The 143,301-nt window shown below is 47.6% G+C and overlaps 3 protein-coding genes across 9 annotated transcripts; all 3 read right to left on the bottom strand.

The window, feature by feature from the left end:
• Nucleotides 1-22,454: 22,454 nt before the first annotated feature.
• EXOG (exo/endonuclease G) lies at nt 22,455-50,935 on the bottom strand. 6 transcript variants are annotated; one of them, XR_011562923.1, is made up of 8 exons: nt 50,696-50,929; nt 47,313-47,462; nt 44,718-44,857; nt 42,965-43,041; nt 40,833-40,947; nt 27,590-29,721; nt 26,493-26,571; nt 22,455-26,400 (listed from the first exon to the last, which is right to left on the bottom strand). XR_011562923.1 is itself a non-coding variant. In XM_070776064.1 (7 exons), the coding sequence occupies exons 1-6, from the start codon at nt 50,856-50,858 to the stop codon at nt 29,260-29,262; spliced, it is 1,107 nt and encodes a 368-aa protein (XP_070632165.1). In that variant the 5' UTR covers nt 50,859-50,930; the 3' UTR covers nt 22,455-28,801; nt 29,241-29,259. The 6 variants fall into 6 exon arrangements, 3 of the variants coding, with proteins under 3 accessions (XP_070632165.1, XP_019840543.1, XP_070632166.1); XR_002183372.2 differs by having other exon boundaries at nt 26,493-29,721; XR_011562922.1 differs by having other exon boundaries at nt 22,455-26,571.
• Nucleotides 50,936-58,222: 7,287 nt separating this feature from the next.
• ACVR2B (activin A receptor type 2B) lies at nt 58,223-87,950 on the bottom strand. The gene is made up of 11 exons (XM_070776063.1): nt 87,647-87,950; nt 69,972-70,179; nt 69,615-69,724; nt 69,309-69,460; nt 69,087-69,230; nt 68,428-68,571; nt 67,962-68,110; nt 66,275-66,389; nt 65,487-65,625; nt 65,251-65,381; nt 58,223-63,917 (listed from the first exon to the last, which is right to left on the bottom strand). The coding sequence occupies exons 1-11, from the start codon at nt 87,903-87,905 to the stop codon at nt 63,723-63,725; spliced, it is 1,746 nt and encodes a 581-aa protein (XP_070632164.1). The 5' UTR covers nt 87,906-87,950; the 3' UTR covers nt 58,223-63,722.
• An 8,359-nt stretch (nt 87,951-96,309) lies between these two features.
• Nucleotides 96,310-142,383, bottom strand: XYLB (xylulokinase). 2 transcript variants are annotated; one of them, XM_070776061.1, is made up of 19 exons: nt 142,256-142,383; nt 140,940-141,022; nt 137,603-137,672; nt 136,089-136,169; nt 133,699-133,785; nt 132,936-133,064; nt 132,064-132,129; nt 130,301-130,373; nt 128,091-128,209; nt 124,360-124,441; nt 120,554-120,594; nt 119,870-119,985; nt 118,944-119,059; nt 118,222-118,295; nt 117,379-117,475; nt 112,492-112,550; nt 110,195-110,282; nt 107,542-107,636; nt 96,310-102,825 (listed from the first exon to the last, which is right to left on the bottom strand). In XM_070776061.1, exons 1-19 carry the CDS (start codon nt 142,310-142,312, stop codon nt 102,748-102,750), a joined length of 1,611 nt encoding a protein of 536 aa, XP_070632162.1. In that variant the 5' UTR covers nt 142,313-142,383; the 3' UTR covers nt 96,310-102,747. The 2 variants fall into 2 exon arrangements, with proteins under 2 accessions (XP_070632162.1, XP_070632163.1); XM_070776062.1 differs by lacking the exons at nt 137,603-137,672; nt 142,256-142,383 and having other exon boundaries at nt 140,940-141,021.
• Between the last annotated feature and the right edge of the window lie 918 nt (nt 142,384-143,301).

Raw genomic sequence — 143,301 nt, 5'->3', positions numbered from 1 at the left:
TTTCTGCTCTTTTCTTCCCTTTTTTTTTTTTTTTTTCTGACTTCATTGAACTCTCTTTCTGTTGGAGAAGGCAATGGCACTCCACTCCAGTACTCTTGCCTGGAAAATCCCATGGATGGAGGAGCCTGGTAGGCTGCAGTCTATGGGGTCGCTAAGAGTCGGATACGACTGAGCGACTTCACTTTCACTTTTCACTTCCATGCATTGGAGAAGGAAATGGCAACCCACTCCAGTGTTCTTGCCTGGAGAATCCCAGGGACAGAGGAGCCTGGTGGGCTGCCGTCTACGGGGTCACACGGAGTCAGACACGACTAAAGTGACTCAGCAGTAGCAGAACTCTCTTTCTGTCTTTCCTTGTAGCTTACTGAGATCTCCTGTAACAGCTTTTTAAACTTATTAATTAGGTAGATTGAAGATTTCTAAGTCTTTGGGGTTGATAACTGGAAGACTTGTGAAGTCATTTAGTATTGTTAGATTACTTTTGTTTTTTTTTAATGTTCCTGGGGTGTTTGTGCTACTATATTCACTTCCCAAGTAGCAGCCACCTGCTTCAGGGTTTACTGATTGTCTTCAGGAAGGAAACACCCTCTGTCAGCCCTCTAGAATTAGAGAGGGCTTTCTCGGCTTTCTCAGGCCTTTATGGATAAACCTGTTTCACATTCTTATCACATCTTTTGGCAGAGTTCTTGCGCTTATATACCATCTTTTGATCTTGCAACACAATAGGCTGGGTGCTGACAGCCCCTCTTTTCTTCTCCTAAGGATGGTGCTACTGCAGAAATGTATGGTCTGCCTCTGTCCTGCAGAGGTGACCCAGCTTTCTGTGTGTGTTCTCAAGCTGTTGCCCAAAGCTTGCTCTCAGGGCCTTGGTGGGGAGCGCACATGGTGAACCAACTACCAAACCGTGAGGATTTGTGGTGGTAAGCTGTGCTGAACGCCGAGGGTGCCCTCTGTCCAGTTTGGAGGCTGAGTGAAGCATCCCTGTTGACTCGTGGATGGGCTTCCTGATGGAGTCTGTGACACAGTTAGTAGCATCTGTGCCACATTAGTGTCTTCGGAGAATCCTGTGAGTCTTCTTCCCAGCCCCCAGGCATGAAACTAACTCGTAATTGAGCACACTGGATGGGGCAAGAAAGCAAGAGGCCTGTTTCGCTGCATTCACACAGTTGGGAGCGTGCTGTCCCCAGCTTGGGTCTTTATCCTCAGGATTGCTTTGGCGATGTGGGTATTTTGTGGTTCTGTATTTATTTTAGGATCATTTGTCGTAGTTCTGTGAAAAGTGTCATGGGTATTTTAATTGGGATTGCTTTAAATCTGTACATTGCTTTGAGTAATAAGGCTCTTTTAAAAAGACTAATTTTTCCAATCCAAGAGCATGGGATATGATACCTTTTCATTTATTTGTCACCTTTAATTTCCTTTATCAATGTCTTATACTTGGAGTATATAAATCTTTCACCTCTGTGGTTAAATTTATTCTGAGGTATTTTATTATTTTTGATACAATCACATGTTTCTTTCCTAAGTTCTCTGATAGTTTGTTATTAGCACAGAGAAAAATAACTTTTTCTGTTATATTTGTGTATATTTCAAGTTTACTGAATTTATTTATGCTAATTATTTGGTGAAATCTTTAGGGTTTTCTCTACATGTTATCATGTCATCTGCAAGCGGTGACAGTTTTACTTCCTTTAGAAATTAGATCCAAGTTTTTATTTTTATTTTTTCGCTGTGACTAGCACTGTTAATACTGTGTTGAATAAAAGTGCTGAGAGTAGGCATGCTTGTCTTGCTCCTGTTCTTAGAGGAATTTCTTTCAGCTTTTCACCACTGAGTGTGATAGTAGCTCTGATTTGTCATACACACCCTTTAGTATAAAAGTTACGTTGCCTTTATGCCCACACTGAGAGTTTTTGTCATAAATCACATTTTGAATTTTGTTGATACAGAAGTTTGCCAAATACTTTTGCTGGAGGAAGATCATCATATGATTTTTATCCTTTGTTCTGTTAATCTGGTGGGTCACTTGTTGGTTTGCATATATTGAAACATTCCTGCATTGGTGAGCTAAACCCCATTTGATCATGGTGTATGGTTCTTTTAATGTATTGTTGAATTCAGTTACCTACTGTTTTGTTAAGGGTTTTTGCATCTGTGTTCATGACTGATATTGACCTGTGATTTCCTTTTTTTTAATAGGGTCCTTCTCTGGTTTTCATCTGTGGGTGATGCTGGCCTCAGAAAATAAGTTTGAAAACACTCTTTCTTCAGGTTGGGGGGAATAGTTTGAGAAAGATAGATGTTAACGTTCCTTTAAATGTTTGACAGAAATTTATCAGTGAAGTCACCCAGTCCTGGACTTTTGTTTATTGGGAATTTTTTGATTACTCAATTTCATTTCTAATAATTGCTCTGTTTCTATTTTTATTTATTCCTGATTCAATCTTAGAAGATTTATGTTTCTAGGAATTTATTCACTCCTTCTGGGTTGTCCAATTTGTTGGTATATAACTGTTTGTAGTAATCTCTTCGTCGTACTGTGGTGTCTTATAACTTTATCTCTTTCATTTCTGGTTTACTTGGGCCCTTTCTTTAAAAAAAAAAATACTATTTTTGTCTTTTATTCTTTACAGAAGCTTAATAAGTGTTTGATCTACTACCCTTAATATACGTATACCTTTTCCAGGGAGATTTTTTTACTTTTGTGTGTTTTTTTGTTACTGATTAGTGACACTTCTTTTAAGCTGAAGTAAATTGCTTTCAATTTCTTGTAAGGCTGTTTTATTAGTGATGAACTCATTTAGCTTTTGCTAGTCTGGGAAACTCCTGATCTCTCTTTCAATTGTGAATCATAATCTTGCTGGTAGAGTGTCCTTATTGTAGGCTTTTTTCTTTTTAGAACATTGAATATACCCTATTATTCCCTCCTGGTCTGCGACGTCTGCTGATAAGTCAGCTGACAGTCTTAGGGGAATACCTTACACATAACTAGTTGCTTTTATTTCACTACATCCATGATCCCTCTTTATCTTTAATTTTTGACCCTTTAAAATGTCTTGGTGTGGACCCCTTCACCTTGATGGGGACTCTGTGCTTCCTTCCCAGGATTTGGAGAGTTATCAGTTATTATACCTTCTGATTAGGAGAGGGCGGTGGCACCCCACTCCCGCACTCTTACCTGGAGAATCCCATGGACGGAGGATCCTGGTGGGCTGCAGTCCATGGGGTCGCTGGGGGTCAGACGGGACTGAGCGATTTCACTTTCACCCTGCCCGTTTCTCTCTTCTCTTCTTTCTGGATCCCTATAATGCTCATGTTGATATTTCCAGATGTTGTCTCAGAGGTCCCACTTTCTATTTGTCCATTCTTTTTTCTTCTTGCTATTGAGCTTGGGTGATTTTCACTTCTCTGTCCTCCAGATCACTGTTCTCCTGTATCACATCAGCTAATGTTGCTTCCCTCGTTTGTGTGTGTGTGTGTGTGTGTGTGTGTTGATCTCAGTTACTGTATTTTCCAGCTGTTTGGTTCTTTATTATATTTTATTACTCTCTGAAGTTCTCACTCTGTCCATCTATTCTTCTCCTGACTTGGATGAGCATCTCTATAATCATTACCTTGAACACTTTTTTTTTTTTTTTTTTTTGGTAGAACACTTATCTCTGTTTTATCTAGTTCTTTTTCTGATGTTGTATCTTGTTACCACATTCGTAACAGATTCCTCTGTTTCCTTACGTGTCCTGATTCTCTGTGCACTTCTCTTCATTAGGTTCTGTTCATTCCACTTCCCGGTCTTGGAGAAGTGGCCTTACCCAGGAGATGCCTGGAGGGCCCAGCAGCACATTCCCTGGCCAGCACCTGCAGGCGCCCAGGGGTGACCCCTCTGTGGGCTGCGTGGCGGGGCCAGCTACTGTGGGCCAGCTGGTAGGCGGCGTTGCACCCCGGCCTAAACTGGCAGGAGGTCCTGCATTTTGTGATTGCCCTGGGCGTGCTGGTGGGCAAGGCAGCACTGCCCCCATTATGGGCGGTGGTGTGTGGGGCTTCAGGTGCAGAGGGGATCAGCCAGGCCGCCAGTGCGTCTGGGTGTGAGGCCTTGTGGTGCAGAAGGGCCGTAGGCATGCTGACAGCTGGGGCACACCAGGGTATACCCCAGGTCGAGGGAAGACCGAAATGTTGCCCACCAGCATCTCAGTCCCTAGCAGGAGTCCCAGCTGCCTCTCGCCTTCCCCAAGAAGCTCTCTTGAGTTGAGCAAGTAGGTCTGACCCCGGTATCTTTGAAACTGCTGGTTCTGAGCGGGGACTGAGGACGGGGGAGAGTTTGTATGGTGTCCCCTGAGAGCAGAGTCTCAGTTTCCCTTAGCCTCTGGCTCTCTGGAACGTGAGCCCAGCAGGTTCTCAGAGTCAGACCTGCTGTGCTGGGCTGAGCAGCCTGATGGAGGCCTCAGACCCTGGCCCCCTCATGCGGCTGTGACACCTTCCAGTCGGGAGTCACTGTGCTGGAGGTGTGGGTACCATTAGACTGTGATTCCAACCCTCCTGTCCTACCTGTGGTTTCTCCTTCCTTATACTTGAAGTTGTGGAGAATTTCTCTGCTAGTCTTCAGGTCATTTCGGAGATAATTTCTGGGTAAATTATTGTGATTTTGATGTGTCTGTGGCAGGAGGTGAGCTCAGTATCTTCCTACTCTTATCTTCTTGATCGCCTCTCAAGAGCTTTTTTTTTTTTTTTTAAATATATGCACTTAACACTGTAAACATAACTCTTTGAATTGTTTTACCTGTACACCATGAGCTTAGATACTAGCATTTCCAATTTTGTCTGCTTTAAGATATGTAGTTTTTATTTCTCTATTGCTTTATTCTTTTAAAATATTTATTAATTTGACTCTGTCAAGTCCTGGTTGTAGCACACGGGATTTTTAGTCACGGTGCGTAGGATCTAACCCGGGCCCCCTGCACTGGAAGCACAGAGTCGTAGCCACTGGACCACCAGGGACGTCCCCTAGGGATTTAGTCTCGTGTGCAGTGGCTGTTCAGAGCTTGTTGTTCAAATTGCTAAGTGTCCTTGAATTTTTAATTGTTCTTCTTGAGTTTCCGTTTCGAACCATTGTGGTAGGAGATGATGCTTGACATGATTTCAATGTTCTTAGATTTTTGAGGATTTCTTTTGTGGTATAACATTTAATCTATCCTGGGAAATGCTCTATGAATACTTGAGAAGGATGAAAATCTTGCTGCCGTTGAGTGCGATGTACTGTAAACGTCTGTTACGGTCACGTGATATCAAGTGCATATTCAAGTTCTGTGCTTCTGGGTGGGTATTCTGCCTGGGTGATCTATACAGTGTTGAAAGTTGGGTACTGACATTTCTTACCATTATTTTATTTCTCCATGTTTTCCCTTTCACAGTGTTCATATTTCCTTTATATGCTGAGATGCTCCAATGTTGGATACATACATATTTATGTAGGATACAATATATGTATGTTGGTTACATACATAATCTCTTGATGAATTAGTCCCTTCATGATTATATGATAACCTTCATTTCTTTGAGAGGTTTAAGTCTTCTTTGCCTTATAATAGTGAGGCAAGTATCATTTGCATGGAATATCTTTTTTCCAGTTATTCAGTTTTATCCTATACACGGCCTTAAAATTTACACAAATCTCCTGTACACAGTATGTAATTGATTTTTGTGAATCCATTCAGCCACCCTATGGATTATTTAAATTGAAGTATATGTCATTTGTAATATTACATTAGTCTCAATGGTACAAAATTTTAGTACTTTTATACATTATGCCCCTCTTAGTTACTACAAAATAGTGGTCATATTTCCATGTTGTATAATATATCCATGTGTGTTTTTTTTTTTTTAATTTACCTTTTTATTGAAGGATAATTGCTTTACAGAATTTTGTTGTTTTCTAACCTCAACATGAATCAGCCATAGGTACACATATGTCCCCTTCGTTTCGAACCTCCCTTCCATCTCCCCCCATCCCACCCCTCTAGGTTGATACAGAGCCCCTGTTTGAGTTTCCCGAGCCATACAGAAAATTCCTCTTAGCTGTCTATTTTACACATGGTAATGTTAATTTCCATGTTACTCTTTCCATATGTCTCACCCTCTCCTTCCCTCTCCCCATGTCTGTAAGTCTACTCTCTGTCTGTTTCTCCATTGCTGCCCTGTAAATAAATTCTTCAGCACCATTTTTCTAGATTTTGCATAGATGCATTAGACTACGATATTTATCTTTCTTTTTCTGACTCACTTCACTCTGTATAATAGGTTCTAAGTTCATCCACCTCATCAGAACTGACTCAAATGTGTTCCTTTTTATGGCCGAGTAATATCCCATTGTGTATATGTGCCACAACTTCTTTATCCAGTCATCTGTCGATGGGCATCTGGGTTGCGTCCATGGTCTAGCTATTGTAAATAGTGCTGCAATGAACAGTGGGATACAGGTGTCTTTTTCAGTTTTGGTTTCCTCAGGGTATATGCTTAGGAGTGGGATTGTTGGGTCATATGGTGCTTTTATTCCTAGTTTTTTAAGGAATCTCCATACCGTCTTCCATAGTGGCTATATCAATTTACATTCCTACCAACAGTGCAAGAGCGTTCCCTTTTCTCCACACCCTTTCCAGCATTTATTGTGTGTAGACTTTTTGATGAGGGCCATTCTGACCGGTGTGAGGTGACATCTCATTATAGTTTTGAATTGCATTTCTCTGATAATGAGTGATGCTGAGCATCTTTTCATGTGTTTGTTGGCCATCTGTATGTCTTCTTTGGAGAAATGTCTGTTTAGGTCTTTTCCCCACTTTTTGATTGGGTGGTTTGTTTTTCTGGCATTGAGTTGTATGAGCTGCTTGTATATTTTGGAAATTAATCCTCTGTCAGTTGTTCCATTTGCTATTATTTTCTCCCAGTCTGAGGGTTGTCTTTTCACCTTGCTTATAGTTTCCTTTGCTGTGCAAAAGCTTTTAAGTTTAATCAGGTCCCACTTGTTTACTTTTGTTTTTATTTCTGTTACTCTATTTCTGATCTTCTACATAGAGGATCTTGCTTTGATTTATGTCAAGTGTTCTGCCTATGTTTTCCTCTAAGAATTTTATAGTTTCTGGTCCTACATTTAGGTCTTTAATCCATTTTGAGTTTATCTTTGTGTATGGTGTTAGAACTGTTCTGATTTCATTCTTTTACATGTAGTTGTCCAGTTTTCCCAACACATTTATTGCAGAGGCTATCTTGTCCCACTGTATACTCTTGCCTCCTTTGTCAAAAATAAGGTACCCATAGGTGCGTGGGTTTATTTCTGGGTTTTCTATCTTGTTCCATTGGTCTATATTTCTGTTTTTGTGCCAGTACCATACTGTCTTGATGACTGTAGCATTGTCGTACAATCTGAAGTCAGGAAGGTTGATTCCTCCAGCTCCATTCTTCTTTCTCAAGACTGCTTTGGTTATTCGGGGTCTTTTGTGTTTCCATATGAACTGTGAAATTTTTTGTTCTCGTTCTGTGAAAAATGCCACTGGTAATTTGATAGGGATCGCACTGAATCCATAGATTGCATTTGGTAGTATAGTCATTTTCACAATATTGATTCTTCCTACCCAGGAACATGGAATCTCTCTTTCTTTCATCAGTGTATTGTAATTTTCTGTGGACAGTTCTTTTGTCTCCTTAGGTGAGTTTATCCTAGATACTTAATTCTTTTTGTTGCAGTGGTAACTGGGATTGATCCCTTAATCTCTCTTTCTGATTGTCAGTGTATAGGAATGCGAGTGATTTCTGTGTATTGATTTTGTCTCCTGGGACCTTGCTGAACTCCATGTGTGTTTCTTTTCTACGTTTGTTGTTGTTTGGTCACTAAGCCGTGTCTGACTCCGTGCAACCCCGTGGACTGCAGCACACCAGGCTTCCCTGTCCTTCACTAATTCCCGGAGTTTGCTCAGATTCATGTCCACTGAGTCGGTGATGCCATCCACCCATCTCATCCTCTGCCACCGCCTTCTCCTCCTGCCTTCAGCCCTTCCCAGCATCAGGGTCTTTTCCAGTGAGTCAGTTGTTCAAATCGGGTGGCCCAAGTCCTGGAGCACCAGTGCTCCCAGCGAACAGTCCGGGTTAACTGGTTTGATTTCCTTGCAGTCCAAGGTGAGTTTCCACGTCCTCCTCCTATGGACCACGTTTTGCCAGAACTCTTCACTATGACCTGTTCATCTTGGATGGCCCCGCACGGCATGGCTCATAGCTTCACTGAGTTTACAAGCCACTTCACCTCGACGAGGCTGTGATCCATGAAGGGGATTTTCTGCATAGGGTACCAATTATCTTTCCCTCCCTGCTTCGTTCTCCCCCGTGGTAACCATTACTTTGTTCTCTCTGAGCCTATTGCTGTTTTGTTATGTACATTTCTTTCTTCCATTTTGTTAGATTCTACACGTGAGAACATAGAGTGTTTCTCTAACTGATTTCACTAGGTATAATACATTCTAGGCCAGGCCATGTTGTTGCAGGCGGCAGAATTTGATTTTTTTTTAATTATTTAATTATATTTACTTATTTCTCTTTTTGACTGTGCTGGGTCTTCATTGCTTTGCATGGGCAGGTTCTCAACCACTGTTCCACCAGGGAAGTCCCTCCTTACAGTTTTGGTTTGCATTTCTAGGAATTACCTAAATGATGATCTTTTCAGCTGCTTTTTCCCACCCATGTTTTTATTTTTATTTTTTTTTAGTTCTACCAGTTTATTGCTACCAACCCGTCACCCTCCATCACCCTCCACCCTCACGCACACATGCTTAGTCATGTAACCCCATGGACTGCAGCCCGCCAGGCTCCTCTGTCCATGGACTTTTCCAGGCAAGAATACTGGAGTGGGTTGCCATTTCCTTCTCCACCCCCCCCCATGTTTTTAAAAGAATAAATTTTACCTCTTGAAATAAGCAACAGAAATTTGGCCCAGTTTTGAATTATTTTTCTTCTTCTTCTTCTTCTTCTTCTTATTTTTCTTATTACTTTTCTTTTTATTATTACATATCACATGATGTTTCTTGATGGCCAAGGTCATCAAGAGAGCCCATAAAAAAGTGTTCATGGCTCAGGCATGTCCGACTCTGCGATCCCATGGACTGGGGCCTGCCAGGCTCCTCTATCCATGAGATCCTCTAGGCAAGAATACTGGAGTGGGTGGCCAGTCCCTTCTCCGGGGGATCTTCCCAACCCAGGGACTGTACCCAGGTCTCCTGCACTGCAGGCAGATTCTTTACCATTTGTTGTTCAGTCTCTAAGTTGTGTCTGACTCTTTGCAACCCCATGAACTGCAGCACACCAGGCTTCCCTGTCCTTCACTATCTCCCTGGGTTAGGTCAAACTCATGTCCATTAATCGGTGATGCCATCGAACCATCTCATCCTCTGTTGCCCTCTTCTCCTCATGCCTCAGTCTTTCCCAGCATCAGTGTCTTTTCCAATGAGTTGGCTCTTTGCATCAGATGGCCAAAGTATTAGAGCCTCAGCTTCAGCACCGGTCCTTCCAATGAATATTCAGAGCTGATTTCCTTTAGGATTGAACTTGTTTGATCTCCTTGCTGTCCAAGGGACTATCAAGAGTCTTCTTCAGCACCACAGTTTGAAAGCATCAATTCTTCGGTGCTCAGCCTTCTTTGTGGCCCAACTATCACATCCATACATGACTACTAGAAAAACCATAGCTTTGACTAGATGGACCTTTGTCGGCAAAGTGATGTCTCTACTTTTTAACATGCTGTCTAGGTTTGTCATAGCTTTTCTTCCAAGGAGCGAGTGTCTTTTAATTTCATGGCTGAGGTCACCATCCACATTGATTTTGGAGCCCTAGAAAATGAAATCTGACACTGTTTCCACTTTTCCCCATCTGTTTGCCATGAAGTGATGGGACCGGATACCATTATCTTCGTTTTTTGAATGTTGAGTTTTAAGCCAGCTTTTTCACTCTCCTCTTTCACCTTTATCTAGAGGCTCTTTAGCTTCTCTTCACTTTCTGCCATTACATTTGCATATATTTACCATTTGAGCCACCAGGAAAGCCCAAGCCCTGTGAAGTGTCCATAAAAACCACATTAAAATTTGTTGTTCTGGGAAATGGCCTCAAGGGGGCAGCATTTCTTCATGCCCCATTCTGGTAACAAGGACAAGCCTCATCATAGCCAAAGTCCTATCCGTGGGTTGTAGAGTGCACAGTGATAAACAGGAAAAACAAACAGCCAAGGGTCGAAGGTCATTACTTCCTACTCATTACCCTTCACCCTCCAGACATATCCCAAGTCCTACCAGAGTGCTAGCCTGAGACTGTTGTGGTAGGATGGTGAAATGATTAAGTAGGAGGCTAGAGGTGGGAAGGCCATCACCAGGAGATGTGGAGACAGGATGACTTTTCAGAGCTCTTCTGACCCAGAGTATGCACCATTTTGGGGGGAAAAAATAGGCTTGGTGTGACTGCAGGAGAGCCCTGCTAGATCTGAAGATGACTGCCCCATGCAGAGGGAACCAGGTACTCTAGATCCAACAGGAGAGGGCTCATTTGCTTACACATCCTCCCCACCACCTTAAGCAACGTGACGGTCCATCCTTGGGATCCATGCCTGCCCCAGCCCCAGGGATGTGACACTCTCAGACTGCCAGGCCTGGGGGCTCTAGAGTAGGCATTTGTATTCATTTTCTTCTCATATAATTTTTATTTTCTATTAGCATATAATTCATTTACAATGTTATGTTTGTTTGAGGTCTATAGCAACTTGATTCATATATACATTTATCTATTATGATTCTTTTTCAGTATAGCTTAAGACAGATGGTTGAGGAGCTTCCTGTTGTATCCAGTAAGTCCTGGTTCATTACACTTTTGTTCTATCTCTCAGTCTTGCTATCTACCTATATATCTTATTATCCAGGCTACCTAAGTATCAGCTATCCAACTGTATATCTATCTAGTTGTATCTACCTATTTGTATTTATATCTCTCTATCTAGCTGTCTATAGATCTATCAATGTATCTATGTATATTGAATTCCATGGACAGAGGAGCCTGGCAGGCTATAGTCAATGGATTCACAAAGAATCAGATGACTGAGCAACTAAGGCACACACACTAACCACTGTCTATTTTGCTATATTTCTATCTATTAATATCCAGCTATTTCTGTATACAACTGTCTATATTTATATCTATCCAGCTATCTACCTATGTATCTATATATCTATTTACATATATATATATTTATACTATATCCAGCTATCTATGTATTTTTTCAAGTATATTTATATCTATGGGGCTTCCCAGGTAACTCAGTGGTAAAAAATCCAACTACAATACAGTAGAGATGCAGGTTAGATCCCTGGGTTGGGAATATCCCCTGGAGAAGGAAATGACAACTCACTGCAGTATTCTTGCCTGGGAAATCCCATGCAAAGAGGAGTCTGGCAGACTATACTCCATGGGGTCACAAAGAGTCAGACACTACTTAGCGACTAAACAACAACAATTATTTATACCTATGATCAGCCCTGGGATTTCTTTGGAAGGAATGATGCTAAAGCTGAAACTCCAGTACTTTGGCCACCTCATGCAGAGCTGACTCATTGGAAAAGACTCTGATGCTGGGAGGGATTGGGGGCAGGAGGAGAAGGGGACAACACAAGATGAGATGGGTGGATGGCATCACTGACTCGATGGACATGAGTCTGAGTGAACTCCAGGAGTTGGTGATGGACAGGGAGGCCTGGCGTGGTGCGATTCATGGAGTCTCAAAGAGTCAGACACGACTGAGTGACTGAACTGAACTGATATATATCTAAGTATCAATTTATCCAACTATCTAGCTATCTATCTTTCTCCCTATTTTTATTATACAGCTTTCTATATATCCAGGTATCTTTCTGTCTTTATATATTTACAACTCAAGCTATTTATTTGTTCTTGTTCAGTCACAAAGCTGGTGTCCCACTCCTTGCCATCCCATGGACTGTAGTCAGCCAAGCTACTCTGTCCCTGAGGTTTCCCAGACAACAATACTGGAGTGGGCTGTCATTTCCTTCTCCAGGGGATATTCCCGATCCAGAGATTGAACCCGCATCTCCTCCACTGGCAGCCACATTATTTACCACTGAGCCACCAGGAAAGCCCAACATGTATCTATTAATCTATCTATATATGTGTATTTATGTCTATGGGCTTGCCAGGTAGCTCAGCAGTAAAGAATCCGCCTGCCAGTGCAAGAGCCACGGAAGGTGCAGGATCAATCCCTGTGTTGCAAACTTCCCAAGCAAGAGGAAATGGGAACTCACACCAGCATACTTGCCTGGGAAATCCCAGGAGGAGAGAAGCCTGGTGGGCTACAGTCTATAGGGTCGCAAAGAGTCGGACACGGCTGAGCGAGTGAGCACACACGCATATTTGTGTCTGTCCAGCTATCTGTATGCTCAGCTATCTATCTATACTCTATCTTTAGATCCAACTGTTTACAGCTATCAAACTGTCAGTTTATCTACTTATTTCTGGTTATGTTCTGTCTCTCTATCCAGTTGTCTATAGATCTATCTATAAATATATATCTACCCACCACCTATCTCTTTATGTATATTTATATATGTCTTGTATATATGACATATACATGTCATATATTTTATATATATATATATATATACACACACACACATACATACACACATATATATCAATCTTAAGGGAAATCAACCCTGAATACTTATTAGAAGGACTGATGATAAAGCTGAAACTCTGGTATTTGGGGCATCTGATGGGATGCCAACTCATTTGAAAAGTCCGTGATGCTGAGAAAGATTGAGGGCAGAAGGCGAAGAGAGTATCAGAGGATGAGATGGCTGGATGGGATCACTGATGCAACAGACAGGAACTTGGGCAAACTTCGGGAGATGGTGAGAGACAGAGAGGGCTGGTGTGCTGCAGTCCACAGGGTCACAGGGTCAGAAACACCTGGGGGACTGAATAATAACAGCATATATGTCTATCTATCCAATCTCTATATATCCAGCCATCTCTTTATTTGTCTATCCCTCTTTATATCCATATCGTTCAAGCTATGTATAGATGTATCTACCATAATTACTATCTGCTGCAATTAATACATTAAGCTGTATAATTATATCTGTCTCTATATACATCTATCTATATGCAGATATACTCATCTGTCTGTATATCAGTAACTACATACATAGCTATCTATATATCCTCCTCTGTATCTATCTTTCCAGCTACGTATTACCCAGCTATTCAGGTATCTCTTTATTTATCTATGTAACTGTATCTGTGTATGTTTTAATTCCTACCACTTAGATTACCTAACCCCCAAGGCCCACACTTCCTTTAGGTAACTCTAAGTTTGTTTCCTAAGTCTGGGAGTAGGTTGCTGTTTAATAAAGTAGATCATTTGTATTCATGTTGGATTCGATCTCAGAGCTGGTCTTCCCGTGAATACGTGGATCAGTGTGGTCTTCTGCAGTGTGGCAATGTCGCCTCTACTGGGAGGCTTCACGCTTACCTTTCAGCTGAGTAACATCCATTGCACATGTACACCCAGTCCTCACTGTCGACGTATATGCATGCGTCCAAGGACTTTTTCCTAGGTTTCATTCCTTGCTTCTTGTAAACAGCAGAGCATGGAACGTTGGGGTGCATGTGCCATTTGGAAGAACAGTTTTCTCCAGATACAGCCCCAGAAATGTATTTCAGTATCTCCTGGTTGCTATGTTTTCAGTTTTGAAAAGAAGCTGCTTATTGCTTTTTTTGAGTGGCTTTTAGCCATCTGCATCCCCTTTATGAAGAAAAATGATGGTTCCGTTTTCTCCATCCCCCCGACCATTTATTTCTCGTAGACTGCATGTTGACCAGGGCTAGATGATACCTCACTATCCCTTTGGGTTTCCATTTCTCTAAGAGACGATGTTGAAAAAAATACCCAGGGGTGCTTTTGTTTTGTTTTGTTTTTTAGTGTGAACATATTATGTTCTTGGTGGAAAACAGCTTCTAAAATTTGGCCATTCTTCCTGCATTTTTGTCTTACAAAACTCAGGCTGTTATCTAGCTCTGGGAGCATGTAGAACTCCGCAGGCCTTTGCCCAGAAGATGCCGTGAGGCACGGGCTTTCCAACTGTAGTTCCCAAACATGGCCACAAGGAGGCGACATTTCTTGATGCCGCCTCCTGGAAACCCGGGCACGCTGAGCCCTAGTCACAGCTGGGGTCCTGGGAGGTAGAGTGCAGAGAGAGAGAAACCAGAGGGCCAAGGGTTGAGAGTCATTATCTCTTCAACATTACCCTTCACCCCCCCGCGCGCGCACACACACATTCCAGGTCCTGCCAGAGGGCCCTGCTGAAGTTGTCACGGGAGGATGGGGAGGTGACTGGAAAGGAGGAGGCCAGAATTGGTACGCCTAGCGACAGGAGACGTGGACAGGGTGCCGTCCCGAGGCCCTTCCAGCCTGGAGTGTGTGCCGTGTGTTGAGGACCACAGGCCTGCTGGTGTAGGCGTGGGGGGCCCCGAGGATCCCCACACTGTTGTCCCGTGCAGAGGGGGCCAGGACTGCGAGACCCAAGGGAGGGCTCCTTGGCATACACCTCCTGCCCAGCTGATATGAGATCCACGCCTGCTCGGCCCCTGGGATGGCCCACCGCCCAGCTCAGCCTGTCTCGTGAGGGCTACAGAGTAGATGGCTGTACTCATTTTCTGCTATTCATGGCCTGTTTACTGGGGACTGGAGTAGTCTTTGTACCGTTGTGCTCTTTTGAGGGGCGCCGCCACTGGATTCGCTTCGGCATGTACACCAGTCTATGTTTCTGAACATCCCCTTTCCTGTAGCTTGAGAGTGTTGAGTTCTCTGTTGTTTGCAGTATGCCCCGGTTCATTACGCTGCCCTTGTACCTCTCTCCTGTATCCCTAGATTCCTCTTTACAAATTATCATGCAGCTCTCTTGCTATCCAGCTTTCCAGGTATGGCGCTATCCACCCCTCTCTCTGTTTCTCGCTCTGTTTCTCTCTGCAGCTGTCTCCAGATCTATCTGGGAACCTACCTGTACCGTCCAGTGTGTGTGGGCCTTTGTGTTGATGTCTCTGCTGCTGTCTCTCTACCCGGCTGTCTCTGTACACTGACGTCCACATTCACCCGGCCGGCTCTGTATCTATCTGTCTATATACCTGATTAATCTTCTCTTTTGAACTCTCGGTCCAGCTCTCGATATATGTATTTATCCGTGTGTACATCTATTTCGTCAGCTCCCCAGTGTTCCAGCTCTAACTTTCCATCTTAAGTTCTAACTAGACCTCTCTTGCTTTTAATAGACACAAGTTTCTCTTCTCTGATTGTAGCTCTAATCTCTTTTAGCTCTCCATAGATCTATGCGTTGATATATATCTCAGTCGATATTTACATCTCTCTGGCTACTTTTGGCCCAGCTCTGTTCTATATCTACACCTATATATGTGAACTGTCTCCTTGCAGGAACCCACCTGTCTATCCACGTTTATGTATTTATCTCCACTGTACCTCTCTCTCTCCAGCCAGCTACGTGTCAGTCTGTCAATCTGTATTGATATCTATTTCTATACACTATCTCTTCCCATATATTTATTGGTCCACGTGCTCTGTAGATGCAGCTCTCTCTTTATGGATCACTCTGGATTTGTATCTATGATCTCTCTGCCAGCTGTGTATGCATGACTCTCTTGGGAAGTCTCTCTCCGCCCACATAGCTAGATATCTTTGCATCTGTATTCATATTTGTGTCTACATCACTCTATCCTGGTATCCTTATATCCTGCTAGGAAGTACTAATGTATACATCAATGTATTAACTATCGGGACTTCCCTGGTTGCCCAGTGGTTAAGACTCTGGCTTCTAATGCAGGGGGTGTGAAACTAATCCCACATGCTTTGTGGCATGACCAAAAAATAAAATTTAGGTCTTCCCTGGTGGCATCTGCCTGCAATGCGGGAGACCTAGGTTCGATTCCTGGGTCAGGATGATCCCCTGGAGAAGGAAATGGCAACCTACTCCAGTACTCTTGCCTGGAAAATTCCATGGATGGAGGAGCCTGGTAGGCTGGAGTCGATTGCACTCTCCCCCCAGCTCTGTATGTATCCAGCCACGTCTTTCTTTCTCGGTCTACCTATGTCAGTGTAACTTTATGTATTTGAATCCCTGCCACTTTGGTTATTTCTTCCCCCGCCACCCCAGATCTCCTGCAGGTTACTCTAGGTGTATTTTCCAAGTCTGGGAGACTAGTCCATTTGTATTTATTTGAGATTCCACCTAGAAGCGGTAGCATATGGAATTCGACTCAGTGTGACTTCCGTGGGTCCCTGTGATCCTCTGCAGGTCCATCCACTCCTGGCCTCATGTTTTTCTTCCCTCTTTGCTGAGTCACAGCCCTTCACACACCTGAGGCATTGCTCGAGTCCATTCACGTGCACGATGGGCATTTTTGCATTCCGCCCGTGGTTACTGTCAGTGGCGGTGCAAGCCACGTTGGGGTGCACGTGACTGTAGGAAGGATAGTTTTCTCCAGATGTAGTCCCTGGAAAGGGATTCCAGGACCCCATGGTTAGCTGTCTTTCGAGTTTTGAAATGATGTGGCGTACTGTGTTTTCGAGTGGTGTTTAGCCGTCTGCCTTCCTTCTACTTGGAAACGGGGATTCCCTCTCGTCCTCCCCCAACTCGACCCCTTATCGTTTCGAGACTGCCTGCTGACCAGTGCTAGAGGAGACCACACTGCAGTTTTGGTTTCCATTTCTCTAAGGGGTAATGATGCTGACAAATCTCCAGCGACTTTTTTTTTCCTGCTGATTTTTAAGTGTGAGGAAAATTTCCCTCTTGATGGCACTTGGCTTGTGCAGTTCAGCCCTGTTGTTCTTCTTTTTGTCTTAGCAACCTCAGGTGGTTTATCTAGGGCCCTAGGGCCGGCATCATTTAGAACCCCGCAGGCCTTGGCCCAGGAGATCCCCTGAGGCAATGGCTTTCCAACAGTGGCTCCCAAAGATGGCGACATTTCTTGATGCCTCCTCCTGGGAAGTGGGGCACGCTGAGCCCCAGGCAAAGCTGGGATCCTGAGTGTAGAGTGCAGAGAGAAGGAACACAGAGGGCCAAGGGTTGAGAGTTGTCATCTCTTCGCCGGTACCCTTCACCCCCCACACACATGCCAGGTCCTGCCAAAGGACTCGGCTGACGCGGCACTGGGAGGATGGCAAGGGGACTGGAAAGCAGGCGACCAGAACTGGCACGCCAGCACCAGGAGACATGGAGACAGGCGATGTCCCAAAGCCCTTCCAGCTTATTCATCTACATTAACAGATATGTATTCAGTAGATAGAAATAAACGTAGAGATTGACACAGATATATAGATAGCTGGGTGTGTGTGTATATAAACATAGAGAGCAGAAATAGCTGGAAAGGAAGATACAGATAAAAATATAGGGAGAAGGAAATGGCAACCCACTCCAGCATTCTTGCCAGGGAATTCCCAAGGACAGAGGAGCCTGGCGGGCTACAGTCCACAAGGTTGCCAAAGAGTCAGACACAACTTAGCAACTTAAACAACAATACAGACACAGAGAGAGATCTGTGGGCAGCTGGAGAGACTGACAGAGACACAAATACAGAAAAACTGATGGCTGAACATAGAGATACAGACATAGATCTATAGATATCTATATAGAAAGATAGATATAGATAGAGAGCTGGACAATTGGAAACATAGTTGGATAGAAAGATATAGATGCTAATATACAGATATAAATACAGATATATAGATAAATCTATAGACAGTGACATAGATACAGATATAAATATAGGTAGAGCAATACATATCTGGATACACAGAACTTACTAGGTTGGGATTAAAACACACATTAGTGTCATATATATACTATACATATCACACATAACTATAATACATATACATGAATGTATGTAAATATGACAGAATGGATAATGAATCAGGCATTACTGGATAGGACAGGAACTTCTACTCAACACTCTGTCCTCAGCCACATGGGAGTACAATCTAAAAAAGAAACATGTGTATACATAACTGAATCAAGTTGTTTCCACTCAAAGAAACATAACAATGTAAATGACCTGTCCTTCCACAGAAAAAAAATAATTACATATTTGTATGGAGTATTAACCAGAAAACAGTGAAATCATGCTTTTGCAGCAACTTAGATGATTTCTAAGTGAATCATACTGTTGTTGAAACCTAGCATCCATTCACTCATATGGAATGGAAGGGAGAAGACAAGAGTATTGGGTGAAGCACAAAAGAGCAGCTTTTATTGCTTTGCCTGGCAAAGGGGGCCACAGCAGGCTCATGTCCTCAAGACCGTATGATCCACACTGGAGGGGGTAGGGAGTTTTATACCATCCAAGGAGCAGGTGTGAACAGCTCACAGACAAGTCTCGGATTAGTTAGCAGCAAACCATCTCATCCTCCGTCGTCCCCTTCTCCTCCTGCCCTCAATCTTTCCCAGCATCAGGGTCTTTTCAAATGAGTTGTCTCTTCGCATCAGGTGGCCAAAGAATTGGAGTTTCAGCTTCAACATTAGTCCTTCCTATGAATACTCAGGACTGATCTCCTTGCAATGCAAGGGACTCTCAAGAGTCTTCTCCAACACCACAGTTCAAAAGCATCAATTCTTCAGTGCTCAGCTTTCTTCACAGTCCAACTCTCACATCCATACATGACCACTGGAAAAACCATAGCCTTGACTAGATGGACCTTTGTTGGCAAAGTAATGTTTCTGCTTTTTAATATCCTATCTAGGTTGGTCATAACTTTCCTTCCAAAGAGTGTCTTTTAATTTCATGGTTACAATCACCATCTGCAGTGATTTTGGAGCCCAGAAAAATAAAGTCAGCCACTGTTTCCACGGTTTCCCCATCTATATCCCATGAAGTGATGGGACCAGATGCCATGATCTTAGTTTTCTGAATGTTGAGCTTTAAGCCAACTTTTTCACTTTCATCGAGAGGCTCTTTAGTTCTTCTTCACTTTCTGCCATAAGGGTGGTGTCATCTGCATATCTGAGGTTACTGATATTTCTCCCGGCAATCTTGATTCCAGCTTGTGCTTCCTTCAGCCCAGCATTTCTCATGATGTACTCTGCATATAAGTTAAATAAGCAGAGTGACAATATACAGCCTTGACGTACTCCTTTTCCTATTTGGAACCAGTCTGTTGTTCCATGTTCAGTTCTAACTGTTGCTTCCTGACCTGCATACAGGTTTCTCAACAGGCAGGTCAGGTGGTCTGGTGTTCCCATCTCTTTCAGAATTTTCCAGTTTATTGTGATCCACACAGTCAAAGGCTTTGACATAGTCAATAAAGCAGAAATAGATGTTTTTCTGGAACTCTCTTGCTTTTTCGATGATCCAGCAGATGTTGGCAATTTGATCTCTGGTTCCTCTGCCTTTTCTAAAACTAGCTTGAATATCTGGAAGTTCACAGTTCACGTATTGCTAAAGCCTGGTTTGCAGAATTCACTGATTGCTGAGGAAGGCTTTCTTATCTCTTCTGGCTAGTCTTTGGAACTCTGCATTCATATGGGTATATCTTTCCTTTTCTCCTTTGCTTTTCGCTTCTCTTCTTTTCACAGCTATTTGTAAGGCCTTCTCAGACAGCCATTTTGCTTTTTTGCATTTCTTTTTCTTGGGGGTTGTCTTGATTCCTGTCTCCTGTACAATGTCGTGAACCTCCGTCCATAGTTCATCAGGCACTCTGTCTATCAGATCTAGTCCCTTAAATCTATTTCTCACTTCACTGTATAGTCATAAGGGATTTGATTTAGGTCATACCTGAATGGTCTAGTGGTTTTCCCCACTTTCTTCAATTTTAGTCTGAATTTGGCAATAAGGAGTTCATGATCTGAACCACAGTCAGCTCCCGGTCTTGTTTTTGCTGACTGTATAGAGCTTCTCCATCTTTGGCTGCAAAGAATATAATCAGTCTGATTTTGGTGTTGACCATCTGGTGATGTCCATGTGTAGAGTCTTCTCTTGTGTTGTTGGAAGAGGGGAATAATCCTGCCTAATATAGGGAATGGACACAGAGTTGGAAATAATCTTGATTTCCAAGCTCAGCATCACTATTTTGTGTTAAGAAAATATTAACTCTCTTTTAAATTGCTTTGCCATATCACCTAGACAAACATTTGGAAAGTATTAGATGTTTTACAATGAAGATCACTGCAGACAGTGACTGCAGCCATGAAATTAAAAGATGTTTGCTCCTTGGAAGGTAAGCTATGACAAACCTAGATAGCATACTAAAAAACCAGAGACATCACTTTGCTGACAAAGGTCCATATAATCAAAGCTATGATTTTTCCAATAGTCATGTACGATATGAGAGTGAGACCATAAAGAAGGCCAAACACCAAAGAATTGATGCTTTCAAATTGTGGTTCTGGAGAAGACTCTTGAGAGTTCCTTAAAATGCAAGGCGATCAAACCAGTCAGTCCTATAAGAAATCAACCCTGAGTATTCATTGGAAGGACTGATGGGCCAATACTTTGGCCCACCTGATGCGTAGAGCCTACTCACTGGAAAAGACCCTGATGCTGGCAAAGATTGAAGGCAAAAGGAGAAGAGGTCAACAGAAAATTAGATGGTTAGAGAATATCACTGATTCAATTTGTGAATTTGAGCCGTGAATTTGAGCAAACTCCAAGAGACAGTGAAAGAGGAGTCTGGCATGCTGCAGTTGGTGGGGTCACGAAGATTCGGACGTGACTTAGCGACTGGATGACAACAATACCATGAAGACAATGGTTAAAGTACACCTTGGCAGTGTTTTTCAAAACAGCCCTATTTTAGTTGTCAAATAAGAAAATAATTTTTGAAGTGTTTCCTTTTTACCTATATTTAGTAACCAAGTCACCTTTTCCTAGGAGGCTATAGCTTGAGCTTGGGCTTCCCAGGTGGCACAGCAATCAAGAATCTGCCTGCTAATGCAGGAGCTGCAGGTTCGAAGATCTCCTGGAGAAAGAAATGGCAACCCACCGCAGTATTCTTGCCTGGAAAATTCCATGGACAGTGGAGCCTGGCAGGTTACCATCCACGGGGTCGCAAAGAGTGGGACACAACAGAGCGACTGAGCAGCACACATGCGGTAGCTTGAGCTTTCTCGTTTGTTATTACTGTTTTTAAAGCAGGAGAAAGCTTTCATGATTCTAAGACTTTGAGACCATAAGGTTGTATCTGGCAGTGGATATACTGTTTTGAAAATGACTGATGACATCCTTAAGTCTGATAAAGTTTCCAGGAGTATAGAAGCGTGTCTGAACCCATGTCCATTATGGCCAGCTAGCTCCCACTTTGGATGTCTGAACCACAGTTATTTCATTTTAATGTAAGTTTTTTAAATGGCTAAAGCAGATGTACAATGCATGTTTAACAGGCCACAAACAGGCTGTTTTGATCACCCCAAGTTCAAATTCAATCCTGTGCAAGCCAGAATGATGTCCCCATACCTCAACATGTGAAAATGTCTTTCAGCATGTTCCCCATTCGATTGCAGATGTTTCCATAAACACCACTGATAAAGCACGACATTTCTCCGACGCTGCCAGGGTGGCTCAGTTGCCTGCTCTGGGTCCACTTATGTCCCTTGGTGCTAAGCCTTTTTTTTTTCCTGCCTAGTTCTCCACTCGGGGAGAATGAATCAGATATCACAAACAAGCTCAGAGCTGTGCTATTGGGGAAGTGCTTTGCAGGCTGTGCACTTTATCACTTAATTGTCACACAGGCACTGCACGCACGCTTTTGGCAGTGCACAGAAAACAGGCACCGATTGAACAGTTAGACTCTGTGGCATCTTCACTAGAGACTTTTCTTTTCATCCTGAATATTGGGGTCAGAAGTAAAACAGTAACTTTCCGTTTTGATAGGGAGACAACATTTGGTGGACAGTGCGACTGAGTGAGCTGGGCGGTTCTTACAGGCCTGGTTCAGCTGTTCAGGTCGGCTGTTCTTCCACTGCTGTCGTCTTTTCACCTTGGTGCGGGTGTCATTTGGGGTTAGCAAGCTTTTCTGTAGGCCCTTCTTAAATGCAAAGTGCAAACTCAAGTCAGTTTCCTTCATTCTTGTCGTACAGATGCTAGTTAAGACTGCCCCTGTTACTGGCCACATAAGAATCCGTGCAAAGAGTCAGGGAATGGCCTTAAGTCTTGGAGATAAAATCAACTTGTCTCAGAAGAAAAATAGTATATAAGAATAAACAAAAAAGTCTTTGCAGCTTTACAGTTAAAATCTAGGTATGGGCTTACTGGACTCCAACATCTTTTGTACTCTTTTTGTGCTTTGTGTTATATAGAATCTGAGTTCATGCTGAATGCATTCCAGCCAATAATTTATAGCCTTTCCCTTAAATCAAGATTGATTTTAAAATTATAGTTTGTCTTTTGTCTTAACAGTTTTGAATGCTGTCCTCAAAGTATATAATGTTTCTCACATGTATCAAGACCATTTTCACAGTACAATAAACAGATCTATTCCTAAAAAAAAAAAAAAGTGCCTGACCAGGGTCCTTTACTCTGGCTTAGCCCTTTCGGCCGTGTCTTTTCCAGTGCACATAATCCCTTAGCTGTAGGTCACACGGCATCTGATCTTCATCCAGAGAGAGAGGACTGTGACTGGCTTTGGAAACATGCTTAAAACACCCTTTTACTAGTTCCAATAAACTGTGTACTAATATAGCAATAAAGAGCCATTTTGGACATAGATAATAAATACAAAGCCTCAGTAAACACATAACTGCAACATCAACACGTGTATAAAACTGAAATATCATTTTTTTCTCTCTAGATTATCTTCATTTTTACTAAACCCAGACTAATTAAGGCTGATTTGTTCAAAGTCAGTCTGGTCTCAATAAACGTGGCCTGATTGCTTATATACACTTAATTGCTTATATGGGCTTGTATTTATTTATTATGCTGCACTGTGTGGCCTTGTGACATCCTAGTCCCGACCAGGGATTGAACCTATGCTTCCTGCATTGGAAGCACACAGTCTTAACCACTGGACCACCAGGTAAGTCCCTGGGCTCTTTAAAATTGGTTGCACTGGAACTTTTCAGTAGGAATCTCACACTGAACTTCTGAAGGCCTCTCAAGGCCAGGAAAGCCATGCCAGTGGCTTGCCTTCAGATTCTGCCTGTGATATCTATAGACTGAGTACACTGTCTTTTGTCCAGGTCCCAATAATCTCTAGATTCCTACACATGACAAGGGAGTTTTTTTCACTCACCTGATAAGGTTGCTCAGAACCTAAGAGTTCCTCCAATTTCTGGAGAAACCAGGTAGAGACAAAACAAAAATATTTTAATTTTACCCATAGGTGTAAATTACCATATTGTTGTAAATCACAAGAGAAAAGGAGCTTTTATCTGAAAAACAATGATTAGTAGCCCGAAGTATGTCAGACAAGTTGTAAAAATCACAATCATATTGAGCAGTTCACTTAATCTCATATAATTCATCTTTGTTCTGTTTGAGTCCGGTTTTCCCATTCGTTTTGTTGACCTTGCCTGGTGACTGAGGACGCTACTGACAGTGATCATTTCAAAAAGTCTGTGACGTTTTTAAGGACTGTATGATCTGTCCTGTGGAGTGAGTGTGTTGGTCACTGGAACTTGCAGAAACTATACTCCGAGTGCGAGACACATTTTCTAACCTCCTCCTCTTCGTTGTGACAGGATTGTCCTGCAGGATGGAAAGCTATAACCCACTGGATGAAGATGAGGTTTGTCGGGGAGCCAGGAAAAGCCGAGTGGCCCTCTTGGATGTCCCACGGCCCTGAGTTTTTTACTTTACAGCTACTGTTTATTAATTTTAAATTCCCTGACTTAGGAGTAAACCATTTCTGTGCTATAACGGAGATCAATCTTAACAACACAGAAAAACTCTTTTCTTGAAGTACCCTTTTCACAACCCTTTTTATCACTTTCTGGATTAGTATTAATTCTTCCCTTATTTTTTCCATCCAGAAACAACCACCAACTTGTAGGACAAAATTATCATCATCATATTTTTCCCTCAAAAAAAAAAATCTCCAGTCCTTATATCTTCTTTAGCTGGTAATGCATCTCGTACATGCTTTAAACACCAAAATGGTTCCCTTCCCATTTTAGTAGCTTTAAAATCATGTTATAATTTTCAACCCCTAAAAAAACCCTTCCTCTCTAGTGAGAACAAGCAAGCAAGCAATTGTGAACTGTCTGTCATAGTGGTGTCAGCAAACTTAAGAACATATTCTGTAACCTCTAAAAACAGGCATTTTTTCTAACTACAATTTCTTTTCTCAAAGTGGTATAAGACATGAGTCTAATGAACACAACTATCCTTAGTTTTCCTCTTGCAAAAGCAGGTAATTGCAGATTTCATTTGTAAACACTTTTCTTTAAGCCAATTAGAGCTCATGTACAAATTAACTTCAGCAACATTATTCAGACGCATACTCTGACATAAATACATCCAGACAGATCTCATTTTTTTAAAATCTTTTTGTATTTCTTGACTCAGTCACTGCACTTAAATTTATCAGTTTATGAATAACAGTCACAATAGTCAAATTTGCACGTTTGATTTTAAAAGGATCTTTTTCTTCCCTCCTTTTTTCCCCCCTTTGACTTGAAGTTCTACCAATTAAAACTCAAGGCTGAAGTCCCAGGCAAAGTGGGCTGTGTTTGTACTTCAAGGGCACGGTAAGAGTTTACTTCAAGTTTTCTGCTAAGAATATTTTTGTTCTCTCAGGGTCAGTGTTCTGAAAAAAAGTATTTTTATCAAGCCAGTTTTCTTTAATTGTACATGCAAAAAGGATCAGTTTTGGAATTTCAAAACACTTTCAACCAATTTTCTCCACCTAAAGAATACTGTGACCACATGTGACCACATGGCGTTAGTTCTCTTTCCCTTATTTGCAGGTTCATAGATTGCCCAGTCTGCCAGAATTTTCCCTAGGAGGCTGTCAGATGTAATCAAAATGAAGATGTGCTTGCCATGTGTGTCAAACACTCGCTGGCAAAACCAAAGGCACACCATACCAGAGAAAACCAAACTTTGAAACGATGCACGCACCCCAGTGTTCCATTCAGCACTATTCACAAGAGCCAAGACACAGAAGCAACCTACATGTCCATCAGCAGAGCAAGGGGTAAAGAAGACGTGGTGCATGTATCGAACAGAGTACTTACTGCTCAGTCATAAAAAAGAACAAAATAATGCCACAAGCAGCACCGTGGATGCAACCAGAGATTATTATACTAAGTGAAATACATCAGAATGAGAAAACAAACACCACATGAGGTCATTTGTAAGTGGAATCTAAAATGCAACACAAAAAAGCCTATGAGACAGAAACAGACTCACGGCCGTGGGGAACAGACCTGTGGCTGCCAGCGGGGAGGAGGCTGGGGTTAGCAGATGTAAGCTATTATATACAGAATGGATAAACAAATCCTACCGCATAGCACAGAGAACTGTATTAAGTATCTATGATGAACTATAATAGAAAATATATATATATGTAACTGAATTACTCAGCTGTATAGTACAAATTAATGCAACACTGTAACTCAACTATGCTTCAATTAAAAAAGACACAGTCCTGTGTCTACAACTTATTTTTTTAATACAATTTTAAATGGTTCAAGAAAAGAGCGCAAATAAGACAGTATCGAGGGAGAGGACATTCACTGTACTTGCAACTTCTCTGAAGGCCTGAAATTAACTCAAATGTATTATGTTACAGTGATCCCTAAAGGTACTGTGGTTTCAGGGCAGACCAGTAAAGTTTAGGAACACGAAAAAGAAGTCCCACCAACCACCAACCAAGCATCCAATCTCCCTTGCCCCAAATTATACAGAGTGCAGTGCCTCTCGTCAGCTCTGTGACCTAAGGGTTGGTTCCTAGAGGTGGGGGGTCTATGGTATCCCGTGATAGGTCGTCTCCATGACAACATCCAGCACAGCGGGCAGGCAAGAGCAGGAGCTCCACAGCCCATACGAGGCCACCCCTCACCAGCTCCACCAGAATGAATCGAGGAGGAGACCAGGGGCCCATGAAGGGGAAGGGCAGACAAGGTGGATGGGGGAGTGAGCGGGCAACACAACAGCAGGCCCTGGGTGGGGACAGGCACTGACGGGAAATTCGAGGTGCGTCTTGCTGACACCAGTGACAGACAGGGGCTCAGGAGGATGAGGCCAGGGAGCCCGTGGGCACTCACAGTCACTCCTAGAGCAGGGCTGCAGGCTGCACCCGGCCCCGCAGGAAGCCGCTCCCTCCAGATCACACTCTGCCTCTCCTGCTGGGCTCCAGTCTAAGTCCTGAAGGTCGGACAGAGGTTTCCAGTTGGAAGACCGAGGCCTGAGGCCAGAAGCGCTGGCAGGGGTTTAAGGGGCTCGCACGCCCATCCTACCTTGGCCACTTGTGTGAGGTCCCCCTGCCACACGATACTGGTGACACAGTCTCAGTGCACAGACCAGAGAGCCCGAAGCCTCGAAATAAAGATGTCACTGTGAGTGGAGAGAGTAGGGAGCCCCTCACCCCCAGGCGGGCTCTCAGCAGCAGAGCCCCCAGCCTGGTCCTTCTCCCCGGCAGCACCAGGAGCTCCCTGGGTACATCAGGGCAGAAGGCAGAGTCCCAGGTACAGGAGCCCAAAAACACGCAGGACCGAGGAGCGCTGGACAGGGATCGGCTCAGGGCAGTAGTGAGGTGGAGACACCTGGCCTACGGCTCTGCTGCGTCTGAGCCCCAGTTCTCAGACGTCCCACGGGAGGAGGCGGAAGTGATCCGATTCAGAGGAACGTCCTGAGCTCTATCTACACAGTGCTTACGTTTCAAAGTTTGTCTTGAAGGGACTTACTGGAAGTGTGGAGACAACAATTCAGGCATCACTTGTCGTATGCCCACACAACTTTTGTATACGATAGTGAGGACTGGGAGACAGCACACTAATATATATATATATTTAGTATGAGTAGCTATCTCTATGTTCCACAACAACCAGGTAGCATTTTCTAACACGTTTTCTAATGACTAATTTTCTAATTAGAAAATTTCTAACATTTTCTAATTATGTTATAAAATGCGTTAGAACACTTGACGGATCTAAAAATCAAGATTCTCTACCATCCAGGTGAAGACAGAGAAGCGAGAATGGCATGGGAATAACGCCACGTCTGACGGAAATGCCCGCAGGGGCCCGGGGACATCAGATGGGGCTCGCCCCTGAAGGGCAGCAGGACCTCTGCCCCAGAGCCGCCCTCGGGCTCCTGGAGAAACACCCAGATTGTATCACCTCTCCAATAAGGAGAGAAAGTAACAGATTTTTTTTTGGTTCCACAGTGACATTTTGGCTTTTTCTCCAAGAAGAAAAAGCAGGCACAAGCTAATGAGGAACAGTGTGTTAAGAAAGGCCGGTATTAATCGGGCTGGGGCATTCTGACCCTCCTTCCCAACTTCTTTCTTTTTTACCCAAATAAAGCAGAACAAGATCTACCATTACCATCTTACCTTTATCTTTTCCTTTAACGTAATTTTATTTATTTTGGGCTGTGCTGAGCCTTTGCTGCGGTGAGAGGGGGCTGCTCTTCGTTGCCGTGTACAGGCTGCTCGCTGCGGGGGCCTCTCCTTGCAGAGCTCGGGCTCTAGGCGCTCAGGCTCACGCTGTGGCGTGCATGGGCCTAGCTGCTCCGTGGCACGTGGGATCTTCCAAGATCAGGGATTGAGCTCGTGTCCCCTGCACTGGCAGGCAGATCCTTAACCTCTCAACCACCAGGGAAATCCCTCGTGCCTTTATCTTAACGTTTTGGCATTTCTGCTAGAGATAAACACATCAACACCAAGAAAACTGTTCTGGTAACACCACTTGGAAAGACAGCAGTGATGGGACACAGTCAGACAAGTGCCTGTATGATATTTTAAGATATTTTACTGCCTACGCTGATGACAGCCCATGAGAGGATCCCACGCAAATCCCAAACTGGAGACCTGGCTCAGAAACACAGCCACTGCCTCCCCTAGAGCTGGCTGTCTTCGGGTCTTTGGCCCAACCACCTGCCCGCTGCCATCCACGTAGACAAGCAAGACAAAGGTGAGCAGGTCACAAGCTGGTGACTCTGCAGGCACAGACCCTTCTTAGGTTCCTCAGCCTCTGGGACAAAAGGCCCATCTGGAAAGCAACAAACCCATGGGTTTGGCACCAGCCGGTCACTAGAAGAACCGCATTTCTGAAGGCAAGTAGGGCTCTGATAAACCCCAGAAAGCACTGACCTCTCCATTCAATCACTGTGACTACTTCTTCCCAAAGAACTAAGGAGGGTTCAAGTCAGAGGACATTCAAGTCTCTCTGGCTGGACGGCAGACAAGAAACCAGACGCTCTCACCAAGCGGGCCTCAGGCTCACAGACACCCGTGGAAGAACGTCTTTCTGAGTCAAAGACTTTGTGTCAGAGATGACTTCAACATACCCCACGTGGGGTGCCTCGTTCCTCGTAGATTACTTCTTTGGGAAGATGAACTTTGGGCAAAACACTTAAGCTCTCCAAGCCTCAGCTTCCTCATGGGTAAGATGAGGACAGTGCCGTTTCCCTCAGAGGGTAGTTGTGGGATAATACATGGAAAGCAATGAGCTTTGTATACACGACCCACTGAGCGAGCAGAAAATGCAGGTGCTGCGTGCTTCTACATGGCAGAAGAGGAGAAACAGCGGGTCCACGAGAGGAGCTACGAGAAAGAAATATAAAATGCATGTGGCCAGGATAACGCATAGAGGCGTTAGACCAACTCTAGAGGCGTTAGACCAACCCACGTCTAATTAACAAAAACATATAAATAATACTGGGCTCCAAGAAGGCTGAGCAGATACAAAGACCCTGTACGACTTGGAGACAGAAAGTGTAACACCTTCACACCCAGTACCTCCGAAGGGACACATCAGCAGACACAGCCCTCCGGTTAGCCTGACACAGGACCAGCCCATGATCGGCAGGTGCTAACAGTTTCCTTATATAATCACTTCCTGTGTCAAATACTATGCCAACCGAAAAATCTGACATCTTTCACCTTTTGGGGAGAAATTTGGTCTGAAATTTAGGATTCCACCATTTTAAGAACAGAGTCGCTAAAATACAGTATCCCGAAGAGGCCACACCCACTTCCTTACGTTCACACTTCTGAGAGAACTACGAGGGCTTTTCCTCCAGGACGCCTGACCGCTCCTGAGCTCGGAGTTCTTCCAGTTTCTTCTCGTAGCGAGTCATGAAGTACTCGTCGGGCTCGATGCCCGCGTTTCGAAGGTTTTCCAGGACCTTTTCCAGTCTGACTACCGATCGGGCCCCCTCTACCTTTCTTGTGCTCAGGTACAGGGTGAACTCCCGGAAGTCCAGGAGCTTACAGGTGTCCACCGAGCAGATGTTCCTGATGTCACTAGTTCTATCCAGATGTGGGAAAAACACCAGTCCCGACAGCTTCTCCAGGTCCTGCAGGCTCACCTGGAACTCACTCAACTGGGGCTGGAAGCCAATGGCCTTGTTGGGCACCACGAAGGCCCCGAGGGCCAGGGGCTCAGCAGACCCCGCGCTTCTGCGTGCCAGGATCACCTTGTACAGGTGGGAGGGCACTGCCACGTTGTCCTCGCCGATCACCTAGGGAACAAAGCAGCTGTATCAGCGATGCTAATGTGCACTGCTAAGTCACTTCAGTCATGTCCAACTCTTTGCAGCCCCACGGACTGCAGCCTGCCAGGCTCCTCCGTCCATGGGATTCTCCAGGCAAGAATACTGGAGTGGGTTGCCCTGCGACCCAGGGATTGAACCCAGGTCACTCATGTCTCCTGCACTGGCAGGCAGGTTCTTTACCACTAATGGCAGTTGGGAAGCCCAATTTGCACTGTACTGTTCTTAGTCACTCATTGTGTCCGACTCCTTGAGACCCCATGGACTGTAGCCCGCCAGGCTCCTGTGTCTATGGGATTCTCCAGGCAAGAATAATGAAGTGGGTTGCCATGCCCTCCTCCCAACCCAGGTCTCCCACATTGAGGTGGATTCTTTACCCTCTGAGCTACCAGGGAAGCAAGTCCCAAATATTTCCTGAAAAGACTTCCAGATGCAATTCCAAAAATGCACTTAACAAGCTACTCCACCCCATCCCAATGGATTTCAATTCAACTGCCAAAGGTAATAATAAACCAAGACAGATTCTCAGAGAAGATGAGCATTTAACAGGTAGATTCTGATCATCTTTAAAGTAAGGTCACACCAAAGACCAGGGCTCCCATTCTCTGCTCTCTTTGTAGGACAAAGGAATGCCAGGAGTGAGTCCTGGGTGTTTCAATGGACAAGAAAAGCCGTTGCCTTCTCTGTCTCATAATCAGAACTTTCGGTGCTAACATTCAATAGTCAAAACTGCCAGCTCAGGAACTCCCAGCTCTAGAAATAAAAATATGGCCTAGTTTATCAAATTCACTAGGGAGCTAAACAGCCTTTCAAGAAGCAGCCAGACAGACCACATCAGGATCGCTATCTCCAGTGTCACCTAGACTGCGGCTCATTTTTAAAATTACATTAGGTAAATGTAAACGCTGTCTGCTCAGAGCTCTGCACACTCGCATCTGCCATCAAACACACAACTCCTGAATGTGTCATCAAATTTAACACTTTGTAAAGGTCTCCACACGATGAAGCAGCCAGAGCCCGGGTCAGGCCTAGAGACAACTTGGTCGCCTGTGCGGGCTGGCTGTAATAATGAAGTAACACTGTTAGGAAACCTGTTCAGATTTCCTTCCAATTGGCCTAAGAGCCATTATCTGTTTTCTGCAAAAGAAAAAGTGAGCATCCGTTTCCTTAATGGCCTCCAATAAAATGACGCGATCCCACAACGGCATGCTGTGCTGGCCCCGGTCCTCCCAGGCCCGCCCGCCCTCTAAGAGGCCTCCCTTCCAGACCCAAACCGCCAGCTTGGGCAGGCCCCGCCGGGAGCCCAGATAAGACAGAGGGACCAGAGCCGGAGAGGGTTCGCTTCTGCCTTCCCCAGCTCCTACCCACGCGGCACAGCCCAACGACTCAGGCCATCTGCTGCCTAGCACGCAGGGAGGCCCCGCCACCACGACCCACCACAGGGGTGCGGGGAAGACCCACCCAGAGGAGTGATCTCTAACTAGCTGTCCTGGAAGTTAGTGCAAGCGGTTGGTCAGGGTGCGGTTTAGAGTAAGGTTCACGGAACTGCACAGCCTACGTGACCCCCTCCAACAAGTCATTTACGCGTGTTCCTCACAGGCCAAAAAACACACCGAAGTGAACCCGATGGGGTGCACAACGAGCGCACAGATCACCAAGAGATGTTCACTCAAGAATGCAACTCAGAGGCGCTGTGCCCGGCACGCTGGAAATACTAAAGGAATAAGGCTGAAAGTAAGTAAATACAGCTCGCGCTGCTCTCAGAAGCGTCCCATGGCGGGGAGCAGTCAACACCCACAGTTTTCACTGCAGGTAGAATGTGGTGAGATATCAATAGAGCATCAAGGCCTGCGCTGAGGGCGTGGGTGCAGAGGAAGTCAGGAACCAGAACTGAGGGCAGGGCAGCAGCTGCGCCAGGGTTTACAGGGAGGGGAGTCTAAATGGCCTTCAAGCTGGGAGCCAACAGTTAAGCAAATCCTTGGTGCCACCTGGTGGACATCTCCATCACTGCAGCGCAGACCTCAGAATGCCACTATGATGAGCCTTCAAGACCAGTCACTTGAATATTTTCTCTCCTCATGGACTCTGTACACACACAAATGACAACTCTCAAAAATAATTAGTAGGTCAAGCCCGTGTACTGCCAACCAGGGTTTCTAATAACCCCGGTTCATTAAATTCTAGGCAAAAGTAAAGAAGCTTGACATTTTAAGATTCATTGTTTAACCTCATGGAAATCTACCATTTCTATTAGATTTTCAAAAACACTCACACACCTAGGGAACCTCCAATACTGCTTTTCAGAAACTGCACGGACACAGGAATTCCTTCTAAGAACCACAAAGTGTGACTCTTCCACCCGTGATCTTCTTGCAGTATTTCAACAAAAGGGGAGTAAGATATTCTTCACAGAAATAGAAAAACAGAAACTTAGCCACTCACTATCTGCTGATTCAGTCTGCTTTGTTCTCAGAAAGTAAACATCTTTAACCTGCCTAATACAGGAACCAGTATTATTTGGAAATTCAGAAAACTCATTTCTTCATTGAATTTAAAACTTAAAAAAAAAAAACCCTAAAATATTTTAAAACTTCTTTGTAGACAACTCAACCTACAACATAAATTCTTCCTATTTTCAGGAAAATTGGAAGACTTTCAGAATATGTTTCTAGAAAACAGGGCACCAAAACAGAATAGTTCAGCAAATTGAAACCCCAGAGACCTAAGGCTTTGCACTAAGTTGCAAGTCACAGCCACGGTATCCTCTGTTTTCATTCATAAAATGGCTAGTAACAATCCCCAAGCAGTCCATCTCTGAATAGTTCTGTAGACACAAAGACACATTAGTTGACAAAAGGATTTTGAAATCTGCAAGGCCTATGTGAAAAGTTATTTTTGTAGCAGACATCATTCGAGAGACAGGAATGAAACTGCATTTGGCACAAAAGACGGTTCTGCACCGGGACGGGGGAAATGTGGGATTAAGCAAGATGAGGCCAGTTCAAGGTGGACAAAAGGGATTCAGAAGAAAGGAGGCTGGACACAAATGATGCCAAACAAAGGACCCAAAGGCTGAACCGATTTATCAGTAAATCAGCAATAGTCCTTTTCATATAATATTTAGGTATAAAAATATTTTACAAAGGAAATTCTTGTTGCTGTTAAATTACCAAAAAGCACTGAACTTGTGTCAAGGCTGTAATGAAAACTGGAAATCAACCGGGAGTGACGAGAAAATACAATACATATAACAATCATAAAGCTGGCACTCGCTCACGACCTGAGATAAGCTTCCATACCTGCTGGCCTGAGCTTGTTTCTTCCCACCCAAGAGACAGAGATGACAATTTGCTTCCCCTGTCTCACCCCCAACTAACTCCTCACACTCAAAGCTGGGCCTTCATGCTGACTCCGTGCCAGAGAGACTGGCCACACACACACACCCAGGCTAAACCCGCTCTCTGTCGTGTCATATACGCAGCATCAAGAGGAAAAAAACATGTGCCTGCAAGACTCAGACAGATGTAACGTATCTGGTTACACTCCCTTGGTAAGACAATAAAAAGATATTCCAAAAATAAAACTGTTAGACACATCAAGAGATGAAGCCCTTAAAATAAAGTCAGACTAATCAAGTGAAAGAGACCGTGATGGTGTGATAAACAGGAAATCCTGACCTGAGCGAACAGAGGGACAAGTGAGGGCGTCAACAGGGGTGTGGCCGCCCCATGTGCCACCTGTGAAGCCTCTACGGACACTCAAACCTCGGGAGACGGTCCTTCTCACACTGGGCACCCGCCCTGGGAGGGGGCGGGAGATGCCAAGCCAGTGAAACAAGCACATCTGCCCAGACGGTCACTTCTACTGAGTGATTTAGGATGGGGATAAGGAAATATATATATCTATAGATTTGCTTGCTTTTTTAATAAGACTATTATTTTTATTTACTTTTTGACCCCAGCCTGTAGCAGTGAAAGCACGGAGCCCTAACTACTAGACCACCAGGAAGTTCCCAAGACTTCATTATTTATTTATTTTGGCCTCATCACATGGCATGCAGGATACTAGTTCCCCGACCAGGGATTGAACCCCTGCCCCCTGTATTGGAAACTTGGGAGTCTTAACCATTGGATCCACCCAGGGAAGTTCCATAAGGAAATATGCATCCAATAAAAGAGTTGATTTCAATTAAATAGATATAGAAATTAAGACTACATAAAGATGAAATAGGAGATTTAAAAAAATAATTGCTGATCACAACAGCTGATGGCCTCGAAATCCCTGGAGGCATTATTTTTAATTTCCTTCCCCTTCTGGAATTAGTGGAAGTTTGGATAATGCTGTAGAAGGAAAAAAGACTACTAAGTACTTCTCACAGGACAACCCCACCACTGCCGAGCCGTCAAATCTGAAGCTCACTTTCTTGCCAGGACAATTATAATGTTCAGGCTGGAATCTTCAGGTATGTTTCATTTGCCTGGATTCCATCTCTTCTTGAAACACGCACATGGCTGACCTAAGCTATAATAAAGGGGGTGATTGTGATCAGAGCTGTCAGATGACTCACTTCTGATAAAATCACTGCCTCTCATCTTCCCGCGGGCTCATGTTCGCTCCGGTCCTATGACGCTGCAGTTCTTTCCTACATATTCCAGCAGACATTTCTGCCTGGCTAGAAGGAACCCTCCTCTTGGCCCATTTTCTGCTCTTATTTTTGCACGCCAGCAACTGTCACTTGTAACTGCTCTCCATCCACACCATGTTTTACCTCCTGGCCTTAAGTTTCTACATATGAAGAGCAGAACCATCCCTTCACTGGAGACTTTCAAGAGCTTAAAGAACAACACTGTGAATGACAGGCAATTCTCATACAAGGAGAGAGACCCACGTTTGGATTTACCCCTTGACAATTACTAGCAATGTCACTTGGATGTGACCCCTTGAAACCTCAATTTCCTCCAATAAAAGAAGATAATCACTACCTGTTTGTAAGAGCTGTTTGCAAGGCCGGACCGGGATAGCATGAACAAAGCCACATACATACTGGGAGGTATACAAGGCCCTTGATAAATCCCAGTTCATCTGCTCCACTTCCTCCAAAATGCACATACTAGATACACAAAAGCTTCACCACTAGATAGAAAAGTAAACAAATATGTCATTTTTATTAGCTATATTCTACTAAAATAAGGTTCAGAGTATAGTTGTAAACAAGAAGGAAATACTAAATAGACAGATTTAAGAAAACAAATCATGAACTGTCATATATAAGTGCAAAGCATTCCCTGGGAAATAGGATCCATGATTCAAATATGTATTTATTCCTTGAGAGGAACAGACCCACTTCAAGGGCTGGGCAATGCCACGTGCCCTTTCTTAGCATCTCTTAAGGACATGGTTTTATCCATAATAGTTTTATTACAAATTGCCAGAAAATAACCTGAATTTTCAGTTGGGCATTCAAGTTGAGCATTTGCACCTGCTGCAAATCTTTTTTTTTTTTTTTCCCCCAAAAAAACTCTTTTTGAAGTGTAGTTGATTTATAATGTATTTGCTGCAGGTATACAGCAAAGTCATTTAGTTTTGTATACACACACACATAGGTATTCTTTTTCAGATTCTACTCCATTACAGTCATTACAAGATATTTAATACAGTTCCCTGTTGGGAACTGTGAACAGCAGGGCCTTGTTTACCCTTTCATTTTTGCCTTCTTCCCTACACAAGTGCTCTAATCCAACTGTCTGAGGGACATACTGTTTCTTAGCACACATCCTACTTTTTCCTCCCTCTTCCCCTTGCCTAGCTTTGCCTCCCATGTCTGTTTTCCTTAGCCAAAGTCGCCCAAGTTCATATGCGCGTAGATTTATATGCATACATATATTTTTAGCCCAACTCAATTCTTTTTTTTAATTTAATTTTATTTTTAAACTTTACAATATTGTATTGGTTTTGCCAAATACTGAAATGAATCCGCCACAGGTATACATGTGTTCCCCATCCTGAACCCTCCTCCCTCCTCCCTCCCCATACCATCCCTCTGGGTCATCCCATTGCACCAGCCCCAAGCATCCAGTATCCTGCATCGAACCTGGACTGGCGACTCGTTTCATACATGATATTATACATGTTTCAATGCCATTCTCCCAAATCTCCCAACCCTCTCCCTCTCCCACAGAGTCCATAAGACTGTTCCATACATCAGTGTCTCTTTTGCTGTCCCAACTCAATTCTTAAAATGGTGAGCTCTGAGACAATTTTCCAATTTAATTTACTAACGGATCATAGTTTCCTTTCATGCTAAAAAATACACTAAAGATTTTTAAAGGTAAAATTCCACCTGCAGTCAAGTTTGATCTGAAAAACAATGCTGGGCTTCCCTGGCAGTCCAGCGGTTAAGAATACACCTGCCATGCCCTGTAATATTGTGGGAGGCCTCCACAACAGAGCAGCTGTTCACAGCTTCAGCAAAACCCGAGTACAGGTTATTAAGTAAAGGAACTGATGAAAGTTGTTGACTCAAAGACATAGAGAGAGAGAGAGATGACTTCCACGATGTGAGAGAGAGGAAAGAAGGGGAAGAGTATCCAAGAACACAGTTTGAAGCATTGCCGGGAGCCGGTGAGGCATTCCACTCGTGACAAAGGTCATGAGGAAGGAGGCTCGACATACGCAAAGGCGGGATCGAGCCTCAGGAGTCCCCCCGGATATTCTCGAGCATCTGCCCCCAAAAAACCAGAGTCTGCCTACTTTATTGCTTTGTGCTCTTACCTCTGACTTTACTGGGGGCTGTCCCCCACCACCATCTCGCTCTCTCTGTCAACGAGTTAACTTACAGCTCCAATTAATAAAGTTCCTGGGCAATCAGGAGTGTTTAAATCCAAACCCCTCAGATGGCTCTCTAACTCGCCTGACAAGTTTACCCGGACACCTCAGCTATGCATACGATGGTTTACAGTCTCCCAGCCTCGAAAGGCATAGGAAGCTTAAGATATTCAAATAGCTTGGAGCCTCTCAGAGAGTTAGAAACTGTCAGAATAAAACTAGTAAAAGATTTCATTGATGAACCAATGTTTGTTGCCAAGTTTTCACATCCCCTGAATTGTATCCTTGAATGTGTATTAATTAATATAGTTGGTATATAGAAAAAATAAGTAGTGGCCTTGGTGTTAGTAACTTTAGACCCTTAAGGTAATAAATTCTTTCCTTTGTTGTAAACCCATTACACATCCACCCTATAGGAATGCAATTTTATCTTCGGAAGATGGCGCCAAACCTTAAAATAATTACTCTTAGAGAAAATAAGTCTTTGTTGATAAGTCCTTGTCAAGAGTCATAAAATGTTAATAGGCCTTCTGGCCAGAAGATGATGTAAATCACCTAAACAATTTGTATACGATAAATTTGCAGGAAAGAAACCCTGGTTTTTGATAAGGGTCAAAGACTGCTGACTTTGCATCCCCTATTATCCTCTATGTGTAACTTAGGGTATATAAGCCCCTGTTGAAAATAAAGCTACGGGCCTTGCTCACCAGCGCTTGGTCTCCCCATGTCATTCTTCCCCTTAACTTCCAGCTGAGTCTCCATGTGGAGCGCGGATATCCTCTGCGACCATTTATTTGCCTGGGCTTCTAAGACCCACTCGAGAAGGTGTCTAAGGTGGGGCACCTTCCGCTATTCGAGAAGGCGCCTGTGGCCTCCGTGGTCAGAGCTAACCTGGTGTCACGGGTTATATTGATTTTCCGCGTAAACCAAGCTACTCAGCCTCTTTTCTCCACTGAATTTTCCTACTGAGCTATCCTCATTCTATTACTTTTTATATCTCTAATTAACATATAAATAGTCGCCTAGGCCGTCTCTCCTTCGAATACCCTGGATCAGCCAGGGCTGGAGCCTGGCAAAGCATGTCGTTTACAATTCCATGTACATGCCTCCCATGTAACAAGTACTTAAAGATTTGCTGGATTAAAAGATTTGCCAGTGTGAACATGAATAGGTCCTATCAATTACTACAGACATGGAAAACTAATGTTACAGGTTCAGAGGCCTGTAAGAGAAAGAGAAGGCCTAACTAAGACCGATAATGCTTTAAACAAAAAAACAAGACTGTTACTCAGAGTACACCCTTCAAGAAGCGCACCATGACTGCCCTCACACATTCGTCACCATGACGCTAATCAGGGTCAGAAGAGCTGACAGGTCTCTTCTAAAACTCTCTTTGAGAATACCTATACACGCCTGTATGGCATTCACTGATCGACTATTTAGTAGGAAAAGCAAGGTTAAGTCTTTTTAGTAGTTAATTTTATATAACCCAGTGTAACAGAATTCGGTATACAAAAGATATACTAAAGAGGTATATACATTTGCTTCATTCTGAATTGCAAATTTTAAATGTGTAAGGATGGCATGTGGAACACTTGTACACCCTTCACCTGGATTCATCAATTCTGAACATTCTGCCCAATTCCGTTTATCACTCAACCTTTTTCTATGTTTTTTTCCCTAAATCTTTTGTATTTCTTAAGAGCAAAGACATTCACTTACATAATTACAGTATAATAATCAAAGTCAGTAAATTTAACACTGATAAAATAAAATTATCTACAGACCTCAAATGTAACCAATTGTCCAAATAAAGTCTTATTCAGCAACTTTTGTTTTTCTGATCTAGGATCTGATCTAAGATAACACAATGCATTTTATTTCATGTATTTTAGTCTTTCAGTTCAGTTTAGTCGCTCAGTCGTGTCCGACTCTTTGTGACCCCATGAATCGCAGCACGCCAGGGCTCCCTGTCCATCACCATCTCCCGGAGTTCACTCAAACCCATGTCCATTGAGTCAGTGATGCCATCCAGCCATCTCATCCTCTGTCGACCCCTTCTCCTCCTGCCCCCAATCCCTCCCAGCATCAGGGTCTTTTCAAATGAGTCAACTCTTCACAGAGGTGGCCAAAGTACTGGAGTTTCAGCTTCAGCATCACTATTTCCAGTGAACACCCAGGGCTGATCTCCTTTAGGATGGACTGGTTGGATCTCCTTGCAGTCCAAGGGACTCTCAAGAGTCTTCTCCAACACCACAGTTCAAAAGTAGCAATTCTTTAGTCTCCATTAATCTTGAACGGTTAATTTCTCAAGCCTCTGTCTTTGAGGACATGCCTCTGTCTTGGACGACACTAACATTTTTTGAAGAATGCCCGTCAGCTATTTCATGGCATGCCCCTGAGTTGGGGTTTGCCTACTACTGCTGCATGATGACACTCAACAGTACGCATCTTGGCAGAAATGCCACAGCACTGACACTGTGTCCTTCCCAGTGTGACACGCCATGAGGCAGCTTATCAGGAAGTCTCTGCTGCCGGTCCTTCACTCCCACAAGCACTTCTGGAACACTGAGTGTGTGAGCACCTCTGTGGACGCCTTAAAGACCCACCATCACTGCTCCTCAGAGCCAGACAGGGTAATCACAAGCCAGTCATGGGGGACAGAATATACCCTAAAGTTGTAATTTTCCTAACTCTGTTTCTCAGCTCATTCAGTTTTATCACAGACCGCCTTAGTAACTATGTAACCTATGTAACCTAACAGGCAGCATTTACTAAACACCTGTTCCCTCCAAACACACCCACTCTTTGACTTTCCAGGAAGTCCTTCAATCTCTGTTTACTTCCTCGACCACTTCTCTTATTCCTCCTTACCCCACTTCGTTCCTGGGCACTCGGTACGTCTAACAGTACATCAACCCAGCCACCCTCTTGGCAGAATCCTTCATCTTACCCATCAACAGGCGCGGCTACCTCTCTCACACCACTAATCATACTGTCATATATCTTCATTCTCCCTTTCCTTTAATCCATAAAGTTCTCAAATATCATGCATGTTTTAAAAAAATTTTTTTTCACCTGTTTTTAAAAAAAAATCCAAGCATCTAAAAAGAAAAGCTTTTCCTCCCATTTATTCAACTAACTGGGCTTCCCAGGTTGGCTCAATGGTAAAGAATCTGCCTACAGTGTAGGAGCCACAGGAGACGTTGAGTTCCATTCCTGGGTTGAGAAGATCCCCTGGAGAAGGAAATGTAAACCCACTCCAGTATTCTTGCCTGGGAAATCCATGAACAGAAGAGCCTGGTGGGCTGCAGTCCACGGGGTCACAAAGAGACCGACACGACTGAGTGCCTGAGCACGTGTTCAACTATTAATAACTGCAAGCTGGATGTCTTCCTGAATGCTTCCCTCTTCTTCACCCCAAAAACTGAATTCGTGATTACTCTTTCCTGTACTTCTCTATTTCTCCTCACCCTACCTGCTTGAGTCCAGCCTGTATCTATAACAATACCTAAATCCCACAACTCTGCTGTTGATCCTAAGTGTTCTGAGCTCCCACCGCTCCATCTTCTGGAGTTCCCATGCTCCCCTCCTGACTCTGCTCACTGTTATTCCTCCATCAAGATCTAGCTCAAAAATCGCCTTCTCGGGGGACTTCCTTGGCGGTCCAGTGGTTAAGAATGTGCTTCCAATGAAGGGGCTAGGGTTCAATCCCGGGTCAGGGAACTAAGATCCCACAGGCCAAAATAAATAAATAAATAAATCCCCTCCTCTGTGAAGTCTTCCTGACCCCTGCAAACAGGATTGGTCACTTCTTTCTGAGACCACTTCCTCTATGCATGTATACATCAGCTCACACTGCAACATAATTAGCCGATAACATGTCTGTCTCCTTGTCTAAACTGTGCACTCCTTGAAGTCAATGGTTGCTTTGTAACCCATCGTTATATCCTCTATGGTTATCACTCCAACTGCTCAATAAATCCTTGTGAATAAATGAAACTAAAAAGTTGAATACAGAAACTTCCCTGGTGTCCAGTGGCTAAGACTCTGAGCTCCCAAGGCAGGGAGCCTGGGTTCAGTCCCTGGTCAGGGAACTGGATCCTGCCTGCCGCAACTAGATATCCTGCATGTGGCAACTAAGGCTAGTGCAGTCAAATAAATAAATATTTTTAAAAATAATAATTCTAAAAAGTACAATACAGAATGACTACAATCTCACGCACATAAGCCTGAATGTTAAAACATGTTCCTACCTGGTAACTAACTGTTTTCTTTCCATCACTTCCAGTCTGAGGTAAGGTCAGCGGTCCAGATACTATCCAAACATCCTCAAACCGCTCTGTCAGTTCTCGACAGTACATTTCTATTCTGAAAAACAGAAAGCAAAAAGATAAGTGACAGTCTCATACCCGGATGTAGAAAAGAAGCAAACCGTATCAAGTCCTTGGGAGAGGTAACAAGAATACTGAATTACAGAAATCAATGTAAACAGTGAATATGGCCTAAAACAGTAAGAAGCAAATAAATAAGCAACATTCTTCCCAGTTTGCTGTATGCAAAAACTTAAACACATGCATTTATACAACTATCTACATTTTCCTGTGTGTCCATTCAACGTACATTTTATGACTGAAATTTTGTTTTGCTTCCTCCTTTATTCTTCTAAGCCAGTAGTTCTCAAACTTTATTCAAGAATTAGGTATCATTTCAACAAATTGATATTTTTTTATGTAACTACATCTACTGTAGGACAATCAGGTTTATCCTAGCATTTCTTAAACACTGTCACACTGTATTAACAGAAATGAAATATTAGTAGCATGAAATATTACTAGTGTAAAATGAAATATTAATAGCATGAAATATTAGTATTAGTTTTAAATACTTAAAACTCCCTGACAGAACTGAATGAAAGCATCTGAAAAATAGAGAACGGCCAGATGATTTTATACAATAGTTCCTCATCCAGAGAATACATGCCAATACCCTCAGTGAATTCCTGAAATTGCAGACAGTACCAAATCCTATATATACTGTTTTTTCCTATACACATATATCCACGATAAAGTTTAATTTATAAACTAAACATGGTAAGAGATTATATACAATAATAATAAAATAGAACAATTATAACAATATGCTATAATAAAAGTTATGTGGGTGTAGTCTCTCTCAAAATATCTTACTGTGCAAATGCATCCATCGAAACCAAGCCCTTATCATGCTTAGTGGCTGTAATTTATGCAGCTTGAGATGCAACAGCAAAACCGGCACAAGTTTTGTTTTTCTTCACAATTTCAGAGATAAAAAGATGCCTTCTTACATCAGAGCAATTTCAGCATACAATTTTTTTTCTTTAAGTCAACAACTTTTACCTTTTCACTTACGGGAAGCACTTTACAGCGTCTCTCCAGCCAATCCCAGTTGCCACCATCACTACTCTTGCATTTTGGGGCCATGAGTAAGTAATGTGAATACAAGCACTATGAAAGCGAGATGGTTACTGACCAACAGGTGGGATACACTGGACAAAGGGAAGATTCACATCCCGGGCAGGACAAGGCAGAAGATACTAGATTTTTTTTATCTTTTAAAAAAAATTGTAATTAATTTATGTGGCTGCGCTGGGTCTTCAGTGCTGTGCATGGGCTTTCTCTAGTTGCAGCAAGCAGGCTCTCGAGCTCGGACTCAACAGCTGTGGCACGTGGGCTTCGTCCCCCACGGCACGTGGAACCCTTCCTGAGCAGGGATCAAGCCCGTGTTCCCTGCACTGACAGGCAGACTCCCAACCACTGATCACCAGGGAAGCCCGGGAAGCACTAGGTTTTATCAGGTTACTGGGCAAGGCACCAATTTAAAACTTAAGAAAATTAATTTCAAATAAATAAACAAAACTTATCATTTATTTCTGGAATTTTCCACTTAATGTTTTTGGACTGCAGCTGGTGGTGAACAATTGAAACAGCAGAAAGCAAAACCACAGATAAGAAGGGACTGCTGTGGACAGCTTCTATCAAAGACTGGTAATGGTTACGTTCAACGGTGTGTTTCTCAAAAAGCTCAGCAAATCTTTAAGTACAAACAGAGCAAAATACAGAGTCCTGTGCCCAATGCACAGCGCTCCACTGCCTCGGGAATGTTTTCACTACTTTCTTCCAGACTTGCGATCAGTGGAAACAAGACCAAAATGGCTGGCTATGGATTGCTGTCTATACTTCCATAGAAAACCATCCCCAAATCCAGCAAAGCAAACTAGCCCAAAGCACTTATCTTCAGTATTGTTAGCATTTGAAAAACAAAAGACAGGAACAGCTCAGGCACGCATTCTCCTTGTCATATCCCTCATGTCCCAGAGAATCACATTTTAAAAACTCTCCCTGCTCACCTGTTCCAATATCCAGCATTATTATCAAAATTCTGAGGCACAATATTAGAGAGGTAAAAGGTTTCGGCCATGGCTTTCTGTGGAAAGAAATAAAAACAGGAACATGCGCTGAAATGCCTTCCCCTCTGAGACAGACCACCAGTTCCTTAGTCAAACCTTAGCTCCAGGCAATTACAGCCGCTATTTGTTTAGATAAATGAAAGCCACAACTGCTCGACAGAAAGCTCAATGATTATTATCAGAATAAGGACTGTAGCAAAAGAAGTCGTTTGGCGTGCTACCTTACTTCACAATTTATTAAATTCACACATGTAATGTCGACTACATGAGCAAAAAATTTCCAACATATGGCTAAAAGGTAAATTCTAGTGTTAAGCCTCTGGCAAAGAGTTTTTCAACCAAGGTCAGCTTTCGGGAACACAGCAGTATTTAAGTAGTATGGTACAAACACATTAGTTCAAAAGCAGTACCAAAAAAGTCCTGTTCTTCTGAATTTCCGGCCACTGTGTGTTCTTTCAGGCTCCCTGGTGGTTCAGACAGTAAAGAATCTGCTGTGATGCGGGAGATCCGGGTTGGATCCCTGGGTGGGGAAGATCCCCTGGAGAAGGGAATGGCTACCCACACCAGTACTCTTGCCTGGAGACTTTCACGGACAGACAAGTCTGGCGGGTCCATGGGGCTGCAGAGTCAGACACGACTGAGCAACCAACACTTCTTCATGTGTTCATTCGCCTCCCATTTCTGGCCTGCACGCCCAAGGCTCTGGCCAGGTTTCTTTTCATTGACCTACACTAACTGCCAAGGTCACCAAATACTCGGTCTTCAAAAAGTGGCTCTCAGGCTTGCATGCATGCTGACATAACCTACGGAGCTTGAAAAAAACGGATGCTTGGGTCCCACGCCCTAGAATTCCTGATTTACCTGCTCTGGTTACAGTCTGGGTACCAGGATTTTTTTAAGACTTCCCCAGCTTTTTATAATGAGTATCCAAGGTTGAGAGTCACTATCTTAAAGACAATAATCACCAACAATTCATGTAATAAATCTCAACGTCAGAAAAGTCATTTCTCCCCTTTTTTGGCAGAAAAAGTATCCTAAACTAAAAGAGGCTAGAGACATGACAACTAAATGTAATATGTGACTCATGATTAGATACTGAATTGTTTTTAAAAAAGTTGTAAATGACATTATTGGGACAATTTGGCAAATCTGAATGTGAACTGTATACTAGATATTATTGTACAAAAACACATTTGCAAACATTTCTTAGGATGATGATACAACTTGATATATATTCAAATATCTTCATCCTCAGATAATATACTCTCCCAAACAATCTACCTAGGCATGAAGTGTTACCATGTCTGCAATTTACTGTCCATGGTTTAAGAAAATTCATACATAAAGTAAATATATCAAGATGCATTTTATGTACTATCCTCAACTCTTCTCCAAGTCAAAATATTTTTGCTGTGCTCTCTTTTCAACTTTTCTACAGGTCTGAAAGAGATAAAAATGAGTGAGTCGTTTAAGCTCATATTGGCTTTCCAATTCCCTTTTGCATAGCTTTTAATGTTCGTCACTCCACCCCTTTAAAAATGCTTGAGCATCTGAGCAAAGAAAAGAAGTGTAATCAGGGAGAAAATAAGAAAATTCTCAAGGGTTAGGGTTTGGGTCTTATGTTAATTTCCAAGTCCCAGGAAACACATAATACCAGCCCCATGTTCCCATCCCTCCTGAAAAATATGCCTACAGTTGAGAATTTGTTATTTCCTGCTGGAGCCATGTGGCCTCGTGACCACCCACTGCCAATATAGTCCTCATTGAAGGCGCTGAAGGCTGGAGGGATGTTGGGATCCGGCTTGAATTTACAATGTTTTCTGTCTGCAGCACCTGAAGAAAAAAGACACACAATGTAAGTGCACAAATATCTCTCAAGATTCTCTAAGGCAAGCTGCCAGCTGGTATCTCTTTGAGCAGTTGGTACGTAGTATCAATCCTTAGTGATCGCACGGACGTCTCAAGTTCCTGGGATAGTTCAGATACTTCATTTGAGTTTAGCAAGAACTAAGTCTTGCCTTCAGTCCCCCTTACCCCATAAGGCTACAGAAACAAAAGCCTTATGGCTTTAGTTTACCAGGACCACTCTGACCCTCTCTGGATTCAGGCATTCCCCCAAATATTGGTCTGGCAAAGCTCTACCATCATATAGGTTCTTCATATATATATATTTTTAAGTGATTTTTTTCTATATACTGCTAATAACATTTCTTGTTTTGGGCAGGAGAGTTAATCTAAATAACTTAGCCTGTCATTACAAAAACTGTAAAACAAATGCTTCACACTAAAATCAAGGAAATCACAGGTATATTGCTTCCTGTTTTCAAATAATATTAATTAGCTCTATTTCACCTCCTCAAAACCATAGAGCTCACATGATTAACACTATGCAACACAGTGCTTTTTCTTACATACCTCTGAAAATAATAACTTAAGCACAAGATAAAATTAGTAAAGCTGAAATCCCATCTTGGGCAAACTGCTGTATTTAAAGGAAATTTATCAGGCTTGAGACTAAATCAAGTGAGTTTCTCTTGATGTAAGTTTATAATCAGGGACTTCCCTGGTGGTCCAGCGGTGAAGACTCCACGCTCCCAAAGCATGGAGCCCAGGTTCAATCCCTGGTCACGTACCTAGATGACATATGCCACAGCTAAAGATCTCGTGTGCAGCAACTAAGCCCCGGGGCAGCCAAATAAATAACTTTTTAAATTGATAATCAATTTCACTTGCTATGATAAAGTTTACACTTACATCAGTTCCCTTCTAGCAGTAAGCATATTTCAAAGTGAAAGTGAAAGTTGCTCAGTCATGTCTGACTCTGGGACCCCACTGACTATACAATACAGTCCATGGAATTCTCCAGGCAAGAATACTGAAGTGGGTAGCCTTTCCCCTCTCCAGGGGATCTTCCAACCCAGGGATTGAACCCAGGTCTCCTGCATTGCAGGTGGATTTTTTTACCAGCTGAGCCACAAGGGAAGCCCAAGAATACTGGGGTGGGTAGCCTATTCCTTCTCCAGGGGATCTTCTCAACCCAGGAATTGAATAATTGGATATTTTACCAACTGAGCTACCAGGGAGGCCATGCATATTCCAATCCTCCTGCTATCCTGCAGGTTAATGTGTACTTTACGAAGGCACATGCTCATTTTAATATATTTAAACACAGTATGCAGTATACAGCAATGGAGAAATAATTTGTGGGTCATATAGCAAATTAAAAGGCAAATAACAGAATGGGAATAAAACAACTCTTGACAAATAGTCTTAAAACAAAAATTTCCTACAAAATTCAAAACAGAATATCCCCATTGAAAATGGTAAAGCAAAATTCACAAAGAAAGAATAAATCACAAAATACTAACCCTCAAAGTGAGGGTTAATTAACCCTGGTAACGAACACAGAGGAATGGTGGGAGTGTGACAACAAGTAGGACAGAGAGTGATAGTGGGAGTGTAAACTGGAAAGGCTCCCTAAAACTCACTCTAACCATAAACAGCAAAACCTGGCCATCCTAATCACAGGAGTGCATCGAGACACGAGGACATGTGGACAGACACACGCACCTGCCTGCCTCTGCAATCTCCAATCACGTTCCCCCTCGCGACAGCCAGGCTGGCCTTCTTTTAGGTCCCCGGTGGAACAACACTCTTCACATGGAGGCCTCTGGAGAGGCAACTGTGCTTCTCCTTCCCTGTCTGGAATGCTCTTCTCCGCATCCCGCTACCCACCCAGCTCACTGTCATCCACTCTTCAGGCCACTTTCTCAGAGAAGCCTCGCTAAGCAGCATCAGGTTCTCCTGTTATAATCTCTCATCATCTTCTCTATTGTTCCTTAATTGCACAAACCCAACTTGCAATCACTTTTCCTCCAGAACAGTTATTGCCAAGTGTAACTACACGGTCATGAGTATTTGATAGGTCAACACACCCGCTCCCTGACCCAAAGTGTCCTGGGGGTAGAGACCATCTACTCTGGTCACCGAGAGAACCCCAAGGGCCAGCACAGTGCCAGGCACTTGGCAGGCATTTGAAGGTATGTGTGGAGGTTATGAATGAGTGGTGCTCACAGCAGCCACATTTGTGACAAAGCCTCCAATTCATGTGTCAAGATACAGATCCTCTCAACCCCTGAGACAGCCAGGCAGGGTCCATTTATCTAGTAAGCCATACAAACATTTCCTACAAGTGCAGTAATGTAGAAAGGGTTGAAATTATTCATAACCCTCCTTGTTCTCAATTTGGAAACATCTTTCATCAATACCTTTGCTTCTAACCACCTACCCGTTATCTTGCTCTTGGATATATGTTCAAGAACCCATCTAGGCACCCGCTTTGATTGATCATAAGACAAGGCATGGTTAGTGTAACACCTTGTCTCTGTTCCAGCTAAAGGGAATCCAAATTGTTCCAAGACAGCCTTTTCCGAAGAACCTAAAAATGAGAAAGGGTGCAAACATAACAGTTAGTGAATTTTATTAGGAACAAAAAATAATAATGAAGGGGGTAAGACAAAGGACTGGCTCGACCATAACATTAATCAGGTGATCTAATTTTTGCAATTACTTACAAGGCAAAGAAGAGAGTAAGCAAAATACTAGTTTGGCCTAAAATCAACTGCAGAATTCTAGCCAAGCTACTAAAGAGATACCAAAGGAACATTTCATGCAAAGATGAGCTCAATAAAGGACAGAAATGGTATGGACCTAACAGAGGCAGAAGATATTAAGAAGAGATGGCAAGAATACACAGAAGAACTGTACAAAAAAGATCTTCATGACCCAGACAATCACGATGGTGTGATCACTGACCTAGAGCCAGACATCCTGGAATGTGAAGTCAAGTGGGCCTTAGAAAGCATCACTACGAACAAAGTTAGTGGAGGTGATGGAATTCCAGTTGAGCTATTCCAAATCCTGAAAGATGATGCTGTGAAAGTGCTGCACTCAATATGCCAGCAGATTTGGAAAACTCAGCAGTGGCCACAGGACTGGAAAAGGTCAGTTTTCATTCCAATCCCAAAGAAAGGCAAGGCCAAAGAATGCTCAAACTACCGCACAATTGCACTCATCTCACACGCTAGTAAAGTCATGCTCAAAATTCTCCAAGCCAGGCTTCAGCAATATGTGAACTATGAACTTCCTGATGTTCAAGCTGGTTTTAGAAAAGGCAGAGGAACCAGGGATCAAATTGCCAACATCCGCTGGATCATGGAAAAAGCAAGAGAGTTCCAGAAAAACATCTATTTCTGCTTTACTGACTATACCAAAGCCTTTGACTGTGTGGATCACAATAAACTGTGGAAAATTCTGAAAGAGATGGGAATACCAGATCACCTGATCTGCCTCTTGAGAAATCTGTATGCAGGTCAGGAAGCAACAGTTAGAACTGGACATGGAACAACAGACCGGTTCCAAATAGGAAAAGGAGTTCGTCAAGGCTGTATATTATCACCCTGTTTATTTAACTTATATGCAGAGTACATCATGAGAAATGCTGGACTGGAAGAAGCACAAGCTGGAATCAAGATTGCAGGGAGAAATATCAATAACCTCAGATATGCAGATGACACCACCCTTATGGCAGAAAGTGAAGAGGAACTAAAAAGCCTCTTGATGAAAGTGAAAATGGAGAGTGAAAAAGTTGGCTTAAAGCTCAACATTCAGAAAACGAAGATCATGGCATCCGGTCCCACCACTTCATGGGAAATAGATGGGGAAACAGTGGAAACAGTGTCTGACTTTATTTTTCTGGGCTCCAAAATCACTGCAGATGGTGATTGCAGCCATGAAATTAAAAGACGCTTACTCTTTGGAAGGAAAGTTATGACCAACCTAGATAGCATATTCAAAAGCAGAGACATTACTTTGCCAACAAAGGTTCGTCTAGTCAAGGCTATGGTTTTTCCTGTGGTCATGTATGGATGTTAAGAGTTGGACTGTGAAGAAGGCTGAGCGCCGAAGAATTGATGCTTTTGAACTGTGGTGTTGGAGAAGACTCTTGAGAGTCCCTTGGACTGCAAGGAGATCCAACCAGTCCATTCTAAAGGAGATCAGCCCTGGGATTTCTTTGGAAGGAATGATGCTAAAGCTGAAACTCCATTACTTTGGCCACCTCATGCAAAGAGTTGACTCATTGGAAAGGACTCTGATGCTAGGAGGGAATGGGGGCAGGAGGAGAAGGGGACGACAGAGGATGAGATGGCTGGATGGCATCACTGACTCGATGGACGTGAGTGTGAGTGAACTCTGGGAGTTGGTGATGGACAGGGAGGCCTGGCGTGCTGCGATCACGGGGTCGCAAAGAGTCGGACACGACTGAGCGACTGATCTGATCTGAAACTGTAGCTATTTCATTAACTGTTAAATAAGAATCCGATTTTACTGGGCTTTCACATCGAATTTTCAAATCTCTGTATCACACAATGCAGTGTGCTCAAGAAAAACTCCTGTCATCGATATAATTGAATGGGAGACAGCCTACCTATTCACCATGCTTTAAGAGTTAATGTGGGGACAAAAGCATAGACTTTTAATTTTTTAATTTTTTTTTTTTTTAAGACCCTCATTCAGGGACTTCCCTGGCAGTCCAGTGGTTAAGACTCCAGGCATCCAATGCAGGAGGTGCTGGTTCAATCTAGGGTCAGGGAACTAACATCCCACATGCCTCGCAGCCAAAAAAAAAAAAAAGCCAAAAACCCAAACAACAACAACAACAAAAAGACCACCTTACTGACACGCTTCCTCAATGTTCTGGTACTGAGGCAGAGATGTATGCTGCAGCAGGACAGTGGTAAACCCGGCTTTTGCTAGTGGGAGAAACTAAACACCCACTGGACAGGGAGTCCGTTTCCAAATAACCCTCTTTCGATGCCCTCTCCAGGCTTCACCTCACCAGAGTAGCCCTCTCGCTAAATGCCAAGTGTCAGAAGGAGCAAATGAAATGTGCATGTTGGAGACACAAATGAGCATGAGCTCATCTACTTTGTTAAACATAAGGTACACCTGGTAACTTGCAGATTTACTTGCCTTGAAGAAGGCTAGCAGATGTTCTTCATTTAAACAATGATCAAAGGAGGACAGCTCCGGGATCTGCTAAAACAGCGCTCCCCAACCTTTTTGGCATCAGGGACTGGTTTCCTGAAAGACAATTTTCTCAAGGACCCGGGGGTGGGCCTATGGTTTCAGGATGATTCAAGCTCATTACATTTAGTGTGCACTTTATTTCTATTATTATTACATGAGCTCCACCTCGGATCATCAGCCATTAGATCCCGGATCTTTGGGACCCTTGTGTTAAAACTATGGGGTCCTTCGTTCATTCATCTATACTTACTAGACGCCAATTATGTACCAGGTACTGGGCCGTGTATACGGTGGAGAACAAAACTTAAACACGGTCCGAGCGCTTATGGAGCTAACAATCGAAGGGAGGACAGAAGATAGTGAAAACCACGTGTGGGGATCAGTACTTGGGGGATAGTAGACCCCAGCGGGAAGGAGTACACGGAGCCGGCAGGTGAGACGCGCCGTGGGGAGGAGGCAGAACCGAGAGACTGGACAGCGGATGACCAAGGGCTGGGCGAGTAGCGACAGCGCGCGTCCATGGTTACGGCTCCCGGCCGAGGCAGTAGCCGGGACCCGAGATCTGGGGGCCCACACACTCACCGTCCGGCTCCCTCACCACCACCGCTGGCTCAGCATCCCGACTCCAGAGGAACTGCACGACCACGAGCCCAGTGCTTGCAGCGCCCGCGACAGCTCCGGCCACGAAGCCACTCAAAAAGCGCCGGGACCCACGGAGACGGGAAGCAAAACTTTTAGCAGCCATCTTGCCCGAGACGCTAGCCTTTTGCCGCAGCGCATGCACGCTCCATGTCGGCCGCTTTAAAGCCAATCGCAATCACGGCGCCCAGACACGCATGCGCCACCTCGAGTCGCCTGGCACGGAGGCTCTCCCGGACGCCGGGGGCTGGAGCGCAAGCTCGCGCCCTCTGGTGACCGACCTGGAAGCCCAGGCACACGCAGGCTCCACCTCGTCCACTTGGACCGGGTGATGCGTGAAGGCATGACGCCGTGAGGTCTCAGTGTGTGCACATACAATCCTTTTAGTCCCACTTAATAGGTGAGTACACCACTTGCACATGCTTACAGTAAGGTCCTAAGAACCGAGATTCCAACTCAGATCTGATTCTAAACCCTGTGCCACATTAGGTGTGTTCATGATACGTGGCTTTGAAGTCGCGTGGTACACAAATCCTAACTTCCAAAGGCAGCTTTGCACCTCCTAAGGAGTTTCTTGACAAGACAGTACTCCATGGTAGTTCAGGACTCAATCACAGCACAGGGTTTTGGATCCCCACTCACCCACTTTCCACCTGCTTCCTCTTTTGAACAAGAATAATAATAATACTTCTTAGGCCCTAGGGTTCTTGTGAGGATCAAAGATTAAGCATATAGTGTGTTGAGAAGAACCTGAGGCATGTTGTTAAATGCTCTGTTAATATTTACAATTTGTTATTTAGCTCTGCTTTCTATATGAAATCCAGATTGCTGAATGCTTGCTGTCTAAAAAAGGATGTTTTATACACTCCCACTCACAAATAGGTCTTCATTTTGCAGCATAATCTCTAGCATTCATGTGGACTTAGTTCACTAAGCAGGAAGCCATTGCTAACTTCAATGTAGACACTGTTTTGAGTTTCATGACTCCATGCCTCCTCCCAGGAGTACCTGTCATGAAGTCATTTTGTATCATCCCCTGGGCCTCTGACACTAACTGGTTTAGCTAGGTCAACCAGAGTGTTCCTAAGGATTTTGAATCTGGAACTTTCTCCAGGTAGCAAAGTTGTGACAAGTGGAACTCTGGCACCTAAGGCCTTTTTTTCCTGCTAAGTAGTCAAAGAGCAGATGCATCTGGTTTTGCACAGAACGCAAGGGGAGCAAATGCTGAGACAGGTGAAGGTCTGTGATGCCAAACCCCGTTTCCAAGGCCCCTGAAGAAGTTCAGACATATCCTGCCTTTACCCAGAGCTGGGCTGGCCACTTGTCCCAGGATCCTTCCAGCAAAGCCCCCTTTTGTTCAGTGGTGTCTGGCATCTGCAGTCAAGAATCCAGACAAATACAACCAGGCAGCATTAGTTATCTGCAGGTTTCAAAGCTGCTTCCATCAGAATTTACAAAATATACACATTCACTTAAGAGGTATTTCTCAAGGCCCTCCCGAATGCCATACACTGAGCTAAGCACTAGAGAGGGGAATGGTGGGTGACTTCTCCTCGTCTACATCCTGAACTTGGAAACAACGGTGGGACCCCATATTGGGTCCCAAGAGTCAAGAATTAGAAGTAAAGATTGCCTGACTCTGGGTAGGGTACCGCCTCTGAGCCTGTTGGCCTACCTTTAAAATGAAGGACTAGTAGTTTTAAAACTGTCATTAGGGAAACTTTAGTATTCCATAGGGGTGCTTCAGAAGTCAGGGAAGGAGGGGAGGCAGGCTGAATGAGCCTTCTTCTTGCTCATGTGGGCAAGCCTGCTTTTATGAACTGGTTTGTATTTCCATTTCTTTTTAACTGAAAAAAATTCCTTTGCTGAAGAGAAAGCAACCAGATGGCCCCTGCAGTCCAAACTTCCAATGTTGTTAGCACCAAGGTCTTTATTCAAAAACATTATTGGCCTTTTGTCTTCCTCTCCTTCTCATGATTAAGGACACTCACGGATAAAAGGTGAACTTCCTAACACTTAAAAAGGACAAAATGGACCCAAAACTGAACAGGAAGTTCCTAAATAAAGGGCCCCTCCCTTCATCAAAAATTGTTCCCTAGTGTTCCAAGCAAGTTATTTAATCTTCATAATAAAGTGAATAAAAACACACTGACCCCACCAGAAGGATTCAAAGCTGTTGTTTCTCCACACTTAACAAGTACTAGTCACAAGCCAAAAAAAAAAAAAAATCATTTATCTTACTGCAGAAAGCAGTGAGGTGATTTCTGAGTCTTTCCTGTATATTATAGAGACTATAATTATTTTATTCGCAAGGAACCATGTTTGCATCTAGTGAGGTAACTCAGAAACTCCAAAAGACCTGACTGCTGATGGACATCTGGGGAGGTGTTCCATCACTGTATTTTTTAATAGCTCAGCAAGTGACCCGGCTACTCAACCATGTTTCAAATGGCAGCACGTGTATTCCGCAGTAGTCCTGAATATGACGTTTTTTCTGGGTTTCTCTGCTTCACTTACAAAAATAGTGCTCAGGGCTGTCTGCCAAGCACATAGGACTGTGGGGGTAGCGTTGCGTGAGGAGGTCTTGGGGATTTGAAAACACACCCCTGCTCTGCAGGAACATAAAGAGTCCCAGGATGGTCCACGAAGGAGATGCCCGCTGTATCTCCAACTAAGTCCTGAGCCTCTGAAGGGCAGAACTGGAGACCTGTGCTTAATCACCCACAGGACCTTGGCAGCCTGGTATCAGCCATTAACGAGTGCACGTGTCCCAAACAGGAACTCACAGAGGTGCTCAAGTTGGCCCTGTAAGTGGGAGAACAGAACCCCCCTGCCATGTGATTAAGAGAGACCACAGGGTTTTTTTATTATTATTTTATTTTCATATACAAAAAGATAAAACTTGAAATAGTTCTAGATTTTTCCTCCTATTCTGTTGGGGTGTGGCTGCTTCTTCACACGGGGGGTTGGGGGTAGGGGGGTGGGGACTACATTCACATCGGTTTATTTGAGGACCCAGTGCAGAGTTTAAGCAGCAAAACCCCAACTTAGCAGATCTAATTTCAAACTTGACACTCATTTCTAAAATTACCACAGTAAAAAGGAACAAAGATCCACTGCAAATGAATGAACTATGATACAATGTTCTTTCCAAAATGTCTTCATTTTGCAACTGTAATTACATGGATGTCTGCTTTAGGCCATTTTAGGTGTGTGCGGGTATTTAATATATATATATAGGTGTGTGTATTTTATATATATATATATTATATATATATAAAGCAGCACACTTTTCAAATCCAGACAGGGTAACAGCAACAAGCTTAACTCTGTGTGTGTGTATATATATATATTTTAAACATGATACTTTAGTATAACTTTTGTTAATTCAGTAGTACAATCTATTTCTGTTCTACAAAATTTTTATTGTATAGCTACAAGGGTGAAAAGTGACCTATTACATTTACATCTCACATATCCTGGTACACAGTACTTATTGAATTTGAGCCAAAAACAAGAAGTCTTTAGTTTTAGCACTTGAAGAGCTTCCTCAACTTCTACTGTCTGAAATCATATCCTAGTCACATTTCCAGAGTTTGCAAATTATTCATCATTGTAAACGGCGAGAAACAGGTGAATCCAAACTTTTAATTACAGTTTTATATACAAGTTAGATAACACAGCTCAAGAAGACTTTGCTATCCATCCTAAACCCAACACACACATTCTCCACAAAGGTATTAGACAAGTCTTAGGGTTTTCTGTCTTTCCCTTACAATAATACAAACATTTAGAAGGAGCTGGTAAAACTGATATATTACGATGGCAAATGAGAGGTGACATCTATTGGTTCCAAAATTGGTCCTGCAAATGTACCCTGCTGTGTTCTTTAACTGTGTGTCTGTTGCAAGCAGAAGCTCTTTTCACAAGAACTGACATCAAACTCAATATAAGTTGAATTTACAGTACTGTATGAAGTTATTCAGATTCAAGGACAAATGTGGAAAAATGTTAACACATGGAAAATTTGGCCTTTGATGCTACCATAAATATGTCAAATTCATAAGCAGATTCTTTTTGTACAGTTGAAAAATGGCATCATGTGGATTTGTGGTGTGGAACTGAAATCTCAAAGCATGTTTCTCATCTGCGGTAACCCTCACCCCCCCAATTCTCAAGTACCACCCAATTTACTTTTGCATTTTTACAGAATTCTAGAAGAAAAATAAAATGGAGGGGGGAGGAAAAAAGACGCTGGCATTTTAACAAGTCTTCCTCTCCTAGGAGGTCGTCAGGCTCTCAGATGAGGTCTCCTAAGAATCTCTGCATGGTCACTGGTTCTCAGACGGCCTCTCGAAAATGACCTGGACACCTTCCAACTCAAACTCCAGCTGTTGCCTCATCCTACTCTCACCTCTGCCGCTGCTGGTAAGATTTCTATGACTGCGTTTCTCGCTTATGGAAAAACTATTTGGCGAAACAGACACTTAACTTGTGGCAGTACTCTGAGAAAGCCTCAGCTAAAGCCCCTGCAGAAAGCAGAGCGTGCACTCTGAGGGCTGCGTTGGGACCCAGCGGGGACACGCTGACCCTGCTGTCCCACGACCAGCAGCCCCGGCCAGGCAGGCAGCCCACGCTCACAAGGGCCTCACAAGGGCTGAGTTACCACTTTAATCTTGGTATGCCATCTACGCCCTGGAGACGCAAATTCAGATGTGGTGACTGCTGGTTAATTAAACTTTCTGAACTGGTTTAAAAAAAAAAAAAAAAAGGCTCTTTAAAAATATATATATATATTTATTTAAAATACATCAAAATGACAAACAGCCATAACCCGCAAGGCCTAATTTCACAGCAATGTATGCTACAGACATCTTCCCAAAATGCACTGCGGTGGATGGGGTCGGTGGGGGGTTCGATCCTGCCATTTAAGGGAATGTTCTACACTTGAGCTTTAGCGACTGGATGTGTGTTACAAAGAGCTCATTTTCAGAACTCGTTTGTGAACAAGGCCAACCTACTGAATCACCTTGCCTATTCAGACACGAGAATACTGCAAATGGCAGGATTCAGAGTGGAGCACGGGAAGCACCGTTCAGATGACACTCAAGACCCATCCCACCACAGGGCCGCGAAGAGCTTGCCTGAAGCCCCTTTTTTTTCAATCCTTGGGAAGAGTTTTACTTTAAAACAAACGAGTACCCATACTCGGCAGGGTTCCCGCGTGCGTGTGTGCGTGTCGCAAGCCTGCAGTTTCGAGAGGACCCAGACGGTGACACTGTTCCAACATGAGGTCTGAGGTAACTGGTTCTTAACACACCTGGAGCACAGAACTGCATCCAGAAAATACAGCTGGGAAAAAGGAAAAAGGTGGGATTTCTGGCTAGAAAAGACAAGTAGAAAAAAGCTTACAGCAGTTGCTTTTGGGGGGAGGCGGGTGACAGAAACAAAGGCACAACAGAATTACATCCAAGACGCGAGGCTGGAGGGCAGACGAACGTTCTGTGACGGGGAACAGGCACGCGCCGAGGGGCGATGCCCAGAGTGCTCCTGGATCCGCCGAAACTCAGTTCATTCAAGTATAAAAGGGGTGGCGTAAAAAACTCTCGGCCAGACCGAAGAAAAGCACAGCAGGTTTAACAAGACACATCAGAGACTCTCCTGAAACACCGTCCTGACCAGCGCACCTTTGAACCCAGCGGCTGAAGCCAGGCCTTCAGCAACTGTGGACACAGAGTATCAGCTACATGCCTGACATCTTATACAACCCCGTAAGAAAGGCTCACCCCAGTGACCATCCACTCTCCACCCAAAAACCTAACAGGTAAAGACCGCCTTCCACATCACGGCAGTGATGCTGACCTTTGTAGGAAGAGCAGGAAAACCTTGTAGACGTTGGGCAGAGGCCCTGCTGGCATACGGTTCAGAGCCTCCTCTGCGGGCTCCAGGGTTGCTCGCTAGACTCAAGCGGCCCAGCCCCTCTTGCCTCCCAGCAGCCTTAATAGAGCAGACAGACAGGCCGGGCAGCCCTCCATTTACTCTGATCGCAGTGTCCAGACACCATGCCCCTCCCTTTCCGAACAGAGAATTCTCTCCTGAAAAACTGGATAGTTTGGTCTGAGATCATTCGGTTTGGCAGATTTCTCCAATCACCGAATACTTGTTTTACCCATTTGTTGCCTGAATCTTACTCGAGTCCCAAGCCACCCTAATCTGCACCCTGGTACCATTTCTGTTCCCCGAAACCCCTTCACACCACTACACCCATGAGAGTAACTTACAAAGGAATTATTCACCTCAGAACCGTTTGTTCAAAAGAAACCTCAGGAGGAAGCACGTATATAGAGCACACGGCAGGATCTTCTGGCCTCTCCCAGCCCCTCTCCTCGGCAGACTGCCTCATGCAGACAGTCTGCGAGTGGAGTTTTGGGCCAAACAAGACCCATCGGTGGACTGCAATCTGCCAGTGTATCAATGAGAAGCCGCAGGAGCGCTCAGGGACAGCCCCACACCACTCACACTCCAGTGTACACTTATCTTGAAAGGTAAAGCTCATGACTCTGATTACAAAATCATTCTTACTCAAACTCACTAGACTTTATAAAAATAATCTGTGGTATAAAACAATCTCCACACTGTGCAGAAGAAATCTGTTGGGTGATATAACTAAATATATATGTAGTGCTATAGATTTCTTAAAGTAAAATTTCAAGTGTTGTTATCTCTATTATATAACCTATTCTTTTATTTACAATGCTACCTAACAACATTCCAATGCGAACGTGATTGGGAGAATCCAGGAATGAGCCCGCGCCCAACCCACAGCAGAAATTCCCAGGGCTCAAGACACGACTCCTCCATTTGCAAAAAAAGACCCATCCACATCTGCCTGAAAAGCATGAGCTAATGGGTCCTATTTTTTGTAACTGTGAGCTTCAAAATGTAAACTTTACAAGTGAAGGAAACGCGTTTCTATGGATGTCCAGAAAAGCCCACAGTTGTAGAATCCACTGCACACACACACGTCTGCGTGTATATTTCTTTAGTGTCCTGTAGTTGGCTTGCAGTAGTTCTCAGAATTGCCTAGGCTCCAGACAATCCAAAGACACTCCTGGAAAGGGCAGTGCAAAGCCCATCTCCACATGCTGGCATTTAGAGAATATGTGTTTTAATTCATGAGGAAAAAACACTTGTCTTATCGCTACGAGCTGCCATAGGAGCAAATAAAATCTCACTGGTTTTGGCACTACAGGGATACATGGAGGATCACAATCACAAAGTCCTGCTTCATTCATACCTGGAAGATACCGTCACAACGATGTAAAAGCTGGGTAAGAATTTTCAGTAGTGGTAAATCCTTTCAATTCAAAATTCTGTCCAAACCAAAGTTTACAGTGAACACAAAATGAGTTTAAAACAAGAATACTCAAAATATCCCACTAGGTAATCTGGACTTCTACTTGATGGTAATTTGTAGTTCTCCTGGACCCACTGCAGTCATCCCTCTATATGGAGGGTTGCAGGGTGGAGATCCGAAATCCACTGATACAGAAACCTCTTGTATAAAATGACGCACATTTGAAATCACCTCCAGATTACTTATAATACCTAATAAAAGACTATGTCAAGAGTTGTAAATATAATGTAAGTACTATGTAAAGAGTTGCCAGGAAGTGGCAAATTCAAGTTTTGATTTTTGGAACTTTCTGTAATTTTTTCCCCCAAAATATTTTTGATTCGAGGTTGGATGAACCCGAGAATGAGGAACCCATGGATGCGGAGGGCCAACTGTAATTGTTTTTCAAGTGTGGCTGAGTCACATGAATTAATTTCCAAGGGAAGGGGTGCATTTTAAAATTCCATTTATTTTTGCTACAAAACTAAATCCTCTTTAAAAAAAAAAAAAAAACTTCCCCAAGCCTCCTAAAGGTCTGGGATACATTCATAGGTGGATTGCTGGTTGCAAATTAACTGTCAGGAATCTTACTTAAAGAACATGCCTATAACCCTGAATTCATTGTTTACAAATCTAGACTAAGAAGAAAAACAAACAGTTCATCAACGGAATCACTGGGCCGGTTTTTTTGCCTAAAACATAACTCCTGATTGAGACTTGAACTCATCATTCCTAGGCTGAACACATTAGCTGCTGAGTATTATACTAGTCCAGCTTTTGTAAACAGCCATTGACCAGAAAAAGCCACCTTGTCTCCTTTTCTTTTTTGGCCGCTTGCCCTGAACCGAAAGGGGAGGGAGTGGGATGGGGTTGAGGGCGGGGGTAGTCAGTCAGTTCCCTGTGCTTCTTGAAGAGTCAGGTCTGAGGCAGGCCTGGCCATCTCTCCAAAGATTCAGCAACAGCTGGGACTGACAAACGGAGTTAACTCCCGGAAAATGCTTTCCAGGTTAGGTATTTTTTTAGTAAGCCAAGTTCTCTGTGATAATGCCCGGCTGTTCAACTGCTAGGATGCATTCTCAGTCACATGCCACTCTTTGCGACCCCACAGACTACAGCCCACCCGGCTCCTCTGTCCATGGAATTTTCCAGGCAAGAATCCTGGAGTGGGTTGCCATTTCCTACTCCAGGGGATCTTCCCCACCCAGGGACTGAATCCACGTCTCTTGCATTGCAGGAGATTCTTTACCACTGCGCCACCTGGGAAGCCCCTTCACTTCTAGTACCAATTCTAAAAACTTACGTACGTACGCTCACTATATTACTTCAAAAAAAAACCATGAAATCCCTGTATTGCCAACAGATGCTGGGAACTTCACATTGTATTCTCGAAAAGGCAGAATTCCATTTTCAAGAGAGCCATCTAGTCCACCCACCCCAGTGGAACAGCCCCCTCCCTGGCCTCATGGTTCAGAGTACAGGGACCACGGGATGGGGCTCTACATACACGACATATGGTGGATAACCCTCAATACACGGCTCGGCCTGCCATGGAGGAAACATCACACACGCAGCCCAAGCACCCAAAGAGGAGCAGCACGGCGGCCAGCTGGAGAGAAAGGAGACAGAGAACTGCAGGATCCCCTGCTCAGCTCCCTAAGGCAGGGACCAGCCATGACAGGAGGGTCGGCCTGGTCCCTGGGGGCAGAGGGAGAACCACCTCGGGGGCCTGGAGATAGCAAATTTTTCCCTTGGCTGAGAAAGCAAGAGTGGGCGGCTCAAGCATCCTGAGGCTGTCCGAGGCTGCACAAGGTCCCTCTTCTTCTGGACACATGCCGCCCCCTGCAGACAGGATGAAGTCTGCATCAGAAGCAGCTGGCCCGTGTAAGGAAGCCTCCCCAGCAGGACTGAGCCCTTGGGGTCCCTACTGAGAGCCAAGAAAACAAGAAGTCCATCTGAACACCAGGCTCACGGCGCTTACCCCACTGCCACCGGGCTGGGTCTCCCTTCCTCCTCAGAAGGACCTGGCTGTGGCCCTCACCCCAAGTAATTCAACCAGAGAAGGACTCTGATTGAGTCCTTGGGAGGGACCAATGGCCCCAGGATGTGCTAACGCCCATGCCCTTCCATGGCCTGTGATGAAGAGTCCTCTGCAGGACACTGTGACACAGCGACCTCTGTCCCCACGTGTCTCTTCCTTCCCTTGCTCACTCCTGGCTCCCTCTGGCTCAGGAGACCTCCCTTGCTGCTGCTGCTAAGTCGCTTCAGTCATGTCCGACTCTGTGCGACCCCACAGACAGCAGCCCACTAGGCTGCTCTGTCCCTGGGATTCTCCAAGAAAGAACACTGGAGTGAGTGGAGACCTCTCCACGAGTGACCAAAGAGAAGACACTCTCCACAGCCAGGAGCCTGACTGGACAACAGCACACTCTGGAGGAAGGGGCAGGGGTCCTGGGCCACTTCTGTCCTCTGACTTGGCCACCCTCCTATCCTGAACGGGGCAGGGACGATGAGACCAGACTCCACAGCTCTCACTCTTCCACAGAGCTTGGAGGGAAAGAGAAAAAAAATGTAGGAGTGATATGAGCTCCCTGGAAATGGAGAGTGCGTGAAGCATCTGTGGAGATGAGCACAGGCTGAGCCCCACAAGCCTGTCGGCACAAGCTGGAGCCGCGGATGGCTGGCTCCCCAGAGGATTCGTGAGGACAAAGATGACTTCATCAGAGGCAGAAGAGCCCCCCAGGCCCCAGCGGCATGTTGGGAGAGAGACGCCCACCTTCTCCTGGCCACGATCATGGGCAGGGACACTCGGCACAGCACGCCACCAGAAGCCCTCTGCCAAGACACGCCACCCGGGAGCCAATTCCTGACACCTCATTCTGGTGCCACGGCCCTGAGGAAGTGACAGTGGCTGGGCACAGGGCCAGCAGAGGGGGACCCCAATCCCTGCCTCAGCCTAAAGAGGCCCCATAGCAGGGCAAAACTTGCTCTCCGGAGAATCAAGCCAGCACACAAAAGAAAAACTGCCCAGAGGAAACCTAAAACCAAACAGAGGCTGGGCTTCAGTGTTCCACACGGGATAGGATCAGGGATCTGATCATTCCTGTCGGAAATCAGCTACATTTCTTAGTGGTTTATTTGTTTCTTCTGAGGGTTGAAAAGTAGAGATGCCAAGCACTGCCTACCTAAATAAGGAAAAAGCTGGAGAAACCAGATATGGCACTTTTTAATAAATATTTTAAAGCTTCTGAAAGAAATAAGTGGAAAAGAAAAGCAACTGCTGTAAGGCCTGTTTTGCTGTTAAAAATCATTCCGAGGGAGGAAAAAATACCACAGCACAAAATAGTTTTAAAAAGAAAAGGAAGAAGAAATAGACAAATAACTTACTAAAAAAAACAAAAACCTGTCCCTGGAGCCACTCTGGCCAGCTCACATTTTGACCCATGAAGCAAAGCTCACCTCCCACCGCACTGTGTCCAAACACGCAGAGGAGGACCCAGCCTGGGGGGCCCAGCGCCCCCGCCACCCGGCCCGGCCGTCACAGGCGGCCCAGGCAGTGCGGCTCCAGGGACCTGCCGGTCAGTTCCCCTCGCGCCACCGCTGATTTGCTTAAGAAATTAAGTCTCAAGTAAAATTACCTCATGGGGGTCTAAAGGCCACAGTTTTCCCAGGTTAAAGTGGGGTCGCCCGTCATTCTGAACAATGACCTCTCAAGTCGAGGGAAACAGCGGAACCTCCAAAAAACTCAGGAGGAGGCAACCCCCCTTCTCACCCCAGTCAACCTCTCCCCATTGCCCACCAACTCGCCTACCCTCCAGGTGAAGAGATCCAGTTTTCACATAAAATGGTCTAAAGCAATGGGAAGGAAACGCCTTCACAATAAGAGTGATGAATGCCCAGACTCAGCCCAGACAGCCAACCCACAGTGGATGACAATTATTTACAAGGGGATGTTATCAACGAAAAACGGGAGCATTCCCTAGAAGACTCACAACTTTTTTTCTTTTTCTCTATTTCTTTTAAACTTTCTTGTCATAAAAGCCAACTTACATTAAAATATACTTACTACGAGACAACACAACTAATAAAATATATAATAAACCTTACACAAGTAGAAAATTCTGAGGTATTTCTGGTTTGAGGTGGTCTGTGGTCGTGAAGTTTTAATTCTTTTACTTTTCAAAATTTAAACCTCGGAAGCCACATAGCAAAGCATTTGTGTGGATGTGTGTGTTTTGTTTTTCTTTTAAAAATTTGCATGTTTCATAAATTAAAAAAAAAAAAGTCAAAGGTTGAAACAGCAGCATTAGGAACATTCACTGACGAGAGCAAGGTTATGGCAAAACAGAGAAACGGTTTTTTCGAATATGCACCTCTTGTAAGGGGGTCTGGAGAAAGCTGTGTTCACAAGCTACATAAAGGGACAGACAGAGCCAGCGCTGCAGGACTCTGGGGCTCTCCAGAGAGACAGGCCTTGGCCAGGCCAGACCCAGGAAATCCTCTCGCCCCGGCTGTGCAGGGCGCCCCCCCGTGGCCATTTCCCTGAACTGCTCCAGGAGGAAACTATTTCAACTTTTCCTCCATTATAGATATTTACAGTATAATGTCTCATGAAGACTGTACTCACTAAACCGTGATGATTTCTACCCTCGCTGAACCTTAAAATCAGGGTAGAAAAAAATATTGTGTCCTATGCCCAAGCCCAAATGGGTGAAAAGAAAAACTGGACAGGGCACACAGATGGGCCAGAGCCACACCTGATTTCAGACTTTCTCCAAACCCCGCTCTTGCCGTTCATGCTCGGCCTCCATGCTATCCTTCCCCTCGATTCCGGGTTACCTGAGAAGTAGTCTCATAGCAAAGGATGTTGCTCCGAGTGTGCCCGAGTCCAGTGTAACTCTGCTCCAGAACCCACCCCCAGCTCCGTCCTCCCTCCAGTCCAAACCATCCTCATCCTCAGCCCAGTTTTTCCTCGGTCAGGACAACACCCGTTAATCCGTGAAAAGACACGCCTGCTGTTTCTTAAACTCACTGTCTAAAAAGGGAGAAAAACACAGTAAAAGGCGAGGCGGGAGGGGGATGAGGGCAGAGGGAAACTCCTCCCATGAGGAAGATGTGTTCTTATGTAACAGTCTTCAAAGGTTCCTCTAGGTAGAGTTTGCAGCATTAAGTTTCCTAAGACAGGATGGGTTTCTTTGTGTCACAGGTTCTGAGACAACAAACAAAGAGAAAGCGGGGAAAAATGGACCCCGAAGGGCGGGAGGTGGCCGAGGCTCTTCAGCATGGCGCTGGTTCTGCATTCACAGCTCAGCACCTCAACGCCTGCTGACGTGTCCGCTGTTTGCGATACAGTAGAGCAATGTGCTGGTAAAAACTGATCCAATCCAAAAAATAATATTAATAATAATAATTATAATAATTATAATAATAATAAAAAGTCAAGGTAAAATAGCAGCTGCATTTTATGTGTTTGTTGGTATTATGGGATTTCCAAAACAAAACACAACTTTTTTTTTGTTTTTTTTTTCCTTTCCTCTTCAGATCTACTGAGTCTGGAGATCCACTCGTGTCCTGGGCTTAGATGCTCGACTCCTTCGGGGGCAGGTCCACATTGGTGACGGAGGTCACCAGGGAGACAAGACAGTCCGAGGTAGTGCCGTTGACCGACCTCCGGATCAGGGACACTCGCTCCTCCACACAGCCCGCAGACAGGCGAGCCTCTGCATCGTGGTCCCAGCACTCCTCGATGGTCACGCAGAGCTGGGCCAGGCCCTGCATGCCGGCGGAAGAGGGGAAACACATGCCTTTGCTGGTGGCCCTCAGTGAGGACAAGCAAACCAGTGATGTTCCTGAGGACCGAGCCCACAGGCCTGTCCACAGGGGTCTGGGGCAAGCTCCCCTGCCAGCAGTCAGCATCCTGAGCCCACCGGCCTCCTCCACAGCCCCCAGGAAAGGGCCACGGAACCTCAGTACTCAACAAGGGAGTCCAGGGCCCCACGAGGCTGCCTGCCTTGGAGTGGTGACACTGCAACAAAATCTCAGGCAAAACCCAAATCACACAGGGGCCCAATGTGCAGTTACAGTGGAGACAGAGGGGGACTTCATCCCACCCTTTTCCCCACGGCCCCCAGAACCTCCCCAGAGTCCAGGGAATGTGGCCTGACACCCTGTGCTGGAACCAACTGCGTGTAGCTGGGAAAGGCCGCAAGATGAGCAAAGTGCCCATCCATACCCAGGAACAATCCGGCCTGCTTGGCACTAGGCCACACTCAGACCCCTCTGGACCTGTTCCACATCAGAGAACTGGACTGGCAACCGCAGCATCTCTGCCCTGAGAAACTGAAAGTCTGAGGCAGAAGGTAAGGCCCAGCATCCCTCTCCCTGTGCCTAAATTTTCTCCATTTGCAGTCTTGGGTTTCACAGAGCAAGCAGCATGGCAGCAGAACCTGACCTCCACAGGTCAACCCCTGACCATGTGGGAAGAGGGCTAGCCCCCAATGGTGTCCTTCTGAATTAACCCTAGGGTGCCAGGGGAAAAGGATTCAATGGAGCTCAAGGCAAATATCCAAGAAATGTTAACGGTTTCCACAGCTGGGGTCTTTTGTACATGTCCCCAGATTGGAGGGGCCCAGATGCCACGTAGCTCAGCCCAGGCTCAAAAACTTGATGAGGGCAGGGAAAAGCGATTACTTCATCAGAGCTAAGCCATATTAAACACTTAAGTGATAGGTGTCCTGCCCAGTGAAGTACAGCAACTCCTTAAATCTAATACTACCCTGAGGAGACAAGAGCTCAGAGAATTAAAGCAATTTGCCTGATGTCACCCAGCTACTGACGGACAGATCCAGGATTTCCATCCCATGTGTCAGGTCCCATCACTCTCTGGGGTCAAAACCAGAGCCGCCGCCCCAGTTGGAGAGCACTAACCCGCACAGACACTCCCCAGGTGGAAGGGAGGCACTGCCCCGGCGTGAGGGGGGGCCGGTCCTGCGGCCTGAGCCCTGCCCTCTGGCCCTGCCACACAGGACGCTGGGTGAAGCTCCCCTCCTGGCGTCAGCATCCTGTGCCCACAGCCTCCTCCGCAGCGCCCCCCACCGGCCCTCACCGGGTGTTTCAGCCAGTGATCCTTGATGGCGGGCCGCATCTTCTTGTGCACCACCACCTCCTGCAGCTCCTCCAGTGACGGGTGCTGGCCGATCTCCTCCTCAAAAGGCAGCATGTACTCATCCACAGGTCCTGGAGGAGAGAGTGAGTCCCGAGGCGGGGTTGGGAGGGGGTCACCCGACTGCCCCACTTCTCCCCCACCACACCCAGGACGCTCGGGGCTCCTGCCCTGCTCACCATCGGCAGCTTTGCAGCGGGACACGAGCTCCCACAGCACCAGCCCCATGGCGTACATGTCGATGCGCAGAAAGGCGTCTCTCTGGAAGTTGATGGCTCCCTCGAGCACCTCGGGGGCCATGTACCGCCGCGTGCCCACCTGCGTGAGGACAGGGGAGGGGCTGTGGTCACCAAGCATGTAGAGATGCACTCACAGGACATGGGAGCTACAGCCCGTGTGCACAGCAGGGTCATCGACAATGACAGCTGTCCCCGATGGTCGTGGGGAGGAGGGGGCGGGGAGCCTACAAGGGGCACGATGCAATGACGACTGTGAATATGACTCCAGACAGTAGTAATCTACCACAGAACCGCTGCCTCTTTACTCCATCAACACCACAAGGGGCTCCACAGATAATGTGTATTTTACTGAGACTGCCACCAAAAACAGAAGGGGGAGAATAGTTCAAAATATTAACAGCAGTTGTTTTAGGATGATCTGCTCAGGTTTAACTTTAGGTTACTTTTTCTCCAGGTTTTTGATTTGGATTCTTAATATACACTTATTTATTTATCTTATTTTTATCTTGTTTAATAATTACTGAAAGAGGGAAGGGAAATCTGTTTCTCGCTGACCGGCGCAGGAAGCCATGCCACCCTCCAGGCCTCACCTCCCCACTGGTGAAATGAGAGCATAGCCCCTAGGGTTCTCAGACAACTCTGAGCTCACGGAGTGACCCCTGTCCCCTGCCAGCTGACACCAGAAGGGCAATGTCCACCCCTGTCTTCTATCCCCTGAGGCTCGTCACCTGCCCGTGAGTGTCCCCCGGAGGTTTCCCTGGCTCAAACCGAACAGCCAGGCCAAAGTCAGCCAGCACAGCAGTGAGGTCACTCTTCAGCAATACATTCTTGCTCTTAAAGTCCCTGTGGAGACAGTGGACTGAGAGGGAGCCGAACCTGTGGTCCGATCGACCTTGCTCCTGCCTTCCCACCTGGACTCCCAGAGCCCTAAGCCGGGGCCCATCCCACCCTGTGGGGAGCAGGGTCTGCACCAGGTTGGAGTTCCACGAAGCCACACAGGCAGGCAGCTTTAGGACACTCCCCTCCGTCAGTGTGAGAATCCCTAACTGCACTCCGACCAGAGCTGTCACAGCAACGCCAACCCCCGTCTAGTCCCCAGCATCAAAGGCCAGCCCTCACATTCTCAGAGGGTTTGAGGAGGGGCACTGCAGCTGGGGATGTAAGTTTCCTGGCAAGAATTTACACCGTTTGGGATGTAAGTGAAAAGAGAAGTTTCAATGAATTTGCCTGATTCTGAGCAGGCCCCAGAGCAGAGGTCCCCAACCTCCACGATCTAATGCCTGATGATCTGAGGTAGAGCTAATACAGTAATAATAAAAATAAAGTGCACTGAAATGTAACATGTTTAAATCAACCTGAAACCACCCTCACCCCAGTCCGTAGAAAAACTGTCTTCCACAAAACTGGTTCCTGCTGCCAAAAGGTTGGGGACTGCTGCCCCAGAGGTTCGGGCTGCTCTGGAGGTGGTGCAGTGGGCGCTGGGGTTGCGCTCAGCCCTGCCTTTCCCTAGCAGGTCCTCAACTTCCTCATGCCTGTCTCAGCCTTACTCTGAGGACTAAACTGACGGACGAGCCACCCCGGCACACTTACTATGCACTATTGTTAGCCTGGACCCAATGAAGAGTCAGCATTCAACCGTGTTTGACCTACAGAAACGGTAATTTCCTACAGTCAATGCCCTATGTCATTCATGTTATGCCCACTGTGGCCCTGCAGCTTTGAACCCCAGAATCTGAGGCTCCCTCACAGTCAGAGAGGAGCCTCCCTGCCACACTAAACTAGGTCATCTTTTCTGTGCTGCTGTTCCTTCACCTGTAAGAAGGGCTGGGGAAAATAGTGCTTATGTCACAGAGCAGTTAGGAGGCTTAAAGGACTTGGCATTTCGGAGTGTCTAGAGTAGTGCCTGCCACTGTGATAAGGTAACAAACAGACTGGCTCTCAAAGCACCATCCAAGGACTCCAGAGAATCCCCGAGACTGTTTCAGGGGATCTGCAAGGTCAACATTCCTTTCATAATAATCCGTTATTTGCCTTTCTTAAAGCTCATTCTCCCAGGACTACAGAGTTTTCCAGAGGCTACATACACACGTATACACACGTCGTCACTCTGACAGTTAACAGGATATGTATGCTCTAATACAGCAAGGATCAACGCACAGAACTCCAACCAGGGACAGAATCAGCACTTCCTTCTGTGGCCACTGGAGGGCACCAGAGAACCAGCTTGCAAGACCACAGCCTGAGCAGACAAGGGTGGAAGTCAGGGGAAGGGCCAGGGTTGCCCCTGACACACCACAGAGCGGCTAAGCATGTTTATGAAACTGAGAACCACCCCCACCGGGCCCTGCCCTCAACCTCTAACCCTCTCTGTGGCTCCAGGTCAAGAGAAGAGAGGGCAACTGCTAACCCAGGTACCTGTGGGCAATAGATGGCTTGTGGCCCTCGCCCCGGCACCAGGGCACATCCTCGTGTAGGTATGAGAGGCCTCTAGACATCGTCTCTGCCACGTGACACAGTTCGTTCCATGTGATGATGTTCCCCTTGAGGTAATCCGTGAGGGAGCCCTACGGGAGACAGCACAGGCTCTGGGCACGCGGGCAGGACCCAGCCCTGCCCCTGGAGGGCAGTACCCGTGGGTCAGATGGCTGAGCTCCCCACCAGGAGGTTGGCACCGACGAGGCCAGGAGGGGCTGGGAAGCGGGTGATGTCAGACAGTGATAATCATGAAGTCACTACTCCTGTTTGCAAGAACTGATCCCAGGGAGAGGGGTTCTTCCTGCAGACCCTCGTGTCCACACCCGTGGACGGGGACCTCGGGGGAAGGCCACGGTGGGCCCATGGTCACCTCCCGCGGGAGCAGGGTCCGCAGGGCAAGGCTCACCTTGTCGTGGAAGGCCGTGATGAGCCACAGCTCTGCCTCCAGGCTGGAGCCTCGCTTCTCAGCGGCAATGAACTGCAGCAGGTTCTCGTGCTTCATGCCAGGCGTGCTGAAGATCTCCCGCTCACTCTGCCACGACTGCTTGTCCTGAAGCAGGGAAGCGCGGCTGAACCCCACCGCAGCCATGCCGCCTGGCAGCTTCCCACCCGCTCCCAACCTCAGCCTGTCAGGGCGCAGGGCAGGACTGAGCCGGGCCAAGGACCACAGGCCAGCGGTGAGCCCTGCGATCACTAAGGCCAGCACCTGATTTACGACAGGGGGCACTGAGGTCCAGAGTGACAGAAATGAGTGGCCCAGGACCACCCAACCAACGAGAAGCAGAGCAGGCCTGGTTCTGCCAAGTGTCTTGGGCAATGGCTCCGTTAGCCTGTGTCCAGGGCCTCTAAGCAGAACCTGATGTCAAAGCAAAACCCTGAAAACCAGGGTGGACTGAAGTTCTGCAAATCAAGGTTTCACAAAGCTCTACCCTAGGCCCGCCACCCGCAATGGGGCCCATTCCTCTCTCACCCCGCTTACACAGGGTATGGACTGCTCTTGGGCAGGAGGGCTCAGGCCCCAGCCAGATGACCTGGAGACTCCCCCCACCACAGGCAGACACACACCTGGAGTGGGAAGATCTTGACAGCCACGAAGTCGTTCATGAGCTGCGCCTTCCAGACACAACCAAAGCGCCCCCGAGCCTTGATCTCCAGCAGTTGCAGAGGCTTCAGGCCCACCAGAGGGGACGGGGGTGGAGGTCCAGGGTCCTAGGGAGATCCAGGGCTTAACAGGATCTGGCAGTAATAGGATCTACCCCGCCCCACCCCGAGCCACCCCCGTCTCACCTCGTGGATGTCCACGTGGCCGTAGGGGGGCTTGCGATGTCGGTACATCCAGAAGGCCAGCAGGGCGATGAGGGAGAGGCCCCCGACGGGCAGCAGCGAGTAGGCCAGCACAGTGAGCAGGGTGGGGGCTGTCGGGGGTGGCTCGTACGTGACTAGGGGACACACGGAGCCCAGCGTCACACAGTGCGCCTACCTGCGCACCTCCAGAGCCAGACCAGAGACCCCTGCAGCCGCTCCCCACCCCACGCAGAAGCCGAGCATCTGGGGGCCAAAGCCGGCCCACATCTGCTCCCCCCACGCCCTCACCTTCTGGGCCGCCCGCCTCGGGCAGGTGGGTGAAGCGCTCGTTGCAGAAGTTGCCTTCGCAGCAGCAGAAGTACACCTGGGGGTTCTCCTCGGTGGCCACGCACTCCTGCCTGGAGGCACAGTTTCCCATCCACAGCTCGGCTGAGGAACAGACTCCCAGGGCGGCCCAGCCAAAGCCCTCCCCACAGACAGAGATCCTATGGGGAACCGTGGGGGTCGGGCTCCCCAGAAGCGGGACGCAGATCCAAGGCGGGGACAACCCCTCCAGCATCACTGGGGACCTCAAAACCCGGGAGGGCTGGGACCCGGCGACAGCCCGTGTGGACTCCAGACTCCCGGCCTCGGGGGTGCCGGCACCTGTCGTAGCAGTTGAAGTCGTCCAGCCAGCAGCCTTTCTTGACGAGCTCGATGGTGCCCGAGCTGTTGCGCCAGGAGGCGTAGCAGTGCAGCCGCTTGTCCCGCTCGCCCTCGCAGCGCTCCAGGCCGCTCTGGTTGGTGCGCTCCAGCTCCCAGTTGGCGTTGTAGTAGATGCACTCCCGTGTCTCGGCCTCCCCGCGCCCCGAACCTGTGCCCAGGAGGCAGCTGCTGCTGAACCGCCCCAGGCCCCTGGGCTGGAGGAGGGGCGGGCACAGACTGGCAGCCAGTGCACAGGGAGGGGCTCGGCCAACACCCGGAGCTCCGGGTGCCTCCCTGCGACCGCAGGCATGTCAGAATCACCGTGTGTGCTGGAGTGGGGCGGGAGGGTGATGCTAGACATGCCTATTCCTGGGCCCAGCCCAGACCCTGCCAACTGGAGTGGGGGCAGGATCTGTGTTTTAACCACCCCCTTTGTCCCAGGTGGTTTTCGTGCAAAACTCGGGGACCACTTTGGAGAAACTAGGAGCGCAGCTTCCTGCCCATGGCTCTGTCTTGTCTCAGCAGCTCTGCTAGCGAGAGGTGGGGCTGAGGGAATGGGATGGAAACACTGTGGCAGGGCCCATGCTGGTGCCAACGATGCCCACACCTCCCCCTCCCCCCGCCCACCTGCAGCAGCATCGGCAGCTGCATACTCTGCAAAGCCCCCAATCCAGAGGGCACACAGGACCCACTGCATCCATGGCAGCAAATCTAGTGGGGGTCCTCTGGTGACCTGTGGGCCGGACCCCCAAGCTGGGCTACAGACAGGTGCTGGGCACAACCCCACCCTCCTTCCCCCGACTGCAGCACACAACATTGCCAGGCTCTTGAATATGCTCGGCTTCCAGGCTTCACACAAGTTACTACCTCTGGCTGCAAGACGTTCCCCACTTTCTCCTTTAAATGTTGGCTCTTCTCTCTCCCTGGAGGCCAGGCCAATTACTCTCCACTTCCACAGGCCTTTGCACTTCCTCCATCACCTCATTTATCCCCTGTGACTAATTGCCTATTGCTGTTTAAAGGGTTTTTCCAGACATTCAAAAAGTATAAAAATAATGCAACCAAAGATAATCCCCCCAGAGACAATAACATAATAAACACTCATATAAGAAACAAAACATTACAAATGTGCTTGATGATTGCTTCCTAATCCTGTGGGCTTCCCCCACAGGACTGCAAAGCTGATGCTTTGACAGCAGAAACCTTAACTGTCTTGAGTGCTAGAACCAGGTCCAGACACAGGCTGGAAAGATGGGCAGAGGCACCGAAAGAAGGATGGACCAATAATCAGACAGAAGGACATAGTTCTCTCCTGGCTGGAGCTGGATTGTCAAGGGAGGGGAAAACGAGGGATGGCCTCAGCCTGCAGCCCAAGCCCTAAGGTCCATCTGCGCTCAGACAACAAGCCTCCGCGCCCCGTATAAAGCTGGGAGCCCGCCGAAAGAGAGAAGTCAGCACACAGCAGGAGTGTCCCAAGCTTGGCCCAGCTCTTCTCTCCAGGCTACTGACCAAGCAGGGACCCCTCTGGCCACTACTGTGAGCAGGACCCATGCGGACAGGGCTGGGAACTCCAAATCTCAAGGCTCCAGTTAAGACCCAGGGCTCAGGATGACCATGGACCCACACCTGACAAGATCCTCCTACACGTGCATGCATGCTAAGTCGCTCAGTCGTGTCTGACTCTTTGTGACCCCATGCACTGCAGCCCGCCAGGCTCCTCTGTCCATGGGATTCTCCAGGCAAGAATACTGGAGTGGGTTGCCGTGCCCTCCTCCAGGGGATCTTCCTGACCCAGGGATGGAACCCATGTCTCCAGCGCCTCCCGCACGGGCAGGCTGTCCCTTACCACTAGCGCCACCCGGCGAACCCCACACACCAACTGAAAAAAAGGGGCCTCGACCCCATTCAGGTCCTGGTTTGGACACCTCCTGGCAAGTGCCCCAACCACCTCGTGCCTGTGTTTCCCCACTCGGGTAAAGGGGATGCTAACGAACCCACTTCCTTGGCTGTCCCAAGAATGACTTGAGTTATTGCATTTTAAGTGAGAAAGATGCCTGGCACCATCACTGTTATATCAGAGTCAGACCCCTCCCCACTGCCAACGCCATTTCATCACAGCACAAGCCCCCCGCCCCGTCAGGCTGGGGGTGTGCACACCCACACCTGCAAGAGCTTTGTCCCCCAGGGGGACTCGGGGAGACCGGGAGGCTGCATGCCCCCCCACTCCCAGACTCTGCTGCCAGCTGGAGAGGAATCCCCCTCCTCCCTCCTCCCTGGCACTCCTTCTGCACACACTCAGCTATTTATAGCCTCTGGCAACACTCCAACCACAAGGCCGCCTCCGCCTTTTAATAGACACAGGGCTCCTGCCCACGCTCATAGAGCCGGGGCCCCCTACACAGGAGGCTCCCCCAACCCCCGCCCATTCACCCATCCCAGCAGGAGAAGAAGCTGTGCCCGCACTTGCTGCCTCAGAGCCCAGAGGGGCACCTCCCCCGAAGACATGAGGGTAAGGGGTTCATTCTACCCCGAGCACCAGCCGACCTGAGCACTAGCCTCTCAAGGAAACAGGTATACAAGCAGCAGTGTCCCCAAGAGGTGGTCCTTATGTTCCAAGGAGTCTAAACCTCGGTGGGAAGACACCCCTGGTGCTCCCCAAGCCCCCAGTCCAGGCGAGACACGGAAACCCCAATCCTGGACACACAGAACCACACGCATATTCCACTCGGAACCCACGATCTGAAAGCAGGATGGACCTGAATAGATGGGCTCTGACACGCAAGGTCTGTTTCCCAGGCCAGCTGGCCTTGGATGTACCCAACTTGCACTTGGGGAGACAAGGGGGAAATCTAATGGGGAGACAGAGAGTGCTGGAGACCTGAGGCAGACCTTTGGGGGAGGGGGTGCAGCCGGAGCAGCCACGCCTCCCCTGGGGTCCCCCGAGCTCTGGGTCTAGGGAACATTCAGCTCAGCCAACAGCTCTCAGAGGTACCACAGACCCCAGCAGCCAGCCAGCCACTGCACTCTGCCCTTGGTTCCCGGGGCTCCCTGAACAGCCCTGCCTCCCTGTGGGCGCAGTCCCCCTACACTGTGGAGTGGTGAGAATGGGATGCCAGCCACCACCCACCCACCTCAGGCACCAGGTCACCACCCCCGCTCCCTGCAGGAGCCACCAAGCCAGAGAGGCGGCCAAGTGAGGCAAGCCCAGCTTTCTCCCACATCGTCCAGCCTCCAGGTCTGCGCAGAGAAGAGAGGCAGCCCCCACCCCGCCACACAAGCGCACACAGGGGTCAGGCTCCCTTCCCTGGAGGCTGTGCTCTGGGCTCCCCTCACCCTGCCCCGAGGAGGGACCTGCCCTTAGCCGAGCACCCGCTGTCACCGCAGGCTCCTCCAGAGCAGCCAAGGAGGGTCCTGAAGGTGGGGGCGCCCAGCGGCAATACCCGGATCTGAGTTTGTGACTCCGCCTCCCCCGGTCCACACAGGATGCTCTTCACCATCTTCCCCACGACCAGAGTAGGATGGCTGGTGTGTGCGGGATAAAGGGAACCTAAATGGAGGTGAGGAGGAGGGCTGGAGCACACACACACGTGTGCACGCACTGTGCAATGACACACACATACAAGAGGCAGGAAAGAATCCCAAACTGGACTACACCCATCTCTGAACTTCTCCCACATAAGAGAATAACTCTACCCAAGATGTTTATTAAGTGTCAAAACCAGGTTTTGAGCCCAAGGCTGCCTCGCTGTGGAGTACACACGCTCTTCACCTGCTCTTGACACCGCTACTCTCGGTGTTAGCGAACAGCTCACTGTACAGTCAGACCACCACCTCAGGGCCCACCCTCCTGTTGGACCTCGAGGGTCCCTGACAATGCTTGCTGCCGTGAGCCCTGCCGCCATGGGCCCCCCTGGGGTCCCCTGTGCGTTTTCTCATGAGCGGGTGTTCCTCTAGGGGGATACACCACGGGTTAGAGGTCAGAGAAGGGGGACACAGGGATGAGCATCTCCAACTCACAGGTCACGGTCACACTGTTCTCCCACGTGGATGTACTCTGTACGTGCCCAAGAGACTCCAGACCCACTGAGCCACCCCGAGCCCTGCGACGTGCTAACCGGAGCAGGGTGAAATCGGACGTCACGGTTCTGATCCCCATTTCCTAATCGCTTGTGAAAGTGGTCATGCGTGTGTGAGTCAGCTCCTTCTGAAAACTGCCTCTTCACATCCTTTCCCGTTTTTCCACTGGGCTGCTTCTCCTTTGGGTTATAGAAATTTTTTATATGTTCCAATAAAACTTTTCTTACTACAAAATAACCCCTTTCATTTGTTTGTTTGCTCCTTGCCAGAAACCCTACTTTAATGTGACGCTAACACAGTTTTATGACATTTCTTGTAGTTAGTATTTTCCCAATTTATCTTTATCCAACTCGTACTTCAAATCTTTCTGTATCTCTTTTTATCCCAACTCAATCTAATATTGTCTTTGCTCTAACATTGAATCCCGGGTCCAGGAAGATTCCACATGCTGCGGAGCACTAAGCCTTCGCAGCACAACTACTGAAGCTACATGCTCTAGAGCCCGAGCTTCATGACAAGAGAGGCCACTGCAAGGAGAAGTGCACACACTGCAACCAGAGAGCAGACCCCACCCACCACAACTAGAGAAAGCCTGTGCACAGCAACGAGGACCCGGCACAGCCAAAACCCCCGACTCTAGTCCCATTACAAGTACCGCTATGAAAACTGGAGCTATCAAGGGAACATTTCATGCAAGGATGGGCACACTTAAAGGACAGAAATGGTAAGGATCTAACAGAAGCAGAAGAGATTAAGAAGAGGTGGCAAGAATACACAGAAGAATGATACAAAAAAAGGTCTTAATGACACAGATAACCACGGTGGTGTGATCACTCACCTACAGCCAGACATCTTTGAGGATGGGCCTTGGGAAATGTTAGTACAAACAAAGCTACTGGAGGTGATGAAATTCTAGCTGAGCTATTTCAAATCCTAAAAGAAGATGCTGTTAAAGTGCTGCACTCACTATGTCAGCAAAATTGGAAACCTCAGCAGTGGCCACAGGACACTCCAATCCCAAAGGGCAGTGCCAAAGAATGTTCAAGCTACCACATAACTGGGCTCATTTCACATGCTAGCAAGTTCCTGCTCAAAATCCTTCAAACTAGGCTTCATCAGTACTTCAACTGAGAACTGCCAGATGTGCAAGCTGAGTTTAGAAAAGGCAGAAGAACTAGAAATCAAACTGTCAATATCTGTTGGATCATACAGAAAGCAAAGGAATTCCAGAAAAACATCTGTTTCATTGACTATGCTAAAGTCTGGATCACAACAAACTGTGGAAAATTCTTAAAGAGATGAGAATATCAGACCACCTTACCTGTCTCATGAGAAACCTATATGCAGATCAAGAAGCAACAGTTAGAACCAGACATGGAACAACAGACTGGTTCAAAAACTGGGAAAGGAGTACAACACCTGTATATTGTCACAGCAAAAACAAGACCAGGAGCTGACTGTGGCTCAGACCATGAACTCCTTATTGCCAAATTCAGACTTAAATTGAAGAAAGTAGGGAAAACCACTAGACCATTCAGGTATGACCTAAATCAAATCCCTTATGATTATACAGTGGAAGTGAGAAATAGATTTAAGGGCCTAAATCTGATAGATAGAGTGCCTGATGAACTATGGAATGAGGTTCGTGACATTGTACAGGAGACAGGGATCAAGACCATCCCCATGGAAAAGAAATGCAAAAAAGCAAAATGGCTGTCTGGGGAGGGCTTACAAATAGCTGTGAAAAGAAGAGAAGCAAAAAACAAAGGACAAAAGGAAAGATATAAACATCTGAATGCAGAGTTCCAAAGAATAGCAAGAAGAGATAAGAAAGCCTTCTTCAGTGATCAATGCAGAGAAATACAGGAAAACAACAGAATGGGAAAGACTAGGGATCTCTTCAAGAAAATCAGAGATAACAAAGGAACATTTCATGCAAAGATGAGCTCGATAAAAGGACAGAAATTGGTATGGACCTAACAGAAGCAGAAGATATTAAGAAGAGATGACAAGAATACACAGAACTGTACAAAAAAGATCTTCATGACCCAGATAATTACGATGGAGTGATCACTCACCTAGAGCCAGACATCCTGGAATGTGAAGTCAAATGGGCCTTAGAAAGCATCACTACAAACAAAGCTAGTGGAGGTGATGGAATTTCAGTTGAGCTATTCCAAATCCTGAAAGATGATGCTGTGAAAGTGCTGCACTCAATATGCCAGCAAATTTGGAAAACTCAGCAGTGGCCACAGGACTGGAAAAGGTCAGTTTTCATTCCAATCCCAAAGAAAGGCAAGGCCAAAGAATGCTCAAACTACCACACAATTGCACTCATCTCACACGCTAGTAAAGTAATGCTCAAAATTCTCCAAGCCAGGCTTCAGCAATATGTGAACTGTGAACTTCCTGATGTTCAAGCTGGTTTTAGAAAAGGCAAAGGAACCAGAGATCAAATTGCCAACATCCGCTGGATCATAGAAAAAGCAAGAGAGTTCCAGAAAAACATCTATTTCTGCTTTATTGACTATGCCAAAGCCTTTGACTGCGTGGATCACAATAAACTGTGGAAAATTCTTCACGAGATGGGAATACCAGACCACCTGATCTGCCTCTTGAGAAATTTGTATGCAGGTCAGGAAGCAACAGTTAGAACTGGACATGGAACAACAGACTGGTTCCAAATAGGAAAAGGAGTTCGTCAAGGCTGTATATTGTCACCCTGTTTATTTAACTTACATACAGAGTGCATCATGAGAAACCCTGGACTGGAAGAAACACAAACTGGAATCAAGATTGCCGGGAGAAATATCAATAACCTCAGATATGCAGATGACACCACCCTTATGGCAGAAAGTGAAGAGGAACTCAAAAGCCTCTTGATGAAAGTGAAAGTGGAGAGTGAAAAAGTTGGCTTAAAGCTCAACATTCAGAAAACGAAGATCATGGCATCTGGTCCCACCACTTCATGGGAAATAGATGGGGAAACAGTGGAAACAGTGTCTGACTTTATTTTTCTGGGCTCCAAAATCACTGCAGATGGTGACTGCAGCCATGAAATTAAAAGACGCTTACTCCTTGGAAGGAAAGTTATGACCAACCTAGATAGCATGTTCAAAAGCAGAGACATTACTTTGCCAACAAAGGTTCGTCTAGTCAAGGCTATGGTTTTTCCTGTGGTCATGTATGGATGTGAGAGTTGGTCTGTGAAGAAAGCTGAGCGTCCAAGAATTGATGCTTTTTATAACTGTGGTGTTGGAGAAGACTCTTGAGAGTCCCATGGACTGCAAGGAGATCCAGCCAGTCCATTCTGAAGGAGATCAGCCCTGGGATTTCTTTGGAGGGAATGATGCTAAAGCTGAAACTCCAGTACTTTGGCCACCTCATGCGAAGAGTTGACTCATTGGAAAAGACTCTGATGCTGGGAGGGATTGGGGGCAGGAGGAGAAGGGGACAACAGAGAATGAGATGGCTGGATGGCATCACTGACTTGATGGACATGAGTCTCAGTGAACTCCGGGAGTTGGTGATGGACAGGGAGGCCTGGCGTGCTGTGATTCATGGGGTCACAAAGAGTCGGACATGACTGAGCGACTGATCTGATCTGATCTGCTTATTTAACTTATATGCAGAGTACATCATGAGAAACGCTGGGCTGGAAGAAGCACAAGCTGGAATCAAGACTGCTGGGAGAAACATCAATAACCTCAGCTATGCAGATGATACCACTTTAATAGCAGAAAGTGAAGAGGAACTAAGGAGCCTCTTGATGAAGGTGAAATGGGAGTGGAAAAGCTGGCTTAAAACTCAACATTCAAAAAACGAAAATCATAGATGCCGTTTCCATCACTTCACGGCAAATAGGAGAAAAAGTGGAATCGGTGACAGATGTTATTTTCTTGGGCTCCAAAATCACTATAGACAGAGACTGCAGCCATAAAATTAAAAGACGCTTGCTCTTTGGAAGGAAAGTTATGACAAACCTAGACAATGTATTAAAAAGCAGACACATCACTTTGCCAACAAAGGTCTATATAGTCCAAACTATGGTTTCTCCCGCAGTCATGTACAGATGTGAGAGCAGGACCATATTGAAGGCTAATTGCCAAAGAACTGATGCTTTTGAATTGTGGTGCTGGAGAAGTCCCTTGGATTGCAAGATCAAACCAGCCAATCCTAAAGGAAATCAACCCTGAATATCCACTGGAAAGACTGATGCTAAAGCTGAGGCTCCAATACTTTGGCCACCTGATGTGAAGAACTGCCTTGCTAGAAAAGACCCTGATTCTGGGAATGATTAAGGGCAGAAGGAGAAGGGAGCAACAAAGGATTTGATAGCTGGATGGCACTACCAACTCAATGGACATGAGTCTGGGCAAATTCCGAGAGACAGTGAAGGACAGGGAAGTCTAGCGTGCTGCAGTCCATGGGGCTGCAGAGTTGGACACGATTTGGCGACTGAACAACAGCATTTAAATTTGCTTTTTCTCTACCGTTAAGACCTTTAGATTATCATTGTAGATCCCATTTCAGGAACTTCCCTGGTGGTCCAGTGGCCAAGACTCCTTGCTCCCAATGCAGGGGGCCTAGGTCTGATCCCTGGGCAGGGAATTAGACCCTACATGCCGCAACTAACACCTGGCCCAGCCAAATGTAAGCCTGTTTTAAATTCCATTATTTCAGCCACTTCTGGTCTGGAAGTAATGCACCCTATTTCCATTCCATTGTAAGCTAAGCTTTAACATGTACATTTATGCTAAAAGCCGAACGTTAATCAACATCTCTCCTATCCCTTATTGGAACTTCACTGTTCTAATTACCTCCATCCAACCTACATTAAATTAACATATTTGTGTTCCACGTGTAACCAATTGTTCATCTTCTTATCTGCCTCCCGAAGCAGATATATTTGGGTTTTACACAGTCGGCATCTTCTTCTCAGCTCATACATCCATCAGTTGGTCTGCGCACCCATTCATTCTGGAACTCCACTCTTCCTTCCAAGACCGCTGTCCTTTCCGCGGAACACCTTCCTTCAGTACAGATCTTTGGATAAAGAAGACTTCTCTCTCTGAAAATTTGTCATTTTGTTCTTTTTCCTAACTGACTCTGTTCTTGTTCCTAACTGACAGTGTAGAAGAACATAACCTTTTAGGTTGAGTTATTTTCTCTCAGCATCTTGAAGGTATTATTCCACTGTCTTCTGGCTTTCACCGTTACTGCAGAAAAGTCTATGATTAGTTTACCTTTGTAGATATTCTGCCTTTTCCCTCTGGTTGCTTTCTTAGATCTGCTTCTTGCAATTTCACTAATGAGCTGTATGTTTAAACTTATTTGTACTGCTCAGAGGCATGTGCTTATGCAGTTATGTGCTAAGTCGCTTCAGCTGTGTCCCCATGGACAGTAGCCTGCCAGGCTCCTCTGTCTATGGGATTCTCCAGGCAAGAATACTGGAGTGGGTTGCCATACTGCTCAGAAGAATATGCTTTTAATCTGATGATTCACATCTTTCACTGACTCTGAAAAATTCTTTGTTGTTGCTCAGCCACTAAGTTGTGTCCGACTCTGTGACCCCATGAACTGCAGCACACAGTGCTTCCCTGTCCTTCACATGGCCCAGAGTTTGCTCACATGCACGTCCATCGAGTTGGTGATGCCATCCAACCAGCTCATCCCCTGTTGCCCCCTTTTCCTCCTCCCCTCAATCATTCCCAGCATCAGGGTCTTTTCCAACATGCTGGCTCTTCCTATCAGGTGGCCAAAGTATTGGAGCTTCAATATCAGTCCTTCCAGTGAATATTTAGGGTTGATCTCCTTTAGGATGGACTGGTTTGATCTCCTTGCTATCCAAGGGACTCTCAAGAATCTCCTCCAACACCACAGTTTGAAAGCATCAATTCTCCGGCGCTCAGCCTTCTTTATGGTCCAACTATCACATCCGTACGTGAGTAGGGGAAAAACCACAGCTTAGACTATACAGACCTTTGTCAGCAAAGTGCTGTCTCTGCTTTTAATATGCTGTCAAGGTGTGTCATGGCTTTTCTTCCAAGAAACAAGAGTCTTTTGATTTTGTGGCTGCAATCCCCGTCTGTAGTGATTTTGGAGCCCAAGAAAATAAAATCTGCCACTGTTTCCACTTTTCCCACATCTATTTCTATCTCCCTGTTCCATGTTCTGACATTCCTATTACAAGCATCAGACCATCAGATCAGTCTCTTAACTCTGCTTTCATATTTTTCAAATCTGTGTCTGCTGCTGCTGCTGCTAAGTCACTTCAGTCGTGTCCGACTCTGTGCGACCCCAGAGACGGCAGCCCACCAGGCTCCCCCGTCCCTGGGATTCTCCAGGCAAGAACACTGGAGTGGGTTGCCATTTCCTTCTCCAATGCATCAAAGTGAAAAGTGAAAGTGAAGTCGCTCAGTTGTGTCTGACTCTTAGCGACCCCATGGACTGCAGCCCACCAGGCTCCTCTGTCCATGGGATTTTCCAGGCAAGAGTACTGGGGTGGGGTGCCATCGCCTTCTCCGAATCTGTGTCTAAACGCCATTATAGATAATTCCACAGATCTAACTTCCAACTAATTAATTCTCTTTTTAGCTGGGTCTAATTTGCTATTTAGTTCTAATTAATTTATAAATTCAATTAATCTATTATTTTATTTTGATAAGTTCTACTTAAAAAAAAACCTTCTTGGTCAATTTTGATACTTCCATTTCTTGTCATACTTCCAAATCTCTAGTTTATATAAATTCCATAATTTAACTTCCTAAACATCTATTTATCCCACTTGTTACTTTTGATGATTTCACTCATGGAATCTTGTTTCCCTGTGTGTTTTGGAATTTTGGATTCTGTTTTTGGATACAGAACTTATGTTCAGTGGCGGCCTTTTCTGTGGGAATAAAAAGTGAAGCCAAGTTTGAAGGGGCAAACTTCCAGAAATAATTTATATTTTGCTTCTGCCAAATTCTGCCAAATTCTCTAGGACACTACCAATCTGGAATCACTGTAATTATTCAACGTCAGGTTCCCAGGAAACACAGATGGTATAAACTTCAACTCCAAGCTCATGGAAGCACACAGATCTATGTTACAAATTCTCAAAGGAAACTACCCACCTCCCCAGCAATCAACAATTCATCTATTCCCTTTATCAGCAAAAGAATGCTCCCTCTTGTCCATACTTTCACTGAATGAATAACCCTGCAGAATCTTATCATGTGAGAGCCTCAGTCTCAGTTCCACATCTTATCTCCTGCGCCTCACACCCTGCTACCACCCACATCTTGAAATTATGGAAAGAGGCAAAGTCCCTCAGGAAAAAGCAGCTTTAGCCAGTGAAAGGGCACAGCTCTAGTTTCCAGCCCACTCTTGCTTCTCCCTCTTTTATACATGCAAGTATGCATACACATTTAAAAAGGATATTCGCTATACTTTATCCAGCATTTCCATGTGTCTTGTATAACGAGGTTTTTTGGCTCTTCTGTTCACTATTATTGCCAGAAATGCAAGTTCGGAGCAATTTTCAAGGGTGACAAGAGGAGCTCTATCAGCCTGCATGCTAAGTCACTTCAGTCGTATCCAACTCTTTGAGACCCTCTGGACTACAGCCTGCCAGGCTCCTCTGTCCACAAAATTCTCCACAAAATGGAGTGTGCTGCCATGCCCTCCTCCACGGGATCTTCTCCACCCAGAGATGGAACCCGAATCTCCTACATTTCCTGCACTGACAGGTAGGTTCTTTACGACTAGTGCCAGCAGAACAAGAAATCAAGCGAGGTCACCTCGAGTCACATTCAACTTTGACTTTGTAAATGATTCTGTAACACCACCCACAGAACAAGGTTGGGCCAGTGAGGGGGTGGAGGATTCCCCTGGTGGCTCAGTGGTAAAGAATCCGCCTGCCAATGCAGGAGACAAGGGTTCAGTCCCTGATTAGGGAACATCTCACATGCCACGGAGCAATTAAGCTGCACCACAACTACTCAGCCTGCGCTCCGGAGCCTGGAAGCCAACTACTGAAGCCCGTGCGCCCCAGAGCCCTGCTCCAAAGAGAAGCCACTGCAGCCAGAGAGGAGCCCCTGCACTCCGCAACCAGAGAACCCCGAGCAGCAACGGAGACTCAGCACAGCCAAAACTAAAACATACAATTAAAAAACAAAACAAAACACAAGGGTGCAGGACCATTCTCCACAACACCTGCTTTTCTCCAGAGCCCATCATTCCTGAAGGACACTGGTAAGCGAGCTTGTAGATAAAAGGTCAAGGATTTTACACAAATGTTATTTTTGCTCCCTCCTGTAATCCCACTACAACCACAGCAAAGAAAAGGTTTTTAAGGCATAAACCCATAAAGACAAAAGGAACAGCAAAGAACCACAGAAGTAAAGTTCTGAAGCCGGAAAGCAAATACGCGAGTGGCCAATGGCCACACGGACTCCTCAACTAGCTGCACAGAAAGCTGAGAAGCAACATGATTTCTACCACCTAACATCTTCATCCCACTTTAGAGTTTGTCTTCTTCTGGCTCCGCCTCCACTCTATATCTTTGGAGTCCCAAACCAAAAAGAAGGGCTCACTATACTCACCCTCTATTTAAAATTCCAATTCCTGTCTTCCTCGCCCCGCAAGGGTGTCAAGTGCAAGGCTCAGCCTCTCAGTTGCCCACGTGGAACTGAAAACAGACTCAGATGTAAAAGTCACCACCCAGGGCCTCTGCAGTCACACAGATCCTGGCCTGGTAGGTATTCCCTATCTTCTTAGCTGTACAATGCTTTCAATCGGAGGTATTTTCTCTGTTTGTCCATCTTTTCCAGGTGCCTTCAGAAAGAGGATTGATACTGATCATCAAAAGAGGGAACCTCCGTATCTACTTTGACCCAGATTTTAAATATATTTTCAGGACTATATATAATAGCTCAAGAGGACACCTCCATACATACACAGCAACTGAGATCACCAGTGCAGATAAGACTGCCCATCTGCTACTGCTAATCTGCTAAGTCGCTTCAGTCGTGTCCGACTCTGTGCGACCCCATAGATGGCAGCCCATCAGGCTCCACTGTCCCTAGGATTCTCCAGGCAAGAACACTGGATCGGGTTGCCATTTCCTTCTTCAATGCATGAAAGTGAAAAGTGAAAGTGAAGTCGCTCAGTTGTGTCCGACTCTTAGCGACCCCATGGACTGCAGCCTACCAGGCTCCTCCGTCCATGGGATTTTCCAGGCAAGAGTACTGGAGTGGGGTGCCACTGCCTTCTCCAAAGACTGCCCATAGAAAGTGTTAATCAAGAACACTGACCCCAAAGCAGGGTCCTGAAGAAAGTTAACTTCCCTTCCAAAGGGTAAGTCAAAGGCAAAACAATCCCCTTTCAACCAACTTCATTATTTTAGACTCTTGTGAACTGAACTGCATCTCCTTGCCCTCAAATTCGTAACCGGCAATATGACTGTACTAGGAAATAAGGTCTCTGAAGAGGTAATTAAGGTCAGTCAAGGCCACATGGGTGGGGCTCTAATAGGAATTCTGTCCTTATAAGAGGAAGAGACACACCAAGAGAGAAGGCTGTGTGAGGACAAGCAAGAAGGTAGCTCTCTGCATGCCAAGGAGCAAGAGCTCACCAGGAACCTATCCTGACAAAATCTTGGTCTTTGATTTCAAGCCTCCAGAGCTGTGAAAATTAATTTCTGTTACTGAAGCCCCCGAGTCAGTGGTATTCTGCAGCCTAAGCAGATTCCTACCCAGACAGCGCCCATCACCTGTGCAATGTGGGAAAGCTGGCTGGGACGTCACTCACGCTAGAAACAGTACCCACTGACACCCAGCTCCACAAACAGGGCCTGACAAGCGGGCTCACACAAGGAATCCCAGGAAAACAGCAGTGAAAGAACAGAGTGCATGGTGAGGAAGGAACTCGGAAAGCAGGGGCTTTGGAGAACAAGCCATCTCAACCTGCCCTCTTTCATTCTTCAGCCAGTCAGGGCAGAAGAGGGTGCAGGGGAACAAGCCACACGCCCATCCAGGAACTGAAGCTCACGCAGCCCCTTCTGCTGTGAAAAGCCTCTCCCCAGACTCCAGGCCCATTCTTCTACAAGTTTCTCCCATCCTCCCTACCTCCATTATCGCCACACGTGAGACGGGATCCGGCCACGCCCAGAACTTGCCAAACGCACTGGCTGCACCAGCAGAGCCTGCCCCCCACAACCTTCCGCAAGAGCCTCAGCCCCTCTGGGCATGGAGGCAGCGTGGAGCCTGACTGGTGAGCACACACAGACGCACACGTGCACGTCCACCCCGAACCCGGACGCATCCTGGTCGGTCCACGGCCACCTCCATCTGTCGGCACAGTGACTCAGACGTGGGAAGCAGCCTCTCTGGAGCTCCTCAGACACCAGGTCAGTGGAAGTGGACATCCTTCCTGTCTGGGCACCCTTCGTGAGGTGGGCGATTTCCAAGCTCTGTAACCTACCATTACACAGGGACACAAACACACACATACACAACCACAACACAGCATAACCGTGTGTAATCGTTTCTCAATATCTATATTAAAATTCAAACCATACATGCCCTGTGACTCCGAACTCTCTTCTTGTCATCTATCCTTAGCAAGCAATCTGCATAAACTGTGAGCAATCAGAAAGTCCATCAACAGGAGACCAGACAAAACGCAGCCTATCTCTGAACTCTGAAATTTCACACTATTAGAAAGACTGAGGTGGATGCATAAACACTGAAAAAGACTGCCAGAGCAAGTCTCTGAGCTTAAAAAGCCATGACAGGGACTTCCCTGGTGGTCCAGTGGTTAAGACTCCACGCTGCCACTGCAGGGGACACAGATTCAATCCCTGGCCAGGGGAACTGAGATCCTGCATGCCATGCAGTGGGGGAAAAACACACACACACACCACGAAAACCACAACATGTGACAATGTGGATGCAAGTTACGAAACATGGTGAGCAAAAGATGGGGACACAAACCGTTCACCCCGCAAGATTACATCCTTTTAAAGCACAATGGCAGCTTCCCTTGTGGCTCAGCTGATAAGAATCCGCTTACAATGCAAAAGACCTGGGTTCGATCCCTGGGTTGGAAAGATCCCCCAGAGAAGGGAAAGGCTACCCACTCCAGTATTCTGGCCTGGAGAATTTCATGGACTGTATAGTCCATGGGGTGGCAAAGAGTCGGACACGACTGATTTTCACTTCACTACACTTCAAAGCACAATGACAGGCTAAACTAACATATGCTATTAAAAAAGGGCAGTGGTTACCCTCCAGGGTTTAGGGGTCAAGACTGGAATGGAGAAAAAGAGGGCTCAGTGGGGAGGGGGCGAGCACCTTCATCTGGATGCTGATGCCATCAGCATATTCAGTTTGTGAAAATTCCTCAAGCTGTCACTTATGGTAATTACACTATCATATACATAATGTACACTTCAGTTAAATGTTTGAAAAAGGGTAATACCATTTTAGGTTAAAAAGAAAAAAAACCAGCTTTCTGTCTTTCTCTATGTCTAATACTTCTATAGATACACAGGTTAAACTCCACCAACTGTGAGAAGGCTCATTTCTGGAGGAGGATTCAGAAGGCAGACAGAGCTGGCAAAAGAGACCATGGGTTCCCCTGTAATATCTAAATTTCTGCAGCTAAATCCATGTGTTACTTATAAAACTAAAAATTAACAAAAATTTTAAATGGGACAAGAAGTTACGGCCAAAGTGACTATTACTATCAACTACACCCCAGATGGCCCACCAGGAGACCCCAGGATGAGCGCAGGTTTGGAAGGGGCTTTTCAGGGAAGGGAGACAGGACTGTCTCCCCGACGGAGTCCTGCAGGACTCACTCTCAGGTCGGGGTGGGGGCTTCACAGGAGGCACCAGCCAGGTGGGAAGGGAAACCAGAATTCACCTGACTCCTCTGCCTCTCTATTTTCTAAGCTCCAGAGCAGATGAACCCTGATTCCATTCTGCCCTCAGGGTACCAAGGGCTCTCCTCTAACCCCTACTCTCTACTGGTAAAGAATCTGTCTGCCAAGGCAGGCGACATAAGAGACGTGAGTTCAATCCCTGGGTCAGGAAGACCCCCTGGAAGAGGGCCCGGCAACCCACTCAATATTCCTGCCTGGAGACTTCCATGCACAGAAGAGCCTGGCAGATTACAGTCCGTAGGGTCACAGAGAGTCAGATGTGACTGCAGCAACTAAGCCGGCAGGCTCGCACTCACTCCCACCCAAGCTAGCGGTTCCAACGGGGGCTCTGGTGTGCCTGGCCTGTGAGGCCCCGAAGGGAACGTCAAACTTGGACAGGAGGGTAATTCTCAAACAGAATACAGGAATGGTTTCTCAAGCCAGGGTTGCCAGTCCAAGACTCTGAGAACTCACGCATGCTTTCCGAGTCAATGAGGGGAAAGGGGGAAGGAGAGTTGTCAGTGATACTGGACGCTAAAAGGCATTGTCCTCATACCTGCAAACACTGCGCTCCACTACACAGGCCAGGGGGAGAAAACATCCTGGCATCAACACTCAAGAGCAGCAGCTTCCAGGTCAGCCTCCCGTTTTCATTGGTGCTTGTCTAGGAGGCAAGCAGAGGCCCCTCCCTCTCCTCGGATGGACAGACAACAGCTGGTCTGGTCACATCTTCCCCGAAACGCTGGGCCACCAGCCCCAGGAAGCAGCCTCCTCCATCCTCCAGCCAAGTGCTTGAGTTTCCAAGCAGCCTTCCTTTTCCTTCCCCAGAACTAATTTTAGCCTCCTTGGTTGTCAGAGTGGAACTGAAATAGTCGGCAGAGGAACGTTTGCAAACAAGAATACGCACGCACCTCACAAAACGCCTCAGCTCCAGCCCAGAAACCGGCCAGAGAGAAGTCACCCCAGTGAGTGGCAGGCCAGACCCCTAGAAGCCACCCACACCCCACCCGGGGAGGAGGAGGACTCACATCCGCCCACACTGGGGCAGCAGCCTTCCTTTCCCACACCCACTCCCAGCGATCACGTGCCCATGCTAGGGCCGCCAGTCCCTGAGAGAGTTTGAAAGGGGCACATGTATGTGCACAGCTAGACAGGGAGAACCAGGGCAAGGCGTGGGGCTGTCCAAATGCAGCAAGCCAAGACTAATCCTGGGCCAGGGGAGGCCCAACGAACTCCCCAACAATCAGCCTGCGTCATCAGCCAGCTTCCAGCCCCTACCATAGTCTCAGACAGAGAGAGCACTGAGAAATTTCACCGTCAGGCTCAGAAGGGGCCAGCGCCCTCCCCTCTCCCCCATCCCCACCCAACAACCGAGGCATCCAGGGGCAGGACCACAAAGACCAGGCGCCTCTGGGGCTGGGATGGCAGGCCGCAGTTTGGTGGAGACAGCCCAACAAGGGGGAGGTGTTTATTCCGGAACAAAGAACAGGTGACAGAATGGAAGGGAAGAGAAAAAAGATGAAGAATCCTGAGACGGCAACAAAGTCCCCTTTGGGAAGACCCAAAAGATGGTAGCAGAAAGTCTCAACACCAACAAAATAAATAAATAAATACAAACAAAATAAAAACCTTTAAGCACTTCACACACCACACAGCAGCGACAGGGAGCACTTGGAAACTGAAGCTTTGGGGACTGCTTCCTCCCACTCTGTAATAGTGCTCAGTTCAGCACGGTGTATCTTGCTGATCTCAAGATCAGAGAGGAGATCCCCCGCAGAAGGCTCCGGAGTGCGAGTAGATTGGGGGAGGAGGGGAGGAGGAACAGGGAGCTGCCAGTCTGCCAAGAACAACCAACAGGCGCCGGAAGAGATCAACCCCCGGGTCGGGGCCGTGGTGCCGGCGCCCATCTGGTCTCCAGCCTCCAGCCGCGCTGCCCACCACACCTCCCCAGACCCGGGTGGAGCTGCGCAGCCGCCCCATACCTTTGGGGAGAGGCGGCGCCCGCGCCCCGGTGTCCACGGCCTCGGAGCCCCAGGCCCAGGGCGGCGGTGGCTCCCCAGGGTGCTCGGCGGCCGGCCCGCCCGCAGGGCTCGCGGGGGAGGGCATGCCCGGTGCTCCGCTGGGCCCGCGTCGGCTGCCAGGTGCGCGCACAGGGACACTGAGCGGCGCAGAGGCCCGGCCAGGGCGGGCGAGGCAAGATGCGAACCTGGCGGTGCACTCAGAGTGGTGGGCGGGGGCGGCAGGCAGGCGGTCCGGCCACCCGCAATCGCCGCCTCCCTGAAACCTGAACCACTTCTGGGAAAACTCAAGGACGCCAGGATTCTCTCCACGGTGGCCAGCGGCACTCCTGAAGCACAAATTTGAACCAAACCCTGACGCTGAAGCAGGAATCTCCCAGACTTTTAGAATCCAACCTTCCGCCCTGAATCTTAGGAGGAAAGTGTGAGTGTGTGTGTATGCGCCCGCGCGCTGGGGGGAGGGAGTAAGGAGGATGGTATTGTGGGATCTCCCACAACTCTCTGTCCCTTTAAAATCATGAGAACATTCTAGATCAGGTTCTCAATCAGGTGATTTATGCCCTCTCCACTCCAAGCATTTTTGGTTTTCCGGATTACAAGTGCTATTAGCATTTTGTGGGTAGAGGCCAAGGGATACTGCAAACCATCCTACAATGAACAGGACACCCCCCCCCCCCTTCCCACCTATACAAACATCAAAGAATCATGGGATCCAAATTGTCAACAGTGTCAAGGTTGAGCCAGCCAGGACCCTGCCTGAGGGCTGTGTGTCCAGTGTCATTCTCAAAAGAAGGATCCAGATTAGTCACTGCCTACCTAGGTCCCCAGATCCCAGTCTCTGGTAAAGGGCCAGTATTTACAAATAGATCTAGGGTACTCTGGTCCTCACTTGCACTATGCTAAGTTCCCAGGTAGGAGGCTGAATGCACAGGCACTCAAGAGAGGGCTTCCTGAAGAAGGGGGTGGGGGTGGGGGGTGCGGGGAGGAAACCAGGGCTGGCATGTGGACAGTGGGCAGGGTCACACAAGGCAGAAGTAAAGAGAAGTCACGCGCAGTGGCTAGAACAGGGAGGTGGAACCCGCCCGGTGCAGCATGCCCGCCAAGGACAGCACGTTGTCCCCTGAAACAATGGGCAGGGCAGGCCGGAGAGCCAGGCCTTCACAAAATCCCACCCAGGGGGCCACAGTTACCTGGTATCGGTGCAAACAGTGAGTGTGCACCGAGTATGCACTCAGTCTCACACGCACTATTTGCATTTTCCTGGGGGAAAGATCCACAGCTCTCATCAGATCCTCAGAGTGTACGATGGGCACGCTTCACTGGGTTCCCCGGAAAGGAAGTTCCTTAGGCTAAGTGCCAGAAGTCCAGGTGCTACCTGGGGGAATCGGGATGACCCGAAAGACCCTGCAGAGTAGTGGGTGGCCATCAGGGCCTCGTGTGTTTTCACCCAGGTGGACAGCCTGGGAGGCTGGGTGAGTGTCTCACATCATCTACCTTGGAAGCGTCTCTAAGAGCTGAGGAGAGTGCCCGCTCTTCCCCAGGGGGCAGCCCGGCCAGCCGGCCAGGGCAGAGCCTGGAGTGCTTAGCAGGTACAAGGACTTGGACACCCTTCCCCGGGAAAGGGTACCGGTGGCCTGTAACTCTCTGGTCTGTGTCCCTGAGAGCTACCACTACACTGGGCCTGAGAGTCACTTCACTCATTACATACACACATCCCCCCGAGGAAATGGAGCACATCTTTGGGTGGGAGAATAGTTGTCTACGAGGACAGCAGGGAGCAGTCAGGGCTTGCACTTTCTGGGGACAGACAGAAATCCGGTCCTCCTCCCCAGGCAGGGGCCCCTGACATTTCACTCAGCATACTCCAACCCACAGGCCCTGATCTAAAGCCCAAGCACACAGACAGAGGTCAGGATTCTTGGGGGATACACAGATGCGTGTCTGGGATATCCTCTGCAAGGCAAGAGCCAATGACTTGTTTCCCAAAGACATTTGGCCAGGCACAGATCACAGAAGACTTGCAAAACTCACTAAGGCTGATCTTGTATCAAGCACTGTATACCATGACTGCAGCATCCATTCTGCCTTTTCGAATAGGCCTGCATCATCTAATATGGTAGCCACTAGCAAAATGAGGCTACTGAGCATCTAAAATGTACAAAGTCTGAACTGAGACATTCTGTAAGTATAAAATATGCCGTGGATTTTGACGACAGTAAAGAACGTAAAAAGTCTGTTTTAATACTGACTACAAGTTGAAATGACTGTTATATACATTAGGTTAAATAAAATATACCATTAAAGTCAATTTGCCCTTATTATGGGCTGAATATGTCCCCTCAAAATTCTTATGTTGAAACTCTATTGCCCAATGTGATGGGATTTGGAGATGGGGTCTTTGCAAAACATCAGAGGTTCATGAGGGTGGAGCCCCCTTGATGGGGTTAGTGAAAGCAAAAACAAAATAAAACAAAACACAGTGTGCCCAGTATCCCCACCTGAAGCACCAGGAAAGGCCATGTGAGGATTCAGTGAGAATACAGCCATCTGTAAGCCAGCAAGACAGCCTTCACCAAAACCTGACCATGCTGGCATACTAACCTCAGACTTCCAGCCTCCAGACTGTGAGAAAAGAGTTAAGTCACACAGTCTGTGGTATTTTGTTATAGCAGCCTGAGGAGGCTAAGACACACCTGTTTCTTTTTCCTTTTATTAACAAAACTACCAGAAAAGTTTAAAGTCTTCTATGTGGTTCCCTCTATATTTCTGTTTGACAGTGCCGTCCTAGACCTTCCTACTACCAGGAGGTGGGGGTACTTCTAAACAGCAAGCCCAGGGTTTGAAGGAAGCACATCCAGGAGGATGGCGGAACAGGAGGACCAGCTCTGCCCCCACCGGGGTCTGCTGAGGCTCCTCCCATAGTTCCTCACAAGTCAGGCAGTGGCCACCAGAGGACTGGGACCACAAGAGACACGCAGTGACTCCCACCTTCCTACAGTAAAGAATCCGTCTGCAATGCAGGAGACCTGGGTTCGATCCCTGGGTTGAGAAGATCCCCTGGAGGAGGGCATGGCAACCCACTCCAGTATTCTTGCCTGGAGAATCCCCATGGACAGAGGAGCTTGCTACAGTCCATGGGATCACAGAGTCGGACATGACCGAGCCACTAAGCACACACACACAAGCACTGCCCAAGCCAGCGAAGAGCATGGAAATCCCAGGGACCCAATACCACCCTACCTCACCTAATCAGGCGGGGACCTGAGACTGGTCAGGACAGAAGAGTTAATTAGGGAAGAGGCCACCTCTGAAGGCCTGGTCTTGGAAGACCACAGCACCTCCAGGAGGAATCCAGAGACAGCCACGTGAGCCGCTGCTTGCCTAGTAAGTAGGCTAGCGGCAGCCCTTCCCTCTAAAGGCCAATGTCTTCCTTCACTTCACAGATCTCACTTGGGAGAAAAGCATCTCAAAGCAAAACTTCAAAGGCAGAGAAAGGAACAGGTTCAACACTTTGCTTCTGTGACACAAGAAATGGCTCCAAAAGACCCATGACCCCCTTCCATATTGTGGCCAAGTACCAATAAGGGGCAGTTTCCCAGGCGGCTAGTGGTAAAGAATGCGCCTGCCAATGCAAGAGATCCAGGTTGGCTCCAATAAGGGGTGGCTTCCCAGGTGGCTAGTGGTAAAGAATGCGCCTGCCAATGCAAGAGATCCAGGTTGGCTCCCTGGGTCGGGAAGATCCCCTGGAGGAGGAAATGGCAACCCACTCCAGTATTCTTGCCTGAACAATCCCATGAACACAGAGGAGCTTGGCGGGCCACAGTTCATGGGATCGCAGAGAGTCGGACATGACTGAGAACGCATGCATCCACCAATAAGGAGTCTCTGTCTTCCAGTCGCTGCATTCAAGTTACGCAGCCCAAGCCCCACAAGGAGAAGTTACTTGCCTTCGGTGGAGAAGGCTAAGCCATGATACACCGGAAAGGAGGCCGGTAGAGTGGGAGTGGGGAAAAGGAGATCCGGGATCCCCACCCCCGCAGCAGCCCGGGGATCCCAGCCCCGCCCCTGCACTCCCGGCCCCGCCCTTAGCGGGTTTCCCAGACTCTAAGCTGCTGCCACCGCGGGCGGCAGGGGACCCGCGCTGCATGTGTAATGGGGGCTGGGAACAAAGACGCACAGGACCAGCTCCCCGGCTGCCGCGCACCAGCCTAAGAGACCGTCCCGGGCTTCTCCCTGAAGCTTTAATGCACGGCTTCCCAGGGCTGCCCAGAGCCATCCGAAGCCTAGTGCGGAGTCTGTCCGCGCGCGCACACTAGAATAGGGCGCGTCCCAGTACCGCTCAAAGAGGAAAAATCTGTGCGCCGGCCAGGGAAAAAAGCGATCTCCCAGCGGAACTCCGCGTGTATATACACCCGCACCCACCCACCCTCAGCCGCCAGCACGCAAGCCGAACGCTAGCCGGGTCACCCGCCCCCGCCACGTGCTTTCCCAGAGGTCAGAACGAATAAGGACCTGTTGGTTTTTCTTCTCGCCCCACCTCTTCTTCCAGGTGCCCCAAAACAAAGCAGTTCCTCGGAGTGACCGCACCTCGCGTACCGGGGCGCCGCAGGGAAAGCGGGCGCAGGTGGGAGCTGGCGCCAACGGCGCGCCTCCCGGGGAACACCACGCAGACGTGGTGGGGTGGAGTGCAGGAGACTCCTCTGGCTGTGTGAAGCGGCCCGCTTCGCTCCGCTACACCTAAGTGGCTGTGAGGGTCGCGCAATCCTGCCCCCAGCCGCTGCTGCACCTACAATCCCACTACCTCCGTATAAGATCTGCCCGCCCCTCTTGGCCACCTTCCCCATGCTCCGATTTTCGTTTCACTCTCCCTGGGCTCCACGCGCCCATATAGTCTGAACCCCGACCCTGGGGTCGCCTCCGCGAACGGGAGCCCCGCAGGCCGCCGCACAGGCAAGATCAACACCCCCCCCCCCAAGATCAGCGAGCGGGGCGCCCTGCGCGCCCCCTGTCCCCGCCCCGGGAGGTGCAAGCTGGATGCAGGTGGCGCGGCAAGGAGGCCGCGGGCCCGCCCTTTGTTGGTAAACACCGCGCGGCGCCCGAAGCCGCTCCGCGCGCCCTTCCTGCGCCCCCCATGCCGCGCCTCGTTCTTACCGGCGCACAGCGATCCCCAGAGGAGGGCGAGGGCCGCCCAGGGCGCCGTCATGTTCCGCGGCGCCGCCCCGCGGACACCCGGAGCCCGCGGGCAGGGCCGCGCGGCGCTCCCGGGGCGCGCAGGGCCCGGCGGCGGCTGCGCTTTCCTTCCCGCTCCTTCCTTCGGCCTCGTTCCCCGCGCGTTTCCTGCGCCTTCGTCCCCGGCAGCGTGCAGGCTCCAAGGGCCGGACGGCGGGGCCGGGCTCAGGGCCGCTGCGGGCGGCGCAGGCTTCGGCCCGGGCTCTGGGACGACGCGGGGGCCGGGGGGCGGCGGCGGGGCGCGGGCCGGGGCGCGCCCGACTCAGGCATCGCGCGGCGGGGCTGGGCCCGGGCCCCGGGCACAGGGGCCGAGTCCGGAGGGGCCATGAACGGGGGGAGGGGTGGGGGGGAGGGGAGCTGAACCGAGTCCAAAATGGCTCCTGAGCCGCGGCCGCGGAGCCGAGCCAGCGGGGAAACCCGGATGTTGGATACAAAGAGGCGGGCGAGCTGGGAGGGGAGGGGGAGGGGAGGCGGGCCCTCCGGCCGCGTGGTCCGCGCCCCCCTCGGGGGCGGGGCCGCAGATAAACAACAAACGAAGGCCCCGCCCCCCGACCGGCTTGGTCTGGAAGGCGTGTGCAAAATGCACGACCCGAGGGCGAGGCAGGGTGAGCTGGCAGGATTGGGTCCTGGACCACTTAGCCTCAGGACCCTGGGACCTCGTGGCCACGGCACTGTGATTCCTGCTTTGCACTCGAGCCCAAGCTCCCGAACGCATGCTGCTTTGCGACCACGGAGAGGCTGGGTCGCCCGGGGTCTCGGGCCTGGATTCCCCTCTGCGCCTCCGTCTCCCTACCTGAGATGGAGGGCACAGTGAACCACAGGAGTCGTGTCTGAATTGATAGGCGAACTAATCTGCAGGGGAAAAAAAGGCTGATTTCCCTAAAATGACAAGTGGTCTCTTACGTCTGTAACCCAACCCCAAACACACACAAAGGCACAGCTGGGGATCTTGAAATTGGACATATCCCAGGGAGGGAGAGTGGGAGCCCCGCCCCCGCAGAGCAGCAGCAGATGGAATAGGGCCTCCAGCGACTTGCCTCTCTACCCTTAACCCCACCCCACTCCCGCTTTAATCTGCACATTCAAAACTGTTCTCAGCTCTTCCCGTAGTGGAGCTTGTCCAGCGAGTGTCTCTGCTACCCTCTTCACTCCCCAAATGGCTTCTTGAGAGCTCCTTGTTTTCTGTGTCGGTTTCTACCATCCTTACCACAATCAGGGCTTGGGAGGGTCATGATGGAGAAGGAAATGGCAACCCACTCCAGTATTCTTGCCTAGAGACTCCCATGGACAGAGGAGCCTGGTGGGCTGCTGTCCATAGGATTGCAAAGAGTAGGACACGACTGAAGCGCCTTAGCAGCAGCAGCAGATGAGGCTCCCAGCTAAAGAGGGAAAGCCAGCTCACATCTCAGGGATGAGGGGCAGAATCCTTCGGTACAGAAATGGTCGTCTGGCTCCTCCTGATTTGCCACAACCTTTCTTGGAGCAGGACAAGAGGAGCCAGGCTCGAGGTGGAGCCTGGAAGTCTGAGTTGTTTCACTTCTCTGAGCCTCAGTTTCCTTTTACAGAAAGCGAGGAGGCTAAATAAATAAAGGGGAAAATGTGAGTAGGCTAGATTCCTTCCATGCTCTACATTTTTTAAATAGCAGAAACCTTATTCAAACGAGATCTTATGTAAAAGTCCACTTTGTAGAAAGTGTATCAGTGAAGTTGAAATGAGGGTCCACCACCCCAAGTTTCCACAGCACTAAGAACACCTCGAGACCACACTTCGGAGTCACTTACAGATTATAGGATGCTATACTGATGGACTCGACAAGAAAAGCAACTGTCATTTCCTTGGAAGGGAAGATAAATCACTGCCTCCTTCCTGCTGGAAGGTAGCGGCCATGATCTGTGTGCCAACAATTAGACTGGCTGCTTCTTCTCTGCTACTCCACACCAGGTAGGGTATCACAATAAAGGCTCAGGGTGGTCTAAACAGCCAACACATCTGTGTCTTCCACCCTGGCATCTCTGGGAACTTCAAATTCATATAACCAAATGCCTATCTGACATCTCTATTGGGCAGCCTATCAGGTATCTAGCACTTGCCCTAACTAAAGCAGAGTTCCTCATTCCCCAATAAATCTACTCCTCCAGTTCTGCCTGTCTGAATCAATGGCATAACCAGCCAATAGTTCAAGTTGAAATTTTATGTAATTCTTGATTCCTCCCATAACTCAGTCCATCAGCAACCTAGTTTCAGAAACGCATCCACCATCAACCCACTTCTCTTCCCAATACACTATCACCGCCCAGTATCTCACTTGTGGAACACTGCAAGAGCAGTGAACTAAAATCACGTCTTGTTACCTTCTTTCATTCTTGCCTGGCTATATGTTCTGGACAGAAATCGAAATGATCTTTTCAAAATGGGACTCACTTCACATTCCTCCCTTGCTTCAAATCCTCCCATGGCTTCCTGTTATGATGGCTAACAAACTGGTATGTGAACAGCCCTACTTCCTCCATCATCTCATCATCATCAGCCAGACACACTGACCTACTTTCTGTTCCCAAGACACATTAAGGTGGTTTCTGCCTTAGACCCCACCCCCATCCCAAACTCCCCACTGGCAAGGCTGGAATCCTCTTCCCATGATTCTCTTGCAGAGCTGAAATCCATGGTGTTAGGCTCATAGGATTAGCCTCTGTCTCGACCACCATTTGCTCATGTGCCCACAGGCTGTTTGGGAAGGTGATGCTGGGTATCTGAAATATCAGGCATGAGATGACGGGAAGTTGAAAGGCAAAAACCCAACAAATGTCCACTCTAAAACTTATGGCAGGGAATTCTGCTATTCAGGAATTCTGTGTGTTCAAACTACTCTTCCCGTTTTCTTCCTTCCTCAGTGATCAAGGTGGGAAACCAAGGGGTCAGGAAGAAACAGCTGAGCATGGCATCCTTCCATATCAAGTTAATGAGAGAAGACAGAAGACTATAACGTTATACTACTTGGTATCTGTATACTTATAACACATTCTATTGTGAAGCTTAAGTGCATTCAGTTGGCAAGATAAACTCTTAAAGGAAGCACAATTTTTGTAATTTTATTTAGAGACCTCTTTACTTAAACACACAGAAGTAGCCCCAGCCTGTTTCAGCTCACGAAGGCCCTGATTATAGAGATATACCATAGGGGGTAATTATGAGAACTATGGGAAACATACATGAGTATATATTAGTGGGTAATTTAGGTACATTAAATTACCAGTACATTAATCAATTTATGGGGGCTAACATTAATTGGATGGGTGTATGGGGTTTTTTTGGCAATACAATTCTCCCCAAATATATCCATTTACTTCCAATCTGTCTCATGTGCCATCAACTTCAAAAGTTATTTCCCAGACATTTCAAAACTGTTTTTTCTTTCTTGTCCCCACAGTTCTTCTTCCCACCCTGTCTTAACTTAGTGGTGGCTACCTTGAGGTCAACTAAATTAATTGGCTTGGATGGTAATTAGGTAAAAAGGTAACTCTCCATAGCTCTTATAACAGATTAGATTATGCTATGCTAATAGAAGAAGCACAAGCTGGAATCAAGATTGCAGGGAGAAATATCAATAACCTCAGATATGCAGATGACACCACCCTTATGGCAGAAAGTGAAGAGGAACTAAAAAGCCTCTTGATGAAAGTCAAAGTGGAGAGTGAAAAAGTTGGCTTAAAGCTCAACATTCAGAAAACGAAGATGGTGGCATCTGGTCCATCACTTCATGGGAAATAGATGGGGAAACAGTGGAAACAGTGTCAGACTTTATTTTTTGGGGCTCCAAAATCACTGCAGATGGTGACCGCAGCCATGAAATTAAAAGACGCTTACTCCTTGGAAGGAAAGTTATGACCAATCTAGACAGCTTATTAAAAAGCAGAGACATTACTTTGCCAACAAAGGTCCGTCTAGTCAAGGCTATGGTTTTTCCAGTAGTCATGTATGGATGTGAGAGTTGGTCTGTGAAGAAAGCTGAGCGCCCAAGAATTGATGCTTTTTATAACTGTGGTGTTGGAGAAGACTCTTGAGAGTCCCATGGACTGCAAGGAGATCCAACCAGTCCATTCTGAAGGAGATCAGCCCTGGGATTTCTTTGGAGGGAATGATGCTAAAGCTGAAACTCCAGTACTTTGGCCACCTCATGCGAAGAGTTGACTCACTGGAAAAGACTCTGATGCTGGGAGGGATTGGGGGTAGGAGGAGAAGGGGACAACAGATGAGATGGCTGGATGGCATCACCGACTCAATGGACCTGAGTTTGAGTGAACTCCGGGAGTTGGTGATGGACAGGGAGGCCTTGCGTGCTGCGACTCATGGGGTCGCAAAGAGTTGGACATGACTGAGCAACTGAACTGAACTGAACTGATGCTAATAGAAAATCCCCAAACCCCAGTGGCTCAAAACAACAAAATTTATTTCTCACTCATACTGGAAGTCCACTGGGGGTCAAGAAGCAAGCTATACTCATTATAGTAACTTAGTGACATTGGCTAATGGAGGCTACATTTTGATACACGCTTCTACTATTGCAGAGAGGGAGAGAGCCTGGTAAATTACATTTAAGCTCTTAAAATTTCTACCAGATTCTGAGAAGATAGGGGCTAGGTTGGTGGCTGCATACCAACCTAGCCCCCAACCTTTTGAATCTTCCAAAATTCTCACAGAGTAACTACATGGAAGAAGAAAAGAAAGAACAGAAAATCCATGTACATTTACAATAAAACCAGGTGACAAGGTTTCCCCCAAAACACCAAAATACAAACGAACCGAGATAACTACCAACAGCAATAAAAGCTTCATGGACTAGTCTCTGTGCAAGGGGAAGCTGAGGAATGGGGTGGAAAAGGTACCTGGGAAATGCAGAATCCCAAAATAGCTAAGAGATATTCACTGGAAAGCATTGACTCAGTAACTTAAGAACAGTAGGCGAAACCAGAAGGGGTTTTCCCCTTCAATTCAATAGTGAGTGAATCAAAGAGCCTCTGGTAAGAACAGAAAAAACTAGAATAGTCTGTCCTTGTGAACTCTTAAAACTGACAGGCCAAGCCTCCTTTTTAGGTCAGGCTCCTACAAGGTGGAGAAACCTCTGGAAGTGCTGGATAAGATGTTTTACTTCGAGTTATTTGCCCTTCGGAGCCATGACAAGAAAACTGGACAAAAGATAGGAGTCAACTATCTTTGGATTTTGTACCATCCTGAAATCTCTGTGAAAAGAGAAATAGTTGAAGTGAGGCTTACGATTGCCCCTGCTTTCTGCCTGGAGACACATTCGGGTCCACAGCGCAGGGAGTGCATTAAACAAGCAGAACCTGGCCGCCTTGCAGAGCTGGGATCAGAGAGAATCGTTGGAGATGGGGAAACTGAAGGAGCAGAGTGGAGAGAGGAGGGCCCCGCATTGAGAAAGCTGGAGGTCTGAAGACAAGTCTCCTCGGGGCTTTTGCTGAATTCAAGGTGTCACATCCTTAGAATCAAACTCCATGAGGGAAGCAAGCAAGCAAGCTGAAGAGCTCCAAGCCTGGCACAGAACACTTTTTATTTCTAACTGGTTAAAGTGGACAAGTCCTTACTCAACACCCAGGACACTGAGAGTGAAGACTCAGAGAGTCACTCCAAGGGCAGTGGGGCTGAACCAGCCCTAGAGTCAAGGCTACTGTAAATCCACACTACCAAGCCTTGCCGTGATCAAGCTGGTCTACAAGTAATTTAAATACCTACCAGACAACAGGTCAACCCCTTTTTAAAAGAATTCAACAAATCTGGCTTTGTACCATGAAAGAATTTACAATGCCCAACATTTAATTTTTAAAATTACTAAATATGAGAAGCAGCAGGAAAAGGTAACCATCAGGAGAAAAATCAGTCATTAGAAACAGACAGAAATAGCACAGATGATGTTACTATCAGTCAAGGAATTTTTAAAAAGCCATTATAAACATGCTGAAAGACATTTGGAAACAGGAACATCATGAAGAGAGAATGAAACACTTCAGAAATGGACTTTCGGGAGATAAAAGAAATACAGTGTCAGGGGACATATGTATGCCTATGGCTGATTCATGTTGATGTTTGGCAGAAACCAACACAATTCTGTAAAGCATTTATCCTTCAATTAAAAAACAAACAAAAAAGAAACATTGTCTTTTTTTATTGGGTAGAATTGACATTTTTTCCCTGTATTTTTAATTCATTTAACTGTTTTATCAGTGTTACAGTATTATAAAGCTATACGTCACCTATCACTGTTTTAATTATATCCTATAGATTTCATTATCAATCTTTTTTCTCTCCATTAATTTTTCTTTTTAACACATTTCTATAAGTATTTTATACCCAGGTCTTGAACATTTTTAGTTTTTATTTTTGCCCCACTGTGCAACTTGCAAGATCTCATTTCCCCTACCAGGGATCGAACAGAGACAGTGAAAAGTGCCGAGTCCTAACCACTGGACCATCAGGAAATTCCCTCAATCACTTTTCTGGACACTCTGAAATTCTACTTTATGTTTTCCCTTTGCCCCGGGTACTCTGACTTGCACATTTTGCCTTTGCAACAGAGCTCTTTGAGGTTATAAATATATACATGTATAATTTTTTTTAATTTATCTATTTATTTACTTATTTGGCTACACCAGGTCTTAGTGGGATTTAGTTCCCTGACAAAGGATCAAACCCAGGCCTTCTGCATTGGGAGAACAGAGTCTTAGCCACTGGACCACCAGGGAATTCCCATGACAGCTCTTTATACTGTCCTCTTTTTTTTTTAATTTAGTTGTTACTTCTACCTTGTCAAAACATGTACCATTTGATACTCTTCTCCCACCCCAATCCCCACTTTCACTTTGGTCTTAGATCTAAATCAGTGCTCACTAGCAATCCTTTTGCTGACATTTCCCCAATGATCTCCTAATTGGATGAGGCTTGATTTAGTAGAATACTGAGGAGTTATGTGTACAATATTTCCTGAGCTCTTGCATGATTAAAACTTTTTAAAAAACATCCTTGATACTTACAGGGCAGTTTAGCTAGACACAAAACACTCGGTTCATATTTTTTCCCTGAGTTTCTTGAACATGTTGCTCCACTGCTACCTCGCTTTTTGATGCCAACCTGATCTTTCTGGAGACTTTTCTGGCCTTTTGGCCTATAGAAAATCCCCCTCACCTTCAAAGGATAATAGTTTGCTAGGAAGTATCTCAGCTGATCATTCTGAGTCAATTTTCCAAGTAACTAGACAGGCCTATTCAAGACACGAATTCAGATCTTGTTTCCAGGACTTCCTCTTTGGATAGTGTTAAATATTAACTCTGTTTCATTGTTTTATCTTTTGGCTTCAAGACTCCAATTTTGCCCGTGTTAATTTTTCCTTGCCTATCTTCTCTGTCATTTTCCTTCTGGGCCTTTCCAGCTCTTCACGTTGTTTTTGCTGTCTTAGCTTTCTTCATTCTTATCTTCTATATGATGTATAGTACTTGCAGTCATTCCTATTTTCATTTGGATATGTTGTAATTTAGTCTTCATCATCTAGGGTGATTTTATCTTTCTGTTCAAATTCTTTCCCAAGCTTGGGCCATTCTCTTTTCACCTTATCTGTTGTTCACATTTTTATTCTGAGTTTCTAGATTTCTGATCTGTGGTATTCTTTCATAGCCACAATTGTTTCTTATTTTTTGAAGTTCATGTTAGAGGGTTGGTATAATTTACCTTCTGTTGCTTTTTATGTGAAGTATTTCATTAACTTTAAAAGTTATGGTTCTCACTTTTCTTCTCATATTTGTATAATCAGCTCCTTTTTCTGTTTATGTTGATATCCCTGTAATAATGGGCAACTCTATGGGGGCAGGGGTAAAATGAGTGGATTGAGCGACTTTCTCTGTTTTTTGGTAGGAGCCTCTTGTTTGTTGGTTGGTAATGGAATTTCTTTAATAAGTAATGTCCAAGTGGTGGTGAGGTGAGGGGAGAGTTCTTCTGAATCTTTGACCTGCTGTTGATGGGCTGTGATCTTCAGCTTCTTGCTTCCTTTTTTTGCCTTCATCCATGGAGCTTAGAAGGGTATCACTCCCTTTCCAGATGACTTCATCTTTTTCAGATGTGATATCTCTTATCCTACTTAAACCTCTAAACTCCTTCCCTTGACTTCCCACTAGTCTCTGCTCTGATCCTCTAAGGTCTCAAACCTGTTGCAGCATTTGTGTCCTCTGGATGAGACCATGAGTAATTTGGTTTAACCCAAGTCCAACTTAGGTGCAGGCCTGTAGCAACAGAAAAATCTGGAGGATTTTTCAGGAGGCAGGTCACAGAGGACTTTCTACGTAGGCAATTTCAGCAAGGAATAAAAGGTTCTGAAGTAAAACAGGGAGGGATGGAGAGAAAGGAACTACTTTTAAGGGATTACTGAAGGAATAACCAAAGTTACTTGGTGACTGATCTGAGGTGGGAAAGCAGATATCTGAGTTCTAAGTCTGGGTTCCTGAATGAATGAATGGATAGATGGTGGACCAATTCACTGAAACACGAACTCTGGACGAGGAGGTTTGGGGAAGGGCATGTGAAGATAAGTTGCTTCTGAAGTACCCCTGTGAGAATGCTGACCAACTCCAAAGAGAGTTCTGGCTGGAAACACAGAGCTGGGTATAACTAGTATTTAAGGAGCAGTTGAAGTCCAAGGCTAGATGAAGTCATCCAACAAGAGGGGACAGAATCAGAGGGAAGGAGGAATGAGAACAGAGATTTGGGGCCCAGCAATAATTAAAGGGTAGACAGGGCAGAAGGCTCAGTAAAGAAGGAAGAATGAATGATAAATAAGGAAAGTGGGTGGAGAAGAAAAAGTAACCCACTCCAGCATTCTTGCCTGGGAAATCCCACGGACAGAGGAGCCAGGTGGCTACATCCATGGCATCCAGAGTTGAACATGACTGAGCACACATGCACACAAGGAAAGCAGGAGAAAAGCTGGAGGCAATGGCTATCAGAAAGAAGACAAAAAGAAGAATCACTGCAATGGACTAAGACATACAAAGTATGTTAAATGTATCATACTAAAAACCCAATTGCTTTCAGAGGATGCTTGGGGATCAACTTATCATCCTGAAAACTGGTGAATAAAGAGGAAAGAATCTATTTATTTTGCTTTGTCTTTCCCAATCTGCTGATTTAGGTCCTGAAAGGGGAAAAGTCACAATTTTTCTTGGATCTATCCCAAGCTCAGTGTTATCTTGCCTCCTGGGATAAAGACAGGAAAAGAGAGATGCTTTCCTGCCCTGGGCACAACCGCATGGGGACACAAGCAGCCCATCTGGGTTCAGGAGGATGTGCTAAGATGGGCTTTAAGGTGGTCCTGGGCAGGGCTGGAGCACCGCAAGGAATCAGGTGGGGAAGTGGGAAGGGCAGAGCTGCCCAGAATAGGGAAGAGGATCCCAGCTTTCCAAGGTCACATCTCCAAGTGGGGCGGGGGGCCTGGGCCTGCAGAATTCACTCCGGAGGCCCCCGGGTCTGGCTCAGGACTCTCTGCTCAAGCATGGCATACCGCTGGAGGAGGGCCTCATAGACCTGGAGAGGTGGAAAGAGCAGTTTAGGATGGGGAAGGGAAGGTGCCACTTACATCTCTTTGCAAATTACAGTTTAAAAACTTTTCCATCCCGCTCACTGGCAATTTAACATTTTTGCAGGGCAGACAAAAGAGAAGTGTCAATTCGCGAAAGATGAAACGGTAGTAGTTCCCCAACCTGTAGTTTAAGATCTTTAAAAAATGGGAACTTGAGACAAGAAACCAATTTTTGTTCTTAAATCTACAAAACATTAAAAAATTCTGATGAAAGTGCCTGGAAATGACTGTCTCTTTGCACAGTTGGTAGAAGTTGGCGGTGCAACACTTTTGGAAATCACCTCAACTTTATTTACATTTGGATAAAGGGGCTCAAAAATGCCCATAGCTTTCGACCTGGTTATTCTACTCTGCAAAGCTCCCCTAAGGAAATAATCCTAAATGTAGGGTGCTAGGTACACCAAGGGTCTTCTCAGACACCACTAAACATTCAGACTCATAAGACTACTCTGGGTTACACCCTGACCCTCAACAGAATATACTGGAGAAACGTGAGTGCTGGCACAGTGCTGAAGGGGCCCATGAACAGTCTGTACAGGTGTCCAGGGAAGGGTCTCTTTGCCTCCCTGCCTTCTTCCCTCCCTACCCTCCAGGTCACAGCTCAGATGCAAGGAGATGAAATCCACATCTTACAGGTGCACTAGCCTCATTTCCCACAGAAGTCTCTCTCCCAACACCTCCGTGGGCAAGAGACGTGCCTGTAAGAGGTCACAGCACTCAGGCAGCCCTAAGTCTGACTTACCCTTAGGTATCTGTGTTTTCCCACTTATGATGCAATTTCCTCATTCAAGGCCATACGGCCATAAGCAATATTGCCTAGTAACACTGTTGACATTCCATTTTTATTAAGTCTCAAAGGAAACAGTGCTGGAACATTAACCAAAGGTCAAATTCTCATGCAGAATAGGGAGAGGTTTTGTTAATCCTTTACCCACATAGGGTTAATTATAATAATCAAAAAAACTAGAAGCAACTGCTCTTAAGACATGGAAAATGCTTGAGAAATGTGGTTCATCAGCCAGTCAGAATATTATGTAGTCATTAAAAATAACATGTAGGCACATTTTTCAGAATATAAATACTTGGTTGTATTTATTGGTTGTAAAAATCTATAGAATTTTAAAAGTGGGATAAATCTGAAAGAATGCTTTAACACACAATCAGGCAAACTGTGACTTGGGGGAATATTTCTTGATGAAAATGAGGCATAAAATGGAAAGTGAAGAGACCTTGCAATATAGAATGTGCTATGCTAAGTCACTTCAGTCGTGTCCGACCCTGTGCGACCCCATAGACGACAGCCCACCAGGCTCCCCTGTCCCTGGGATTCTCCAGGCAAGAACACTGGAGTGGATTGCTATTTCCTTCTCCAATGCATGAAAGTGAAAAGTGAAAGTGAAGTCACTCAGTCGTGTCCGACTCTTAGCGACCCCATGGACTGCAGCCTACTAGGCTCCTCCGTCCATGGGATTTTCCAAGCAAGAGTACTGGAGTTGGGTGCCGTTGCCTTCTCCGAATATAGAATGTAGAGATTTGTAAAATTAAAATCTGTCAATAGAGTAATAGTTGCAGATATTCAAACAATAAAGACTGTGGCTAAAAGAGCTAAAAGAAAAAAAACTAAAATGGACTACAAAATTATGTATATAGTGTGCTGTATAATAAAATAAAACCCAAACCAAAAAACCAACAAGGGAAAAGTGGCCAGAAAGAAACACAAGTCCACATTCTTCCTCTTTATTCCTTTTATCTAAAGCTCTTTTCGCCTGTAGCTTGCACAAGTGTAAGCCTTGCGGTTCAGGTCAGTGAGTGTTACAGATAAGACATCACAGACCAGCAACACTGAAGACCAGGGATCCATATTTCCATGGGACTCACATATACCACCAGGAGGTCATGCCAATCTCAATTGGCTTAATTGGCCCCTAAGCCAAGGACTTTAGCAACTGATTATGCAACAGGGCCTCTGCCCATGAACTCAATGGGGAAGTAAGGGGGCCTTTGATCTCCTCTCCAAGGAGGAAATTGGAACATTCAGCTGAGCCTACAGAGAAAATACTGTTCCTGTCTCAAGTTTCCACTTGAGCATACAGGTGCATCATAGAAGGCAAACAGAGGATGCTGCCCGGCTCTCAAGGTTGTTTACAATCCAGTCCTCAAATAAGTCACTTGTGCCAACAATCACAGGCTGTCACTGCTTGCCACCTAGTGCTGAGAAGGATTCTGAGGTTGCACTTGGGTTTAAAGAGTTCCACGAGCTTTTAGCGACCGGTCATAAGCAAGCCAGGGAGAGTGGCAGGACACACGCTGAGTATTCGCCACCTGTCAGGAGGCAGTCGCAGCCGTTTGTTACCCTAAAGCTTTCCCCAGCTACGTTCTTCCTTGCTGGCCTCCTTCTAGAGAGGATAAAAGAGCAGCCAGACTCTACCCCAGGCTGACCGTATAACCAAGGGGTCATCTGCTGGAGGAGTTGCGGGGAACAGAGTGGTAGGTTTCTCCCTGATAAGCAAGAGTGTGTGAGGAGGCCCTCTCTGCCCAAAGGCATACTCTGATTCCTGCCTGTGAATACAGCTGTGGGCGTCAGGATGTTAGAAGCAGCTGTACACATCCCTGGTCATGTGGCGTATACCTAGCACAGCACTATCCGATACGGTAGCCACAAGCTACATGCGGTCCTGAGCGCTTGAAATGCGGCTGCTGCTGCTAGCAGAAAATACATACCAGATTTCAAAGCTCATCCACACACACACACACAGTAAAATATCACACGAGCAACTTTTCTTATCAATTACATGTTGAAATGACAGTATTTTGGACATTTTGAATTAAATATATTAGTCACTTTTTTTTTTAATGAGAATACCAGAGAATTTAAACGACATACGTGGCCCTCATGATGTTCCCTTTGTCCACTGATGACCTGGAGAACGTCAAAGAGCCTGACCCCGAGCCCTGACACTGCTGAACCACTGAGCCAATACTAGCAACACCACCGACCTCCTGTTGTACAATAAACCCATGCTAGGCAAGGGTTCTTTTTAAGCCTCACAATGAGTAGGTTAAAAGCAGGCTGGACAGAGTTCCCCCGTTCCCAGACGAAGAAACACAAGTTTGCAGATGAGGAGGAGGCAGGTAAAGGTCATGTGAAGGTCACATGGAGAGGGAGAGTCACGATAAGAATCAGAACTCAAAGGCCCTTTATCTCAAGGCAGGCTCTTTTCGACTGCACTGAACTGCCTTTTAAACAGGACACACAACAGAAAGTAACGGAAGCCTGGGCAGACCCCTGTGGGCGGGTTATCTAGTCACCTGGAAAGCAGGAGCTTCTGCTCCCAAGACAGGCAGGGAGACAGTTCTCCAGGGTGTCTCTACACATCTTGTCACAGCTTTTGTTCCTGACTATCTCTTCAAGGGTGTCTGTATAGCAAAAACCCTGGGAAGATGGAGAGAGGGGAAACTGGTGTGCCGATCAGGATCAGAAAGATAATGACTCCTTTGAGGGCCAAGGCTGGACCGATTTGTTGGCAGCTCGTTTATGATGCTGGGAGATTCCTAAGCTTGGGGTCCCCTCAGCTGGGTCACAGACACAGTGAGAGCACACTATCCACGTGGGTCCACTCCACTCCGCCCCACAGCTCTTCAAGGCCAAGGAACACCGATACAAACGTGGAGCCTACACTGCCCGCGATACTGACAGTAATAAAGCTGTCTGTTTGGGTCACCCCTGCTCCTGGGCTCCAAGAACCTTCTGCAAACTGGAAACGTGGTGCAAACTGTCCAGACTGCCTCTCGCTACAATTGCGTAACACTCGAAAGAGTCATCCCAGCTTCAGAACTTCTGTAGGATTGGCCGAGGGCTCCACTGAGATGGCACTGCAGCAGCTCCTCTCCCACCTCGGCCCAGCCCTGCCTCTTTGCCCTTGCACAGATGCAGATTCCAAGAGTGCCCCCTCATAAATCTCCTACATGTGAAAGTGTCAGTTGCTCAGTTGTGTCTGACTCTTCGAGACCCCATCTGTAGCCCGCCACGCTCCTCTGTTGATGGAATTCTCCAGGCAAGAATACTGGAGTGGGTAGCCATTCCCTTCTCCAGGGGATCTTCCCAACCCAGGGATCGAACCCAGGTCTCCTGCATTGCAGGCAGATTGTTTACTGTCTGAGCCACCAGGGAAGCCCATAAATCTCCTGCTTCCTCATCAACAACTCAGGGTCTGCTTTCCAGGGTAGCAACTTGTAGCAAGTGGGGTCTGTGTTCCCCAACTGAGGAACCACACAGTTGTCTTGGATCCAGACTTCAGATCTGAGCTGTAGAAGCCCAGCATGTCTTATGCTTAAGTGACAGAAATCTTTCAGCGGCTTCTGTAATCCTGTGAATTAGAAACAAGCACCCACTCCAAGGCATCAGAGCAAGGAAGATGTGCCCAGTGAGCCATCTCATCCCTGGGGCTACAAGATTAGAGGTATCTCTGAATCTCAGAGACAACCTGCTTCCTTTGCTCTGTTTTTTTGACAATTAAAAAAAAAAAAAAGTAGATTTCCTCTTCAGTTGAGCACATCAACTGTAATGGAGGTGACAAAGAAAATACTTACCTTTTGGAAATAAGAACCTAGTGGGTTTTTCACAATGCAAGTGCCACAGATATATTTGGATGGTCTCTTACCTGAGACGCTCCTGGGGTTGGGGTCGCAACTAATCTGGGATTTGGGGCTAACTTCACAATCTCTGCGAAGGGCATGTCTGTTCCAGCTGCAAGGCCTAGAAGGGACAGCTCATTTTGTATCAGTGCATATTGCAAACAAAGGCGTAACCTGGAAATAGCATTTTTATCTCTGGAGTGAGAATATGTTCTAAAACTGGATTATGGTGACAGTTGTACAACTTAATAAAGTGTTTTGTTTTTTTTCTTTTCCTTTATATTGTCTGTGCTGAGTCTTTGTTGCAGCACACGGGCGTCTCTTGTTGCAGAGTGCAGGCTCAGTTGCTCCGAGGCCTGCAGGATTTTAGTTTCCCTATCAGGGATCAAAACCATGTCCCCTGCATTGGACGGTGGATTCTTAACCACTGGACCACCAGCAAGTCCCACTACTTAGTAAAGTTACTAAAACACACTGAATTGTATAGTCAAGCATGGGTGATTTTTTATATATTATACAATTGTACCTCCATAAAACCATCTTAAAAAGGGGGAGAAAGAGAGCAAAAGTTTCACAAGCAGCCCTCCTTCTCAGCAGGGCCTAGTTTGTCTGAAGTGCATGTTAGGAGGCAGCTAACCTCTGACCTCTGACAGAGGGGAGGGTCTGCCTGCCTCCCCTTCCTCACGTGACTCCACTCTCCCCATGGCTCACTGCATTGCAGTCACCCCAGCTTCACTCAATTCCTTCTTCCCAGAGCCTTTTCACTGGACGGAATGTTCCCTCCTCTCTTTTCAAAGAAGCGGCCTCTAAGAATATCCCTGCCACCCCTCAGCATCTTCCGCCTTCCTCAGGGCGTGTCACACTGCTGCCACAGATTCAAGGTCTCTCCCTTCCTGAGGTGGAAGCTCTGAGAGGCCAGGACTTGGTCTCCACTGGAGCTCTGGTGTCTAGCACTCTGCCGGCATCCAGGAGGCGCTCAGTAAATGCTCACCAAGCAAAGGAGAGATGGGCCTGGAAAGAGGGAAGGCGGCCGGAGGTGGGCAAGGAACAATGAGGAATTTCCAAGCAGATTAAGGAGCAGTATCAGACTGAAGGGAAACTCAAGACCACCAAGAGGGAAGGAGGGCCCACTAAAGACGCGAGGCCTTCCCTCGGAAAGCTGGACTACCCCAGTCCAGAGCTGTGTGGATGAGGGGCCAGGGGATGGCAGGGTGGCCCCCAGAGAGACTTCTCCAAAGATTGTGGTCCCCCTCCACTCACAGCCTGGCTTTGTGTGACTGGTTTTTGTCCCTAGACATAGCTGGAGAGAATGGACGTGGACATAAAGTGGAAACTGGTATTCTAGGACTTAGCTCAGGTTTTTGTTTTAGATGGTAGCACAGGGCAGGATCTGTAGGTAATCTCTGGCAACTAAACAGGCGCAGAAGGGAATTCCCTGGCTGTCCACTGGTTAGCACTGGGCACTCTCATTGCCAGGGCCCGGTTCAATCCCTGGTCAGGGAACTAAGGTCCCACAAGCCAAGCAGCGCAGGAAAGAAGAAAAAAGGTGGTACAGAAAAATAAGAAAGAAAAACAGTGCAGAATAGTAGTGGAGGCCCCAAAGAGCAGTTCCTTTCCTGTTTTGGCAGAAGGAGTATAAAGTGAACCCCTCTGAAGGCTGGAAGCTTATGGAATGGAGTTTTCAAAGTTCTGAGAAAAACATTTTAAAGTCCTTTGTCCAGCCAAGGTAGCATTCTTTGGGAGGGTGGACATGTAAGCCCTCAGAAAAGTATCACCTACTGAATTTTTTTCTTAAAAATGTATTCAGGCTGTATATTCTAACAAAACTAGCATAGAAATGAAGAAGGAAAAAGAAACTGAAGGGAGTCACCAAAGAAAAAAAAAGAAAAGAAAGACAAAGTCAAAGGTAAGTGTAGATAAAAAGTCAACAGGATGTAAAGTTTGATTAAAAACAAGAGTCTAGAAATAAATTGCCCAATGATCTTTATACGGAGGTGGCACCATGTGGGATGAGGCAGACAGGGGTGAGGGAAGGGAATGAAAGAGTAAGAGTTTATTAAGAGAAGGCTACGCTCCCTGATTAATTCTCAATGTTCAAAGAAAAAAATACAAGGTTAAATAGGTGTGTTAAGAAGTTAAGGATAAATGTGCGAAGAATGGAACCGCCAGAGGGAAAGGACACAGCCCTTGAGGTACATGGGTGGGCAACCTGAGCAGGCAGGGGACGCGGCAAACGGACCACATGGGTGAAACAACATCCCTGTGGGCCTTTGCTGCTCCCCTAGTTTCTGCAATGCCTCCATCAGAGCCACGCTCCCCCCATGGAGCTGTCCAGGGTCCTGGACTTCTTGGCTCTGAAGCATTCACCTTTGTGTCCATTTCCTGCTCTCGTTGAAAAGACAGCTCTGGACGTTATCCACCCCTCCTACCTACCCGCTGTCCAGACTCAGCCAGAATGCCCTCAACCAATGTCTGAGCAGTCTTCATTTAGTTAGGACTGTGCCTCTCTTTTCCAGTTTAAGTAAAGAATAAAGCCACAGAGGGTTTGGGAGGGGAGAGAAGTGAAGCCCGCCATGTTCCTAAAGACTGGGAACATCCCAATCTCCCCTTTCCACTGTCCTCAGCCCAGCCAGTGCCCCAACCGCTTCCAGAGGTGTCTGCCCCCATCCATCCACCTACCATGGAAAGCTCGGTAAGCAGAGCCCACACAGGCTGAGTTGGCGGTGTCTATGACGTACACGGGGGCACCAAACACATCTGCAAGCACCTGGAAAGGACAGAGGTTCTTACTGTGGTGAGTCGTTCCTCAGAGGGAATGTGGACACAGATCTGAATTTCCCAGGCTCTCTTTTCTCATGTCTTCTGATACCTTCGATTCCACCTCTACTGCCTTAAAGGAAGTACATTTGACCATGCCACCCTGGTGATCCTAGGGCTCAGGGTGACCTGGGAGAAGTCCTCATTGGAGGGCCACAGATCTCCAGGTTGTCCCTGCACTGTTCGACCATTTTATCAAAGACAAGGAGGAAGTTTTAGACTGAATGCTTAGCAAACAGCCAAGGTGGAGACGGCTTGGGCTCTGACTATTACTAACAAGCTCAGACAAACCCAAACTAACAAGAGCAGGTCTTACAGGGATAAACATAAGGCTTTCCATGTAGGTCCCCCAAATAAATTATATTAGTTTAGAATAGAGGGCCTGTACTAAGAGGAGCTCACGTGGAAAAGACTCGAGGTTCTTAGTTGATGAGAGATATTGGGGATGTGCTTCCCTAGTGGCTCAGCAGTAAAAAAAAAAAAAAAAGAAAAAGAAAGAAAGAAAAAAAAAATTCCCCCTGCAATGAAGGAGACACGGGTTTGATCTGTGGGTCAGGAAGATCTCCTGGAGAAGGAAATGGCAACCCACTCCAATACTCTTGCCATAGGAAATTCTATGGACAGAAGAGCCTGGCAGCCTACAGTCCATGGGGTCACAAAAGGGTCGGACACGACTTGGCAACTAAATGACAGAATTGTTGATGTCCCAACAGATCCCCTTACTGGGCTGGTGTGCACCCTCACCTACACGTCCTGAGAATTGGCTAACAGTTCATGACTGCCTCTCAAAAGAATTGCTCTTGGTTGCACATGCTCAAAAATGCAGAGAGTGAGACTGAACAGAAGGACTTAGATGCAGATTCTCTGGTCATTGAACACATCCAGGTGAACAAAGCCCCCAGGATGGGACGCAGGACTTACAGATCTCACGGTTAGATCAACCGGTACATAAGCTCTCCTTGCTACACTGAGACAATCCTTACTGAAAAAGAACAGATTGCTCCTAAACCAGAAGAGGAGGTTGCACAAAAGAAAAAGAGATTCCAGAAGAAATGGAAGAAACAAAATCTTATGGCCCTGGAATAAATGCCGGAAAAAATAAATGCAAGTAAAAGTGGAAAAAAAAAAAAAAAAGAATTGCTCTTGGAGCTCCCCTGGCAGTCCAGTGGTCAAGAGTCTGTGCCTCGCCATGCAGGGAGTGCAGGTGTAATCCCTGGTCAGGGAACAAGGATCCCACATGCCGCAGGGCACAGTCAAAAAATAAATAAAATTTTTGAAAATTGCTCTTGGCTGAACAGAGGCTCCCTCTCCCAGGAGATCATTCTCACCTCTTCCCATGGTAGCTAGTTGCCCCCTTACTCCAAGGTGGAGCCAAGCCTGCAGCATAGCTCAGGTACCTCATCTCCACCTGGCATGGAGCTGAAGCTGACTCTAGCCAGAACCACATCCTTGCTTATCCTTCTTCCCTTGCCCTGCCTGCTTCCCTCACTCCCTTCTCCTGGGAGCACTCTCCCAACAAATCACTTCTAGAAGAGTTCCCATTTCAGGCTCTGCTTCTAGAGAACCTTACCTAAGGCAAGTATGTTACACGTCAACAGTTGATACACTTACTCAAACAGCTAAGGCAGCCTCAGGCTTATCTAAAACTGCTCAGTGTCCCAGTAAGACACTGACAGACCCACGATGTGACGGCCTGGTCGTCAGATGTTTGCAGGTTGATTCCACTTTGGGTCATATATTTCTAACACAATGAAGGACCAGAAAGACAGTGACAAAGTCTGGCGACTGTTTAACAAGAGGAATGTCTGGGAGAATCAGAGACGTTTAAATTGGAAGGGGGAACCTTGAGGAAGAGAAGAACACTGGCCTTAGATGTCAGAAGATCTGCTGTGAAAGACAGGCACTTTCTGTGTGACTCCAGAGGCCGATGCTGGGATCAGAGAGTGGAGCTGGACAGGGCAATGGATTTCACTGAGTGTAAGATTGAACCTGTTCTCCATGTGAGCCGTAAAGAGCTGGCTTCCTGGGAGAGAATGAGCTGTAAGCTCCCCATCTCTGCAGGATTGGGAACAGAGGCAGTGTTAACTGCTGAGTCCCTTGCTCTTAGAAGTATTAGACATGGAAGAGGCCCCAGTGCAGAGCTTGCTACCAGCACTTACCTGTAGGATGTCTCTGTTGTGAGATGCTCCTCCAGTGGCCAAAATCTTTGTCTTGGGCACTGCAAGGAAAAACAAAAAACAAGACAAAAAAATGGCCGTGACAATTTCCCCAAGGCAGAAAGGGCTGTTGTTCAGAGTTCTTCTACCACAAAAGGCTAGTGTCGGGTCAATGCCTCTTGCTTGTCACACGGGGCTTGGGGGGAGATCTGAGGCTGGCTCTGTCCACGTGGACTTGTGAGGCCACTGCCTCACCCACCTCTTGGGGATGCAAGAGGGCACACAGGACGGTTCTAAGGTCCTGGCAATGTTGCACTTCTTTTTTTTTTTTTTTTTTGGATGTCATTTGTTTCAGAGTACAAGGACAGAGGTTTTTTGTGTTTTTTTTTAACTTTTCAAAAGTATTTATTTATTTACGTTTGGCTGTGCTAGGTCTTTGCTGCTGCACGGGCTTTTCTCTAGTTGCGGTGCGAGGGCTTCTCGTTGCGGTGGCTTCACTTGTGTGGAGCGTGGGCTGTAGGGCCTGCAGGCTTCAGTGGTTGTGGTGTACGGGTTCAGCAGTTGACCAGGAATCGAACCCATGTCTCCTGCATTGCCAGGTGGATTCTTTACCACTGAGCCACCAGGGAAGCCTCGGTGTTGTGTTTCTTAACCAGAGTGCTCAATGAACAGGTGTTTGATTTTTTTACTCTGTTTTTACAGTTAGCCGTATGAAGCATATATTCTGCTGCATGCAAGATATTTTCCACAATGAAAAATAATAAACTGCCATCTAGTAAAAGACATATAGTTCCACTTCAGGTTAAAATGGAGATGACCAAGAAAGAACATGCTTTGTACTGTAACAATGAGAGACCGCTGAAGCAAAAAATATATATATTTATTTAATGCTAACAAAAAGTGGTAAACGCAGGGAATTCTCCAGTGGACCAGTGGTCAGGACTTGGCAATTTTACTGATAAGGGCCTGAGTTCAATCCCTGGTCGGGAACTAAGATCCCACAAGCCATGCGGCATGCCCTCCTCCCCCACAAATAAGTTGTAAATGGAAAGAAGTATAAATAAATTCTGGAATGAGATGAGCCCTTAAACGCTGACTTGCCATACCTGTAGTACAAGATAGGTGGCGTAATGACCCTCCAGAGGCATATAAACAACCAGAAGAGAGAACCTGCCAGGCATTAGGTGGTGTTGGTATGAAAAAGGTGTCCCAAAGGCAGAGCTAGTCCTCAGCATCCCCACGCCTCCCCCACGGGCCGCCTAAGTGGTGATGTGGAAGCTGGGGCAGGGCGGGAAAACAGAGGGAGCGCTCTGTAATCTCATAGTGCTTTCATCCCTAAACTCCTGTGTCACAGGACTCTTTTACAATAAAAAGGCATTTATTTATTATGCAGGTATTTGAAAACAAATGTTATAAGCCCCTCTCAGCCTCCCCCATCTTCGCCCTCGGCCACGAAGAGAGTGCCTGGGCTGGGAAGAGGGGAAGGGATGACAGCCAGCTAAGAAAACAATTCAGGACACACGGGTAGATGTTCCCGTGTGATTCCATGTTGGAAAATCAAACCATACTCCATTCACGACTGCAAGAGGAGTCAGCTGGGCACAATGTAAAGCACCACGAAGGCTCTGACAGAGTTTGGGTTTGTATGTACCCTTTGTAGGTAAAACGGGAACAGGACTCTGGCTTTATAAAAATAAGCTCATAAAGGGGACTGAAAGAAAGTGCTTCCAGACTGCATGAGTGGTTAGGGAGATGAGATGGGATTATAGGTGGTTTTCTCTCCTTTATTTTCAAAACTTGCTATTATAAGGCTGCTTTTTTAAAAAAAGTTTTTGGCTGCACCACACAAGATGTGGGGTCCTAACTCCCCAACCAAGTTTCAAACTCGTGCCCTCCACACTGGAAGCACAGTCTGAACCACTGGACCGCCAGGGAAGTCCGTAAGGCTTTGTTGCTCTTATAAGTCAACCTAAACATAACGAAACATACGTGGAAACGTAAGCTGAAAAGGAACCATGGCGTTGGCCCCGCCCAGCTGGGCGCATGTGTGTCCTGGTGTCTAAATATCAAGACAGGGATCATTCCTTAAAGGAAGCAGATGCAACCCAGTAGTTAAGAATCTAGAGTCTAGAACCAGAGTGGCTTGGTTCAGAAGGTCTGCCAGCCTGGAACAAGTGACACAACACCTTGAGCCTTGGTTTCCTACTTTGGGAAGCAGGAGTGATATCCACCCCAGAGATATTGCTGTTAATAAAGATAAAAGTGCTTAGGAACCGGGCTGGGCACACAGTAGACACTCGGTACATACTGACACCTGCTATTATCATGATTGCCAGTCTTACTTCAGACATCTTTTTATTCTTCTTAGACATTATTAAAATGAGATTATGACTGTTCAATACAGAAATGAGAGGGACCTCCCTGGCGGTCCAGTGGTTAGGACCCAGCACTTTCACTGCCAGGACCTGGGTTCAATTCCTGGTCTGGGAACTAAGATCCTGCAAGCTGCTCAGCTGGGAACATGATGCCTGCAGTCCGTGCAGCCCTTGTGCCCTTTTAGGTTCAAGCATGTCCATTCATGTGATCTTGTTTTGAGAGGAGCTCAGCAGAGCTGGAAGGACAGGTTTGATTCACCCTGTTAAGCTTGCTAAGAGGATAAGTAACTTTACGCTGTTTGCACAAGAATTGCTTCAGAGGCTGGGAATGCTGACATGATTGCACTAGTCCCCTGGAGCCCAGGAAGGTCTCTCCACTCTCACTGCCTCTCCCTACATACTGGGCCAGTGGGGACAGCCCCCCAAAGTGCCCCCTGCTGACGACCAAAGAACCCTTCCGGCCATTCACTCATGTCCACCTCAGCTCTGGCCCTGTCCTGCTCACCTGGGCTCACTTCTCAGGGAGCTTAGAAGCCTGTGGAGACCCTTGGGGAATTTCTTTTTACACTTTTGGTGGAAGAGTGGGACTGTTTATAAAAGTTCAGTTCAGTTCAGTCACTCAGTCGTGTCCAACTCTTTGTGACCCCGTGGACTGCAGCACACCAGGCCTCCCTGTCCATCGCCAACTCCTGGAGTTTACTCACACTCATGTCCACTGAGTTGGTGATACCATCCAACCATCTATCCTCTGTCATCCCCTTCTCCTCCTGTCCTCAATCTTTCCCAGCATCAGGGTCTTTTCCAATGAGTCAGTTCTTTGCATCAGGTGGCCAAAGTATTAGAGTTTCAGCTTCAGCATCAGTCCTTCCAATGAATATTCAGGACTGATCTCCTTTAGAATGGACTGGTTGGATCTCCTTGCAGTCCAAGGGACTCTCAAGAGTCTTCTCCAACACCATGGTCCCATGGCTAAGACTCTACGCTTCCAATCCAGAGGGCTCAGGCTCCTTCCCTGGTCAGGGAACTAGGATTCCACATGCTGAAATGAAGATCCTGCATGCTGCAGCTAAGACCTGATGCAGCCAAATAAATAAATCTTTAAAAATGAAAAAAAAAATGTTGTTGAGCTGTATACATCCTAACAAATGCACATGTGCACCATATGCTGACAGCCTGACGTGTTTTCAACTGAAGACACTTGTATAACCTATGAAACAGAGTCTCACCAGCACCCCAGAGGCATCATGGCCCCCCGGAAGGTAACTACCAACCAGCCAGACTTCCAACGACAGCAGACACTTTCGTCTGCTTTTGAACCCGCTGTACACAGAATCTGTCACACACTTTTGGGTTGGTTTCTTCTGCTCAGCGTTTTCATTTGTGAGACGCATCCATTTTGCTGTGCTTGGTTGAGGCTGGTTTACCTTCATTTCTGCGTAGGATCATGTCATCTGAACACACCACGAGGCATTTATCCTACCTTCGACAGACACTGGGTTGTTTCCAGCAGGGGTGTCAAGCACAGGGCCCCGGGGAGTGGCCTTCTGCACGACTTTAGTGAACACGTGTCCACATCTCTGTCCTGCATCCACCGGGAAGTGAGGTTGCCAGGTGGGTTTGTACGCAGCTTTAGTAGCTGCTGCCTAACGGGTTTCCAAAAAGGTTTACCTAGTGCCTACTTTTAAAGTGTCCTTTTTACCTGATAGGTTCAAAGACATAAAATACACACTCCACAGGACTTGGATTGTCGGTAGAAGTATCATGAGACCCTCAAGCTGAGAGGATTCCAGGGGGTTCAACCTTCTGTTGACCACAGCTGCTGCCCAGAGGGATAAATACATCTCGGAAACCTGGACTCTGTGGTCAGCTGGTCCAACATCCTTCAGACTCCCCCAGACCATTCCGGCAACATCAGTAGGGGCACTCACTGACCTCCTAAAGCTGCCCATCCATCGCTCAGTTCTTAGAAGTCCCTTCCTCCCGTGGGTCTGCCCCGGCCCTGGTTCTGCCCTCTCCATTGCAGGTCTCTCGGTGGTTCTACATCCCCTCTCTTCCCTGTTCAAGCTGAAATGCCCAGAGCTGTGCCCCACGGGCAGGGGTGTGCCCAGAAGGTGAAGGTTCAGTGATGGCCCCCCCCAGACCTTTGCCACCCGCATTGCCTGTGTCCTCAGGATCCCAAGCTTAGGACATTTTGTCTGCAGGATGGGGCTGAGGGTTATAGACAGATCTCTCAAATCCTACAGTTCCTGGCCAGGAGATGAGGCCACTGGTGCCAGAGCAGAGAGGCAAGAACAACCCACCTCCTAGTCTATGCCTGCCCACAGGAAGAGTCCACCTCATCCCCCCACCAGGTCCAGGCTCTATTTCCCTCCTGCAAAAACAAGGACCCCGTGATGGAGCCTTAAGAGTGTCCATGAGGCCTGGTGTGAAGGCAGAAAGGGTCTCAAGCACCTCAGTGTGTGAGCAGGACCCCTGGACCCCACTCCAGAACACAGCCCCCTGGCAGCTCACTTACTGACTCGATAGCCCAGCGCCTCAGCATGAATCTTCTTGGCCATGAACTGTCCCTCGATCAGTGCTCGAATCTCTACATCCTGGGGGAATGCCGAGACCTGTCTCCAGGAGAAAGTGGACAGAGTGAAGAGCTCTCATTGTCCACTCACTCTGTGTGTGTGCGTGTGTGTGTGTGTGTGTGTGTGTGTGTGTATGCGTGTGGTGTGTATGTGTGTGTCTGTGGGTATGTGTGTGTGTGTGTGTGTGTGTGGTGTTTTTAAACAATAGCCCAGATCTGGTGCTCATGACAGACCTCCACTGGAGCTCACCCATAAGTGGTGTTCTTGAACCACTGACTTTGCCTGTCAAACACACACACACACACACACACACACACACACACACACACACACGTGCACTCATGGCCTCACTCACCCCAAAGTGGACTTGGGGAGTCAGAGCATGGGAGAGCTCAGGCTCAGTCTGTATGGGATTAATCTCCGGCTTATGGGATTAGCAGATACAAACTACTGTACATAAAATAGATAAGTAACAAGGATTTACTGTAAAGCACAGGGAATCATAGTCAATATCACGTAATAACCTATAAAATATATACAGGTTACATATTTTTTCAGAATATAATTTGAAGAAAAACTGAATCGCTGTGCTGCACATCTGAAACTAACACAATATTACAAATCAACTACACCTCAAATCAAAATTTTTTTTCAAGTATTTGTTTTATCACTGGCTGATTAAATGAATGAGGTCCCTAAAGCTAGCATAATTTCATAGGTATTTTGAAAAATTTAATAGTCAAAAATGGAGTCAACGTAGCTCAATTGACCAATAACATACATACCTCATGGTTTTCTGCAGTAAACCTATGACGCCCAATAATTTCTGGGGTGATTTCCATGACATCAAAATAAAAACCTGAAACAAGACCAGGAAAAGATTAGCTATCAGTGGTCAAAAATAAAAGATCAGCTTCTCAACAGCTTTGGAAAAAAGCAGGGTGAAATGACCCTACATCCCTGTTCCCTGGGCCTCCCATTCCCTGGAGGAGACTGTGAATATTCTAAGGTCCTTCTCTCCAGCAAGACAGAGGGAAACTGGAAAGGCCTAGGCTAGCTCCTCATGGAGACAGTTCTTCCTACACTCACCTGGCAGCCCAAGCCAGGGGGCAGCTGGCTGTCCAACTAACCCTACCTAAAATGCCAGCATAGGTTTGACCCAGGGAGGCATGTTCCCTCCCTGCTCAGATGGCCTGCCCCAGGGCGGGGCACTTTTCCTAACAGGACCTGGTGTCTGGGGCAGAAAGCTGCATGTGGGGATGCACCGGGGCAGAGCAGACACTGTGGCTGCCACCTCTGATGCTGTCACCAGGAGCTTCCAGGGCACAGAAGATGCAGCTCTGGCCTGGTCTGCCGCTCCCCGCCTCACTCAGATCGGGGGGGTCCCACATGAGTTTTAGGGCCCATAGAGCAGAAGTGGAGACAGTCAGGGCTCCCCTTGGCTCATCCCCGGCCCTGTCCTGCCCCCCCAGCAGCTGTTCCCTCACAGGCCCGCTCAGCAGCCTACCCAGGTTTCCGCTGTTCCCCATCCCTGTGGACTGCAGCGCCTTGGAGAACTTGCTCCAGGAACCAGAAGCAGACTCATCACGGATCTTCTCTCTCATCAGGGAGCCGTTTTTAAAGCTGCAGAAGTGCACACACAACCCTGAGGGAGGTGCTAGGTCTGTTCTGAGTGGATCCACGGGCTTTGGGGAAGAGTCCCAGGTAGAGGGGCTGCAGGTCAGGCTGGACCCCACCCCAGCCAGTGCACAGCAAGGACCTGAGGTTCCGCCTCATGTAGCAAGCCCGGTGCACCTCCCCAGGAGTCACCAGAAAATGCACTTGTCCTGGGGGCTCTGTCTACAGAGGAGGCTGCCACGAAAGAGTCCCAGGGAGAGACAGAGCTGTGGTTTCGGCACATTGTACCCTCTGGACAATGGGCAGAACTGGCCAGATTTACTAGACTGACATATTCTCCAGTGGTTCCTGGAGCTTAAAGGCTAAAAACCTTCTCTTGGTAGCTTCCAGCAGGTCGCCAAATGCCTGTTTGGAAGATGCAGAACAAACCCCTTTCATGAGAACTGTCAGGAGGCAGGATGCCCTTACTGCCATTGGTTGAAGGTCCACCATGTGCCAGATACATCGTAACATCACTATGAAGTAAACCTCTTGATCCTCCCATTTCATGGGCAAAATGTGGCTAAGATATGCTCTGGGGTCTACCTCAGGCCACACGCAATACAGGTGTTGGGGATGGAATTTGTACCTGGGCTTGGGAGAGACTTCAGGTCCTGGGCGCTTCCCCCCACCGCACCCCAACACCAACTCTGCTCTCGGCAAGACCCAGTGAGTCCCTGGGGTCTCAGGTGCCCCCAGAGCCTGCTCAGTGGAATGCCCCGGGGGCTCCACACGGTGCCAGCCCTGCCCACACCTCCTCCCCCACACCCAGCCTACCACAGGAGTGCCATGTAGTGCTGGGGGTCAACCGGGTTGCAGAAGATGTGGCCTTCCAGGGCAGGCGTGGGCTCCTGGAGCCAGAGGAACAGCGTGTCGCTGGTGCCCAGGCTGACCTGGAGAGAGACAGGCAGAAGTGAGGCGGCTCCACCTCTGGCACTCCAGCAGAGCCGCCCTGACCCCCTCCTCGCTTCACTGTCCAGGCTGCAGACCCTTGGATTAAATGCCATTTCTTCAGCGAAACCTCTGCTGACCCTCCCACACCAAAATCCAAAGTCAGCTCCCCAGATTCGAGCTAGCACGAATTCCGTGGGCTGTTTTTCTAGAACTTACTACAACTACCTCTAAGTCATGGATCAGGTGACGACTGGTTTCCCACTAGAAGCAGAAGGGTCTGGGTTATGTCTTTATCGCCTGGAGGGCTCACAGTCCTCTGGCCCGAGGTCTGACCCTTCTGCCTGTGCTCACTGTCAAGGCAGGCAGGGGACCTGTCTACTCAGCACAGGCAACTGACCTCCTAAGAGAGGAGCTGTGGGCAGGTCCTGTGGCCTGGGTCTCCCTCTCCCCTCCCTCAGCTGCCTTTTGACCCTGGATGCCCCACTGATAGGATACTGCTGACACCCAGTACCCTCGTCCCCTGGGGCAGGAGCTGACCCCGCCTCTGGGAGGGAGAGGTCACCTTACCGCAATGTCACCTTCCTCCAGCCTCATGCCTGCCAGGGAAGCTGAGAACGGGAGGGGAGCCTGTGGTTAGCTGGAGGTCGCAAGGGAGCCACTTAGCAAACCAGTCACCTCCCTCAGATGGAGTGAAGCCCCCACCTCCAACCCCAGCCTACAAGCTGAGAGAGAGGCAGGAGCAGGGTGGGATGAGGGCCAAGGACGCCCCAAAGGCCAGGAGGTGAGACTTGGACCATACAGAAGGCTGAGCACCGAACAACTGATGCTTTTGCACTGTGGTGTTGAAGAAGAGTCCCTTAGAGAGCAAAGAGATCAAACCAGTCAATCCTACAAGAAATCAACCCTGAATACACATTAGAAGGGCTGATGCTGAAGCTGAAGCTCCAATACTTAGGTCACGTGATGCAAAGAACTAACTCACTGAGAAAGACCCTGAAGCTGGGAAAGACTGAAGGCAGAAGAAGAGGGCGACAGAGAATGAGATGGTTGGATGGCATCACAGATTCAATGGACATGAACATGGGCAAACTCCAGGAGATAGGGAGGGGCAGGGAGGCCTGGGCTCACAAAGAGTCAGACTGAGGGACCAAATGACAGCAACCAAGGCCAGAAGTTGGGGTTTCTGTGCTCCAGGCCTCTGATTGGGCTCAGAAGCTGCATCTACAGGGATCCACAGTCCCCACCCTCTGTTAGGACACACAAGGTGAGGCCTGAGTATGGGGCTGTCCCCGACCTCAGCTGGGAAGGAAAGGGGCAAGATTATGTTGACTGTTCCCTTTGACATGAGGCCCATGGCAGCTTGTTTATCTGCCTTGCTCACTGATACACCAGCTGTCAGAGCTCTGGACTCAGAAATCCCACCTCTAAGCCTGCAGGGACAAGGGACAGGACAATGTCTGCACTGTCTAAATACTAAAAGCCATTCCTACCTCACCTTTCACTTCCATCCGAGGGAGACTGGTGAACTGAATGCCAGAGCAGTGGAACCCAAGACAACCACATACGAAGTTCACAAAAACACTGCCTTGGTTGATTAAAATGTGTTATTTATGGGCACAGAAAAAGAAAGTTAGAAGGACTAGTCCTCAAAATTTTAATTGTGGTTATCTCTGGATTAAGGGATCGTGGATGATTTTTTTACATTCTTCCCTTGGTTTGTCAGTACTTAAAATCTGTTCCTGCAATGAAGAGGTATCCCTGGTATACAAGAAAAAAGCGTAAGACTAACACATTATTTGAGGTGGCAGGAGAGTGAAGGTCAGACTTAGGGAGGGACTGGCTGAGGGCTACCTGCCTGGTACTTCCAACATTCAACCTGAAAGCAAAGCCCCAAAGGAAGGTTTAAAAAGCTGCTTCTTTGTCATTCCTTCTCAAACTTGCCCAGAAGCTCATGTTTCAGCGGTAAAAAAGCAGGCCCATTATTTTCCCTGACATTCTTCTAGTTGATAGAGTAGGCCTAAGAATATACATTTTTCTAAAAAGACTCAAGGTTACCGAAAGGGAAAGGGGAGAGGGGATAAATTAGGAGGTTGGGATTAACATACACACATTAATATACATAAAATAGACAAGCAACAAGGAAGCACAGGGAACTCTACTTAACACTCTGTAATAACCTATATGGGAAAAGACTCTGAAAAAGATACATGTCTACGTATAACTAAATCACTTTGCTGGACGTCTGAAAGTAACGCAACGTTGCAAATGAACTATATTCCAATATGAAAATATATATAGTTATATTTTTCTTCTAATGAGACTTGATGAAGTTATTTCCATTTTAAAAGAAAACAAACCTGGCCCGCAAAGTGTAGGGCTGTCCTGAGTTGCGCACCAGCTGCTCTTTTCTGAGGGAGACTGGGCCCCTCAACCTTTAGGATAGATAGGAACTGGGGGCCTGGCATCCCCGGGGAAGCCTGGGCACCAGAACACGCCCGTCGCAGCCCAGAGCTGCCTCTCAAACTAGCGCCAGGAGGACAGGCCTCACACCTCGCTGCTGCAGGAACTGGGTCAATGTCCACCAGCCTCCGTCTCACCTCATCTCAGGCCCCTAAGGAACATGAGGGGCCCTTCCCCAAAACCTGCTCTGAGTCTGGGTTTGTGCCTTGACAAAAGGGCTCTGTGCAAAGGGCTACAGAATCTGCTCAGGGACAGGGCGGCCCTCGTCTGGGTCCTGGGAGCTCCCAGCAGATGCCAGAGTGGTGGTCACCCTGGAAGGGAGGGGACACAGCCAGGACACTGACGCAACCACACGGTGGCAGGGACATGCTCACGTGCCCCCAGCTCCAAAGCAGACGGGCCCAGAGCAGACCTCGGAGCACCATAAGTGCTATTTATACTGGGGACAGAAACAGCAGTAATGGCAACTTAAATGCTTTTTTCTCCTGGTCACAAAAGTACACACAGATACTGCAGGCAATATGGAATTTAATAGCATCATTATGATGAAGGGCTTCCCAGGTGGCACTAGCGGTAAAGAACCCACTGCCGAAGCAGGAGACATAAGGGACACGGGCTCAATCCCTGGGTTGGGAAGACCCCCTGGAGGAGGCATGCCAACCCACTCCAGTATTCTTGCCTGGAGAATTCTATGGACAGAGGAGCCTGATGGGCTACAGTCCATGGGGTCACAAAGAGTCAGACACGACTGAAGCGACTTAACACACGACACATTGTGACGACGCGTGCATTTTAACAAGACCTTCAGCTCCATTCTTAGGCACACAGCTCCACTCCTAAACACAAGTGCCTCTTTTTACTTTATTTTTGCCGTCCACATCCTCATCTGCATAACCAGTAGGAGGCAAGTACAGGGAGGCTGTGGGTGTGGAAGCCAGGGGGAAAGCTGAAGCCAGACCCCAGCCTCCACCACAAAGCAGCCCAAACCCTTTCATGTGCACCTCTCAGGCTCACTTTCTTAGAGCAGGAATGGCTGCACAGGGTGGCAATTTGGCATAGAGTTGCCAGATAAAATACAGGGCACTCAGTCACATTTCAATTTCAGAGAAATACCTTGGGATACACACTGAAAAAGCATGTTGTTTGAAGTTCAAACAATGCCTGAGTTACACTTACACTACTAGCTCATCATTTGTCCTTCCTCTGAGTTCAAGTTGGTACTGTATTTGCATTTATTCTATTTCTGTTTACTTTTTCCATCAACCCTGATTTGGTGGCTCATTAGGAAAGGGCTGCCAGGATGAGGTGAGGGGCAGCAGTCTGGGGCCATTTGGCCTTCCTTGAGAGACCTGTCGGGAAACCCCAGAGAAAAGGAGGAAGAGGAACCAAGAGGCTTCGATGAGGAGTAAGTCGTATCTACATCACTGACTCGATGGACATGAGTTTGAGCAAGCTCCAGGAGATGGTGAAGGACAGGGAAGCCTGGCATGCTGCAGTTCACGGCGTCGCAAAGAGTCCGACACAGCTGAGTGACTGAACAACAACACGTCAGAAAAGGGGTGAGAGTCTTAACGCTGGGTACTGGAGGAAGAGGTGGAGGAACTGAGAGGCTTACTTTGGAACAGAAAAGGCAGGTCAGGGAGGGTGGGCTTGACTGTCTTCCTCCACTGATCAGCTCTCACCTTGCTGGGCAGCCCTGGGTGGCCCCAGGTGGGTACCTGTACCCTGTGGGTACAGCCAGGGCCAAGGCAGGGCAGGTATAAGGAGTCAGTGTTCAGGCGAGCAGGGGAGCAGGTGGCTACGGAGAGAGGGCCTACCAGACAGGCCTCCCCAGGAGGTTGGTTGGCATTCGCCAGTGTTCAGCAAGGACCAAAGCAGGCTACTGGGGGGGTGAAGTCCCAAGAGGTACTCACCTGGGTTGTCCCCAGTGAAGGCCACCACTTTGCATTCTGGAGGAAACCCATAGCGCTGGACAAAGTAGGAAGAGATGGCTCCCTGAGGAGAGAAAGCAAGTGTGTTCTACAGAAGCAAATCCCACCTGCTTGGCACAGCTGCCCACCTTCAGGCCACGGGAAAGCAACAGGCCTAGGTGGGGCCGAGAGGCTCATCACAGCTGGGACGTCCTGTTCACAGAACACCAGCGGAGCCCAGCACGGGGCTGGAACCATGAACACAAAGTTGTCTCACTGCCTCAAGGCACGCTTGATTTTGAGAGTCAAGGCAGCTAGAATAAAACTGCCCCCAACGTGGGCTCGCTTTGTAAGCCCCAAATTCCGGATGTTACATTAAAAATTATTAAACAAACTTGTGGAAATAGATAATGCCTTACACACATGCTCTAACAGCCCAGCAATCAGATCATGAGCAATCAGACATGCATACGCAGAGGTCAATGTTCTAAAGAAAATAAACCAAGGAAAGGCGCCGTGGGGGAAGAGCCTCCACCAGGAACCAAAGCTCTCAGGGCCCCTTCGAGACTTCCTGTGGGATCAGAGGGCAGGGATACCTTCTAGACAGACCTACAGTCTTTAGAAAGCATAGTTATGAAAAGAAAGCTCCCCGACCCCACCCTCTCCTTTCCCTGACTTTCTCTTATTCCAAAAATTTAAAATAAATGATGAGATTTCCGGGACTTCGTTAGTGGCCCAGTGGTTAAGAATCTACCCTTCCACTGCAGGGGGCGTGAATTAGCTCCCTGGTCGAGGAACTAAGATCCCACATGCCCAGTGGCACAGCCAGAAAAACTTTTAGAAAAGGGATTTCCCACTGTCTGGGAAGACCACTTTGCTCCATCCAACAACATTTCGGATTTCCACGAGAATAAAGCCTGGGAGATAAATGTCTTGGCCTGGGTTGCCTCAGAGAACAGAGTCTGAGTCAGGGCTTGTGCAGGTGGCTTATTTGGGGAAGTGACCCCAGGAAATGAGGGTGGGGGTTGAAAGAATGAAACGGAAGGGTACTCTGGGGAGCCGGTGCTGGCTTGGGCAGCATTTGAGGCAGGCTGTCCTCTTGCAGGTGGGACAGGGAGCAGCTCTGCACAGCTCCTCACAGGAGAAAGGTGTGTGTGTGTGGGGGGGGTTAACCCTGATCCCCCAGGCTGGCAGAGCACAGCTGCAGAGTTCCAGAAGCCCCCAGGGCAGAAGAGGGAAATGAGCTACAGCTCAGGCAGGAGGCTGCCAAGGGACACGTGAGGCCACAACTCCTGGCGAAAAAGGTGGGCTGGGAGGTTGCGAGGCGGAGGCGTCGCTACATGACATCTCCAAAAATCTTCCTGCAGAAGGGGAGAGAAAGCCATCTGGGCACCACCTTCAGAAAAAGAGATGACAGAAAACATGAATTTTCCTTGTTTCCCCCCATCACGTGGGTACATATGTTTCAAACGAAAACACACTTTTCCAAATCAGTTCTTTTCTGTTCCTCAAGCTGCTCGCGTCTGCACGAGGCCCCTCTTGGAGGCATGTGTTCTTGGTGTAAGGCAAACAAAGCTGGCTGCCGTGGACAAAACACTGCTCTCCATCGACTGGAAACTAAGAGCCGTGTGCAACACCGGTCCCAGAGGTTTGGCTGTTTTCTGTTCGCCCTTCCTTTTTCCCTTTCTGCTGTGCATCAGCCTGCCTGGGTTCTGAATTGTCTGCTTCTATGGAGCAGGACACCCTTAGCTCTGTGTGCTGGCTTCACGGCACCCTCTGGGTGATATGTGCGTGCTCAGTCGCGTCTGACACTTAACCATCCCATGGTCATTCTATCCCAGGCAAGAATACTGGAGCAGGTTGCCATTTCCTCCTCCAGGGGATCTTCTTGACCCAGGGATCAAACCCATGTCTCCTGCATTGGCAGGCGGGTTCTTTACCACTGAGCCACCTGGGAAGCCCACCCTCGGGATGATGATGACGATCTGGCTTTGACATTCTGCTCGTGGTGGCAAAGGCTGTTTTCAGCTCCTCCTGTTGATAGATAAGTGTTTCCATGGCTGGAACTGCCAACAGGAGGGACTCGTGGTAGCCTGGTTCTCCATGGGCTCTGGTCTCCCTCACAGCTAACACTCTGCCCCACTCAGCGCTTCCACTTGTTCTGGTGTGGGGAAGGTGCTTCCCACCAAATGGCCGAGTGCAGGGTGCTCTAAGAACTCAGTTGGCCAACTAGGAGAAACCAGAGCATGGACAGTGGCTATGCTGAACATGGGTGCCACACGGATGGTTAAAGTTCTTTCACCGAATCGTTCCCTTTATCAGATATGTATGCTTAGTTGCTCAGTCATGTCTGACTCTTTGAGACCCCGTGGACTGTAGCCCGCCAGGCTCCTCTGTCCATGGGATTCTCCAGGCAAGAATACTGGAGTGGGTTGCCATGCCCTCCTCCAGGGGATCTTCCCCACCCAGAGACTGGACCCAGCTCTCCCACTCTACAGGCAGATTCTGTATCATCTGAGCCACCAGGGAAGCAGATGTAGATTTTGCAAATATTTTCTCCCAGTTGGTAGGCTGCCTTTTCACTTTGTTAATGGTTTCCTTTGCTGTGCAGAAGCTTTTTATTTTGCTGTAGTTATATTTGTTGGGTTTGCTTTAGTTGTCTCTGCTTTTAGGGTTTTTTTCTTAATATTTATTTGGCTATGCCAAGTGTTAGTTGCAGCACACTGGATCTTCAATCTTCATTTTGGTGGCATGCAAACTCTTACCTGTGGCAGGTGGGATTTGGTTCCCTGACCAGGTTTGAAGCTGGGCCCCCTTCACTGGGAATGTGCCGTCTTAGCCACGGGACCACCATGAAAGTCCCCTGCTTTTAGTTTCAAATGCAAAAAAAATCTCTGCCAAGATGAGTATCAAGGAGCTAACCACCTGTTTTCTTCTCAGAGTTTTACGGTTTCAAATTTTAGATTCAAGCCTTTAATCCATTATGGATTAATTTTTGTATCTGGAGTAAGACAGTGGTCCGGTCTCATTCTTCTGCATGTGGCTATCCCAAGTGTTCTTCATATTAGCCCTGGGACCAAGCACCATCTTAAGTATATTACATGTATCACCTCATTCATTCTGCACAACAGCCTGACAGATAGAAAGTAGTAGCGTTCCTACCGCTCCAGAGACAGTGGAAGTGAAGAGGAAACAGGCACAAGGTCACAAAGGCGGTTAGCAGCAGAGACCACTTCCACCCCAGACGGTGCGGCTCCAGGGCCGGTGCTCTCCCCAGATCATTGGCACTTCTTTTTATTTTCTCCAGACTGCCTGCCCCAAGCTTCATTGGTGGTCCCTATCCCTTAAATTTCCATCTTGTGCATTTTTTCCTAAGGAGTGCAATCACCCAGAACATATGCCTTCAATCCTTTTCCCATTCTAATTATTTTCCAGGGCGCAATTTTCCAAAGTCCACTCCCCAGCCCCCTCACCCCCTCACCCCCTCACCCCCGCCACGAGGCAGGAATCTGCAACCAGGCCTGAGCACCTGAATGCAAGGCAGGGATCCAGACATTGTGCACTGACTCACGTCAACTACTTATCTTGTACTAGACAAAGTTCCAAGTGTGCGTGCCCTTGTGTAAATGGATGGATGTGTGTGTGTCGGGGGTGGGGTGTGTGTGTGTACTATACCACTTCCCCAGCAGCAAACCAGCTCTCCAGTGAGCCTCGCCACCGGGCAGGGGACCTACCACAATGGAGCAGGATGGCACCGGCCGGCCAAGCTTCTCCTCTAAGCGAGGTGCGCAGGCCCCAAGGCAAGCCTGTGACCAGACTTTGTCCTGAATCTGCAGCAAATTCATTCCAGAACCTAAGGAAGGAAGGATACAAGAAGGAAAAAACAAATTTTTTTTAAAAAATGTGTCCTTTATTCATTTTTTTCCCCAATTTCTGGGCCATACTTTGTGGCATGTGGGGTCTTAGTTCCTCAGCTAAGGAGCAAACCCACGCTCCCTCTATTGGCAGTGTGGAGTCTTAACCACTGGACTGCCAGGGAAGTTCCAAGAGAAATCTTTTAAAAAATCTTTTGTAAAAATGCACAAATCTAGCCAAGAGTGGATCATTCTCACAGCAAACATGTACCTGGAGCTCTTCCCTGATGGAATGTATACAACAGCTCTGGGTCACTCTGCAGTGGGCCTCTGGTCTCTAAGACCTGGTCAGGGGAGGCAGCTCCCAGCAGCAGCATCTAGGATGGCTCTGAGTGTCCCCTGGGGTTCAAGGCTCTGAGGCAGCCCTGGCACCAATGTGGGTTTCTCAATCACATCTAACTTTTCGAGGGAAGTTCTCAGATGCCTCCAAACTTCCTCATACTCATCACTAAGATCAGCTATGTGTGTGTGAAAGTCACTCTGTCATGTCTGACTCTTTCCGACCCCAGGGACTGTAGCCTGCCAGTCTCCTCTGTCCATAGAGTTCTCCAGGCAAGAATCCTGGAGTGGGGAGCCGTACTGTTCTCCAGGGATCTTCCTGACCCAGGGATCAAACCAAGGTCAGTCTCTTGCACTGCAGGCAGATTCTTTACCGTCTGAGCCAACAGGGAAGCCCTGGTGATCAGCTAACTCTTCCCTAAAATAATCTACTTCTCCTGAGGATGGAGAGTGGGGAGAATCCAGAGCACAGGTGGATGGGCCTCTTCCTGGGGCCCAGGAGGACCCTGCCTCAGACCAGTGGGCTGGGTGCTGCTGGAGCCCTGTCCCCATGTGAGATGGTTAGACAACTGGTAAATTAGTAGGTGACTTCTAAGGCGACAATGAGGGGAACGGGTGGAGGCCCAGCTGAGGGTGAAGCTCAGTCGTGTCCAGAGCAGCAGTGGAACTTTCTCCGGTAGCGCTCAGCAGCCCGGCTGCGTGTGGAGAACACCGGTGGGAACGGGCTGCTCCATGTGTAGCTCTCTGCTGGCCTAGCTCCAAGGAGCTGGGCTCCTGGGCAGGAGGAAGCTTTTCTTCTCCAGATCGTGAGCAAAGCTTGGGGAGCACTCCTTCGTCACTTTACTCTCTCTCCTTGTAAACTAAACCAGTGTCTGGCACACAACAGCACTCACACACTTCAGCTGAACTCCCAGAGACTTGGAGTGTCCCAGGGGTCTCCTAAGGTCACTCTCCCAGGCCTGGGCTCTTGCTCTGCCTCCTCCTCCCTCCTTGGTCCCTCCTTCTGCTCTAGCCTCAACCCAGAGCTACTTCAGCAAGCTCCTCCCAGCTCTCCTTCCTCATTGGCATCATCTGCATTTATTTTTGTCAGGGTTTTGATTCCAGAAGCTCATCACTCTCCTGAGTTCTCCAAATGTGAACAAGAACTTCAAAATATAACTCCTGAGGGAGCCAGGCTACAAGATGGTGCCTGTTCATCCCCTGCCCTACTGTGCACACCACGTGTGGTCCCTTCTGGTACCCAGAGGTCTGTGTGCCCAGGGATGGGACAGAGTGATGCACGTCACTCCCAAGATTAGCATGTAAAAACTCTGCAGCTTCTGCTTGGCTGCTATCTCTCTTTCCCTTCCCTTGGGGTGAAATCTAGCTCCCATATGGTGGTGTTGGGGGGGTTAGGACAAGGAACTGAGGCCTCCGGCCAACAGCCACATGTGTGGCCTGGAAGAGGATCCTCCAACCCCAGTCAAGCCTTTAAGTGACCTCAATGCTGGAGGCCAGCTTGACTGCCACCTCCTCAGAGACCCAGAGCCAGAAGCATCCAGTCAAGCCACTCACTGATTCCTGACTTTCAGAAAGTCTGTGAGATAATAAGCATTGATGGCCCTCAGCTGCAAAGCACTGGGCTCATTTGTTACCCACAAAAGATAACTAATACCCTCCCTTCTTGGCAACAGACAGGATGGAAGACTGGATACGGTTCACGCTGCCGCACACCTGCTGAACAGGCCCATCGCTGGGCTCTGAGGACTTACCGTCACTGTAGTCAACAGGGGAGTAAGACCCAAGGAAGAGAGAAGCAGCAAAACTGCTGACCAGGGAAATTCTCTGCGAAAGACAAAGATACCGTGCGATTCATGACTCACTTTCATGAACAACCGACTACTTGTGACACGCACACAACAGGACAAGGGTTTTAAGCTGGGGAGGGAAGTAGAAACTCTGAGCAAGACGCCCCAGCAGTGAGAGGCCGGAGGATGCCTCGGTCTCGCAGGGCATTTGGAGTGGCGGGGACACCAAGCGGTGACTCCTTAGGAAAGCCCCTTGCTCTGCGGTTTCTGACAAGTCATCAATCGGCCAGGTTCAACAATTACAAGGGGAAAAAGGCGTTGCCTGGTGGTCTAGTGGTAAGGATTCCGGGCTTTCCCTGCTAGGGGCCTGGGTTCAATCCCTGGTCAGGGAACTAAGGGTCCCACAAGCCTCGCAGTGCAGCCAAACAACAATACCAAAACCGTATGAAGACGCCACCCTGAGGGAAGGCAGTTTTCACCGGAATCCATGTGCCGGGGAGTGTGGTGCCCTGATTTCCTTCCTCCATTTCTATGGCTTCCATTCACAGAGGAAGTAGATGTATGGCCACAGAATTCAGAACCAACCAAGACAGTTTCAGGGGTTCAGAATGAGTAGAAGTGAAAGCCATCCCCTTTGGAAGCCAGAGACCCCAAACATGAATGGGAGGAACCGATAATTGATTTCAAATGTCACCCTGAGGGTCTGTGCTTCCACATGGGAATCACAGGCACTTGGATCAGAGGAGAGAATGCCAACACCTCCTGTTCACAATCGGGCCACCTCTGTTCTACACACAGACTCTGGAGAAGTTTTATCATCCCCTCCACTCAAAACCTTCATTAATAGCTAACACTGCAGAATAATCTGGAACCTCGACTCACTAAATAGTAAACTGCATGCTAAGATTAAAAAAGCAGCATGGTTTAACACAAGCTGATCATTTTCTAATTACTTAGAGATGAGTATCACTAGCCAGGCTGTTGAGCTGCTTCTCAGGTGGCATTAAGTTCTGGCTTTCAGCAACTATGGCTCAAGGAATGGAACCTGGGTTCCTGGGATACAGGTTCTGGTTGAAGGGCCACAGCTAGAGACACACTGGTCCAGGTTCACAAATTTCATAAGAAAACAGAGACTCCACACCTATCAAGCGCCTGTTAGGCATCCTGCATCAACGATAGGATACTGAACCCAAAAGTAAAAGTGTTAGTCACTCAGTCAGGTCCAACCCTATGCAACCCCATGGACTATAGCCCACCAGGCTCCTCTGTCCCTGGGATTCTCCGGGCAAGAATACTGGAGTGGGTTGTCATTTCCTTCTCCAGGGGACCTTCCTGATTCAGGGAGCGAAGCCAGGTCTCCTGCATTGCAGTCAGATTCTTTACTGCTGACCCACCGGGGAAGCCCAGGAAATTGAGGAGACAGAGATGAAGGGCACCCAGATCTACTCAGGTGGTCCCCAGAAGACACCAGGCCCCCTGCTCCCACTCTGACCCTGACTTCTACCCTTCTAGTCAGGAAAGTCCCTGACTTTTCTTTCCTACAATTCCATTCTTTCCCTCTTCTTTGGAAAAAGCCTGACAATGAGAATAAAAGCAAATTGAGCACATATCATTCTTAACGTCTGCTCATCAATGTTTTTAGCCCATGTACATGACATGTATATTTATGCAAAATTATAGAAAGAATTCGACCCTGATTTGTAATCAAAGAGGAACGTTTAACCAACCTCTGTGTGTGAGTAGGCCTCGGGGTTCTGCTGGTAAATCTTTGCAATCTGGTTTCCTGTAAATCGCTGGAAAAAGAGTGCAAGTGCTTAAAAACCCATATCCTATGGAGAATGATCAACTCCATAAAGTCCTGACAGAGTTAGCATAGCAGGCTCTGAATAAGAGCGTAAGAAGGTTCCTGAAATCTGGAAATGTTTGATTTCTGTTGAACACCCTTGGTAATAATCTCACTTCTCATGTGGCAGGATGTCTGCTCTGACCAAAGGCACCCATGCAGGAGACTCACGTATTTTCCTAACCCACATCCTTCCTACCTCAGGCGACCCAAATAGGGTCAGTCTTATCCCCCGAACCTCTACTCCAGGGCGGGTGGCATGAGCCTGGCTGAGCCAAGAGCAGCCACCCCGTGGGAGGGGGTGGGACTGTGGCTGAAGCCAATTAGAAAGAGGTACTCAATTTTTTTTTTTTTTTTTTTTTACTTTCCCAGGAGCTGCACCAAGTGCCTGTAAGTGCTGACGCCTTTCAGCTTCAAAACTACCCAAAATGTAAGTGCTCTTTGTATCTCCAAGTTAGAGAGGCTGAGATCGAGGTGCCACTATCAGCCACAGACACAGCACAGCTCTGACCTGGGAGCAGCAGCAGCAGGCCTGCCCTCACTGGACGGGCAGTGCAGAGGGCCTAGCTCAGAACCACGGGTCAGAGTGCCCGGGCCTGGCTCCACGGGGCAGCAGCCACACGGCCTCCCAGGATTCCCACAGGGGCAGGTCACCAGCGTGTCCTCCCAGACCCCCAGGGAGAAGGGACCAGGGTCACCAATCAGGTCTTCCTCCTAGACCAGCCCCTGTCCCCAGATCACGGCAGGCGCTCCCACCTCGTAAGCGCGGGAGCCGGTGAGGAGGCTGAGAGCCTGGGCTCCGCCCACGGCGGCCTCCAGCTGGCGGCACTGGGCTGCGGTGCTGGAGTCCATCCACACCGGGCAGTTGCTGATGGAGAAACAGGCCTGGAAAGAAGGAGCACAGGCGTGAGCTCCGCCTGCTGACCCTGGGGGCCACCTGGCATCTGCGGCCACACTGCCCAGCACAGCAGGGATGAAGTGGACGTCTCTTCCCTGGACGTGACCTTGGAAGACCCATGGGTAAGCCATTCATGTCCAAACCTTGGTCTGTCCTGGGTGGCGGGGTCTTTCCCCAGAAAACTCTAGGTAGAAGGTTCTGGCAAGCGTACCTGAGCACCACAGGCAACAGGAGAGACAGGAAGGGAGTGGCGGAGGGCCAGAGCTGTAGCCAAGGGCAGGCTGGCCTGGGCATGTGGAGCTTGGGAGAAAAGAAGCCAGAGCCTGCCTTACCAGCACCGCTGGGAGGCACTAGGTCCCCTAGTTTGAGCAGGGAGCTTGCCAGAGTCGTGCTGGATTGCAAGGGACCCACGTGATGAGGGCTGTGAGCACCCAAGCCTTTGTCCCAACCACAGGGATGTGCATGGCAGACCATGCTCACAGGACTGCTGCTCAGCCACGTTCCCACACCCCTGACAATGCCCAAAAGCCCTAGGCTTCAGGACCTACAGGGCTCGGAGCCCTTCTTCCCTACCACCTCCCGTAGAAGTTTCTCAGCCTCCCACAACCCGGCCACACTCACCTGTAGCTGCTCACGCAACGGAAGGTCCGGGGACAGGCTTGTCAGCACCTGGCTGGCCCCAGTCTTCCAGTACACGCTTCCATGTTGCTGCCAAGGGAAAACCCAAGCTCGCATCAGCCTCCTGGAGACCGGAAGGGCCCAGACTACACACCAAAGAACTGGACTCTGAGTCTGTCTCAGTACTTCTAAGTCATAGAGCTCATCGCCTTTATGAGACTTGGTTTTCATTTCTATAATATGAGGAGGAACTCTGCCCTGTCCACCTCAAAACATGGAGGAACAAACAATTATTGGTCTAGATTTTGGAGCCTTTGTAAAACTGTATTTAAATATATTGCTTAGAATATTATCTGACACTCACTCATTTATTCATTTACCACTATTCAGTCAACAAACACTGACTGATCACCTAGATCATGCCAGGATGGGGCAGAGGATGAGGGTAGTACCATCCCTATTCTAAAGGATGCTAGAGTTTAGTCAGGGGAAAAGACACAAGTGGACAATTACAAACTCTATTAAGGGATTTCCCTGGTGGTCCAGTGGTTAAGAATCCACTGTGCAATGCAGGGGACATGGGTTCGATCCCTGGTCAGGGAACTGAGATCCCACATACCACAGAGCAACTAAGCCCACGGGCCACAGCTAGAGAGTTTGTGCTGCAACAAAAGATCCCACGTGCTACAACGCGGACGCAGCCAAAAAAACCCTATGAAGTGCAGCGGCAGGGCTGTGGAAACGCCGGGGAGGAGTCTAGCCAGCTGGGGGTATGTGTGCATAGGAGTGGATGCAGTAACTAGGAAAGGGTCCCAGGGTTGGGTGCAGGGGTGTGCCAGGAAGAAAGTAACTGCGGTTGAGAGCGGCTGGCATGTGCAGGGAAGGAACTTTAGGTTGGGGTGGGGGAAGAAGGGACTGGATGGGGAGGTGGCAGCCTACCCCTTGACATCCATGCTCGGGAGGTTGGGTTTTATCTTGGGCTGGTGAGAACTCTGGACGGCCAGAGTTGAATGGATGAAAGTGCTTGTGAGAGTCCTGGAGAAGGTAGGCTGGAGGCAGGAAGGTGGAGCAGAGGCCCAGAGAAACACAGTGGGTACCAGGCCTGGGGCCACAGAGGTGGCGCTGGAGAAGAGGTGGCAGATTCAAGAGTCAGGGACAAATGAGCAGGATTAGGGGACCCCCTGGAATGCGGGGGCAGGAGGATGGGGGAATCGAGGCTGACACTTGGGTTGTGGTCCCAGGTGGGGAGGGACAACTCCCTGAGAAAGAGCACCGAAGGAGGGCACCTGGGGCAAGACGGAGCGCTCAGTCAGAGAAATGGCAAGCTTGAGGCACTCCTGGGACACCTGGCCAAGGGGGCAGAGGGGGCGCGTGGGAGGGAGAGGGGGTCCAGGTGAGGGAGGCAGCCGAGACCACCAGGGACTCTGTTTAGAGGAACAAGGACACAATCAATACGCTTCCATTAGGTCAGGGGAAGAAGAGGCACCTTCAGAAGAGTTGGTGAGCACTCTCCAATGAGGACATGAAGACACGCTAAACCAGCATGGGGCAGAGTGACTCAGAGGATAACACTGGACTGGAGTCCTCACTCCCCTCCTAGCAGCTAAGTGACCCTGGACAAGTGACACCACCTCTCGGATAACACTGGACTGGAATCCTCACTCCCCTCCTAGCAGCTAAGTGACTCTGGACAAGAGACACCACCTCTCGGCGCCTCCATTTCCCCATGTAAATGGCAATGATAATAAAAACAGTAGTAAAACTTGGGGGTTTTTTTGCACTGTCCTATCTATTTAACATTCACGTTGACCTCACAGCAGATTAGAGTATGGAGGCACCAGAAAGCTGGACAACGTGCCCCCGGTCACTGCTTGCAAATGGCAGAGCTAGGGATCAAACCCGGAGCCCCCTGTGCTAACCACTGCATGATACCTCCTGGTACAACTGTTATGAAGACTCAGTGTATGTGAAACGTTCAGCAACGCACCTGGCTTACGCTAGGCGTTTGGTGTTCTTTGTCATTATCACACTGCTATAGTTGTTAGCATGATTTCTGACTTTATTTTTACTTCCAGAAAAGAGAAAAGCCATTGTGTGCCCTCAAACAGTCATAATAAGTTCATGTCAAATGCTTCCTCCATCCCCTTGGAGGACCTGGATCCAGTTCCTCCTCACCCAGCGTTCTCTTCTGTCCAACATTTAACTGTACGAACTGTCTCAGATCCTGTGTTTCATCCTCCAAGGTGAAACAGCTATAGGGATTTTCACTGCAACGAAACATGTGCAGTGACTCTCAAGGGTGTGCACCGTCCTTTGAGCGGAGCCAACACCTCAGCACCCACACCACCACCCAAGACAGACGCCCCCGCGAACAGAGGCTGCAGCAAACCAACCTGGCCCGCCCCAGACAAGGCGAGGACTTGAGAGAAGTCAAAGCCCGAAGCCTTCATCTTCTCCAAGATGATATCCAAAGCCTGAGAAAAAGCACAGAAGCCACCGTGACTGTCCTGAACCACGGAGCCAGGCTAATGCACAAGCCTGGATTGTAAGTGCCTGCCCTGTCAGTGAAGATAAAGAAGGAACCGATGACTGAGGGTTTGGAAGCACTCAGTTCAGTTCAGTTCAGTTGCTCAGTCGTGTCCGACTCTTTGAAGCACTAGAGTACATCAATTAAATGAGTAAGCATCAACCAAATAAAAGGGTGAGCTATGCTAAAAATATTTTAAATAAATGGAATCAGAAACCAGCAATCCTCAAATTTTGCCTCTCCAACTGGTGACTTCCAAACATGCAGAAGGGCTTCTCAGGTGGCTTAGTGGTAAAGAATCCCCCTGTCAATGCAGGAGATGCTGGTTCAATCCCTTGAGTTGGGAAGATCCCCTGGAGGAGGAAATGGCAACCCAGTCCAATATTCTTGCCTGGGAAATTCCATTGACAGGGGAGCCTGGTGGGCTACCGTCCCCAGGGTCGCAAAGAGCTGGACAGGACTGAGCATGCACGCAAGTATTCAGGAAGAGCCAAAACCAGGTGGCTCAAATTTCTGTTTCTTTTATCTGCATTTTCAGTCACCATATACTGATATGACTTCAATGCAATGGAGAAGCAAAGAGCAAAGTTGAAGGTCCCATCAGAACAAGGCTCCAGAGACTTTGCTGGTGGTCCAGTGGCTAAGACTCTGAGCTCCCAGTGCAGGGGGCCCTGGTTCAATCCCGGACAGGGAACCAGATCCCCCATGCCATGCAGCACAGCTAAGCATCTGAGAACTGAAAAACCTGTGGGCAGAGGACATTCAGTTGCTACTGTTGTCTGACCTCTAGTTCCAGGGTCTCAGGTCCTCTGTGGTCAATGAGAGAGCCCTCGGCTCCTATCACACCTGCCTGTGCTGTCCACACCCTAGTCCTGTGGCCTCACAGGTAACCCAGGTCTGGCAACAGGCATCTTCCTTCCTCACTGGTCTTGAGCAGGCAGGCCTGGCTTGGGATGGATCTAAGCCCAACTGGGCAGGTCACAAGTCACCATGCTGAGGGCCCCTGCCCCTGGAGTCGAAGGGTCTGGGGACTGAGCACTAAGAGAAGAGTGTAAGGGCCATGTTTGGATCTCAGGGTACAAGGGAGGACACAGGGCCTAAAAGTAGAATGTTTGGGAAAGGTCTGCTCTGTGTCTTTTTCAAGATGGCAGGACTTTCCAGCTCCTCTGGTTTCAGCACCTGGAAGCCCCTCTGTGAGTCTCTTCAGCTCAGAAGTCCTGACACCAGCTAAGACCTGGGTCGTGCAGATTCCATTTGCCCAGGAGGACCTGGTCCCAACAGGGGCTCTCATGAGCTGCCACCTTCAGGCTTCTGAGCCAATTTCCAAGTATACTGGTGAGACGGGCTGGGACAAGAGAGGGACAGGAATCCCTGTCTTACCTGGACCCACATCAGGACCGGAGAGGTCACTGTCAGGCCATCCTTGTGAACATGAACTCCACCCTGAGTCCTACAAGTAGAAGAGATAATGTGGGACAGAGCCTCAGGTGGGGGCCCGGCAATGGCAGATCCTGGATCCCTCCCGCAGAAGGAGAAGCACCCCGTCCCCAGCCTCGTGGGGGAACTCTAGATTGAACAGGGAAGATGATGGGCAAGATGGAGAGAGAAGGCATGGAAACTGCCCAGTGTGGCTCAGAGGTGGCAATTCTCCAAAAGCACCAGCAAAGACAAGTCTTCTAAATACAAGGTGTTCACCCTGCCAGGCTGTCACTTGGAGCAGTGGGCATAAAGGGGGTTGGGAAAGTTTGGGGTTGGATGAGAAGCCCTTCCAAGTCGACTTCCTAATTTTGGAGAGAGGAGGACTTTTAAATGATGACTCAAAATCAAGAAGCAACAGAAAAAGAGACTGAGATATTCAAAGACATAAAAAACAAAAACTCAAATATGGCAACAATAATCCAAGCAGAAGAGAAGAAATAATAAATTTAATAAAAATTAGAGCACAAGTTGGAGAAGGCAATGGCACCCCACTCCAGTGCTCTTGGCTGGAAAATCCCATGGACGGAGGAGCCTGGTGGGCTGCAGTTCATGGGGTCACGAAGAGTTGGACACGACTCAGCAACTTAGCAGCAGCAGAGCACGAGTCAATGAAGATGAAAAGAGAAAAATCAAAGAAACCAAAAGCTGATCCTATGGAAAGGTCAACTGATAAATCTCTAGTCAAGCTAATCAAGAAAAAAGAGAGAAGATGTAAATTACCAACATCAGAAATGAGAGAAGGGTCTTCACTACTGATCTCACAGACATCAGAAGACAATAAAGGAATATTATGAACAATTCTCAGAGAAGGCAATGGCACCCCACTCCAGTACTCTTGCCTGGAAAATCCCATGGACGGAGGAGCCTGGTAGGCTGCAGTCCATGGGGTCACTAAGAGTCGGACATGACTGAGCGACTTCACTTTGTCTTTTCACTTTCATGCATTGGAGAAGGAAATGGCAACCCACTCCAGTGTTCTTGCCTGGAGAATCCCAGGGACGGGGAAGCCTGGTGGGCTGCCGTCTATGGGGTCACACAGAGTCGGACACAACTGAAGTGACTTAGCATAGCATAGCACAGCACGAACAATACTATGGCCACAAATCTGATAGGCTAGATGAAATAGATCAATTCCTGGAAAGATACAAACTTTCAAAATTCTAAGAGGGGTGGCCTGTAGTGATATAAAATACGAAAGCAAGATAGCCTCCAACCTCAGCTCCAAGGAGACATATCAGCTGGGGAAGAAACAGATGGCGACACAAGGTGATGGGCAGTGAGACGGACAGGCCAGAAGGGAAGGCTTCAAGAACAGAACGCGATCTAAAATAGACACGCAGGGGCACGTCCACCAGGACCACTCCAAGCCACCTCAAAATCAACAAATCCACAACGGTTACGAACTGAATTGTGTCCTTCGAAGTTCACCGTGTCCTAAGCCCCAGTACCTTACAATGTGACTGTGTTTGGAGATAGTACCTTTAAAGAGGTAATTAAGTTACGATGAAGTCATCAGGGTGGGCCCTAATCCAGTATGGTTGATGCCCTTATAAAAGATAAGGGTATAAATAACCAGGAGATGCCAGGGGTGCACTCACGTAGAAGGATGACCACGTGAGAGGCAGCAAAGAAGGCAGCCGTCTGGAAAGCAACGAGAAAGATCTCAGAGGAAACCAACCCTGCCAGCACTTTGAACTTGGACTTCCAGACTCCAGAAGAGTGAGAACATAAACGTCTATTGTTTGGATCGCCCTGGTGGTCCAGTCATTAAGAATCCAGTGGCAATGCAGGGGACACAGCTTCAACCCTTGGTCCAAGAAGATTCCACACGCCTCAGGGCTACTAAGCCCATGTATCCCAGCTACTGGGCCTGGCCTCTAGGGCCTGTGCTCCACAGAAGAAGTCACCCCAGTGAGAAGCCCACACACTGAAACTGGAGAGCAACCCCCACTCCCCACAACCAGAGAAAGCCTTCTCGCAGCCACAGAGACTCAATGCAGCGAAAATATTAATTAATTTTTTAAAAAGTCTGTTGTTTAAACCACCCAGTCTGTGGGATTTTGTTCTGGAAGGCCTACCAAACTAATACAAAATTCTAAAATCATGATCTTTTCCCCAGAAAGCAATTCTCTTTCACAGTCTACTATCCATCCTCAAGACCAGCCAGAAGCCTCACCCTCATATCTCATAATAAATTCTGTACCAAGACCTGTCAATTTTACCATCCAGCTCTCTCTCTTGCAATCAATATCATTTCTCAGCCGGATGATCTTTGGAAAACCTCCTCAGTGGTTTCCCAACATGTACTTTGGCCACATCCTATCTGCTTTCCCACTGCACCCAGAGAGATCTTTTTAAAAAACAAAAACAACCATCTCACACTGTCCCCTCCCCCAATCCCTACAGCCCTACAGTGGATGACCATAGTTTTTAAGATAAAGACAAACTCCATTCCATGGCATATATGGCCCAACCCAGCCTCTCTGCTCCCTAGTCACTCAGCCTTCTTCAGTTCCATGAACGAGCAGTGCTCCTTGCCACAGGGCCTTTGCACATGCTATTCTTTCTGCCTGGAAAGCTCTCTACCATCTATCACCTGGCTAACCCCACTCATCCAGATCCTGGCTTAAGCACTGCCTCCTTAGAAACATTCTCTAACCTACTCTTCCAAATTTAGATCACACTTCTTTACAATAAGTACTTAAAGAAGTGAGTTCCTTTCCGTCAATGGCCTTCTCTGAGTTTATAATAAAAAATTCTTTTTTTTTAATCAATCAGTCTTTGCCTAATATCAATCTTCCCCACTAAATGTGAAGAACTGAGAGAACAACAACCATGACTCTTTGCTTCACCATCAAATCCCAGCATGCAGCACAGTGCTTGATACAAAGTGCGTCTCAACTGATACCTACTACATATACGAAGCCACGTGCAGAATTCAGAAGGAATGCAGGAGAGTGCGTTCCAGGCACAAAATAAAGATGTTGAGTGATGTGTCAAGATCGCCCTTCTTGCAATTTGAGGAAACCAGAATAGTGTGGTTTATAAATATAAAAAGTTGGAATTCCTTGGCAGTCCAGTGGTTAGAATCCATGCTTGCACTGCAACGAGCACAGGTTCGATCCCTGGTCAAGGAACAACCATCCCACAAGTGGCATGCAGTGGGGCCAAAATAAAGGGTTTAGGGTGGACCCCAAAACCACCCCCCTACACACACACAGGCACTCTAGGTACATACCCAAATTCTACAAGGTCTCTGTCAAAATGCACACTGTCTTCATAGAAGACACTCAGCTCTGCATCAACAGCAACAACTTTTACCTGGAAGGTAAAATATTAAAAATAATGGATAGACTTTTCCTCAGCTTCTATACTAGACTGGTCCAAGGATATGAACATCACCAGGTGAAGCCCAGCCCTCTAGAAGTGGTTCAGCCTGGAGAACTCCTTGAGGCTGGGGTGCATCATGGCAATTATCCGGGTAAGAGGCCTCATCTGACGACATATCCAAAGACTTAGTAAAATGAAGAAGTGGAGGCTAAACAGAAACACCCCGAAACACTCAGGGAATTTCTGCCCTCCCAAACAGCCAAAGCCAAAATCCTCTAGAAGTAGATGTTCATAGATGAGCTGGTTCCTGTGCCAGGCAAGAAGGTCTGAGCAAGTCCTAGAGGAGAAGGAATGGGAGGCAGGGTTTGGAGATGTCTCTGGGGTGTCCACGCCTGCAGGGATCTAAGAGACCAGGCAAGGTCCCCGGTTTGTTCCCAAAGGCCATGATCAAGGACCAGAGATACATGTCCCAATAGAGCAGATTCCAAACTCAAGAGTACAACTCCTTTACTGGACAGATGGGGAAAGAGGCCTAAAAAGACAACCTGACTTATCCAAGGTCCCCCCAGGAGCTTCTGGTCAGGGATAGACCACAGCCTTGCTCCCCTGACCCATCTGTGGAGAGGCGTTTGTCTTTAACCGCGACCATGTCCTAAGTTAAGGAGAAGGAGCCCCTTGATACCCCAAACTGGAAAGCAAATCTTGACTCTGCTTGCCTGCGTGCCTGACTCGGGGAGCAGCACAGTCGGGCACGTTGACCTGGGCACGCTGGTGCCATCCAAGGGCTGTCACAGGCGGAACAAAGTTCAGGTGTACAACGTGCCCATTTCTTAAAAAAAAAAAAAAAAAGCTTCAAGCGGGATCTGGTTCCCGGTCACTGGCTCCGCCTGCGTGTCTCCCCGTCTGTCTGGCCCTCTGTTTAAAGCTGCTGAGTTTCTTCGGGTCCCTGGGAACCTGTGCTCAAGACGGCAGGCCAGCCTTTTGGGTTCCCCGGGCATTTCCCCGCCGCGTGCCCGCGGATCCCTTGAAGGAGTTGGGGTGGAGGGCCCCCTTTCTGGGAGAGCCGGGGTACAGGCCTGGCGGAGGTGCCGGGTCCCCGGGGAAGCCCAAGAGAGAAGCGCTCGCAGCGCGGCCCAGGGTTCGGGCGCCGGGGTCCCCGCCAGCCCGCCCGGGGTCGCGGAGGAAGCGGCCCCAACCAGCCCGCCCCGGGGCCCGCGCCGATACCTGCTGCGTGCTGAAGTCCCAGCCCAGGCAGCAGTGGCGAGCGGCGCGCTCGGCCATGGCCGCGGAGGATCCGGCGGCGCGCGGTTCCGTCAATCCTTCCCGCGGCCGGACTGTCGCCGCGCTCCAACGCGCAGACACGCCGGGCCCGCCCCTCGCCCCGCCCGGCCCATCTCCCGGACCCGGGGCCCCCGCCGCCTTGCGCTCTGGCGCCACCTGCGGGTGAACGAGGTGGGGACGCGCCGCAGCTCGGCATCAGCCTGCTTTTAGCACCGGGGCGACCGACCAATCCCACCTCGCCCCGCTTCCCATCCAAATGTGCTCCCTGCGCAGACCCGGCCTTATCGCGGCCTGCCTTCCCTTGGAGGACGCCTGACCAGAGGATTCATCCTTAGGCCGGCTTGTTCCTACCTGTCTCTCTGAGAGCCCGGAGCCTGGGACCTCCAAGTTCGTCTCTCTCAGGTACTGGAGCAGCTGTCCACTCATGGTGCTGAGTTAGGGGGCACAGGGAAATGGACCCAGGAACTGAATCCGCGCTGTTGGCAGTGAAAGCGAGTCCCAATCCCTAGACCACCAGGAAATTCCCTAGGCGTTAGTTTTGAAGTACTTTTAAAAATTCAGCACTGTTTTTTAGTTTGTTGCTGCTGCTGCTAAGTCGCTTCAGTCGCGTCCACTCTGTGCGATCCCATAGACGGCAGCCCACTAGGCTCCTCTGTCCCTGGGATTCTCCAGGCAAGAACACTGGAGTGGGTTGCCATTTCCTTCTCTGATGCATGAAAGTGAAAAGTGAAAGTGAAGTCGCTCAGTCGTGCCCGACTCTTAGCGACCCCTTGGACTGCAGCCTACCAGGCTCCTCCGTCCATGGGATTTTCCAGGCAAGAGTACTGGAGTGGGGTGCCATTGCCTTCTCCGGGTTTTACAGTTTACTCATAATTATATGTATTCTCTGGTTCCCAAACTGCACCCAGGTGCTCTGGGAAGGTGCAGGGAACCCACAGGGGTGCAGCGGGGTATTTTTACTTTTGGAGGGAAAGACAGGGATACTCATC

The sequence above is a fragment of the Bos indicus genome, chromosome 22 (assembly GCF_029378745.1).
Source record: "Bos indicus isolate NIAB-ARS_2022 breed Sahiwal x Tharparkar chromosome 22, NIAB-ARS_B.indTharparkar_mat_pri_1.0, whole genome shotgun sequence".
In the NCBI taxonomy this organism is placed as follows: Eukaryota; Metazoa; Chordata; class Mammalia; order Artiodactyla; family Bovidae; genus Bos; species Bos indicus.
This window is presented reverse-complemented; position numbering and strand designations above follow the sequence as displayed.

Bases quoted from the DNA above. Each gene is read 5' to 3' on its own strand.
- EXOG (XM_070776064.1), bottom strand. From the start codon at position 50,858: ATGGCTGCTAAAAGTTTTGCTTCCCGTCTCCGTGGGTCCCGGCGCTTT. The intron at 43,042-44,717 runs GTAGGCATATTT...TTCTTTCCACAG, and splicing joins GAAATAACAAATTCTCAACT to AAAGCCATGGCCGAAACCTT. The intron at 40,948-42,964 runs GTGAGCAGGGAG...TCTGTTTTTCAG, and splicing joins AATGCTGGATATTGGAACAG to AATAGAAATGTACTGTCGAG.
- ACVR2B (XM_070776063.1), bottom strand. From the start codon at position 87,905: ATGGGCGCCGGCACCACGGCCCCGACCCGGGGGTTGATCTCTTCCGGC. The intron at 69,725-69,971 runs GTGCCGGCACCC...CTGTGCCTCCAG, and splicing joins GACTTCAACTGCTACGACAG to GCAGGAGTGCGTGGCCACCG. The intron at 69,231-69,308 runs GTGAGACGGGGG...GGATCTCCCTAG, and splicing joins GCCACGTGGACATCCACGAG to GACCCTGGACCTCCACCCCC.
- XYLB (XM_070776061.1), bottom strand. From the start codon at position 142,312: ATGGCCGAGCGCGCCGCTCGCCACTGCTGCCTGGGCTGGGACTTCAGC. The intron at 133,786-136,088 runs GTTGGTTTGCTG...TTCCCTTGGCAG, and splicing joins CCTTGTCTGGGGCGGGCCAG to CAACATGGAAGCGTGTACTG. The intron at 112,551-117,378 runs GTAAGTGAGCTG...TTTTCCTTGCAG, and splicing joins GGCGCTGGGCTATCGAGTCA to TGCCCAAGACAAAGATTTTG.